The 144,179-nt window shown below is 37.6% G+C and overlaps 1 protein-coding gene across 2 annotated transcripts; it reads left to right on the plus strand.

Moving 5' to 3' along the window:
- Positions 1 to 29,361: 29,361 nt before the first annotated feature.
- Positions 29,362 to 113,039, plus strand: Slc39a8 (solute carrier family 39 member 8). Of its 2 annotated transcripts, XM_078021871.1 has the most exons (9): positions 29,362 to 29,521; positions 29,963 to 30,413; positions 63,267 to 63,429; positions 70,811 to 70,980; positions 73,548 to 73,670; positions 74,135 to 74,299; positions 107,069 to 107,276; positions 108,830 to 109,014; positions 111,524 to 113,039. In XM_078021871.1, exons 2-9 carry the CDS (start codon positions 30,195 to 30,197, stop codon positions 111,671 to 111,673), a joined length of 1,383 nt encoding a protein of 460 aa, XP_077877997.1. In that variant the 5' UTR covers positions 29,362 to 29,521; positions 29,963 to 30,194; the 3' UTR covers positions 111,674 to 113,039. The 2 variants fall into 2 exon arrangements, with proteins under 2 accessions (XP_077877997.1, XP_021582320.1); XM_021726645.3 differs by lacking the exon at positions 29,362 to 29,521 and having other exon boundaries at positions 29,827 to 30,413.
- Positions 113,040 to 144,179: the final 31,140 nt, after the last annotated feature.

A 144,179-nucleotide genomic window follows, 5' to 3' on the forward strand; every position in this document is an offset into this window, starting at 1 on the left:
AGGTTGATTGATCCAACTACACAGCAATCAATCGGAGTTACTTGAGCGACTCCACGCTACCTGAGAAGGTAAAATGTTAAATAAATTGTGTTGTGTTGCCATCCTTGAGGAACGAACTTGAAAATAGTGCAATTCAAAGTGTGGGCCACGGACCTGTGCCAGCCCACAAACTGTTTCTTTGCCCATCATTAAATAGATATGTAATTGAGAAGAAACTTTTAGGAAAGATTATCATAATTGCACAGAGCAGTTTTAAGTGTGTTCATTTCATTCTGCTAGTGATTTATTTTTATTGCAGTTTTTAAAAGCATTGGTCTGAGAATGACAGGAAATTAAAAAATACATGGCTCTACACCACTGAAAGTTTGAGAAGCACTGGTTATAGACATAAGTCAGATGTGTTCATAAATAAATCCAGGTAATCAGATTAGAAGGTTCCATTAAGAGCCATAAGTACTTAACTGACCACTAGGTTCCTTGACATCAGAATTACCCTTTGATTTAAATGTTTTCTTACTTAATATCATGAAAAGTACTTTGGTTTTCTCTTAATATTTTTAATTGAGATATAATTCACATATCATAAAACCTAAGTGCATTTTTATTTACTTTTCTTGTGCTTTCTTCCTTGACCTCTGATATATATATATATATATATATATATATATATATATATATATATATATATAAGAGTGATATTTAATTTTGAAATAGTTGACATGTAGGGCTGTGGTTCTATATATGTTAAGGTGATTGACTTCTAATGAAATAAATCATGTAGGAAACAATCTTCCTGATTTCAACTTTTTAAAAAAAGTAATGGAAATGCTTTTTATATTGATTGTATTGGTTACATACATGTTAAAAATGATCAAATTGAATACTTCAAATATGTACATTTAATTGTACTTCAATTTTACCTCAATAAAGGCATGGAAAAAAAATAAGACCTAAGTGCAGTTGGATAGGAGAAATAACTTCTAGTATTCTAAAACACAGTAAAATAACCATGGTTGACAACAATTAGTTGTATATCTCAAAATAGCAAGTAGAGAAGAGTTTGAATGTTCCCCAAATAAAAAAATGATAACTGTTTGAGGTCATGGATTTATCAATTCCTCTGATCTGATCACATATTATATATATGTATTAAAATGTCACCCTGAACCCTGTAAATAGGTACAATTATTATGTGTCAATTAAAAACATAAAACAATAACTATTAATTAACTTTTAAGTTAGAAAGTGGAATTTGACAGAAAAATGAGAAATTATACCCCATCTGATTCAAATGTATGATATGTCAAGATCATTGTACTGTTATGTGTAACTAATTAAAACAAATTTTTAAAAAAAGAAAATGGAATTTGATCAAAAATAAAAAATAAATGGAATGGATTTTCTTTCTATTATTGGCCAATATTTCAACTATAAGATCAGAGTGATTGTGTAACTTTATGCTTTGAATACAAACCTTGCTGGCTTAAACGCTCATGGTGTATTTGGAAACTGACATGCTTTTTTTGCTTCTTTCCTCTTCTCCCTGGTCTCCTCCCCAACCATGGGAGAAGCAAGATTAACATTCTTCTAGTCCTAAGCCAAGTTATCTGCCCTTCTGCTCACTGTCCACAAGAGTAAAGAAAAACTGCAGATCTGGAAACTGAAACAACAGCTCTTTCAGACATAAGTTAAATATTAATTAGATCTACCGATAATGATACCTTGAAAACAACCCTTTTATCCCCCTTTTTAAAGTCCTCTGTTGCCCCAGCAGTTAAAATGGCAGCCTCTGTGATGTGAGTCCATTGCCATTCTCCTTTGCTAGCAAAGCCATAAAACCTTTCCTTTTTTTTTGGTACCAGGGATTGAACCCAGAGGTGTGCATCGACTGAGCTACATCTCTAGCCATCCCTCTTTAAAAAAAAAAAAATTTAATTTTGATTCAGGGTCTCCCTAAGTTGCTTAGAGCCTTGCCTCGGCCTCTGGAGTCTCTGGGATTATAGGCATGTGCCATGGGCCCAGTTCTTTTTCCTTTTTCTGAAAACTTTGTCCCTGTTATTGAATCTGTATAGGGACAAGGACCAAACTTTTGGTATCAATCACTATCATATGGAATAGGATGTCAATTAAAAATTAAAAATATGAAAAGAATTAATTTATTTCATAAATATAGAAAATACAATTGGATGAAAAATAAAAAATAGATTGGCATTTCTTCAAATTACTGGCTTATTTTTCAATTATTAGATCTGAGTGATTTTAGCATCCTGGGTAATCCCTGGGAAAATCCATGACTGAAACAGTTTATTGAGGATCTTTATTGTTAGTACTGAGGGTGACATGAGAAACTGAACAAGTATTTCCTTGTAAAGAGCTTACAATCTCCTTGAATAGGCATTACAAAAATATGGAAAATAAAATGAGGACACCAACAATTATGGTCCATAGAAGGTTTAAAAATAATAAGATTTAGGGATTCTCAAGAAAGAGAAAGGCAGATGGTTAATAGATGTATTTCCTGGGGTGGATATGGCGCAGAGGTGTAGAAAGTGCACTGGGCCTGGATTCAGAGCTCTGCTGGGATACCAAGGTCATGAGGTCAAGGAGGCTCTTTCAGATAGAAGGATGGGAAGGGAAGGATGTGATCACAGTCTCCTGACACAGAAAATGGAAGAGAGCTTGGAGGCTAACTGGTCACTGTAGGAACTGAGGGTGACAAAGTAGACAGATGGGCCAAATGGTGGAGAGCCAGGCTGAGGAAGTCAGGATTTCTCTTGCAAAGGTTTGAGAGTTAAGGAAATAGTGGAAAGCACACTATAAATACTGTAAATACTACAATTATATGGACTCTGATTATTGCAGAACTTTACAATGAAAATGAAGATTCTAACCTGAGCTGAGAATGGAAATGTAGGGCTAGATATTAGGAAAGCATTTATCAACTTGATCTAGGGGCCATGGGCAGGTAACTCTCAAACTTTTTGATGATCATCATTATAAGAAATGCATTTATTGGTCAACAAATACATGAAAAAATGTTCAACATCTCCAGCAATTATAGAATTGCAAATTAAAATTACACCGAGATTTTACCTAACTCCAATCAGAAAGGCAATTATCAAGAATACACGTAACAATAAATGTTGGCAAGGATGTAGGGGAAAAGGTATACTCATATTTTGCTGGCGGGACTGTAAATTGGTGCAACCACTATGGAAAGCAGTATGGAGATTCCTCAGAAAACTTGGAATGGAACCAACATTTGACCCAGTTATACCATTCCTCAGCATATACCCAAAGGACTTAAAATCAGCATACTACAGTAATGCAGCCACATCAATGTTTATAGCAGTTTAATTCACAATAGCTAAGCTATAGGAGTCAACTTAGGTGCCCTTCAATAGATGAATGAATAAATCAACTGTGGTATATATACACAATGGAGTATTGTTCAACTGTAAAGTATGACTTTATGACATTTGCAATTAAATGGATGGACCTGAAGATTATCCTGTTAAGCAAAATTAGCCAGTCTCAAAAAGCCAAGGTCAAATGTTTTTGCTGATAATGTGGAAGCTAACCTACAATAAGGGGGTGGTGAGTAGATGAATAGATATTCAGTAGAAGAGACAAAGGGGAATGAATGGAAGGGAGTAGGGATAGGAAAAGGAAAGAGTGAAATGAGTCTGAAATAATTTTCCTGTGTACTTACATGAATACACTATAGTGAATCCTACCACCATGTACATTGATAGGAATGGGGTTGTGAGTTGAATAAAGTATAATTCATGCTTGTACAGTTATGTCAAAATGAATTCTATTGTAATGCATAACCCAAAAGAACCAGTAAAAAAGAAATGCATTTATTTTATATATTAATATATATATATATATATACCTATATGGTTAAAGGGAAAACAAATGAAAATTTGAAGAAAGAATGTTTAATTTTATTTTAAGTGGTCTACCTTGATATATTTGTTTCTTTCAATTTTATTTTATTAAAAACTAAATCGATGTTAATTAACCAAAGTGATTTTATGACCTATTAAGTGAGTTGTTACCCACAACTTGAGTACAATGCCTTAGAGGTATAATTTAAAGGACATTACAAAATTATTCTTCTCCAAGACTCTTTACTGATATTGCCTTGGAAATTGAAATTTCTGTGCTCTGATAAAGCAAATAACCTGGGAAGAAGATAAAACTTGGCAACCTTTTACTTTAGAGTGAGTGATTTATTATATTTTTGGAAAGCAAGTTGTGTTATAGAGGACAGTGGGAAAAAATGTGGCAGAATAAAACGAGTGCCTGCCAGGGGCCACAGGGAAGATGTGTGAAGGAGAAATATGCCCTTTACCATATTACCTAGGGGATGCTCAATAAGTTGAAAACAGAGTTAGTATTTACTGCCAAGATAAGACCTCAGCAGTCCATGCTCTGACTGAGGAAGAAAGACACCAGGGGGAAGGTCAAACCTGGTGGGCAAGCTGGACTATAATGCAACATTTCTCGACTGTGGAGAAGGTACTGACTAGTGCAGCTGGGAAATGGGGGGGCAGAAGGGGAGTGGACTGGAATTGCCAGGAGTGGGAAAGGGTGGAGAAGGTAGCACTCGACTCTTAAGTGAGAGGCATCAATGGGCCATGATGAAAGTGACTCTGGTTCTCAGGTTGGCAAACTCTTTGTTCTTTGTCTTTTTATGCCAAGACTCAGTGTGAGCAGCCTGTTGAAGTAAAGCCATGTTATGGAAAATCAGGAAAACCAGTTCCAAAGTTGTGAATGGGATTGTTGGGAGAACAGGAGAGCTGAGAAGTTAGTGTTCTCCAAGTGGCTCTGCAGACTGGGGTGGGGAGGGGAACCATTTTGGTAAGGGTGGTGAGGGCACAGGCCTGTCTTTGCATGTGGAGAAGGACACTTGCTGGTTTGTTGTGATGGTCCCACATTGTTCTCATCCACAACCTCACTTTTGTGGTGTTGTCCTGTGGTCTGCATCTCTCTGATTGTCTGGCCTGGGAGGCTTCCGGAACAGCCCTGCAGGGTTATTTTGCACAAGGCCATTTTGTTGGTAGGCAGAATACGGCAATTTCATTTTCAGCTCTGAGGTGTCAGTTTAGCACCAAAGGCAGTCAGTGACTGAAGTGAATCACTTAGATAGAGCACAGTGGGTGCATTGAATTTGACCTAGCTCTGATCTCTGTTATCAGTTTTTTTTCCTCCCATATTTTTTATGGGTACATTATACTTGTGCATCATGGTGGGGTTCATTGTTACATACTCACACATGCATCTATGTTATCAGTTTTGTGAGATTACCTTTCTCCTGAAAGACCACACCCTTCTTTGAAGAAAGGTCAGTTTTCTCTTATTCCGTAAATAGAAGTATTTCGCTGAAATATTTTCAACTAGATCTTCAAAATTTACACCGAAAACTTTCCTGTTAATGAGGAGTAAATTCAGTGGGAGCGGAATTAACCAGATAGTTCACCCATTTTTCTCTTCCTCAATTTAGAGAAGGAGCAGCCAGATAAGAGGATGGGGCCATGATGCTTTCTTCTCAGAATAACAGCTGCTCAAAGTTTGAGGAGAAGCCTGAGGCACTGCTCTATGAACTTCTAATCATTGGCAAGAGTTTGAGAGGAAGCCTAAAGACCTGTCCTTCCCTGCTTGAGAAAGGAAGGGAAGGATGGGTGTGTTTCCCCGCCTCACTTTCACATCTGACTTTATCCCAGAAGTCTCCGCTTGCTCTATGATGTGGAGAAAGAATTTAACTGGATGGAAGGATCAGGAATCTTCCCTGAATGTTGCATGCCAAGGACACCTGCTCTTTCTAGTAATCTTGTAAAATAACGTACAACCACCACATGGGTCTAAACCCTGGCCCTTAATACAAATGCTCCCCACTTTCTGTTTTCTCTCAGAGGTAGATATAAATACTATTTAATCCAGACCTGAGGCTACTATGGGCCTGGGAGAGGAAGCAGTAGACCACAGTGCCAGATCTGGAAGTTCTGAGCCTCTTCTCACGGAAGAGTGGTGAGTACCTATTGGGATTTGGGGTGAGTAATAATAGCTATCTTCTCTGGCAGCGCTCCCTCATCCCTTCATTGATTCTGCAGTGAACCATATCCTGAAGGTCTCATCTGTTCTGTGAACATACACTCCTAGTTTCACCTCATGGGAACAGGTAGGAGACTTTTTAGCAAATAAACATGTCAAATGCCTCTTGGAAAACTAACTCACTGTCGGCACTAAGTTAGCATTGGTGCATTTCATATGACCTCATGATCATGCTGAATGACGAAGAATAATATAAAACATGTGACCAGACAGACAGGGTTGGCTAGTACAGCAGAGCCTCCTCTGTCCCGGACTTTGATGGGAAAAACTCTGGGCCACAATGTATCAGGGATTCTCAGCTTGTGTGGTTACAAGTGTCAGATCCGAAGGGCATGTGAGATGAGAAAACTCACAAGATGGAAAGAGTGTTTTAGAAGGCCAAGTTTATCATATTTATTTATTTATTTAATGTTTTTGAGAGACAGAGAGAGAAAGAGAGATATTTTTTTAATATTTATTAATTTTTTTTAGTTTTCGGTGGACACAACATCTTTGTTGGTATGTGGTGCTGAGGATCGAACCCAGGCCGCATGCATGCCAGGCGAGCGCGCTACCACTTGAGCCACATCCCCAGCCCCAAGTTTATCATATTTAAAGGAATTTTCTTTATTGAAGAAAAACTAAGTTCTGTCTCTGGAATATTGTAGTGAGAGGGTATTTGTGTGTGTGTGTGTGTGTGTGTGTGTGTGTGTACTTGAAAGCGCATATGTGTTTGCTTACTGTGCTCACTTAGTCAAGAACAAGTAGAAAAGTTTGTCTTCTGTCTTCAATTCTTTATGGGAAATGTCCATATTTCTGAAGTGGGAACCATTGTTTCGTACAGCATTTTGACTCATATCACTAGAAGGTCAGAACAATAGAACTCATCTTAGTCTATTTGTTAAAAAACTGCATTTAAAAATGAATACATTTTATTTTAAAGAAGTTTTAGGTTGGACCACCCCCCCAAAATGGGTGGAAAGTAGAGAGAATTTCCATAAATTTACTTATACACTTGCCCAAACTTTTCCCTAGTATTGAAATTTGCAGTGTGACACAATTGCTTCAATTGATGAGCCAATATTGATGCATTATTAAGAACTGAAGTGGATGGTTTACATTAGGGTTCACTCTGTTGTTCTTTGGGTCTTGATAGTATAATGACAGATACCACCCACTACAATGTCACAAGGAGTGATCTCACTGTACTAAAATCTGCTTTGTTCCTCCTGCCTCCTGCCCTCCCCTTGGCCCTTTGGTCCCCTTGGTCCCCCGATTTTTCTCTGGTGTCAGGGTTTTGCCTCTTTTATAATGCCATAGAGCAGTTAGAATCAGATGGTGCATAGCATTTTCAGACTCGAATCTTTCATTTGTGGATGTGTATCTAAGGTTCTTCCATGCCTTCTTGTGACTTGATAACTCATTGATTTTAATCCCTGAATAATATACCATGGTATGACCATATCACAGTTTGTTTTTCCATTCATCTATGGAAGGATATCTTGGTTTGGCAATTATAAATAAAGCTGAATCTTAGCCTATTTTTTTTTTTACATTTAAGAATACATAATATAGCATCTGTCTGCTACTGTTTTAGTCAGCTTTTTCACTGCTGTGACTAAAAGACCCCACAAAAACAATTGTAGAGGAGGAAAAGTTTATTCAGGAGCATATGGTTTCAGAGGTCTTAGTCCATAGGAGGCCGACTTCATTCCTCAGGGCTCAAGGTGAGGCTGAACATCATGGTGGGTGAGTGTGGCAGAGAGAAATGGCTCACATGATGATCAGACAGCAAAGAGAGAGACTCCACTTGCGAAACACAAATATATGCCCCAAAGGCACGTCACCAGTGACTTACCTCCTCCAGCCACACCCTACCTGCTTTAGCCTCCACCAGTTAATCCCATCAGGGGATTGAATCACTGATTGGGTTAAGGCTCTCCTAACCCAATCATTTCTCCTCTAAACCTTCTTGCATTGTCTCACCATGAGCTTTTGGGAGACACCTCATATCCAAACTCTAACAGCTACTAGTAGTGTATCCATTATGAAATTTTAAAAAGTTTAGGAAATACAAGATACAAAATAAATATTATTGGCAATGTTATTCCAAAGATAACATCAGGAACTATTAGTATATATCTATACTCTCTTTTTTCCCCCCAAATTCATATCTATCCCTGGAAGCTATAATAACTATGTTTGTGTGCTTCTATTATTTTTTTACAAACTTCAGTATCATACTATATATATAGTTTTTTTTATCCTAATTTTACCCCATTTAACATTATACGTACCTATTTCCACATATTTAAATGTTTTTGAGAACATGATAGTTAATAACCACAGAGTAAATCATTGTGTAACTGTTTTGAAAATGAGCTGTGCATGTTATTTCACTCTACTCCTACTATGAACTCCAGGAAGGCAAGGATTCTAGTATGTTTTGTTCATTAATAATCCTTTAGTATATATATAAGGGAATCTGGCAGACACTCCAAAAATGTTTGTTAAGTAAAAGAATGTTATTATATTTATGAAATTTGTATAATTTCATTAGCCACTTTTTAGAATCAAACCAAAACTTGCTTATGATGAAAGTTATTTCCTGCTAACTAGAGGATCCAAAGAACTATGCAGTCTTAGACATACATTTAAGTGACTGATTACTATATTGGCTTTCTCATACAGTATGTGATGACATATCTCTACTAACCTATCCTTACAAGGCATGTGCTGTGGTTTGAATATAGTGGAGTATTTCTACCAAGGGTTATGTATTGGAAGCTTGAACTTCAAGGTGTCAATGTGAGAGGAGGTGAAACATCTAAGGACTCCAATTCTGGGAAGTAATTAGGTCATTTGAAGCACTTCCCCTGGAAGGGTGATGTAGTTCTTGTGGGACCCCAAGTAATCCCTGCAAGAGTTACTAAATAAGTCAGATAAACTTATTTTCTTTATAAAGTACCCAGCCTCAAGTATGTCATTATAGTAACAAAAAATGGATTATATAGTGGCAAACAGTGTTTTTCAGTAATGGCACACTGTTGCTAGGAGGCTATGTGAGTTCAGTATGCTCTTGAGCCAAGAAATACTATCTGGCTTAGATTGAAAACAACTCCAAGTTGGTGGCAGCAATGCCCTATTGGTGGGATCTCAGCTAAAACATAATTTCCTGGCAATCTTGTGAGAATCATTCACAGAAAACAGCTTGCCCTCTGTGTATTTCCTATAAATGTCCTAGGAAACCAACCTCTTGATTTTAGCAGAACTGAAGTTCCCATGAATCCACTCAAGTGCTGGCATTTTTTTGTATCTCTCAAAGTAGAAAGGTGAGGAGTGGTAGTGATAAAGGAAAAAAACCTGCTGTTTAGATAGGTGATAGGTGGGAAGGGAAGATCACCAGGAAATTAGTGAGAATTTCAGATTTAGTGAAAGTCAAGGTAGCAGGAAGACTCAAAAAACTTCGACCAGCATGGTGGTGCATGCCTGTAATTCTAGCTACTAAAAAGGCTGAGGCAGGAGGATGACAAGTTTAAGATTAGCCTCAGCAGCTTCACAAGGCCCTACTCAACTTAGGGAGACCCTGTCTCACAATAACAGATAAAAAGGGTTGGGGATGTAACTTGGTGCTAAAACACCTCTGGATTCAAAAGGAGCCTTCAGATTTTAGAGTGAGGACCTGGTGTGGAAATAGGCAGAGGATAAAGGGCATTGTCAGAGTGAGAAGTCACCAAGTCACAGTCTTAAAACAGATTTCACTTCTCAGCTTTTTTGGTGCTAGTCCTGTTTACGCCCATTTGTTCCAGGGGTAAGGTCACAAATTAAAGCAATCTCACTAAAAAGTCATTTAAAGTATTCATTAATTTATGGAGCTGACTTAATTTTTCCCATTTGAAAATGTCTGTTTTGTATTATAAACTTGAAAGATTACATTCTAAGTAACAAATTTTTAAAAATCCGAGTAGGTGTGTATCCATGGTGACGGTGGTAATAGTAGCAAAGATTCATTTCCAAAGATGACATTTTTGTCCTAGATTTTTATAGAGTTTCTATTTATTAAAGTTTCTTCTGTTTTGCTTTAACTCTTTCTGTATGATCTGAAAACTTGCTTGCCAGTTTTTTTATTGTTAAACATATTTAGTACCATTATTTAAATAATTTTTCTTTTACTCATTAATTTATTATTATACCAGTATTTATGGAATACTCATATGAAATATATATCTAAGATGTATGAAGTACCATATATGTATATGTATAGATATGTATATGTGTATATAAATGTGTGCGATAATATATACTTATATCTATTGAAGATATATGAAGTTTTGTAAATATAATAGGAGGAAAAACCTTAATATTTATCAAGTGGATCACACACACATGCATAAAAACAAATAATTAAAATACCGCATAATATGTATTAAGAAGATATAAGAGGAACAGCTAATCAAAAGTTAAGAGGCAGTGACATTTAAACTAGAAAGAGAGAGCAGAGGAGCATTTCAAGAAAAGGCAGCAACATGTGAAAAGGCCCTGGGTTGAGAGGCTGCATAGTGGGTCAGGGACCTGAAAGTAACTCAACATGATTAGTATAGCAAATAAGAGGTGGGGAAGATGAGCCATGAGACTCGGGTGGTAAGATTAGGTTTTAACTAGGAAAGATCTTGAAAATAATCCTAAGGCCATCACACAAAAGAGAATGGGGAATCATTGAAGGTTTTTATGAGTCAGGAAGATCAGACAGTCCATTTAGAAAGAACACATGGGTTTCTCTATGGAGAACAAATTGGTAAGGGGCAGTTCGAAAGGCAGGGAGATGGGCTTGAAGACAGTAGATGATCCAGGTAAGAGCTGACCGTGGCCAAGTCTGTGATGAAGACAGAACACTTGAAGAGAGCAGACCAATTTGAAAGCCACAGTAGAACTACCAGTATCTGATCATGGATGGCCAGTGAAAATAGAGAAGATTAAAAGAACACCATTGACAGGATTTCTGTAGGTTCCCCTTGAAAGAGTGAGTCAGCCAAGAACTGGGCTGTAGAAGATGATCTCAGGAAGTAAGAGTGAGGTAATGGGGAGAGTGAGTCAGGGAAGTGAGAAAGTTCATAAAGGGAGTATTACAAAACATCTGTTGCCGCAAAGTACTAGGGCAGGACCTTTGGTGGGGGATCCCCTGAGAAGTGATGTTAAAAGCTCTTTAGAACTGTCAGACGGGGCCCTTATTCCCTGTTCTTGTCTCTCTTTGGTTTAGGATTCCCTCCAGGCACATCAGCTCCTTTAAACTGGGGAATGGCTAAGCAAGATCTTGAAGAAACCTTGGAGAAACCCAGAGACAGAAAATTTGAGACCTTCTTAAAGTGAAACTAGAGTCAGAGTGGGCACATGTAGGATCCACTAAAATGATCAGGTTTCTGGCTCGGGTCATAGGAGGAGCCAGGGTCTGTTGAAATCTTGGAATGTTTTTGAGGTATCCAGTTGGTGAGGTCCAGTACAGAGTATAATCTGGCATTCAGAGCTGACATAACAGGAATGAGTTAAGGAGCTATGGCATAATCGTAGGTAGTGTATTCGTTTGCTAGGACTGCTTTAACAGGATCACTGGCTGGGTGTCTTAAGCAACAGAAATTTCTTGTCTAACAGTTCTGGAGGCTATAAACAAGATTGATTTCTGCTCAGGTATTTCTGCTTCTCCTGAGAAGGGTCATTTTCTTGTGTCTTTGCATGGTCTTTCCTCTGAGTCTGTGTACCAATCTCCTCCTCTTATAAGGACACAAGTCATATTGTATTAGTGCCTACTCAAATGATCTAATTTTACCTTAATTACCTCTTAGAGGCTATATCTCCAAATGCAATCACGTTCTGAGGACTCAGGGTAAGGACTTCAGCATATGAGTTTGAGGGTCAGGGATATAACAGAGCCCAAATAGGTAATAATTGACATGAAGGAATTAGATCAGGTTGGTCAAGAAGCATGTGTACCATCAGGGAAAAAGGATGAAAAACAGAGCTTGAAGGGAATCAAACCTTTAATAGTACTATTATTTAACTGATCAGAAATGTAAAAAAAAAAAAAAAGTAGAACTAGGAAAATGTAGCTTTGTAAAGACAAGGTCAGGGCTGTTTCAAGAGGAATGGAGTTGGGGGTGGGGTGGGAAGTAGCTCAGGTAGAGCACTTGTCTGGCACCTGTGAGGCCCATAGTTCAATCCCCAGCAAGGACAGATGGTCAGCCAAGGTCAAATTCTGCCAAGAGACCTAGTTAGAGGAGACCACCAGGAGATTGATCTTTGAAAAGAAGGTAGACACTTTGGCTGAGAGGCAGAAACTAGGACAGTGGCTCCCGAGCAGTGTGGAGAGGTGTGTGGGTTGGCTGCTGTTGGGGAGAAGCCACTGATGGGAGAGAAAAGGGTTAAGGGTGCAGGAGGGAGAGGAGAACATTGCTAGAGGTGCAGGAAGAGGAAAGGTCTAGAGCTGAGATACAGAATTTGCCTCAGGTGTAGAGACACCTCATCTGTTTGATTAGGTTAAAAGGAGGAAATGATGGGAAAAAACATGATTGGAATGTGAGGAAGGGCCATGGTGAGGGCGGAGTTTGGGGGCAGAGAGAAGTCATAGTGAATGAAGCTAAGGGTGGAAGTATAATCTCATTAAAAGAAAGCACGAAGAAATATATTTAAAATAATTTCTAGCTGGCCTTGGTGGTGTATGCCTGTAATTCCAGCTGCTTGAGAGGCTGAGGTAAGAGGAACCCAAGAGTTTAGGACCAGTATGGGCAACAGAGTGAGAACCTATCTCAAAAATAAATGAATAATTTGTATGTTGTGAAATACAATGTATCTTTGTCATTGACACTTTTTAAATCTGCTGCGTTTGTAAAGTTAAGATTTTTTCAAAGATGAGTTAGTGTAAACCAAACAAAATGTAATTGTGTACTGAACCACAGTGCTGCTGTTATATTACTGCATTTCTAAAAATATAGAAAGCATATATTGTTCTTCTATGGAAGCCTTGCTAGAAAGTGGAACAAATGGTCTCTGATACCTGGAGTTAGCAAAGTTTCAGCGTCTATATTATGCTGTCTTATCTTGCTAGTAAGCTACCGTTTACTACTGATAAAGAAAGCAATGAGCAGGTGGAAAAGACAAGCTTATGTGCACACAGATGGTTCACTACTGTGAACTATCACATCATAGATTAATATGATTATAATCCCATTCATACTATAGACATGCATTTTAGGAATATGTTTAACAGTGCTCCTTAATATTCTCCTTTTACTCAGGTTATTGTATTCAATTTCTGCTGCCTTTCAGAGCACGAACTGAGCAAACATCTTCAATTATTGCATTTATTTATGTAACATCTTTAATTTCCCATTTCGTATTTTAAAATCACATTAATATCCAGGAAGATGCTTTTTCTCATTTAATATAATAATCTTAAGATACTTATCTTGAATGTCAATGAAATTATAAGATGCATTAGTGATAGAGGATTTTAGTGGAAATTAAGTTGATAGAATAGTCAAAAGCTTTTATCTCACTTTGCATTTATTCACTTAGATGTGACAACTGTAAGACAGATGTTAAATACCTCCTTTCCCCAATTTATAGGATGAATATGAAGATAAATATCTGCTAGTAGCTATGGAAGGTATAACATAACAAAATTTAAAGACATCCTGGTTTACTTAGGATAAAATATTAGAGATAATGTATGATTACCAAGCATGAAAATATTAGCAGCTTTTAAATTCCTGAAAAATTATACCGAAATCCTTGAAAGACTTTCAACACACATAAACAAAGAATGCTTAAATGCAAATGGAAATTTTATGTACTACTAACAGTTAAAAATCTAAAACCAAATGCATTTCATCCATTTTCAGTGAGGCCCATCTGAGTGCTAGGCCTGGAGTTTGATGGAAAAAATCACCATTTTCCTCTTTTTTTTGGAACTTAGCTTCTAGCAAGGAAGAAAGGCAAAAGCTACATTAAAAATACACATATAATATTAAATTATTTTTTTTTAGTTGTAGATGGACACAATGCCTTTATTTGTTTTTATTTTTATGTGGTGCTGGGAATCAAACCCAGTGCCTCATGCATGCTAGGCAAGTGCTCTACCACTGAGTCACAGCCCCGACCCCAATATATAATATTTTTGTTATGTAGAAAAATAAAATACAGTTAATTACTTTGACAAAAATAGCTTCTTCTGAGGAGAGTTGGGTGGGGACCTTGATTAAAGTGAGAAGCATTAGAGAAGGGGAAGGGAAAATGATGAGAGCAATTGTAAACAACTTTTTCAAGAAATCTGTTCTCAAGACTGGGCATGGGGGTGCTCTCCTGTGATCCCAGCCTCCTCAGGAGGCTGAAGCAGGAGGATCATAAGTTTGAGGCCAGCCCAGGGAACTTGGCAAGACTCTGTCTCAAAATAAAAATTGAAAGGCTAGAGTTGTCCCTCAGTGTGTGGAGTCCCTGAGTTTGATTCCCAGTACTGGAGAAAAAGAAATGACTCTTAAGTGGAAGCAAAGGGAAAGGAAGCAAAGAAACAGCGTATTAGCTTAAGAGAGATGTCAGGTTAAGGGGACTTTCAAGAGATAAGAGGTAATGTATTTTCTATTAATGGAAATCATCTTGTATGGAGTGGAAAACTGATGGTCTATTGGTTTCCTAGGGTTGGTATAACAAATGCCATAAACTGGGTAGATGAGGACACAGAAAATTTCTGTCTAACCCACAGTTTTGGAGGCTAGAAGCCTGGAATCAAGCTCTGGGAAGATCACACTTCCTCTGAACTCTGGCTTGTCTCTTCTTAGCTTCTAGTGATTTGCTGGCATTTTTTTTTTTTTTTTTGGCATTCCTTAGTGTGAAGCTGCATTATTCCAATTTCTGTATTTATTGTCACATGGTTCTCCCTGTGTGTCTTTGTATGTCTCCACCTGGCTCTCTTTTTATGATAACAGTCACACTGGATCAAGGTCCACCCTACTCTAGTATGACTTCATCTTAACTAATTCCATCTACAAGGATCCTATTTTCAAACCAGGTCCCATTCTGAGTTACTATACATTAGAACTTCAACATATCTTCTCGGGGGACACAATTTAACCCATAAAAAATACAGTGGCATCTTGATATAGATAAAGAGTGAAAGGAACTTCTAGGAGGTAAGAAATAATATTTTCTGCTCTTGGGAATAATCCTGTACATCGGTGAGAACTGATGATACAGTAAAAGAGAAAAGAGATCATTGTAGGAAAAAGAACTTGAGTAGACAAGAGAAGGGGTTTGTTGTACCAGTGGAGAGCTGGCCTTATAAAAAAATACTTAGAAAATTCATTTTCTGTAATAATAGAGAAATCAGAATTTAAGATTTCAGATAAAGGTGGGCTGTGGATTTAATGACAAAAAGAGAAATTTCTTTTCCGAGTATTTACATAGTCATGTGCTGCAAAACTACATTTCAGTCAATGATGGGCTGCTTGTACAAAACTGGTACCAGAAGAGTATATCACCTAACGACATGGAAGGAGTTTTAGTTTGTGCAAGTACATTCTGTGATGCTCACACAATGACAAATCACCGATGTGCCAATAAGGAACTATTTTCTCAGTGAAAAATAAACAAAAGTTTCTCATTTGAAAAACTCAGATCAATGTCATAATCATCATTACTACCATTTTAGGGAATCCTGGTATGTTTTGAGAAAAGAAAGAACTATCTGAGATTACAGCACAACACTTAAGACACACACACACACACATACACACACACACACTTTTGTACATTTTACATTTACTGTCTACTATGTTACTATGTGCCTTTATGCTAGACATTATATATGTATTATCTATTTTAAGCCTCACAGTGTTTGACAATGGTATTTCCTGGCAAAGAACTTCTTTGTTTATACAGGTAAAATACATAAGAATTTTATATGTTCACACAGTAGTCCAGAGACCGAGGAACATACAGTCCTTTGAAGGTGTTTATGTAGCCAGTTCAAAGTTGAGAAGAATAGAGTTTCAGTTCTTCAGGGGGCTGGCTGGGGCTGTTGTTCATCAGCAGGACAAGACTTTGTATGTATGAGGAGGCCCTGGGTTCTATCTCCAGTGCTGAAAAAAAAATTAAAATATTTGAGATATGGATTACAGATCAATAAAAAGACAAAAAGCACAATTAGTTTAAATGTTCTTAAATAATCAAAGGTAAAAATACACTGTGAAAAAGCACACTCAGGTTCATCATAACAAACTTCATGGGCTGATCAAACACTGCAACCTCTTTGTACTTTAACCTGGGCTTCTTGGCCAGAAGCCCAGTTAGCAGGCATTTTTTTTAAAAAAAATGTTTATTTGCTTCTCAAATGTAGATCAATTTGTTACTATCTATCTCCATATTTATATCAAAGAAAGACTACAAATTTGAAATATGCATTGCTTATGATTTTTACTTTTGGCCTTGAAGTGACTCAATATTTTTTAAAAACATGCTTTTTCCTATATTAGGTCTATCTTAGATTTAAGTTCACTCCTATTATTTAAGAATATAGACTATATACAAAGTGTGTTCTTGTCTGGTTAAAGAAATAATTCAATTTTCCACATATTCACATACTAGAATTAAAATGCCAGATAATAATTCAAGCAAAGGTTATTTGAGGAAAATAACATCTGTTAGCCAACGATGGCATTTAGCCAGCTACACATTAATTTGGATGATATAGTGATAACACTGTTCACCATAGGATTTGACTAGAGCTGCCCCATAGAGCAAATTGCCCTAGGGTGATTATGTCATCATACTTTGGGTTAAAGAGAATAATTATAGATATTATTTTTGTTGACGACATTGGTTTTACAGTTATAAATATTGAATTATTAAATGTCAGCAGAGACGTAGGTGAGTAAAAAAAAAAAATAACAGTGATACACATGTTCTCAATTCATCCTAAAATCCAGATCTAGTCTTCAGTGACACCCAGCCCCATTCATTGGTTCTATACCTACTTCAGGGGCCAGGTGCAGTGTATACAGATTATGACACTAAAAGGCTACAAAGAGGCTATAAAGCCTCTTCCTTTTCTAATTCCACTTATTTTTCAGATCTTAGTCTCTAGCCTTGGCTAAGATGGAGACCTTATATTCCTCTCTCAAGATAAAAAAGAACAGAAATGATTTGAAAGCTCATCAGCTTCTGATTTCTGTGCTGAACTCTCTAGATGATAATATTTTTTTCCTAGCTCCAACTTTGTTCCAAGATTTTTCTGAGTCTTTCTTAAAAAATTCAAATCCTAGAATCACAAAATCATTAAGGAACCAAAAAGGTAACAATTTTACATCCTAAAAATTGAAAAAAAATTGAACATGATGTTGGCAAAAGCATGTTTTGTACTGACTTACAGTGGATTAAATAGGAAGAAACATCTTGGAGATATTTTTATTTTAGATACTTGAGATTAAATATTTTGGATGATTTTATTTTAAATTAAATATTTAGATTATACTTAGCTATTTTAGTACTTAGTGATATTTTAGATTACAACTCTAAATTATTTACTATTCTTATATAATAACTTAGATAAAACTTCTACAAAGTGGAGCTGCCTAAAGCATACTGAGTTACTTAATATATTTTGCTGGTTTGGATTTTAAAGTTCTAGTCTAAATTTTCCCTTTACATGTGGGAGGGTGCAATTGCAGTTGGAATGTTTTATGGAGCATAAGAATTCTGGCCTAACGGGATTTCCCTCCCCTGGTATAGGGTTTACAGATTCAGTTTTTATTCTTACAGTGCTAAGGTGAGTTCAAATTATATAACAAAACCTCAAGTTAATTTGAAAATAAAAGTTTGAAGTTACAATTTAGATTTAAATTTTCATTTTTAATTAAAAAACCAATTGGGATGTGTCAAAGGAAATAAAAACTTAATAAAGTAAAAGAAACACATTACAAAATACACATCACCTTCCTTATTTCTTCCTTCCTCCTCCCCAGAAATTCACAAATGACAGAAAACTGAAAAAGAGTTAACTTCAAATTACTAACTCCACGATAGTAATTCATCTTTCTTTTAGGTGAGAGGACTCTAAGGCACAGGCAGATGAAATGTTGGAACAAAGCATCTACTTGTTACTTACTGCATGTCATTAACCTTAAAAAGAATTATGGTGCTTTTGTCTGATTAAATATTTGGACTTCTTTGGACATGAACAAATTTTTCTTATCTAATTTAGTTTCCAAATGAAGTGAAAAGTATATATTTTACTTTGAGAAAGAGAATAAACATGATTTGAATACTTAAATTAAGAAATGGACTGTAAGGTCCCTAGAAGACGCACAAAGATGTCAGTGGTCCACAGACTTTAAGAAATATGCATGCAGAATTGGAGATGTGGCCCAGTGGGAGGGTGCTTACCTGGCATGTGAGGCCCTGGGTTAGACCACAATCATGGGAGTGGGATACTCTGCAACAGAGCAGAGGCTTCTAGAGATGGTTCCTGGAACATAAAAACAAATGGGTATTAGTGAACCCTCATGTCTCCAAGGCATTAGACTTTATGTCCAAGTAATATTTCTTCAGTCATAAATACAAATTGAACACTTCCTTATAGTTCATAGCTTTTAGGATATAATAAAAGTTATTTTTGGACTCTAAGTTTCCTATGTATACCAACCATTATCTTTCTCTTTAATATATATCCTGATTTTACTTTATTTTTGTGTAAATCATATTATATTCCAGTACATTTATCTGCATTAAGACTTTCATATAATATTGGGTCATATTTAATTGTAAAATATCAGGTACCACATTTTGTTTTTTTTATTTGTATGTGTCAAAATCAATTTTGTTTCTCCTGAAGCATACCAAACAGAGCCATCAGAACAAGAAATAAAAGTAGAAAATATTAAAGTTTCTATGTTAAAATTACAAAATCAACAAAGCCTTAAAGAGCAGAAATTTCTGAAGTAAGTTTTCTGGATCTGAAAAGAAAGTATTTTCCAGTCTAGAGAAGAATCTAGCATGTTTGATGTTGTTATGTATGTACAGATAGACCAGTAGTATCTAGTCCTGCAAATTGTGCTCAAATTGACTTATTGTTCTGGTTTAGCCAGTTTGAGATTTTAGTTTTCTTTAGCTTTGTATGTGATAAGATGCTTTGTTCTATTGTTAGCTTTCATAACAAATTCCTGAGATACACAGAATAGCTAAGGCAGACAAACTACAAAGGCCACATAATTGTCCACATAGTATCAGGTAGAATGAGAAGTCAAGTCTTCCAATTCTAATTTCATAGTTTTCTCCCCTCTACAGTGTAAGAAACCTTGGGTTATAGTGGTTTGTGATGTGTTCGTTAGAGAACAGATAGCTCTTTCAAACAGTTTTATTACTTCACCATTAGTTGTAGATGAAAATAATAAATACTATCATTTTATAAAGTTTTTCTGTAATTCCAGTGAGTGAGGAGTCTGGGGTAGGAGACTGCAAGTTCAACACCAGCCTCTGCAACGTGGTGAGACTCTGTCTTAAAATAAAATAAAGGGCTAGGGGTGTGGCTCAGTGATAGTGGGTTCAATCCCTGGTACCAAACAATTACAACAACAACAGCACAACAATGAAAACCCAAAAAAAAAAAGTGCTTGTGAATAAGTCTCTGGAAAAGACTAGAAATGATTATGCTGGTCAAGAAGAAACTTCTTCTTAGAGGTGCTTAAGAGAGAATATTTGGTCTCTGCCTTGAAATTGCTAAAGAGTCTCACTTAAGTGAAGAGTACTTTGCAAATTAGATAAGTTGGCACCATTGGGGGAAAACATGAAAAATGCCTAGGTCAGTTTTCAATGATCACTTTTAATTATTAATCTTGTATATTTTAGCATGAAGAGATACTGGGTTTGGAAGACTTGTTGGGAGAGAGGGCAAGAAAAGAGGAGAAGAGGGTATAGGTCAAAGGTACTAAGGGGCTGAGAACCCATGGGAGAAAAGAGGTCCCCATTCTACTTTCTGCTGACATAAAATAATAACTGATTTAATGATAATAAGAAACTAGTTTATTCAAGCCAATATGAGTGACCACAGGAACATGGATTCGATCAATAATGTGTTCCCAGGCTATGGGCTCTCATATTTGCTCAAAATAAACAATTTTCCTGTTTCCTTTAAAGTAGAATTGTTATTTTATGTCACAAATTTTGGTATTTAATATGGGCTCCAGAATTGATTTGGTTTCTCTGGAGGAGTTGCCTGGCTGGTACCAGGTACTGGCCTGGGCCCTTTATGCCCAGATCTTGGTTTCTCCTCCGGTGGACACTGGCAAGTTGTTCCTGGGATCTGGGCCTCCCTTTGCTTTGGTTGACAATAATTTTAGTTATTAAATATTGGTATTTGCCTATCCTATTGTTTCAGATCATTTGCCAGAATTTTTTTTTTGCTAGAATTGCTCTTTTACTCCCATTATTCCTCCATTCTATAAATTTGCCTTTTGCTTTTTTTGTGTGTTTCTCCTCTTTATCACAACCTTTTAGTATAGAAATTCCATGAATACCTGATCCTAAAGGCATTTAAGATAATGAGATATTCCTTCCTTCTAGCCTAAAAGAGTACAATTAGATAACTAATTATCTCCTGAAGGTATCAGAGGAAATTCCCAAGAATGTGCAAGACCTCACAGGGAAAGTCCCAAAATAGCTTCTCTCATTCCTGGGTCAGAAGGAGCTTCATTAGCTCATCCAGGAGCTCACACAAAAGAGCCTATATCATCCAGTATCTGGAGCCCCTCACCTTCCATAAAGGGTTCAGGATAAACCCAACATACAACAGGAGGAACAGACCTCAGACTGAGACAGGGAAAGATACACAGAAACCAACCCCAAACACAAATCCCATCAGCTATCACGGAAAATTGCAACTTGGGAGACCAGAGACACCTTCGCTAAAATGGGGAGCAGAAATTCAAGGAAGGAAGAGGAGTTTGGGGAGAGACTACTATTTGGTACTCTAGTGGGTTTTAGATTTCGTAGTTATGTCACCTCAGTTTGCAAATATTCGGAAAAGTGGGGGACTCTAACTAAGGAGGACTGGGCTTTACATTTTCCTCTCTGAGGAACATCTGGTATTCCTAAACTGGTTTTCTTGCATGCTGAATTAGAATCCTCAGGCAATACACCATGACAGGAAAAAAAAAAAAAAAAAGAGTCTAGTCTGCTTGGGCTTTCAATGTGAGTGTCCTGAGGGCTGTTCTAGTTGTAGCATAAATAAAATAAATACATACTTATGACCAGCATGTCTAAATTTTTAAGGTAAGGGAAATATTATTTCATTTCCTACATGCAGCTTGTTGGGTTGCATTCTCTTTCAGCTAGGAAGCCAGGAAGAGGAAAAGATGATTTTCTTTTGTGATACTGCCTGGCCCCAGAATTCTTTGAAATCAAGAAAAAATATGGCATTTATAATATGCGAATGGGAAGTAGATGAGTAATTCCTGCAAAACAACATCGATTAGAGTTCTGTTTCCCTTTGTGACTGCAAACTAAGGCCTCTGATTTGGTGATGCCCACAAAAATTTGTGAAATCTTGATTTGTCACAAGCCTGGCTTTTGGTCTCTACTCCTATTACTAATAATATTTGGTACATGGGAAAGGATGATTTGGTTGGGAAGGAATTTAAAGTGATACTGTGTTGTCTGACTTCTATAATGTCTCTAACCATTTACTTTCCCAAAGTAGAATCTGTTGTATCACAGCAATAGGACACATCTAATTATTAGCAATGAATAAGAGTTGAAGACCAAGATTTTTTAGAATTAGGACTAGCCTCTCCATACAAGGTTATAGCCATGGAATCAAACTGGCCGGAAGAAAAATTAGAATTGGAAGATAACAAACAATTTAAACTAATCCCAACATCAAATTTAGGAAATCACAGATAAGACTGCAGATACAGGGGAAAACATAATGGCAGTCTGATCAAAGAGTATGATGATATATGCAGAGGACGTTTTAATTGGTTGGGATGCCTAGTTCCCTCATCAGCTACTTTCTCTACTTTAGACCATACTAGGTTCTTGGTTATTATTACTTTAGGTATAATACTCCTCCTACACATTACATATTACATATGTCAGGTACAAAGAACAGCAAAAGGAAAACCCAGACCTGATAAAGATAGGTAATAACATTAATTTAACTCAGGATTTTTTTTTTTTTTTGGTGGTACTGGTGGCTGAGTCCAGGGCACTCTACTATGGAGCCATATTCCCCAGCCCTTCTATTTTATTTTGAGATAATAAATTGATAAATTGCCCAGGGCAAGTCTTGAACTTACCATCCTGGACTTATAGGTGTGCACCACTGCGCTCAGCCCAGATACTCAACAGATTCTAGTAACGAACCTGGTAACCAACCTTCCTAGCTCCGTGGGACATGAGACATTTGGCCTCTGCATGCATAGAGCACAGTGCTTGGCCAACAGGGGGAACTGTAGAGCCAAAGCTCTCTGAAGAAGTCACATCTGTATTAAAGATCCTGCAAACTATCTGAACTTGGCCAAGCAAGAACATTGTGATTGTGGAGAAATGGAATATTTCAGATCAAGGGCCAAAATTACCTTGGGCTTTCTTGGTCCCTTTAATAGCCATTTACTTTTAATCTCTGTATTTGACCTTACAGCCTCGGGACACGAGGTAAAACTCCAAATGTATGGCAAGCTTAGCCACCTTCTAACAGCTACCAACACTAAAGCTAAGAATGCTGTAACAATTGAAGCTTACAGAAAAGATTTCACCTTTCTTTTTCTCCCTCCTACCTAATGCTCTTACCTATGTAAATGTATTGATTTATGACCTTTGTCCTATGGCTATAAAAGATCATGTAACCTCCTCCATGACAAAACACACCATTTAAGATAATTTGAATCTGTGTGTTCCTGTGCTATAGTCACTCATCTTTGGCTCATAATAAACTATTTTAAAATTTCCTTTAAAATAGAGTTGTTTTATGTTGAAATTTCATTTCATAAATGTCTAATGCTAGACTTTGTATCTTGAAAACAAACATTTTTAACTATTCTCACCTGTTTACATTTTTCAGTAGCTTTGGGACTGTGATCCTGGAAGATTGAGATGTGGGAAGTACTTCTTCCATGCAGAATTATTTATACCAATTATTCAGTTTACCTCATTCTTCATCAAAGACCTATTGCTATTCAGGGTTCATAGAGGGAAAGGAGTTGAATGCCTTTTAGGTTCTAAAAAAAGCTAATCTATGTTATTTTTGTTGGCTTTTTGTGATAAAGAAGCAGGCCAGCCACATAACATGAGGGTTTCTATCTACTGCTCAGGAGTTTCCTCAATGTGCACATAGAGCCACATAAACACATTCACTGATTGATTCTTATTTTCCTGTCTCCATTTAGAGACAACTCAAACTTAAAACCACCATCTACTTTATAATAACTTTTTATTCCTTTAATTATAAGAGTAAGACATGTATATTAATTTTTTTATGGTGCTTGGAATAGAACTCAACAAATTTTCTACAAATTCCAAGAATATCTTAAACAATTTACAGAATTATAAAATAGCACAGAAACCACAGTGAAGTAATATTGGGCAAGCTGAGCTGAATGGGAGACAAAGCACTAAAGCTATTGGTTCATTAGCAAAGAATTAAAGAAAACAGGATAAATAAGAGCTAGGGAAACAGAGGTTAGTATAATTTGAAGTTTCATTTACTCAATAAAATTAAATTGGGGAGGGGTGGGTCTGTGGCTCAGCGGTAGAGCACTCGCCTAGCATGTGCGAGGCACTGGGTTCCATCCTCAGCATCACATAAAAATAAATAAATAAAGATATAAAAAAAGTAACAACAATCTTTAAAAAAAATAAATTGGGAGCCAGGTATAGTGGTGCAAGCCTGTAATCCCAGCTACTTGGGAGGATGAGGCAGGGAGATGACAAATTCAAGGCCAGCCTGGAAAACTTAGTTTGACCGTATCACACACACACAAAAAAAAAAAAAAAAAAAAAGTGTGGGGTGGGCTGTGGGGCTGTGGATGTAGCTCAGTGATAGAACACCCATAGGTCACTTGGTGTCACACATGCACACACACACACACACACAAATCAAATTGACTCACAATTGTATCACAACTATATATACAGGTTGAGCTTACCTAATCCAATAAACTGAGATGCAAAATGCTCCAAATCTAATATTTTTTGAGGACCAGCATGGCACCACAAGTGGAAAATTCCATACCATGGAACTTTGTTTCAATAACAAAGATATTATGAATATTGTAAAAATTACCTCTGACTATGTGTTTAACTGTATATGAAATATAAATGAATTTGCTGTTCAGACTTGGGTCCTGTCCCAATGATACCTTATTATGCACATGTAGATATTCCAAAATCTGAAAAAAAAATCTGAAATCTGAAACACTTCCAATCCTGAGCATTTCAGAAAAGGGATATCCAACCTGTATTATCCGACAGAAGTGGACTGGTGTTTATTTTGTGATGGCAAATGGAAAAGACAGGGTAGGTGTTGTGTTCCAGCCTAAATGTGTTCCTTTATTGTGTCACTCCTCACTTAACTCTTTTGAGCTTTCTTTTCCTTACCCAAGGAACTACCAGATTAGGCTTGATGTTATCTATGATTCTTAACTATTCCTGATTAATGCTTTAATTTCCTAGGAAAAAACCCTCAAGAGTCTTGGTAGGCATAAAGCAGTCTTTGTTCTAAGATATTCTTGATGGTTCTTGCCCTTTCTCATTAGCAGTTTGCTAGGCCTATTACCCAGGTCGTGTTACCTGCCATTATAGCTCATGAGAATGCCTGCATCTGTACTACAGTTGGTAAGGGTTTTTTGCATATCTTATCACACCTGGTTTTCATAGTTATTCAGAGATGTGAACTGAGCAGATATTATTTTAATCCCCATTTTATAGATTAAGAAATTCAGAGAGGCATTGCAGAAATCCAATTCTTACTTACATTGTTTCTGGCATTGATGGTGAAATAGATATATATGATCTAGCTGGACTCATTATCTTGCTCTTATTTGAGAATTTTAGATGTGGTATATTTATAATTAAAGAATGCATATTATTTGGTACAGATAATACAGGGAAAGGGAAGTTTAAAACTCACTGAAGGTATTTTTTTTTTTTTGGTGTATCCCTAGATATCTTTCCTGATTCTGTCAGAACTTTCCTTAATGCTCCAGTTTCTGTAGAATCAAGAAATTTCTTGCAGTTCTTTCTTTTTTAGGTTCTTAGCTCGCTCAGGGCTTTTTATTTTCCATTTCTTTATCTTGGAATATGCATCTACTTCTTGTCTTTCTGTCAAACTTTTACCTACCCTTTAAGCTCAAGGGTTACCTGCTCTGTGAATTATTTGCTCACTATCATCTGCAGACATAGTTGCCCCTACCTCTGGGCTGCAACCTTATTTATTTTCCACGCTGGGGATTGAACCCAGGGCCTCGCATGTTAAGCTCCACTATAACCTTTAAAATCTCCATTAGAACAACCATCTCATTTCTCTCTAATCTGTAACCCAAGCTTCTTCAAAATAAAATAAGGTGTGTCTTTTCACTCTTATATTTCCAGGAAGCATGGATCATGAGGCAAATGATAAAAATATTCTATGAATGAGGTAATTAATTTCACTGAAATTCATGTTTTAGCAGAATTTTAGTTTTACTTTCAGTGTCATTTGTTGCAAGAGCTTCTCACTTTTCTCATTTCCTACATTCTTTTTGATCAGGTCTATTTCCTTTCTTTCAAGTACAACAAGATATTCCAGGTTCATTTGTTCTTTGCCTGCCTGTTCCAGGAATCAGCCTTTTTTCTAAGGAGACTTGATTCTGTTTAGAGGAGAACAGTATTTAGAAGCCAAGCTCAGTGCCCTAGTTACGCTCATTGCTATTACTGTGTTGTTTCCAGGCCTTGTCCGGGGACAAGGCTAGGAATCATTATTATGTATGTTTCTGTTTCTATACTAGAAACCATTAATTGACACTGATATCGCCAATTTCAACCTGATTATAAGATTCATTCTTTCTCTCCATATTTATAATTCTCTTCTCTGATAGTGAGAAATTCTGCTTCTATAACCTATAATATGCTTACTTACTTAACCGATTCCCTTGTGTATAATTTATCTCTTTCTCCTGCCATTTTCTTCTTCCATCTGATTCCTTCCTTATCCTCTCTAGGTTCTTGATACTATTACTGCTATTACTGTGATGCCCCAGCCATGCTGCCCTTCCTAACTGCACGGACTGATATCTCATGCCATTGCTCTTCAGAGTCATCCTGCTCTCCCTGTTCCAACACTGAAACTCTGTGCATGGCCACCATCAAGCATAGATACCTTCATTACCTACTCAGGCTCTGAGTTTCTATGATAGTTGCCTTTCTCTCTGTACTACTGAGCTATGGATGCCTTCCATTCTATTTAGGTTCTGGTAGACCATGCCAGGCCACTGCTCTGTTGCACAGCCTCCTCTTCCAGATGGGGCCAGATGAACCATGCTGAAAAGCTCATCACACTTGAGCTGCAGTAGACTGTGCTGGGATGCATGCACATGTCCTTACCCCATTAGGGATGCTTCTCTGATTTGCCATGTCCCTTTCCCAATCTGGATATCTTTTTTTTTTAATTTTTAATATTTATTTTTCAATTTTCGGCGAACATAACATCTTTGTTTGTATGTGGTGTGGAGGATTGAACCCGGGACACACGCATGCCAGGCAATCGCGCTTGAGCCACATCTCCAGCCCCAATCTGGATATCTTTATGATACTGTCTGGGCTCTAGCTGCCCACTGTAAGTTTCCTTCTTATTGATACCTTCTTCTCTTATTCAAGCTCCAACACCCCTCTTTTGGCCACTGTGTGTTCCCTCCATGCAGATAGTATTGTGTTATGTACCACCTAATGGCTCTAGAACTACAAGGCAAAGAAAGAGAAGGGGAAGCAGAGAAAGTATGGGCTTTCTTTTAGATTTTCTTATTAGTCCTTCCGCAAGGAAATGCAAACGTGAAAAAGCTTAAAAGAAGTAAATTTGCTCTATATTTACCATAGTAACAAAAGATTTGGACTGAGAAACATTTGAAGCTCTTACAAGAAAGTATGATGTGAAGTTAACTACCCTTTCAACTGGAGAATTAAATTTTTACTTCTCTTCTAAGTGTTTCATATTTTGTTCTGTTAGGTGATTTCTAAATTAGACATTTAGAAATAAAAAAGGCTGAAAAGGATTCTTGACATCCCTAACCCAATTACCTTGTTTTATAGATGAGGGAATTGAAATCCTGGTTGGGTTAAATGGCTTTCCCAGGTTTCCCAGGTGGCCAAGTCAGAAATAAAAAAGACATCTTTCAAAACCCTGGCCAATGTTCTTGGCTTGCTACTCTCATTATTATCATTCAGAACTATTTGGCCTTTGAGGCGAATTTACAAGAAAAATATGTTTTATGGATCATACTTTGTATTTTAAAAATTAGAAGTCTTTTTGTTTGGTAATGATATGAATGATAAAATGCCATTTTGGGGCCTCAAAACATTAACTGGGCAGTAGTTTGTGTTATAATTTAATAGGGTGAAAGATATAGAAATTAGCCTTAGTTAGTAGCTTGTAATTTTCTAAATGCTTTCTCTCTCTTTTTCCAAATGCTTTCTCTTAATTGCATGTTTACATTATGTTAACTGTACTTGGTAAAATTGCCAGTCATTTTAATGGTTATTTATTTTGCTGTTTATTGTCTTGTAAGTTTGATGGGTTAGCAAAATGCCTACATGTGGATATGAATGACTGATAAATAAATTCTAATTTTTAGAAATCCACATTGTGAAATTTGTATTATTGAAAGCCCAGTACATCTATTGAAAAATCCATCACCAACAGGTAACTTTGTTATCAACAAAGTTAGTTGTGGAGAAGCAGGAAATGAACAACTTGCTAGGTATAGATGAGCTGTTTAAAACATTGATTTACAAAAGTCATCTTAGGTCATGAAGGTCAAAAGGAAAAACAGGCAACTAATTCTGTTTTAAAATCCACTTAAAGCCTTAAAGATTTAAGAGCTCAACTCTGAGGTCAATTCATTCTGGCCTGTAAGTGAAATATTTGCCCTTTGAGCTTCAATATAATTCTGTAAATTAATGTGAACAAATGCACAGCTTTTACAACTAAAGGAACATAGCCTCAAGATCATTTAGTTCATCTTCTTTCAAGGCAGGAATCTTTGTGCCCATTCTTATAAGTGGTCACTCAGGATCTGCTGATTTGAATCACTTTCAGTCATGCACGAATCACCATCTCTGCATTAAGGCTGTGACATGCTTTTGCAGAAACATTCCACTTGGTAACCGTGCCTTCTTGCTGCCTCTTTTTTGAGTTGGTCAAAATAACTCAAACCCTTCCATAAGACAGTCCGTCAGTTGGGTCCACCAAGATCCCCATCCTCCTGGGATATTCATTCTTTCCCTGGTCTCTTCCTTCCATGGATATGAATGCCTTATAAGAGACCCTTTTTCCTTCCCTTTTCTTTGTCCTTGTCTGGATTTACCGACTTTATTTAAAATGTACTGTTTTAGAATACTATGCACAGCCCCGATGAAAGGCAAGAAGAGCACGTCGAATTCCTTTTTTGTCATCTAAGAGGGAAGCATGGTCTCACTTTATTTCCGGACCGTTGTATCCACCAGACACAACCTTTGTCCTCAAACACCACATACACTTTACACAAACTTGTTGACCTCACACCCAACCTCAGCTTTTCTTGAACCTCATCTGAACAAATAAACATTCCTTCTGATCGGCGGATATCCCTCGCGGCGTCAGGAAGGGCTGGCTTGGGCAGTGCTGGCTCAGCTAGCCCGCCCGGGTTCTACAGTTTGGGTTTCCTCTTTGTCCTCTGATTTTAAGAAGTGAGACAAAAAAGCAATTCCTGTTAATCTCTTAGACAATGTAAGGGGCCCTAGACTCCATTCCAGGAAGTTGTTTTCATCAAGGTAACAAAGAGGTGGACCACTGAGAACAGAAAGAAGGCTAGGGACCCCGTTTGTAGGTGGCATCCAGGTAATCCTCAGAGGCGAGGGTAGGGAGAGGGCACCGCTGAACTGGAATGAAGCGCTTGGAGAAAGAGCAGCTCTGCGCCCCGGCGTGGACACGCCCGGGAGTTCAGCCTGGGGGAGTGTGTCACCACGTGCTACAGAGGCGGGGACTAGACTCTCCACTTATCTGTAAAGGGCGTAGGGCCCAATCCCAGAGTTTCCCAGCGGACAGGAGATAAAGGAAAAAGGGAAGAGAGAAAGAGACAGAAAGAGAGAGGAGAGACTCAGACACCGATCTAGTCACAGAAAGAGAAAGACGCAGAGAAAGAGACAGATAGGAGAGGTGAGAGGCTAGCGAGTCCTTCCTTTTAACTTGCCAAGTCCAGAGGTTCCAGGAGGGAGGATTCTGTGTAGACGCTCAAACCCCGGGACTCCGGAGGGTCCGTTTTCTGCAGCTCCCTGGGGACTGACTACACATTTCAACCTTTCTAAGTTAGCCGCGGAGGGAATAAAGCATAAAGACAGGAAGAGGAGATGGGGTTGTACAGTCAGTGCGGTTTGACTTCTTCCTAGGAGTGGCGCGGTTTGGGGCTTTATATCCGGGAGGAGCATGTGTCACCAAACTGTGCGCAAATCCTGGGGCCTCTGCAAACCCGGCTCCCGGGCAGTTGGCCTCAAGCCCAGCCGGGCCGTTCGAGGCTCTGGCCACACAGAGCTCCTGGGGCTGGCCGGCCGGTGGCTCGGTGGCCTTTATCTCTGTCCTCCTTTGTCCCTTTTATCTCAGGCTCTCCAGGAGGCCCGGGGGGCCCCACTCTGTCTATCGCTTCCCCCCGGGCAGAGCTGCCACTTCAATGTCCCGAAGGTCGTGGGCTGCTACTCTTTCAAAGGCGGCGGCGGAGCAGGAGCGCTGCGCGCCACGCTAACCCGGACGGGCGGAGACGCCTGATCGGCTCACTCTCGGCCACTCTTGGCGACACCAGTGCACCCGCGCGTCTCGAAGGGCAGCTTGGGCCAGGATGGCTCCAGGCAGGGCAGTGGCCGGGCTTCTGCTGCTGGCGGCCACCGGCTTCGGAGGGGCAGCGGAAGGGCCCGGGCTCGCCTTCAGCGAGGATGTGCTGAGCTTGTTCGGCGCCAATCGGAGTTTGTCGGCGGCGAAGCTCGAGCTCTTGCTGGAGCAGCTGGGAGCTGCCCCAGTCAAGGGCGTCCTGGATTTGGGCCAGCTGCACTTCAACCAGGTAGGATCGCGGGCCCAGAGCGGCCCTAAAGCCCCGTGGGTGTCCGTAGATTTCCATTTGTATAGGAACCGTTTTCACGTGGGGAAAGTGCAGGAGAGAGAACTTAGGTTTTTCAGGTATGGGACCGCAACTGATCGGTGGCGCTTGATTTCCACTAGATCTGGCTAGTTAATCAGGTTTAAAGGACTAGTACAGTTCAGCCAGAAGTTGCAGTTCTGTCTGATAAGCTGAGAGATCAGAGGCTTGTGCTTTTAAGGTGTTGTAGAAAAGTTTATGAAGTAGTTGAGGAAGGGAAGACACCTTAAGAAATGCTTCTTCCTCTTCTTCTTCTTTTTTTTTTTTTAAAGATAGGAATATTTCATTTAAATCTTCCCAGTAAGACAACGGCTTACTTAATTTTCCACAAAGTCAGCAGAAAGAATATGTTACATGCCACCCTCATTAACAGTTGTCGTGTGGGCATTTCCATTTAAAAATGATGTCCAACGTAGTTCTGACTCCTGAGAGCATTACATTTAGAGCTGAAGAACCTGTTGGACAGATGGGGAAGCTGAGGATACCAAGAGACCAGGATCACAGCTGGTGGTTGAGTTTGTGTCAAGACTGGATTTGAAGGGGGTTGTTTCTTGTCATGTCAGGCTAAGTGATTCCAAAATTCATTCAAAATAAAAACATAACATTTCTCAGTTCATAAACACAGTATTATCTAGTTAACGACAAAATCTTGGGTTTAAGGGCAGCCTCCAACCACCTAGAAGCAAGTAGAAATCATACCTGTTGTGGGGTTGGGGATGTAGTTGAGGGATAGAGCCCTTGCCTAGCATGTGGGAGACCTTGGGGTGAGGTGGGGAGGGGGCAGATTCAATTAAATCAATGCTTTGATTTTTTTTTGAATAACAGAATATAGTATTTCATATCTATCTATCTATCTATCTATATCACTTTTAGGCAATGATAGTTTGTTACAAAGTTTTTGTGTTTCAAGATGTTTGGGCAATTCTGTATACTATACTCTAATCTTGGAAATACAACATTTCCCAATGAATCAGACCTTACATTACAGTTAGAGAAACTTTAATCAGATAAATACATAGGTTGGTATTCTTTTTTTTTTGTTAGTGATTTCATACCCCAATTAAAATGTATGGAAATAGAAATTTCTCAGGAGATAGAAATTTTTGATGCCATGGGGTTTCAGAGGCAGTCTGTCTTTGATCCAGAAGGATTTTGTGATCCCTTATGGATATTTTTAGTTTCCTATTATTCCTGTTCTTGCATGTTATTATATTTGGCTTAATATTTGAGAAATGATATGTTAGAAAGACTGAAATGCTCACATACTATGTGATATTTTAGAAAATAAAAAAAAATAACTTCTGATGTATTTTCTGAGCTCCTCTTCAAGAAGGAGAACTGGACACCAGCATTTCCAAGTAGGTGTGGTCCTATGCTTGGAAAGAAGCTTAGAGACTTGACTTGAATTTGCATATCTGTGGCCCACACACTGTTTTGACTTAAGTGATATCCTTATCTCAAAGTGTCTGAAGGTGAATTTTAAGGGGGACAAAGACCCCTAATCACTCTTCCTAAGATACTGGAAAATATGTCTCAGTTACTTAATTCACTAGTAATATGATCCTTGCTTTATTAGCAGATAGGATGTTTAAGTAGAGAAATTATATGTATGTTAACACTGTGTTTCTCATTCTCAAGTTTGCATATTTAACTCATTATGACCTCTGTGGGCATCCCAAAGAGATAGGAAAAAGCCCATAATTAACTTGTATACAAAGGGAAGCCAAGGAAAATTCACCACTTAATCAGGTCTGCTTAAGGAACATCTATTTGAAGTTCTAAGAAGTCCTAATGAAAACAACAATTCATTGGTTAAAAGAAAACAAATGAAATGTTAATTCAGAAGAATCCATTAATTTGCTGGTAACTAATGGAGTCTAGCCAAGGCATATTCTTATGACTTCAGTGTGAAACCATCTAATTTAGAATAACATTTTAAGGCCTTTGAACATTTTTGTATTTCAAAGAATGCAGTTTAGTTTCCTCACCTGCCACAGGGAACACTGTACTGTATTGTGAAAAAATTAAATTTTCTGACTTTAAAAAAATCCTGAGAAAATAGAATTTGTTTCCACGGGCCAGAAATTTATTGCATCTTCTACAAGATCTATCTTCAAAAGATAGTGTTCTTTTGGATGTGGGCTGTGGTATTAGGTTAGCTTCTCTCAAGTTATAGACTACTGAATTCTGGAGATTTATTAAATGGTTTTAGAAATTTTTCTAATTTTTTTCCCCCGGTGTCTCTAACTACTATTACATTGTCGCTTTGGGAAACCCAAGTGACCTCAGTTCAAACTGGAGATAGTAAAACAATTGAGTTCATTATTCTGCTTCTTATAGTTACTAAGTGCACAAAGAGTTAGATACAAGAAGCAGCCCAAACAACAGAGAGGAGGGAGTGAACTCTTTTTAGGCAGGTGGGTCTCTGTGGCCCCCATGACCACAAGCATAGGTCTGGTCCATGTAGGGGAGTGTCTGGAATATTGGGGATTTTAGAATTGCCTATTTGCTACTTTTTATTGGTTCAAAGTTTTTTTTTTTTTTTTTTTTACACTAGGGATTGAACCTCCCTGGGAGCTTTAGGTTCTTTTATCATTCTTTTTCTTCATTTCCTCTTCTTCAACACCTTATCTCCAAGTTCTTTTGTGTGACACAGGCTAAACAGCCCATGAAAGGGAAGATCTGCGTTTCCCAATTATCACCTTAAGCTGCTGGGAATGACTCCATTCACATAATCTGGTGCCCCGGAGGGTAGAGGAGGTGGCAGGTTGCTGTGTGAAGCAACCTTTGTGTCATACTTTCTTGTACCTGACTCTTGACTGCCCCCTGCAAAATATATGAATTTTCTCTCTTTCACATTTTTACTCTCATCCCATTGCCTGAACTGTATTTTTAATGTCTTTGAATTTATATCAACTCTTCCTGAAGGAGTATAGTATTCTTTCTTTCAAAAACCCTCATATCTGTCTTTTCACTGGGGAAATTCTTGATGCTGGCATTGAAGGCTCTCCTCCTTTGGGGTCAACCTACCTCTCCAGGCCCGGCACCCACTCAATTCAACAATTTGGTAAGCTTTTGCTCAATCTCTTCTTAGCTCTTTTTCTTCCTTAGACCCTTCCTGCCTCCAACTAGAACATTCTTTTTTTCCTTGAATCACTTAATCAAAATCTATGCTTTACAAAGTTCAGTTAAACTTTGCCTTAAAAATTTTTTTGAGCCTCACAAACAACACTGATTCACAGATTTTTGTTTTCCCAGTTCATGAAATATTTTTATCATGCTAGTATCAATTAACTATTCAATAAACAGTTTGACTGACTCCTGCACTCTAATTTAGAATGGTTGAAGTACAGATCTGATCTTATCGCTCATCCTATTAAAACAATTCAGTCCTTTCAAGATAAACTTCAAACACTGTTTTATTTTTTGCAGTGCTGGGGATGGAACCCACGGCCTCAGGGCCTCAGGGCTTCATACTTGTTAGGTCAGTGTTCTACCGCTGAACTCCACCCCATCCCCTAAACTTCAGTCATTTCAATAAAAGCCCCCCCTCCCTTTTTTAAAAAGTTTTTTTTTTTTTTTAGTTGTAGATGGATACAATACTTTTATGTATTTATTTATAAAAGTATTTATTTATAAAAGTATAAAAGTATTCCATGGTGCTGAAGATCGAACCCAGTGCCTCACACGTGCCAAGCAAGCACTCTACCACTGAGCCACAATTGAGGATTAAACTCAGGGGTGTTTCACTATTGAGTTATATATCTCTAGCCACTTTTATTTTTCATTTTGAGACAGGGTCTTGCTAAGTTGCTTAAGGCCTCGATAAATTGCTATGGATGTCCCTGAACTTGTGATCCTCCTGCCTCAGCCTCCCAAATTGCTGGGATTACAGGCATGTGCCACTGTATCTGGCCACAGCTGTAACCTTTTTTTGGGGGTGGGTGGGTACTGGGGATTGAACTCAGGGGCACTGGACCACTGAGTCACATTCCTAGTCCTATTTTGTATTTTTTATTAGAGACAGGGTCTCAGTAAGTTGCTTATCATCTCACTTTTGCTAAAGCTGGTTTTGATCTCGAGATCCTCCTTCTTTAGCCTTCTGAGTCCCTGGGATTACAGGTGTGTGGGTGATGGGGATCCAACCCAGGGCCTTGTGCATGCAAGGCAAGCACTTTACCAACTGAGCTATATCTCCAGCCCCCCACTGCTACAATCTTAACAGGCTGGGTTTTTTTTCTTTTTTTTCTTTTTTTTTTTTTTTTAAGAGAGAGAGGAGAGAGAGAAGAGAATCTTTTTTTGTAGATGGAGAATTTTTTTTTTATGTGGTGCTGAGAATCGAATCTCGGTCCCGCCCATGCTAGTCGAGCGCTCAACCTCTGAGCCACCATCCCAGCCCATAACAGGCTGTTTATAGTGCTCAGTGTTCCACTTATATCTGCTTATGCTCTGGTATTAATTCTTCTGAGACCTTTCTTGATCTGCCTAAAGCATTTAGTAGGAATCTCTTTTATGTGATCTTGTATTAATCGATGCCTGTGAAATCATAATAATATTTATTATAATAATAATATTAATAATAAATATTGCAATTATAACATGGACAGATTTTATGTTACTTTTTTGTTTTTTGTTTTTTTACATGGCTGTACTCCCTCTATGCCCCTCTCTCCTCTCCCACTAGATTATAAACAAATTGAAAGGTGTATCCTGATTCATCTCTCCAGGGGTTGGTGTAGTGCCTGGTTCATAAGATGTATTCATTAGAAATTTTTTGAATAAGTGAGTGAAGATAGTTTAAGATGAGTAAAATAATTTGGGTTTACACATGACTTTACGGATAATTGGAGGAGATAAGACATGCACAAATAACTATAATGTACCATAAAATGATATGTCTGGTTGGATCAGACTTGTGTCTTCAAAAAATTAATCTAACTTTGGAGTGTGGAATGTAGGTAGTGCATCAAGATGGGAGCTAAGGGAGGCAGGAACGGTGGGTTGCATGAGGCATAATGACCATTGCAGTTGGAAACAGTCAGAAGGTAGTTGACAGGTAGTAGGCATGGATGAAGCATATTCAAAAGGCCCCAAGGATAAACACTGTCAACTACAATTTTTCATTTTATTTTTATTTTTGTGATGCTGGGGATTGAATCCTGGCCTTTGTTCATGCCCAGCAAACATTTTAACACAGAGATATACCTTCAGGTTTTTGGTCTATAAGGGTCATTTACTATTAGATCTATTCCTTCATTATCCCTCTTTATTATAATCCCAGAAGGGGAGAGACAGTGATGAGTCCTGGTTCAGATCAATGGCTGGTGAGGATAGTGGTATGTAGCATACAGAAGGTACCCGCGTGCACGTGTGTGTATATATGTGTGTGTGTGTGTGCGCGTGTGTGTGTGTGTGTGTGTGTGTGTGTGTGGTCACTACATACATATTCTATGCATTGCTTATTGTTGTCTATTGCATTTTTTTCCGGGGATAGACATATGAAGGAGGAAGGTTCCAGGCAGCACTGACTATGGATGGAAGAGATAAAGAACATCATCTGTCTTTTCTTTTTTGGCTTTTATGTGCCGAGACATAGCAGGAGTAAACCTGCTAGGAATGCCTTCCGACCTGCTCGTTCAGTGAGAAACCAGAAAGGTGACACAGAAGGGTGAAGTTGTGTTGGTCTCTTGTCAAGTGTCCTCAAAGACAATGGCTCTATTCTGCCCTATTATATCACTATTACATAAGTTGTGCCCAGTGTGCTGTGTTTCAAGGCTTTTGGGAAAACTTTTGAGAAACACTCAAAAGTCATTTGACTATGGCTTCAAGAGTTTAGTTTACCTGGATTCCAGGTGTGATTGGGATCTGAATAGGAAAATGCTTTTCATTCTTTCCACATCTAACACCTAAACTTTCATCTTTATTCCCTATCCTGGGGATCACATGGACTGTTTTGTACATAACATAAATAATTGTAGCTGGGATTTATCAACCTTTTACTAGGTGACATAACTCTTTTAACCCACTTATTTGTATTATCACATTTTATACTCACATCAGTCCTATGGTAAAGGTACTATGATTATCTTCACTTTGCACAAAGGGAAAATGTGGCATGGGGACACATTTTCTGTGTCAGTGACCCAGTGTCACAAAGTAAGAGGTGGAACCTCAGGCAATCCTAAGCTCCAGGCTGTGGTGTATTTTTGGGGTCCATAGTCTAGAAAAGTATCCTTCCTCCAGCCCAAGCAATCATCACCTCAGATTCTGAACCATGGACAGAAGTTGCTAAGCATCAGTTTCTTGTCTGGCTCCATTGCTTGGTCACATTAAATCAAAAGGGCCACAAGAGTGACAATTAGTTCTTGTCTTCAAGGCCCTATCATACAACCAGGGAATAAGATGGAAACTTGTGAAAAGTAAACGCACAAGGTAAAACTGCAGTATCTAAGTAATCACCGTAGCAAACAGGAGGCATATCACAAGGCCCTGCATGATTGTCAAATGGACACCTGTGGCATGGACCTGAAGGACTCTTGTGACCCTGGCTCCAAATAAATTGGAAATACCCTATAAGGAGTTACAACTCAATCAATTTTACTTATCTGGTTTCATTTAAAAAAAAAATGTCTGTACTAATTGAACTTCTGCTTCTACCAAGTGTGTCTGTACCATTAATTACAAATTGGATTTCCTTGTGAATTTATATGCATTTTCTTTTGTAGAGAATGAAATTTTCTTTTATGCTTTCTCATGTGCGGAATTTTTCTTCAGACAGTATTTTGAGCAACAATAGTTCTTCTATATGACTTGGAAAGGGTTCTGTCAGTGAGCACTTCTGGTAGCAGACAGTGGAAATCTTCCTTTCTCTGGTCCGTGGTAATGGCACTGGAGAAAATGATTGTTCATAGGTGCTGGGGAATGAGCTGAAGCAAGGAATGGGAGCTGATGAGCAAGTACTTTGGTAGCATCAGTGGCTCCACCTTAAGTGAAGCTTCGCTGCAGGTGGGAGTTTGAGCTCTGTCACTACCAGGAGAGGTAAATTCCTTTCCTTATTTATTGGCAGTGCTGGGGTTTCAAGCCCTGGACTTTGCACATGGTAGACAAGTGTTGTACCACTGAGCTACATCTCCAGCCTGGTAAACTCCTTTCCTTAACTGGGATAGATCTTTATTTCTCCCTGGGGATGTTGGAAGTAGAATTGATAGGTAGGAGGCTTGTAGGTGTTGGGCTTTCCATGGCTCATGCTGTATTTCTGTTTGTTAGTTATATTCATCTTGGGGGATATTGAGGAGGAAGCACTTAGTTTCCTCATCATAAAAACTCATATCTTCTTTAAATTTAATACATTTTGAAATCCTCTATGTTATCAGTTTCTTTTGGGGGAGTAGGAGTTGGGGACAGAAATGAGAGTATAAATATGAATGGAAAATCTGTGGGGTGTAATGGTACCTGCTTGTAATCCCAGCTCTTTGGGAGGTTGAGGCCAGAGGATTTTAAGTTTAAGGACATCATGGGTGACTTAATGAGACCCTGGTTCAAAATAAAATAAAAAGGGCTGGGAATTAGCTCAGTGGCATCAGAGCTTGGCCTGGGATCAATCTCCAGAACCACCACCACCAAAGAAATTTAAAAAAAAGAAAGAAAAGAAAAAAGGCCTGAGGCTGAGAAGGATCAACATTTTTGGAGGGAGGTGGGGAAAGTCCCAAGTGAAGGCAGCTGGCAGCTGGGTGGTTGATAATGACTCTGTGAGTTATGTGTATAAAGGTGGTGTTTTCCTCAAAGGATGTACACTTACCAAGTACAGTCAGCTAACATTGGGATCATTTCCAATGCAGCATTTAAATCAATGTTACTAAACTCTGGACAATCTTAGAAACTATATAGTTTTCAGAGGATTTCCCCAAGTTCAACTCCAGTTAACAGATTGCTGTTTGTAATTGAAATGAATTAGTTTATTCTCAAAAATTCCCCCTTGTCTGTTTCAGTAATGGAATAGGTTTGCTGGGTCTTGAGATTTATTTTATAAAGAAGTGAAGCTATCATTGAATTACCTTTGCCATGATGGGATTTGAGAACATAGAAAACCTTCAGAATGGAGCCTTGTTTAATGCAGGTTCTGTCTCCTTCCAAAGCTCCTCTTTTGTTTTTCTTGGCCTGAAGTTTAAGGAGAACAAAAACAAAAATATCTGAATCTAGATCAAAGGTATTTACCTGAAAAGTGGTATTGTGCCTTTCAAATATTTAACACCTTGGCTTTGTAATTCTTTAAAAAATATACTGAATAGTTAGAGGGAAAAATTAAGCAAGCATTGATAAAGGCTTTAAGGCTTTAAAATTTCTGTGAATCTACTTCAAAATAATCTAGATTTGTCATTGCTTTATTTAATGAGTTTCTTAGCTCTCTGACTATATTGAGAGTACAGAATAATGGTTAACAGTTTGGCCTCTAGAGTCCAACAGACATGGATTGAAATTTTAATTGTCACTTATTAGCTTATTTTGAGTCACAGGCAAGCAAATTAACCTCTTTAATTCGTAGTTTTCACATCTGGAGATTGAAATGAATGGTCCTTACTCACAGAATGATTGTTTGAAGGAAAAAATAAAAATAAGAACATCCATGGCTTTTCTATATTTAGTGTATTACATGAACTAACAATAAAAGTGTAAGATCCGCCCCCCACTACTTATATACATATAGTAAATACGAAAAAAGACAAAGCTTATAAAATACTTAGCATCATATCTGGTTCAAATTATGTGCTTAATACATGGTTACTCTCATCATAATGCTACATTACTTGGTGTGTTGTCTGTAGCAAAATTGTCCTTGATTGGGGACCTGAGCACCTTAGAGGTAGACAGTTTATAGAAAAAAGTATTGCTATAAAAAACCGCAGGGATTAATGACAGGAAAAATTCTGTGGCAAGTCAGTCAGTCTGGTAGCTTCATTTCCATGATGACTCTCACCTTAAAAAAGGCTTTAAGTGTCTCTTCTTCTTTTTCATCAAACACTCATAATACATTGCTGAGAATGTTACCCTAGGTGTGGAAATAAATAAAATAGTTTTAGTATTTGAATACACATTGAAATGATTCCTTTTCTTCTATAACTTCTGAGGCTATATGTTATTTCTTTCCAAAACTTACATTACTACTAAAATATGAGTGGTTAAGATCCATATTATATTTCTAGAAGGATAGAATTGTGATTTTAAATTTAGATATACTTCTAAATCTATATAAACCTCTCTATGGATTTTGCAAGCCAAAGAATCCAGGCCCCTTCCTATTCAGCTGAACCTTGTTAATTGGAGAACATGCGGGAGAACAGGAGAGATGTGGCTTTTCAAGGGCAGGGAAAGAGAAAATAAGCCAGCAAAATCAGTAGGTTGATTCTGAGTTGGGTGTCAGAGTCCATTTTACATCAGTCTTGGTCATATGAGCTATAAAGCACACAGACCATTTTGTTGAGGATTGCATGCTATTGATGGTATCCAGTAGCTGAGTTTGTATATGAAATCATGATGCACTGCAGTTTCTTTAGGAGTAGTGTCTCAGAACTTTGGTATGTTCTTTGGCTACTTCACCTACATATATTAATATGAGAAGTTAACCACTGGCTCTGTTCCTAATGTTATGATTGCTATTTATGTAAATGTTGTGGGTAGTACTTTCACAGGTAGCAGAGGAAGCTGCTCTTTTCCTAATAGGAATAATAGCTAACATTTATGGAGAGGTTCTTGTGTGTCAGGTATTGTGCTTAGTGCTTTCTTATTTATATCCTAATACTTCTAATCCCTGGGGGAAAAGACTTTTTTTTTTTTTTTTTTTTTTTTTTTAACCAGGAAGAAACACAGCCTCAGATAAGTTAGATGACTCTAAATGAGATAGATCACAGGTGCAGAGTGAGGATTCCACTCTAGGGTGACTGACTTCAGACCCTGTGTCCTTTCCATGGTTGCTTCTCGTGGGAAGAATACCATCCCATGGAGAGGTTAGCTCACCTTGAAAGTGCCTGGAGGTCAAGGTGAAACTGATGTCAGTTTCTTGAAACTACTGTGAACTGTGCACTCATTTGAGGCAGGGGGGTGTTCTTTGCTGATGTTATTGTCTTTTTGAATATAAAAAAGAAAAAAAAATATTTATTTTCTTTGTCCTCTTGTTACTTTGTAACAACACAACTTTCTAAATTAGTTTAACCAAATTGCAATAATTATGAACAGCTAACTCTAAAATCCAATATTAATTCCTTTACAAGCTGTTTTTCTAACCTTTCAAAGTTATTTCTTGCTATGGACATTTGCTTTGCCAAACGGTTTTATGAGAACTACTACATATCAATTTCTCCGGAATCTGAGGTACAAGTAAATTGTTTAAATAAAGTTCAGACCAAGTACCCAAATTTGTTTGGGACATGAGATATTCCAACTTTGAATCCTCAGTTCTTTCCCCTTGTGCTTAAGCAGATGCTGTATTAGTGAGGCCACTGTACTATGACCCCCTGAATATTCCCTGGTTTTTGTGCCTCACTTTCTGCATGTAACTGGATGGGGAAGTATGAATACCTATTTCCTTATCCCCTAGTCACTCCCCAAGTCATTGTGATTGAGCTTCTCCCACCACTTCCTTGAAATTATTCTACACAAGGTCACACAGAACCTTTTATTCCTTTTATTGTTAAACATAATGAATGCTTCTCACGCCTTGTCTGACCTCTGTAAATTTTGATGGTGCTGATTATATTCAAGTATGAAGCATCTTTTACTTGCCTGAAACTTTGCTGTTTGGCTTGTCTCTCTGGCTGCTGTTTTTCAATTTTGATTTCCTTTGCTCATTCTTTAATTACTAGTGTTCCTCAGGGTTCCATCACAAGCCCGTCTTCTATTGACTTTACATACAATCTCAAGTCACTCTTTTTTTTTTTTTTTTTTTTTGGTTGTAGATGGACACAATACCTTTATTTTTTGGGGGTGCTGAGAATCAAACCCAGGGCCTTACATGTGCAAGTGCTCTACCACTGAGCCACGACCTCAGCCCAACCTCAGTCATTATTTTTTTAAAATATTTTTTTAGTTGTAGATGAACATACAGTATCTTTATTTATTTTTATGTGGCGATGAGGTTTGAACCCAGTGCCTCTCACATGTGAGGCAAGTGTTTTACCACTGAGCTATACAGCCCCAGGCCCCCCCCCCCAGTCATTCTTAAGGTTGTGTTTTTCTGTATGGCTGCTTTTCAGATTTCTCTTTTGATTTGAACTTTGGACATCCAGGGTGGATGGATTCTAACTCTACCAACTTCCCCATATCATCAGGTCTAAACTTGTCTCAAATAGAACTCAGCAACTCCATCTCTTTCTCCACGAAAACCTGGTAATGCTGTTTTGCCCATCTCAGAGATACATATCACCATCTACTCCATGGATTAGGCTGAGAAAATAGATGTTGTCCTCCCTCCCTCCCTTCTTTTCTCCTCTTCCTCCTCCGTCTTCTTCTGCTTCTTCTCTTCTTTCTTTGTCAAATGCACATAAGCCTTATTACATTAGTTTCTAAATATCTTCTATTTAATTCCGAAACTCAAGTGTTCTCTTTCATGTAATGAACAAAATGTAGCTATCTAGTGGGATGGTAGTGGAGATGAAATCGCATTCTGTATCCAGCCATTCTCCGCAGTGCCTGGCATGCTGTGAGTGTTCAGAAGCCCCCCACATGGCTGCTGCTACCCTCTACATCCAGTCTTGCTCCCGTCTCTCTCTATCCTCCACATTTCTGTCTAACTTATATTATTAATATGCAAATCCGAGCAGGCCTCCATTTTCACCAGACTTCCCAGTACAGTTAAAATGAATTCTACTGTCCTTTAGGACCCTGCGGCATCTGCCCCCATTCCCATATATCTTCAACCTTATTTCTACTTTATCTTCAAGTCTCAGTTTAGATGTTGTTTTCTCTAGAAAGTCTTTGACAATCCTATTACCTGAGGATGAGTTAATTACACAGTCTTCTTGCCATTCACGGATCCTACCCTAACTTGTAGCAGGCCATGGTATAATTATTTATGTTTTTATATGAACCCTTTAATAGTCCGTAAGATTTGTGAAGTGAGAGACTGTGTTTGTCTCTGTCACCTTCTGTTTTCACTGAACCGCATAGTGTCTAGCAGATAGTTGGAATTCAGGAAATATTTGTTGAGTAGTCGAATACTTATTTGCTTGATAAATAATTTCAATCTTTTAAACCATACTTTGTAACAACACAACTTTCTAAATTATTTTAATCAAATTAAAAACTTGTTTAAGTCAAGGTAAAAAAGTAATTCCTTTGATGCAGACAAATAAATTTTAAAAGTAGTATAAAAGAAATAGTTGAAATTTTACCCATGTGTTGTCTGAGGAAAAGGAAATAATAAAGATAATAAATTTTGTATGACTCTTGATTTCTGAATTTTTCAGAATTCTATTCTCCTCATTTGGACTTGGTTGTTCTCCATTGCTATATGTCTAGGTCAACTTGGAAGCACTAGTGTCAGTATTTGCTTATTTGTAGTATCAGGGCCACACTGATTCTGGGAGAGATTCATAGAATGAGCAGAAAACCTTGTGACTGTAAAATTTGGCTCTTCAGAGGTCCTGGTAAATGACTCTCGGGTTATTGACTTTTATTTCCCAGAACTATATTTAGACATTGAGTTCCAATTTTTTTTTTTTTTTTTTTGGTACAGGGATAGAGCCCTGGGACACTTAACCACTGGGGCACATCCCCAGCATTTTTTTTTTTTTGTATTTTTATTTAGAGACAAGGCATTTTTTGTATCTTGTATTTTTATTTAGAATCTCACTGAGTTGCTTAGTGCCTTGCCATTGCCGAGGCTGGCTTTGAACTTGTGATCCTGCTGCTTCAGCCTCCTGAGCTAGTTTTAAATCTCCTTTTATGCATCCTCTTTGCTTAACCTATCAAATTAGTGAGTTTTTAATACATGGGGTGTCTTTTATGTCCAAAGCCTTGTTAGGATTTGAGGAAGACAAAATAAGGAAGAAGTATCCTCTCTAGATGTTTATGATCTTACTGAAGAGATGCCCCTTTTTGGAGAGGAGGATATGGTGGATATGAACCCAGGGCTACTTTACCACTGAGCTATTTACCCAGATCATCTTCTTCTTATTTTTAATTTTGAGACAGGGTCTCATTAAGTTGCTGAGCTGGCGTCAAACTCATGATCCTCCTGCCTCAGCCTCCTGAATTGCTTGGATCATAGGTGTGCGCCACGGTGTCTGGTGAGATACCGGTTTCTGTGAACAGATAATCATATGAGGAAGTACCAGTTAGTCTAAACAAATGAACACTATGGATGTAGGAGTCTGGAGAAGAAGGGTTGAGCATAGCTGAGGAGGTGGGTTCCAAAAGGGGCTTCACAGGACAAACTGTAGTTGGATAGTTTGAGAGGAGGGGCATCAGTCTCCTAGGCCATGAAGGTCAATGTCACGACGGAGGTAGAATACATGGCTTATTAGAACTGTTGGGTTAGAATAGAGAGTTCACATATGTTTGTAGAGGATGGTAAGGGGGGGAGAGGAATATTAAAGACAGATAATTGAGTTCCTTAAGTGTTAGGCCTTAGGATGAGTGGCAGAGGAGCAAACTGAGGGTGACGCTTCAGTGGACACAATCTTCTGGAGTGGGATAAATAGGATAAGAGGTATATTAGATAGGATTGTATTACAAGCTTCTAACTCCTCTGCTACGTGGTATATAAGGCATTGTCTGTGTCTTTTTTTTTTTTTTTTTTTAATTTTGGCACTGGAGCTTCCTGTGCATCCTTCTTATGTTCTAGGTGCTCAAACTTTTTGTTCCAAGGATCTCCTTGTGCTCTTAAATTATGGAGAACATCAAAGAGCCTTAGTATGTGTGATTCATAGCTATTCATATTTACCATTATAGAAATTAGAGTTGAGAAAACTTGGAAATATTTATTGAATTTATTAAAAATGACAATGATGAATTCGTTCTATGTTAAAAGAAAAAATAACCGTGTTTTATATGACCATAAAAATAGAGAATGGCGTTGTTTTATGCTTTGCAAAGATTTAATACCTAGCTTACTAGCAGAGGGTTGGATCCCCAGATGAGATTTTGCATTTGATCTGTTATGACATCTGTGGCCTCTGGAAACTGCATTGTTCACTCATAACAGAGTGAGAGTGAAAAAGAGAAATGTAGACTTAGTATTTTTATGAAAATAATTTTGACTTGCGTTATGTTCTGATAGGATCTGGGCAACCCTCAGGGGCCTTGGATCATGCTTTGAGAATCAGTGTGCTAAAGGTCTCTTTGTGTGATTGGTTATGTGATGGACAAGGCCAGTCCCTGCATACAGAGATAATATGGTTTTGAAGGATGTGCTCATTCCTCATGGTCTCTTCATGCTCTGACTTGCATAAGAGGCATGCCTTGTACCCTTTATCCCCAGAGGGACTGAGTGAAGCCCTTGGTTACCAGCAAGGCAAAAAGGCCTTTTGGTCTTGCTAGCAGATGGGAGAAAGCCTGTGGGGCCATCTTATAGGGGATGAGAAGTAGGGTCAGGTGAGAGTTGAGAGGCAGAAATCCAGATCCGGTTTCTGTCTGACACCACACCAGGTGTTTAGAGGTGAAGGGGGCTTGAGAAACTGAAGGGAGCATGGAACAGGGCTGGAGGACTTGTCGGTTTACTATGATAAAGTCAGAAAAGTTTGTGAACTGTTTTTTGTTTTTTTAAATTTTTTTTATTCTAGTTTGTTATATATGATAGCAGAATGCATTACAACTCATATTACATATATAGAGCACAATTTTTCATATCTCTGCTTTTATACAAAGTATATTCACACCATTCGTGTCTTCTTCATACATGTATTTAGGGTAGTGATGTCCATCTCATTCCACCATCTTTTTTTTTTTACCCCCTTGTCCCTCTCCTACCCTCCCACCCTTCTGCCCTATCTAGGGTTGATCTATTCCTCCCATACTCCCCCTCCCTACCCCACTATGACTCAGCCTCCTTATGTCAGAGAAAACATTCGGCATTTGTTTTTTTGTGATTGGCTAACATCACTTAGCATTATCTTCTCCAACTCCATCTATTTACCTGAAAATGCCATGATTTTATTCTCTTTTATTGCCAAGTAATATTCTGTTGTGTGTGAACTGTTTTGAAAAAAAGTATTGTAGCTTTTACTATTTCTTTTTTCTCTTCATTTTTAGTAATATCTTAGACTTCTAGCTCATCTTGTGTGTGTGTGTCTGTGTGTGTGAAAGAGAGAGAGAGAGAGAGAGAGAGAGAGAGAGAGAGAGAGAGACAACCTAGAGAAAAAAGTTAAAAAATTCCCATCGATTTAATTTTATTTTTCTCAATGAAATAGGAATGTAAGTGCAGTGATAAAAACTTTGGCAGATACAGAGAAGCAGAAAGGAAAAAATAAAAATCCCCATAATTTCACCACCCAGAAATAAGCACTGTTAACATTTTGGAGCAGATAGCTGCAGATTATATTTAACCTTATTTCTGGCACTAGTGTTATTTTGTACATTTATTTTATAAAAATCTTTTTCCCCTTAACAATGTATTATGAGACAAGACATGTTTCTCTTTGAATTAATATATTCAGTACTTTTCATCTGTTTTTTAGGAAATTTTAAGAATGAGAGTGTATGAGTGTATGTGAGTAGGTTTGCAAGTGTGTGTATGTGAATGTATTTATGTGAATGTATGTGGGTGTGTATAGGTGTGTGTGTGAATGTGTGGATATGTGTGTGCATGTTTGTCAGTATGTATGAGTACACTTATGTGAGTGTGTATGTGATGTGTATGGATGTGTGTAGGTGAGTATGTGTGAGTGTGTATGCATGCATATGTGTGTATGTGAGCATGACACATATCCATCACTTGGGACACTGAGGCAGAGGTTCACACGTTCAAACCCAGCCTAAGCAACTTAGAGACTCCCTGTCTCAAAATAAAAAGTACTGGGGATGTACGTCAGTGATAGAAAACTTGCGTAATATGCCTGAGGTCCCTTGTTCAACTGCCAGTACATCAAAAAAGAAAAGGAAAGTATCAAAACAAAAAAAACAGCGCTTGAGGAGATGAGCTCATTCCTCTGCCCCTTCCATCATGTGATGCTATGGCAACAAGGTGCTTTGACTTTGGACTTGCCAGTTTCCAGAACCGTGGCAATTCAATTTCTGTTGTTAATAAATTACCCAGACTAAGGTATTTTGTTATAGCAGCACAAAGTGACAGAAGCATTTGGGAATACCTCCATTTCCCCCGCTATGGGAAGGACACTTTTGCTGGTTCTAGGATTCTTGGCTTCCATATTTTGTCCTTTATCACTTTGAATATATCAATGTCTTTTACATTCTAGGGTTTCTACCTGATGAATGTTTGCTCTCTCTCAACCCCATAGGTGTTAATATTGTGCTTTACAGGGTCTTAGGGAACAGAGCATTGTGTTATAGTATTACAATGTGAGTGAAGTGCTACCATCCCTTTGATATCAATCATTCCGAGTTGGAAGAAAAAGAAATTGAATACCTTGAGTGTCGTTATAGTGAGGGGTTTAAAAGTTGAAAGTTATTATAGCTGGACCTCCTGGTGCATGCCTGTAAACCCAGCAACTTGAGAGGCTGAGGCAGGAGAATCCCAAATTCCAGGCCAGCCTTAGCAACTGAGTGAGGCCCTCACCAACTTAGTGAGACCCTGTCTCAAAAAAAAATATATATATATACAAAATGTCTGGGGGTATAGCTCAGTGGTTAAGCATCCCTGAGTTCAATCCCCAATTGAACTAAAGATTGAAAAGAAAGTTATTACTGATTTTCAGACTCAAGAAAAGACCATCGAAATCTACTGCAAATTTTAATTTCTCAACAAGTGAATGTCAGTCTTCATATTTCATTAAGGCAAAAAGCTTCCAGAATCCTTTCTTATTCTTATTATGAGAGTTGAAAAAGTCTTATTCTTATTATGAGAGTTGAAAAATCTACGACATTCCACCTGCACATTTCTGCTGAAGCAGGAAGCCTCATCAATCAAACACTGGCTGTGGCACCACACAGAGGCCAACAGTAGCACAAATCCCAGGGCAACCATGGCTGAGCCAGGGTAAGGAAGGTCTCTGCTTCCGGCACCATGAGGACCCCCACTCCCAGCCTGGTTTCCCATCATGACCTTGTGTCGCCCATACTCATTCCTGGAGGATCAGTAGATGAGACACATCAGAGAGCAGCAAGTGCTCTTAAGGTCTAGGTCAGAAGAAAACTGCCCTCCACAGGTGGGCCCACAGTCCATACCCATGAAAGAAGCAAAGGCTGGGAGGGGGTGACAGCTGTGTTGTTGCAAACCATGCTTCTGTGTGTCTCCAATGAAAGGAGAGCAGAAACACAAGATTCGGAAACGGTGACTCCTGTGAAAATGGAGAGCTGAGAGAGACAAGACTGATGGACAGCCAGGGGACCCTGAGCCCTGTAGATCCTGACATCATAGTGTGGGCATCAGTTAGGTGTGAACTCAGACAGCGGCAGGTGTGAGGTGTGCAAATTGGCTCAGGCTTCACACAGGTATCAAGCAGCACATCTGGATCCACCCAGGAGTCTCTTTGCCTCCACCTTGAGAGACATCAGAGGCTCTTTTCCCCAGAACACTTCCCCGTGCCTTGCTCCTCCCTGTCTGTTCTTCTATGTTTTGGAATAGCAGAGATGGTTCTTAATTAGAAGAAGAAGGAGGAGGAGGAGGAGGAGGAGGAGGAGGAGGAGGAGGAGGAGGAGGAGGAGGAGAGAAGGAGGAGGAGGAGGAGGAGGAGGAGGAGGAGGAGAGAAGGAGGAGGAGGAGGAGGAGGAGGAGAGAAGGAGGAGGAGGAGGAGGAGGACTGATTACTTTATGTATGTATGTGACTGTATGACCAATGTGATTCTGCAATATGTACACTCAGAAAAATGAGAAATTATAACCCATCTATGCATGATATATCAAAGTATATAAGTACACTCTAGTGTCATGTATAACTAATTAAAACAAATAAAAATTAAAAAAATAAATATATGAGATGGTAAAAAAAAAAAAAAGAAAAAGAAAAAGAAAAACTGAGGGAAAAATGGAAGAATTAATGTCAGGGAAACAGAGTTGGGATCACTTGATTAGCTATCTCCCACACCTAGGGATTATCTTTCTAGACTGTTCTTTGTTCAAATCTTGGGAAAACCGGTCTTTTATCTTGATAAAATACTAAGGCATAAACTTTGAATAGTCATTTAAGAGGGCAAAACTTCAAGAGAAGGTTGATAGTGATTCAGCTTTTACCCAGATTGAGCAATACCAAGGAGGAATGAGGCTCAAGTTTCTTGAAACTGAGGTAAGACATTTCTAAGATTGCAGCAATACCAAATCTGGAAGAGATTTCCTCAGTCACTCCAGCTTTGAATGTTCCTGCCTTGAGTGTGGAGCATTTGAATCACCAACTCCATGACATTTGTTCATTAATGGGACTGGTCACTTGTTTCTAGGGTCAGAAATGTCCTCCTGATTATTAAATTGTTCTCTTGGTATATTGGCTTGTCACCTTAATGAAACATTCTTAAGTGTATTTTACTTTCTGATTTTTATTTCTTTTACTTTTTCATAATTTTATTTACATTATTACTTTTTTTTGGCATTTGGTTCTAAAGAATACTATGAAACCACACGAGGAGCTCATTCATTCATTCATTCATTTCAACATGGAGTTACTGAGCATTTCCCTGTGGCAGGAACATAGTGTTCTTATTAGCATTAGTAAATATTAAGGTCATATGAGCTCAAGGATCCCAGAGGCTTCTGTCTCATTAAATAATCATCTTAGATCTTCACCTTTTCCTCTGAATACATTCTTGACAGCCTGTGGCCAGTTGTATCAGTTTCATAGTCATGTAGTTACATAATGATAGCCCAGGAGAATCAATCAACAAGCTGGCTCCTCTGCTGGACCTGCAAAAGTAGGGTATTGGGTTTAAAATAGTATTAGGGAAACAAAGCATTTAAGATGGCATCAACACAGAGGTGCCTAGGTATGGTAACCCTGCCGCAGTGCCGAAGTCTGGCTTGGCACAAATCAGGAGCCACTTGTCAAAAAGAAACTAACTTTATTTTTAGAACTACAAACGCCAAACAAAACAGCTCCAGGGAAAAACCCTCAGAGCCCAACTGCCACCACCGGCTTCCACAAGCCTCTCTCTCCCACACCAGCCTTTTCCTCCCACAATCCTCCTCCTCTTGAGGCCGATTGGCTGGGTTGCGTGGGCAGAGCCAAAGAAGTCACCCAATGAGCAGCTCCGTGGAGGAGCCAATCAGCTAGATGTTGCTGGGGCAGCTGTGAGCCAATCATCAGCTGGCAGTCTGAAGGGCAGGGAAACAGCCCAATGAACATCACCGCAGAGGAGCCAATCAGCTAGATGTTGCTGGGGCAGTCTGAAGCTTGCTGGCAGCTGGAAGTTTGCTGGGGCCCCTTTGGCTGTGGCTCTCAACATCTCCCCCTCTCTGTTTAAACAACAAGCATGTGGCTTATGGACCGTGCCTGCCTTAGGTTGTCCAATACATATGGTCCTTACCCGTCTTCGGATGAGCTGACCTCAGGGCGTCAGCCTCCTGTCTTAGGTTGGTACCATTGTAATTGGATCTTACCCGTCATTGACTACCGGTCCAGTACAGCCACACCTGTGGAGAGGTCTCAGCGGGGGGGGGGGGGGTGAGGTTCTTTGCCTCACCTCTGTTGACCCCCAAATTTTAGCTGAATGATCATGACAAGCAGAAGGGAGGAAGATATACCAAGTCAATTGACGGTTCTGTAAGCAGTTCAGTGTAAGTTCTGTAAGCAGTTCAGTGATGGCTATTGCAGAAACTGTAGATTAGTTTTATCTTTGTCTTCACCGGCACAGGGATGAAGATAGGAATTCTGGCAATAATGACTAAAGAAAAAATTAGGTAACATTCCAGAAGACACTAAAAGAAAACAATTTTCTTAACAATTTATATTATCTTCATCGGCACTGGGATGAAGATAGAAATTCTGGCAATAATGGCTAAAGAAAAAATTAGGTAACATTCCAGAAGGCACTAAAAGAAAACAATTTTCTTAAAAGAAAACAATTTTCTTAACAATTTATATTATCTTCATCGGCACTGGGATGAAGATAGAAATTCTGGCAATAATGGCTAAAGAAAAAATTAGGTAACATTCCAGAAGACACTAAAAGAAAACAATTTTCTTAACAATTTACATTATAGTGAAGAGAATTATTAAATATAATGAAAACTAAAGGTGAGAGCAAACAAACAGATCTGTTAACCTCCTTTTTTGTTTACATATTAAAACAATTCTTAACAGTTATTTACCCAATTTAAATTAAACCATTTAAATCACGTGAATAAAAAAAAAAATATTTGGATCCATCTTTTCATGAGCGCTCATCATATATGATATATAGAAATATGTACATTGGACATACGTACATTCAAACATATAACACAAAACACAAGTGTGCACACATAACATAATACATACAACACATAACACAATAGTAAAGGCCTTATAACTTTTTACAGGTAAAATCTCTATTGCAATGTTTAAAAACTCTATAGTCAAAAAAAAAAAAAAAAATAGAACTGATCAGCAAAACATTAACCTAGGTCTGTATGAGCTCAAAAAAATAAAATAGAACTTCATGATATGGGAAAGGGCAATAATAAAATAGATATTGAAAAAAGCATCCTGGTTCTGTCGCAGATGTAAGGATAGCCAAATTGGAGTTTTGGATATCAGCTATTATGGATTTGAGCTAAATCATCTTCTTTTTGGTCTGTAGAAATCGCTTTAGTTAATCTCTCTGGAATCCAAATCGGCTGCTGTTCTCTCTGTGGAAACACAAAAACAGACCCCCGACTCCAGACAATCACTGGGTCAGGATTTTAGTTAATCTCTCCGGAATCCAAATCAGCTGCTGTTCTCCCTGTGGAAACACACAAACAGGCCCCCGACTCCAGACAATCACTGGGTCAGAACCTTGGTTAATCTCTCTGAAATCCAAATCGGCTGCTGTTCTGGGTCAGAACCTTGGTTAATCTCTCTGGAATCCAAATCGGCTGCTGTTCTTCCTGTGGAAACACACAAACAGACCCCCGATTCCAGACAATTACTGGGTCAGGACCTTTCCATTGTCCTGTTAGAATATCTTTCCAAAGTACCTTGGGCTTATGTACATTTTTTGGACACATATGCCTTTCTGCAGCACTAAGTCCTGATGAATCCAAATTTAAAAAGTTTAGAGTAAAAAGCGTTATTTTAAGTTTATCTTTGGGGAATATATACCCCTTCCCAATTCCATCTTTTTGCTTTAATAAGTACATTTTAATAGTTTGATGAGCTCTTTCAACTATGCCTTGACCCTGTGGATTGTATGGGATTCCTGTTATATGAGTAATGCCAAATGATGAGCAAAATTGTTTAAAAGAAGTAGACGTATAACCAGGGGCATTATCTGTTTTTAACTGTTTTGGAATGCCCACAGTGGCAAAATTTTGTAAGCAATGAGCTATAACATCTTTAGTTTTTTCGCCGGCATGAAGGGAGCCCATCAAAAATCCAGAAGAAGTATCAACTGTAACATGCAAATATTTTAATTTTCCAAATTCTGGCAAGTGTGTGACGTCCATCTGCCAAATATGGTTAGGCATCAATCCTCTAGGATTGACTCCAAGATTAACTTGTGGTAAAAAGGTCACACAATTTTGACATTGTTTTATTATTTGTCTAGCTTGTTCCTTAGTTATTTTAAAACGCTTTTGTAAAGTATTAGCATTGACATGGAATCTTTCATGAAAATTTATAGCTTCTTCTAGTATAGAGAAAATATGTATGTCACGTGTAGTTTTATCTGCTAAATCATTGCCCAAACTAAGGGCTCCAGGCAATCCTGTATGTGCCCTGATATGTCCTATAAAGAATGGATCTTTTCTGTCCCAGATTAAACTTTGTATAGTGGAAAACAAAGAGAAAACAGTAGAAGAAGGGGAAATTCTACCAGCATCTTCAAGGGATACTATAGCATTAACTATATACTGGCTATCAGAAAATAAATTAAATACAGAATCTTTAAACATCACAAAAGTTTGTAATACTGCATTAAGCTCTACCTTTTGAGCTGATTGTTTGGGTACTAAAAATGTAAAAGTTTGATTAGGTGTAATTATTGCTGCTGTACCATTATTTGACCCATCAGTGAATATATTTGGAGCATTCATGATAGGTGTTTTTCTTGTCATTTTTGGAAAAATTACAGGATGCAATGACCAAAAAGACAATAAAGGATTAGATGGTAAGTGGTTATCAAATGAAACATTAGATTTGCACATTATTATTGCCCAAGTATTTAACTCATTAGCTAATTCATCAATTTGATTCATAGTATATGGAGTAATAATTTTATGGGGAGAAATTCCAAACACTGCCTTTGCTGTTTTTATTCCTTTGAGTATTAATTGTCCTACAGCCTCAGGATACCTAGTAAGAATAGTGTTAGGAGAATAAGATAAATGTATCCATAATAATGGACCTTCTTGCCAAAATACTCCTGTAGGAATATATTTTGTTGGTAGTACAATAAATAATAAAGGCAAACTTATATCAATTCTATCCAAATGCATATTTTCCATATATGTTTCAATGATTTTTAATGCCTTTCTTGCTTCAGGCGTTAACATTCGGGGTGAATTTGGATCTGATGGACCTTTTAGGATATCAAATAAAGGTCCCAATTCTCCTGTTGGAATACCTAGATAAGGCCTTATCCAATTTATGTCTCCTAATAACTTTTGAAAGTCATTAAGTGATTTGAGTTGATCAACTCGTATTTGAATTTTTGGTGGACGGACCATGGTTGAGGATAATAGAACTCCTAAATAATTAATTGGAAAATTTAATTGTACTTTATCTATTGCTATCTCTAGATTATAATTTTTTAATAAGTTTGTAAGTGTGGCATAACATTCTAGCAATGTGTTTTTAGCTTTGTGTGCCAATAACACATCATCCATATAGTGAAATATTTGTAGTTCAGGATTTTGATTTCTAAGTGGCTGGATTACTTTGTTAACATAAATTTGACACATAGTTGGGCTGTTAGCCATCCCTTGAGGGAGTACTTTCCATTCATATCTCTGATCAGGACCTTCATGATTTAGTGCAGGGATAGTAAATGCAAAACGTGGACTATCCTCAGGATGAATTGGAATTGAAAAAAAACAATCTTTAATATCTATAACTAAAACATACCAAGTTTTTGGCAAAGCAGACAATTGAGGAATCCCCGATTGAGCAGGTCCCATAATGACCATTTCATTGTTAATGGCTCTTAAATCTTGCAGTAATCTCCATTTACCAGATTTCTTTTTGATGACAAAAATGGGAGTATTATGGGGAGATACAGAAGGTTGTATATGTCCTTCCGCTAATTGTTGTTTGACCAGATCATGGGCTACTTGTGTCTTTTCTTTAGTCAAGGGCCACTGAGGAACCCATACTGGTCTTTCTGATTTCCATGTAATTTTTATTGTCTCAGTGGCCCTTTGTGAAAATCCAACCCATGTCTGTCTGTTCCTTGATCTATTTGTATTGGTGCTGCTATACATTGTTCTTGTCTTTCTAATCTTTTTCCTTTCCTAAAACCTTGTCTAGCCATAATAGTGGGTGCATTTTGATTGATATTATTTGTTAATGTCAAACCTAATTGATCTAAGACATCTCGTCCCCATAAATTTACGGGAAGATAATCCAATACATATGGCTGTATAGTTCCTTCACATCCTTCAGGATCCTTCCAATCTAATAGCATTGCACTTCTATCGGGATTAGTCGCCACTCCTAGGCCTCGAAGCGATTGAGTGGCTTGTTGTAATGGCCAATGTTTTGGCCATTCTTGACGAGAGATGATGCTAAGATCTGCACCTGTATCCAGTAGCCCATTAAATTCATGTCCTTGAATATTTAGTTTTAGCATGGGTCGAGAATCTAAATTTAAAGAAAGCATAGCCCAATCTACACCTGTGGAGCCTAATCCCTTGGAACCTCTTTCTACAACATGACTGGAAAATTTATCATGTAGGCTTGGTATTATTAGTAACTGTGCTATTCTATCTCCTGGTGAAATTACTGATATACCCTTTGGAGAACTGGCTATAATTTTTATTTCACCTTCATAATTGGAATCAATTACCCCAGGACTTATCAAAAGTCCTTTTAGAGTAGAAGAGCTGCGTCCCAATAATAAGCCTACTGTTCCTTTGGGAAGAGGTCCTTTTACCCCTGTGGGAATGATTTGAACTCCCATCTCTGGAGTTAGTACTGATTTGGTGGAGGCGCAGATGTCCAACCCTGCGCTCCCTCTGGTTTGTCTGATGAGGGATCTGATGTGCTGGGCACTACCCTGATGGGGTTGCTGGGGTTGCTGGGTTCCTCCAGTGCTCCGTATATTTGTGGTTTGGGGCCCCGGAGCATTGGGGCCCCCTGTCCATTTTTTGGCAACGGAGCCTGATGCCTTTGTCCACGATATTGTGGATAAACACCTTGTCCTTGTTCGTTTTTTGATAATGGAGTACCCTCTATGGTGGTTTGAGGACGGTATTCATTAGCCCAATATAATGGAGTACCCTCTATGGTGGTTTGAGAACGGCATTCATTAGCCCAATGTCTCCCTCTACGGCATCGTGGGCAAATACCCGGTATTCTACTTGTTTGATACCTAGTTTTGTTAAACCCTCCTCCTATGGGGCAATTCCTTTTAAAATGTCCTGTTTGTTGACAATTGTAGCATGTTCTTGGCCTGGCATCTAAAGCCTGTTTTACTGCAGCTGCCACAATTTGCCCTTGTTCATTAATGTCTCTGGCATCCAAAACCTGTTTTACTGCAGCTGCCACAATTTGCCCTTGTTCATTAATGTCTCTGGCATCTAAAGCCTGTTTTACTGCAGCTGCCACAATTTGCCCTTGTTCATTAATGTCTCTGGCATCTAAAGCTTGTTTTACTGCAGCTGCCACAATTTGCCCTTGTTCATTAATGTCTCTACATAATTTAATATATGTGTTTAAATCTTCCTGTTTCCATGGTCTAATGATATCTCTACACCAACGATTCGCTTGGTCATAAGCCAGTTGTTTTATAAATGGCATTGCTTGTTCTGTATTCCCAAAAACTCTGGTAGCTGTTTGAATAAGCCTATCTACAAATTCAGCGTAAGGTTCATTAGCTCCTTGTATTATCTTAGATAATTGACCTTGTAAACCTCCAGGTTCTTGTAAAGACTTCCATGCCCTAACTGCATCTACAGCAATTTGTAAATATACACCAGGATCATATGCAAGTTGTTGCTGCCGATCCTCATAAGGTCCCTTTCCTAACAACATATCTAGATTTCTCTGAGGATAACCAGCTGCTGCATTTCGACTAGCCGTCTCCTTGCAAAATTCCTCATTGGCAACCTTCCATAACAGGTATTGTCCTCCATTTAGCACAGCTTTACACAAACTAGCCCAATCTGCTGGCGTCATGCTTAAGTTGGTAATGGATTCGACCAAGCTTACAGTGAAGGGTGCTTGAGGACCATAGGTTGCTACAGCCTCTTTTAGCTCCTTCACTGATTTGAAATTTAAACCCTGGTAAGTTCGCTGCCCTCCTACCTCAAATACAGGGCATACTTGAGATCCTGTCTCAGGATCCAAACTATCAACTGCGGGGGTTGGGAGTCTCTTAGCATATGGAGGTGGTGCTGTTGATTGGACACTTATGCCCTCTGGTGATAGAGTGCTGTTAGTAGCAGTCTCCTGTAGAGGTGGCGCTGTTGGTTGAACACTTATGCCCTCTGGTGATAGAATGCTATTAGTAGCAGTCTCCTGTAGAGGCGGTGCTGTTGGTTGGACACTTACGCTCTCTAATAAAAGGGTCTTATTAGCAGTCTCCTGTTTTAAATTTTCCCCTGATAGATTTTTCTGCTCTAAACTTTCTTCCTCTGTCTCACTATCTCGAAAGACCTTCTCTTTCACTTGAATCTTTTCCTCTTTCTGACTAACTTGAGAGACTTCCTCTTCTACTTGAATCAATATGTCTTCTTCTTCCTCTACCTCTGTCTGAACTGAAGGCTTTGGACTAAGCAAACTAGATACCAACGTCCACAATGACAATGTGCCAACTGGCAGAGTCCCTGGGTTGTTCTTTTCTATTCTTTTTAAATCTTCACCATGATGGTTCCATTGTGATATATCTAACAGCTCCTCCTTAAAAAGCCATGGGCTATATTCTTGTATTACATCAACGTATGCCCTGACTGCTCTTGATTTTACTGGGAAGCTTCCTTCCTCTAACAATTTACTTAACACTCTTTCGGTTTGTTTTTTACTAATTGCTGATCCCGTATTTCTACTATAATACAACCCAACAAGATGACGCCAAACAAAACCGAGACAGAATCCAATAAAAAGGGAACCACACAAAATCATTATAACAGCCTTTCTATCCTCCTGACATATGCATCCGTCCTTTCTCCCTATCTGTTCCTCAAACGCAAATAGTTTTTCCTCAGATGTGAGTGGTTTTTCTTCCCTCTTACTCATCTCCAGGGACAGGAAAGTTAAAACAAAAACGAAGCAAAACAAAAGAGGAGACTTAGAATGGCTCCCCATCCTCTCGCCCTGCCCTCAGGGGCGAGCAGTTTACTTACCCTCAGTTGCTCCCCGTACGGGCCACCAAATGCCGAAGTCTGGCTTGGCACAAATCAGGAGCCACTTGTCAAAAAGAAACTAACTTTATTTTTAGAACTACAAACGCCAAACAAAACAGCTCCAGGGAAAAACCCTCAGAGCCCAACTGCCACCACCGGCTTCCACAAGCCTCTCTCTCCCACACCAGCCTTTTCCTCCCACAATCCTCCTCCTCTTGAGGCCGATTGGCTGGGTTGCGTGGGCAGAGCCAAAGAAGTCACCCAATGAGCAGCTCCGTGGAGGAGCCAATCAGCTAGATGTTGCTGGGGCAGCTGTGAGCCAATCATCAGCTGGCAGTCTGAAGGGCAGGGAAACAGCCCAATGAACATCACCGCAGAGGAGCCAATCAGCTAGATGTTGCTGGGGCAGTCTGAAGCTTGCTGGCAGCTGGAAGTTTGCTGGGGCCCCTTTGGCTGTGGCTCTCAACACCGCAGGATCACTTCCCAGCAATTGCCACAGCCTATTCCTGCTGTGCCAGGCTCTGGGCCATCTGTTGTTTGAGCTCAGCTTTTGCCCCACACCCAGTTTTCCTGTTTGAATGATAGCTAGGTGGGCTTACTGGGAGGCAAGTTATCATAACCATCTTTCATTTTCTTCTTAATTCACACCATGGTGAGAAAATCTGGTTGATGTTTGAATTTTAGCATTGTTGTTGAGGTCTCTCTCTGGGTAGATTCTAAAGAGTAGAAAGGCAATTTAACTTTATGACTCAAGTCACTAATAGGGGCAATGAAATGCACTCCATGACAGGATCAAAATCATTTCCCCTTTGAGTTATTCTCAGTGTTTGAGCAAGACATAGCAGCACAGTATTGGCTTAAAAGCCAGAAAATGTGAGAAAACCTGTTTGAATTTTGTCATTACGTTTATAAAGTTGGACAGCTTGGACTTAAAAAAAATTTGTTTTAATTAGTTATACATGACAGTAGAGTGCACTTTGATACATTATATATAATGGAGTATAATTTCTCATTCTTCTGGTTTTACATGATGTAGAATCACACTGGTTATATAGTTGTAAATGTACATAGGGTAATAATTCTGATTCATTCTACTATCAGACATAATTTCTTCATCCAGATTTTTTTCTGAAATCTATTAGTAATTAATGTGCTGGTTGAAAGAGTTTGAATATGTTAAGCATATATTATAGTTCCTATTATCTGTAGCCTTTATAGAACTCCTATGATAGTTGTTGTATAGAAAATACATGTCAATTAACGGCATACTCATTTGCATTACTGATTGTTATTTTATGTGAATAATGTCTCATCTTCCCAGCCCTCAGAAGCACCAAAATAATACGGAAGACTGTGTATGTGTGACTTCTCCTCCAGGAAGCGATCCTGGCTTCTTCCCTTGTATCTCACAATACCTCCTTCATATCATTATATTTACCAGTTTTGCATCTGTCTGTTTTCTCTGATGAATGGTGACCTTATTGAAGATGTTTCGGGAACCATGTCTTAATCTCAGTCCCTGCCCAACTTCTGGCCCACAGAAGGTGTGATCAACTTGTTTTGTTAATGAGTAAATGAATGCGCCTGGCTGTGCATGTGGTGAATCCCGTAAGGTAATTGCAGTGCTTGCTGACAATGAACGTAGGGTTCTTTCAGACTTGGATCCTAACTCAACTTCACTCTCTGACTCCCTTTGGGGATTTGTAATAGAATTTGAAGTTCGTGTGTCCCACTTACTTTACCACCTTGGAAAATTACCCGGACTTGATATTTTATTCTAACGTTGACAGTGAGTTTAAATACATCTCAGGTTACTCTTTCTCCCTACCTTTAGTCACACAGAGAGTATAAGCCACACCTAGCAGTGTCCTTCATTGGGACTGACAACTTCTTATCTTCCCACAGAGTCCCAGTCCATGATAAAAAAAATCTGAAACCAGTTCTGGGTTGAGTTGAATGGGATGATTTTCCTTTCAGGTTTTGGTGCAAAGGCCTTGGCATAATGGTCATAGCATCAGATGGTCCTGTTATTTGTGTTAGTTAACGGGTGCCACTTGACAAGACAGCCAAGTAGAGAAAATGGTCCATGTGCTGAGAAAAGGAAGAAGAAATAGAGAAAAAGTGGAAACATATCTTGTGGTTTTCACCTAGATAGCCATTCCTTCACTAGTTTTTAGAAAATGGGACTTTTAAATAATTAGAGATCTTTCATTTGAAGAGTGAAAGGAAAAAAAAAAACCACTATGACTTATTTTTAACCTAAGACAAGAAGGGGATTTATTAAACCAGGTAACTGAGGAGTCAAGGGCACGTTAGCTTCAGGCACAGCGGTATCCACGGAAATAATGATGATGTTGAAAATCTCTGAGTCATCAGTTTTCTTTCACATGGTGGCAAAATGGCTGAAGGAGTCGTTAGACTCACAGCATTCCTGCCCGTACTATCAGTACTTTTATCAGAGAGTAGACAAATCTTGATCATTTGTTCCCTGCTCAGCCCCACTCACATGACGTGAAAGAAGGCTCCCTTGGCGGTCAGGTGGCTTGTCCTGACTGGCCCACGAATAAGGAATGCCAAGCAGGCCAAAGTCCTGGGCATTCACTACATTTTGCTATTCTAGGTTATTATGTTATGGGATTCTCTTGTTCCATCTTGTTCTCTGGCTCTTTTTTTTTTCCTGTGTTTGAACAAATTACACATATATTCCTGAGGCCTTTTTCTATATATAAAAAAAGATCTTTTCTTTGTTCTATGTGTTCTCTCTCCTGATCATCTTTTCCTTGCCTGCTCAGGTATCTTTTCACAGAAGAGAGCCTCATCTCTCTCCCAGGCATCTACCTTTGTCAGAGAAAGCTTCAGATCATCTCCATCTGAGGCCCTGCAGGCACTGCAACTTTCAAATATCTTAAAACTAAATTGCCCCACGTGTTTCTCCTCCTAAGTCCCTTAATCAGACCCTGAGTCACATCCTTTTTATCTTTTTCAAGAGTCCTGTCCTCATAGTTGTTTTTGACTCTTTCCTCTGTGTATGATTTCTCCTTCATGTTAACACGTTAACACTTGTGGTTCTTTATTGTGGTGTCTTTCTTGGATTTATTTCCTTCACTCTGGTTTTATAGTTCTTGGCATATTTACTTCATTTCCACCACCGTTATTTAGGCTTCTTGATGGGAGAGTGATGATGTTGCTTATTTATTTGCACTCTTTTTTTTTTTTTCCTGGTTGTCATCCTCTATCTTCCCCACCCTCTTCTTCTCCATCAATATTATACCCAGACTTCAATGATTCAATAAAAACTTGTAGAAAGAAGGAAATAATTAATGCAAAGTGTAGTATAATTTTATGGCTGTTTATACTTGATATTGTTAAAGAAAACCAGAGCCTGATAGCATTTAAAGTAGTGAAATCATATTTTAGTCAGAAAATAATGTGATAGGTATGAGGTATGTATTAGGGTTCTCCAGAGAAACAGAAACAGTAGGATATACAGATACACACACACACACACACACACACACACACACACACACACACATATATATATATATGAGAGAGAGAGAGAGAGGGAGAAAAATGGAGAAGGGGGGAGAGAGAGCGAGAGCGAGTGTAAGTGTAAGCGCACAAGCATGTGAATGAGGGATTCATTGTGAGGTACTGGCTCACACAATTGTGTTGGAGGCTGAAAGTCCCACTGTCTGCTGTCTATCAACTGGTTAATTCCTGGAGTCATGCATCGGCCAGCTGAGCCACACAGGCTCTGTAATTTTTGAGTCTAGCAATGATGCTCCTGGGTGTCTTCATGGTGATGAAATGAACTATACCCACTTTCTCTTCTGCAATGGCTATCTGCGTATTTTCTCCATCTATTAGCTTAGGATTCCCTATTATCAGCCCCAGGGAAGAGTGTTAATAGAGCAAAGACTATTAAATGAGCAGTCAGTTTGCTGTGTACTCTTCTAGGGCCAGTGGTCAGCTATCATCCTAAACTCAAAGGAGAGAGTAAGTTGAATAAAGAGCAACTTTAGATGCATACTTAGACATTAAAAAAAGAAGATATGAAAAAATGTGCTCTATATGTGTAATAAAGATTGTAATGCATTCCACTGTTGTCGTGTATTTAAAAAAATAAAAAAAATCAATAAAAAAGAATGTGAATTTTCTGTAAGGTAATTGCAATCTTGGCTTTAACAATTGTGTGCATCTTGCTGTATTTGGTATTTTTCAATTTTTCCTTTATAAGCAATAGTGGCTTCTTTGTATCAAAATCTGACATTTTTACTTTTATCATTTCTGTTATGAAGGGAATTACAGCACCTTAGTGAAACAACTCAACTTTTGAGTCCTCAAAACCATTCCTAGTGTACTAGTCAGCTCAGCTGCCATAATATAATACCATAGCCCAAGTGGCTTCACCAGCAGATACTTATTTTCTCACAGTTCTAGAGACTGGAAGTCAAGATGCAAAGGAGGTGTTGTTTGGGGAGGGCTCTCTTTTGGGTTGAAAATGTGCCCTTCTCCTGATGACCTCATATGGCACAGAAAGCCAACAAGCAAACTGTCTGGTGTTCCTTCCTATAAGAACATAGATCCCATGAGATCAGGCCCCTCATGAGCTCATCTAACCCTAATTACCTACCAAAGTTCCCACTTCAAATATGATCACATTGGGTGGTTAGGGATGCAACATAGGAGTTTTGGGGGGGGGCAATTCAGTCCCTAGAATATAGTTAAGGTTTTAGTGGGGCTTCAGGACTGGCTAGAATGTGCAAAGAACTTTTCCCAATTTTATTTATTAAAAAGTAGACACTTTTACTTGAGTAAATGTTTTATTTTCACATGCTATAGTTTTTATAGCATGTATTAGTATTTGGTTTGTTTTATATTCTTTGTTATAATGCAAGTATATGGAAGATGGTTTAGAGTTAAAATGTGCGTGAGAATAAAAAGTTATTTTTTTCCAGATATTTTTTTCTTTTTTTGGAGTACTGGGGATTGAACCTAGTCATTTTCTATGAACCTAGTCATTTTCTATCACTGAGCCACACCTCCAGCCCTTTTTATTTTTTATTTTGAGACCACATCTCACTAAGTTGCCCAGAATGGCCTTGAATTTGCAGTCCTCCTTTTTTTCTAGGGCAGATTCTATTCCTCATTAAGAATTAATACATTTCAAAAATTCTGTTTTCAAAACTTCGTATGATATAGAAAAGCTATCATTGAGAATAAAGCATATTTAGTTTTTTTTTTGGAGACAATCGTTTCTTTTAGAGACACATTTTAAAATAATTTTATATGTTAGGATTATTATTGCTCTGTAAAGGAGGGATGAATTTCTTTACTATAAAACTGTGGGGGACCAGGTGTTTATCTGTAAGAAATTTGATAGGTACTCTGATAGCTCCCATAAAAATCCATTCAAACTAACAAATAAATAAAGAAACTGGGAGGGAATATTGAGAATTTGAAATTGTCTCAAAACCCTTTGTTTGAATGCTGATGATATGTTTTTAAATATTTCTATTTATTTATTTATGCTTTGCAGTGCTGGGATCAAACCCAGTGGCTTATGCATGCTAGGCAAGAGCGCCACTAAGGCTCACCCCAGCACAGTTTTTATTTATTTATTTATTATTATTATTTTTAATACCTTTTTTATTTATTTATTTTTATGTGATGTTGAGGATCAAACTCAGGGCCTTGCATGCCCTAGGCCAGCGCTCTTTTGCTGAGCCACAACCCCAGTCCCATTTTTTATTTATTTATTTTTAAAAGTCTTTGCACACAGGCCAATCTGTCATTTTTATCTTGTATCAGCAGGCTGTTGATTAAGATGACTTTGTGCTATTTTTTTTTCTAGGTGTAAAGAGGTATGGACTATTTCCTTATTTTAAGGGTGTGTACTTTTCTGTAGTGGGTTTTGGCTGAACTATTCTATGTCTCTTTGTTCATGTGCTTTTATAGTATTAACATGTTGTGCTATTGGGTTTATTCTGTTTCAGTGTTTATCTGCTGCTGAGATCTTTTCCCTTCATGGATTTTCAAATGCCTCCCAGATAACCAGCTCAAACTTCTCGGCCATCTGTCCAGCACTTGTACAACAGCTGAGCTTCCACCCCTGTACAGATCGGACCAAGCACAAAACAAAACCAAGCCTCTCAGAAGGTACATTGAAGCATTTTCTCTCCCTTATTTGAAATGTCTTTGAATCAGTATGAAATGATGCTAATATGCTTCTTTTCCTGTTTTTTTTCTCCTTTTAGTTAATCTACTTATATTTTGAAAGTAGTTAGAATTAAATTCATGTAAGGATCTTGTACTTGTGGACTCAGAATTATACTGAGTATCACTTAAAGACTTTGTAAACCTTAATCCTTGATTTTAAACAATATATACTTTATGCTATGCTATTCATATTGGATTGCATATCAATTATTTGTCTTATAGTTAATTATTAATTTCCATCACCTTTTGCTTACCATGTTATTTTTATTTTTGTATCACATTATTCTAAAACTTGCCAGTGTATCTGCTATTGTTAGTGAAGGGATAAGGGAACTAGATTAAAGCTTAAGGGATGGAGTTATTAATCTTTTAATAATCTTAGATGAAAGAAAATGTCAGCAATGATTGCAAGGGTCTGTAACAGTATTGCCATAAGTACTCCATTTTTAAGGAACAATCTGCTGTGAACAGATTTTAAAATATAAGAAAAGTAATTGTTGCTTAATATACAGTTCACATGCTTAAGCACGTGGAATAGTACTTTCACCAGTGAAATAAACCAGTTGTTCAATGGTTCTATTTCCCAGTTATATGCAATTTCTCAATATCCCAAAATTGTTTACTTGTTCCACCTGGGTATTTTAATTTTCATTTTTTAATTAGCTTATTCATGCAATAAGTGTTTTCTGCATTAAGGATTCATTAATGAATATGAAAAATAATTTCCTGCCTTCCTGGGGCTTATCCCATAGTAGAGAAGAAAAATAATACACATTTAAACAAATAAGAGAATGTAGTTTCAGAGCATTGCATCCTCAGAAGAAAATAAAATAGGTAAGGCAGAGAAGGTGGTGTGGGTGGATGAGATTTTAGACGTTCAAGGGGTGAGATTACAGCTGAGTAGAGTCCTGGCTGAGGAGGAGTGGGCCATTGCAGATCCTCTGTGGGCAGAGCTTTCTTGGTAGAGGGAGCAGACAGTGTAGCTTGGGAGTGAGCTTGGCTGAGGAAGGAACAGCAAGAAGGCCTGTGTGTCTGCATAGTGAGGGGACAGAGATAGATGGAAGTGTTGTCCTGGAAGCAGAGGACACCAGATGGGGGAGGCCTGTGAGGGTGTGGCCCAACTGATTGGAGTTTGTTGTGAATAGAGTGTGAGGCCAACATGGAGTTCTAAACTGGGAGTGCCACAGTTTTATTTGAATCCTGAAGGGGGAATTCTACTTTCAATTTGAAGAGTGCATTGTCATGGGGCAAGAGCAAAAGCAAGGACATTGGTCAGGAGGCTATTGCCAAGGGTGGATGCTCAAGATATGGGAACTTGGACTAAGGTAGAGAAAGTAAAACTAGGGAGAAGGGGTCAGATACAGAGTGGATTTTGGAGACTGTGATAAAATGGTTTGCTACTGGGGCAGATGTGGGAAAGAGAAAGATGAGTCGAGGTTTGAGCCAGAGAAGCTGAATACATGGTTGTATCCATTTCTGGGGATGAAGACTAGGGAGGAGCCATTCATTGTAGACAAAAGGGAGTGGTGAGGAGTAAGAATATTTGGCACAGTCAGCCTTATGTATTGAAATAGACCCATAAGTGGAGATATCTAGTAGGTAATGGTGTGCGCACAGTTGAGTTCAAAGGAAAGATCGAGATAGGAGATTTATTATCATAGAGGTGGCATTTCAAGATGCTGGTCTGAGCAAGGTCATCAAACATGAGTATACACAGAGACTGCAAGGAGAGTAAATATAGAGAAAACAAGAGGAGACTCAACAAGAACTATCATTTAACCTACTTTTGGATTGCTTTGTATGTATGTGTCAATCCTCTATATGTGAACAACAATAATAATGACTAACAATAGCCAAATTCTGTGGTATTTTCTATTTAACAGATACCAAATACTTTACATACCTTAACTCATTTAATATACACCTTTATGATGTAGAAACTTGCTTTTATAGGCAAGAAAACTGAGGTTTGAAATCCTTTGCTCAAAGAAAGTTACCCAACTTGTGTTTGGGAGAGCCAGATTCAACCCTAGTTGTCCATGTTCTCATTTATCTTCTATATTAATACATATGAAGAATAGAAATCATCAAGCATAAGTTATCAACTTAATTATCAGTTTTGTGAATAAAAACAATTTTGATTTTGAACCAATAGCAATTGTGAATAATTGCTAATTATTCAAGCAAATATTTTGCTAGAGAACATTTATATTTCGATACAGCCTGTTTAGCGATACAGTTTATACTTCACACTCAAAAGTGAATTTTGCAAATGCTTTAATATTCTAACATTTGCTAGTAGTATAGACAATAATAGCACAGACTGTGAAGGCAGCTCACCTGGGCTCAAATTCCAGCTTTGTAAGTATCCAGCTGTGTTGGGCACATGACTTTAATCTCTTGATGCCTCGGTTTCCTCATCTAAAACAGTTCCTTTCTCATAGGGCTGTTATAAGGATTAAATAACTTAATGTTTGACAAGTACTTAGAATATTATCTGGCACATAAATGCTATTAGTTCTGTTAAATAAAATATATCTTTTTTTTTTAAAAAAAATAAAATATATCTAACATGAGATAATTCTGAATACAAGAAGCTAGACTTCAGAAAAAGGAAATCTCCTACTCCATGTAGGTAATTACCTATATGCAAAAGTGATTTTTAACCTTAACTGCTCAAAGGTTACTCCAGTTCAGAAACCAAAATGTGAAAACGGGGAAGTGGGAAGCAGGAATTCTAGGGTCAATATTGTAAAGTCATAAAGAGAAAAGTCAATAATTCTTAATTACAAGACAGGAAAGGAACCTAATACTTGAATTGAGGATCCAATATCAAGAACAGAGTACTTGGCACTACTAATCTATTTAATTTGGCAATATATTTCCTTTTTGATGTGACAATCTATTGTTTTATTTCAGTGCAGTTGTATGATCTTAAGCAACTTATTTGATGTCTCTATGCCTCAGCCATCTCATTGGAAAAATGGATGTAAGAGCACTTCTCCTATAGATTGTTGGGAGCATCATGAGTTAATATATATAAGTGCCCTGGGCACAGTAGTACAATTATGTCTTTGTTCTTATATAAGCCTACTCAGTTTCACTCTATTCCCTCGCCCTTGTCCAGTGCTATTTTCCCACAAGGAAAAGTTTTTCAAAATGATTAACTGCATCACCAATTCACAGGCTAGCTAGGACAATCAGATGAGATAATGTGTATGAAGTTGCTTTGGAAGATTCCAAATCTTGATATACCAGTTCATTTAATAGAGAGACAAGTTTTAGTACATCCAAGGGAATAAAAAATCAAAATAAAAGCAATAATGGGGTCATGATACAATAATTTTTTTCAGTGTGTTTATTTTGATATTTCAGTCGGAAGATAAAATAGCCTCATTTGTCAGAGATCTTACATTGTGTGATTTTTTTGAAGTCCTATATATGTATGTATGTATGTATGTATGTATGTATGTATGTATATATATATATATATATAAAGTTATATCAATGAGTGTAAGAGATTAATAGTAAATTCAAATCTCTAGGAGAGAAATGAACCACATTTTAGCAATAACTTCATGGCCCCAAATTGCCTCATTTTGTTATGAGTTCACAGACCACTGTTTAATTCAGATTATAAATAAGAATAATAGAATTTTATTTCAAGATTATTCTGTTCAAACCAAAGACCTAGGCCCACATTCCTGAGTTAGTGGCTTCCATAGGCATAATAACCAGAGGTAGGAGATAGACCAGGGCACCTAACTCCAAGTTTATTGTTTTTTTCGATGTACAACAATGATCTAAATGGATTAAAATTTACATGATGAAATATTTACTACATTTTTTGGAAAGAATAATAAACAACATTTATTGAAGTCTTACTATGTTACAAGAATAGCATTTATTTTATTTTATTCTTATAAAAACTCTGAGATAGGAGCTGTTTTTATCTGCAATTTAAATAACAGAGGCTTAGTGAAGTCAAGGACAAGCCTATGATAGTCGTAAAGGGAAGAGTTGGGTTTTAAGTATAAGTACCCTGCCTCCAGAGTTTTCATTGTTAAACACCATCTGTGCTGCTTGCTCTTTGAGTGGGGCCAGGCAGAAATTGAAGTTTAGACTGTTTATAAATCTGTAAAGTTGGGGGGGCTGGGAGAATAGTTTTATGTTCAAGTGCTTGTGTAGTACACAACAGGTCCTGGGTTTGATTCTAAGCACTACTAAACAAAACAAAACAAAACAAAAACCAAAAAACCAACCCCCCTCCCAACAAAACCAGCCAACCAATGAAAAACAATAACAACAAAACCCCTATAAGATGGGGATAATAATAAAAATCATATTTCCTAATTTGCAAAGTGGGGATAATAATGCTAGCTATCTCATACAGCTGTAATAAAATAGATGAGTTAAAAATAAGCGAAGTTCTTTGACCCACACAGTGGGCATTCGGTAAATGTTAGCTATTGTTACTGATATTCCTTGGAAGTCTATTAAAATGGTTCAGAATTCATATAAAGTATCCTCTCTGAAACAGATCCTTAGAATAAGTCCTAGGTGTAAATGGAAAAGTACAAGGAAAATGTTCGTACCAGTTCTTTCTTTGGTGTTTCTTAGTTGAGTGGAAAAATAGATTTTAATTTTTTCAAATTATGGCTTACCAATACATGAAGGGACATCTCTATGCAATGTCCCTAGCATGCGATGACTTATATTCCCAGCTTCTCAAATAGTTCTGATAAATGTCCACAAAGGCAAGGAAGATTAAAAAGATGGGATAAGGAGATGAATTGATTTTTTTTTTGACCAGCTGACTTCAAACAAATAGCTGTGAGAATCTTGTTGAGCAAGAGACTGTTGCCTCAGGGAGGAAGAAAACAGAAAACAGGCTTTCCAAAGGAGACCATGTTGAGGAGAAAGGTATAGGAAGGGTGGTTTGGAATAGGGGCATGAGTTATCATTTTTATGTCTTGGTATAATAATTTGAAGGCCTTGTCAATCAAAGGGAGGGAGTCCAGACAGAAAGCTGTCATATTGCATCAGGTGAAGGAGTGAGAGATGGCAGGACCTGTACTCCCACAAGCACGAAGAATGAGAAGCTGAAAGATAGAGATATCTAAAGCAGAATTGATAGGCTTTGGTCACCAATTGTCTACGGAATTGACTAGTGGAGATGGACAAATTGAAATTGATCCTGGTATTTCTTCTATTTATGGAGATACTAAGTGAATTTGGAACAAGATTTCTCAGGGGAAGCTTGATAAGTATGTGACTTTTCCTCTACTCAGTTGTAAAAAAAAAAAAAATGTCTTTTTATTTTTCAACACGTAGACATCTTGTCTACCCAATAAGATTAGAAGTGTTTGTTGATGAATAAATGTGTGAAGGCTGGTGATAGGATTGAGGGCCATTTGTGTTAAGGGAAATTACCAGTGGATACATAGTATCGGAGAGTCTGAGGGGAGTGCCTGGTATTGTTTTTGGTGATAAGTTAGTAAATGGGAATGAGATGGGTTGTTGAAGACTTTGTAGGGCATGGCCAGGGTCTGGAGCGGATAGGAGAGAGTCTGGAGAAGACAGAGTCATTGTGTCAGTGCGTGATGGTTCTTGTAGTGAGATATTGCCATTTATTCTCTGTCCTTTTCATTTGGTACATGGCTCTGTGTGCGTGTGCATGGGCACACACATTTCCCAGCTCCCCACACGGAAAATTGAAAGCTTCTTTTTAGGAGAAACCATGGTTTGGTTCAGATTCTAGGCTCCGTGAATATTTGCTAAGTGTTTTTATTCATGGATACTGGACTAGAATAATGGTGAGTAATCTTCCATAGGCATAATTCATGAGGCATAATTCAGGACACAATTTTACAGTTTTGTTGAATCCTTTGGCCTTTTTAAAAGTTGGATGACCTCTACAGGAATAATGAAGCATGGGACTAAAGATGGGTGCTCAGGAGCCAGACGATCTGGGTTGGAAAGCCAGCTTCCTTTCTGTGGGACTGGGGCAGCTTACTTGAACCCTCTGTGCTTTGGTTCTTCAACTGTATGAAGGAGGTAGTAATAGTGGTGCTCATCTCACAGGGCTCTGTGAGGAGCAAATGAATTCATACCTGTTGATGGCTTAGTACAGTACTGGCACATGGCAAATGCCCACTGAGCCTTAGCTGTCACCAATGAATTCGTCTGAGAGTGCCAGGAGAAAATTGGTCCAATATTTAAAAGTATTTTCTATGTATTTTAAAGAAATGGCAGTAGAGGCAGCTTTCTCCTCTTTCACACTGTCCTCTGTGTACAGTGTGTGAGGCCATCGGAAAAGCCACACGTTGCATGGTTCCAGTGGCATGTTGTGTCTCAGTCTGCACTGCATATGTTTCACTTGCATTTCTATTTTCTCCTTAAACTGATTTCTCTAAAGCAAGAGGGAACATTGAGGCCCAGTGGTCATAGGTCACATCTACCCTTAGCTCTAGAACTTTGGACGGCATTTGTTCATTTCACTCTAGGCAACAGTTACTGAGTACCTGTTGACCAACGGGCCCTGGGTGTCCAAAGATGAAAGATGCGTCACTTCCATCTGTCCCAAGAATCTCTGCCTTGATCTGGGCCTGGCAAGGTGAACTGTGCAATGCAGCCACCTTCCCTCCAGCCCCACAGGAAGTGCTCACTTCCTGTGTCTCATGCACTAGGTCTTGGGAGGCCTCAGGGAGTGGGGGACTTAGGTGCTTCTGTCTTCTCCCAGGAGGTGCATTCAGGAGTCTGCAGACAAATGCTTATGACAAGCTCAGCTTCCGCAGTGATGTTCACCTGGAGGCTAACACACTCCACCTCACCTCTACCACTGCCCTTTGCACGTCATCCCATATCTTTTCCTTGAAACTCACACTTCCTTTATCTTCCTACAAAAGCTGAAAATTGAAAGCTTCTTTGTAGGAGAAACCATGGTTTGATCCAGATTCTAGGCTCCATGAATAGAAGTAGGCCTTGAGTCATAGATGAAACTCAGCGGCGTGGAGCCCGTGGACCTCAGACTCTTGGTCATTGTTCCAGATATTTTCCAAGTTCCTGCAAGTTATAAAACTCTTTGATCCCATAATGATGATTTAGGACAGACTGAAGGTCAGACACTATTTCTCTTAATATTATGCTGTTATATGCTCTCAGTTTTGTGTATAATTTTCATTGCAAAAATTTGGTTTTAAAGAAGGTTTCCATTTCAAGCTTTCAAAGAAGAAGTTTTTTTCCAAGTGATGTACAGTAAGGTTTCATTTGGCTCCTTGGCTCTGACTAATTGTGACTTCCTTTTCCCTCTGACCCACAGTTTGGGGATATGGATTCCTGTCAGTGACAATTATTAACCTGGCATCTCTCCTTGGATTAATTTTGACTCCACTGATAAAGAAGTCTTATTTCCCAAAAATTTTGACCTATTTTGTGGGACTGGCTATTGGGACCCTTTTTTCAAATGCAATTTTCCAACTTATTCCAGAGGTAAGGATGTTGACTGTTGGTTTCTATGAATAATTGTTTCTCTTAAAGGCATTAGCATTTTATACAGTTTTAACCTCCATAATTCTCTTAGAATTTTACAGTCTGGTTTATAGTGTTTTGGATAAGAGAAAGCTGAATCATAGCAAATGCAAAAGCTTGTCTGAAGCTGCAGTGGCTGTCAGTGTCAGAGACAAAATTAATATTCTAGGAGGCCAGCCACCAGGACGTGCTCAGACAGCTCTGGGACACCTCTGAGGGCCGTTAACACTTTATTGTGCTTCGCATTTGGGTGAATTTAATTTTTCTGGGCACTGTTTCATTATTTATTTATTTATTTCCTTAAGAGCATGCAATGTCAGGTTTACTGAAGATACACCACAAAAGGCCCTCCTATATTTACTACCAGAGGATCAGTGAGAGCATCGTTAACAACCCTTTTCCTTCTTTTTCGATTGAAGGAAAAAAAAATCAATTGTGGGCCAAAAATAAATAGCGACTTATTTTTTTCTTTGATAAAACGTGCTATTGACCTGATATTGATTACCATGCACTATTCATGGATGGTATTCAAGTGGTATGTATGTTTTATTTCATATATATATATATATATATATATATATATATATATATATAATGGCCATATAGGAAAAAGTAATAGAAGAAGGAAATTAGTGAGAAGAAAAGAAAGGAAATGTTGAAGAGGAGAGAAAAAGAAAGAGACATTTGTAGGAGGAAGTCATAAAGGAGAACTAGAGAAATCTGTGCATACACAGACTGTATCTCTCTACACATAATGGGGAGGGAGGGAAGGAGGGGGAGAGAGAAAGAGAGAGAGAGAGAGAGAGAGAGAGAGAAAATAATATTTCAGGAAGTTTTAGAAAATTACTGAAACCTTGTTTAGTTTTTACAGCTCTCTATGGAAATTTGGGAGTACAACTTCTTAGAGTTATAGATTTTATTATTATTGTTTGATACAGGAAGAACATAGGAGAGGATTTACTTCAAACCTTCAATTATGGAGAGGAAAATTAAAATCCAAGAGAATTAAATGACTTGATATACTCATACAATTGACTAGTAATATAGCTAAGTTGACAGTGCAGGTTTTATGACTAAAAATAATTTTTATACATTTAATATAACACAATACTATATGTATTTATCATCTCTCTTGCTTTTAAGTCCAATGAAATTAAACAAATGAGTCAGGGAGGTAGTTCAGTGGTGGAGAACTTGCCTAGCATGTGTAAGGCTCTGGGTTCAGTTCATAGCACCAAATACATATACACACGCACAGGCACACACACACACACATATGCGCACAAATTAAACAAACTAGTATTACATGTAGACTAGAGATTTTACATCTATGATTTTAAAGTTTTATATTTTATTGAAAATGTTCTAGTATAAAGAATCTGGTTGGGTACAGTGGCACATGCCTGTAATCCTAGGGGCTTGGGAGGCTGAGGCAGGAAGATCACAAATTCAGACAACCTTAGCAATTTAGTGAAGCCCTAAGGATTTACAAGATCCTGTCTCAAAAAATTTATAAAAAAAACTTCTGGGGATGTGGCTCAGTGCTTAAGTGGCCATGGGTTCAGTTTCTGATACCTCCCACCCCCCGCCCCCAAAAATCTGTATTTATAAAAATATCTCAAGCTGGGTACAGTGGTGCAGGCCTGTAATCCCAGTCACTCAGGAGGCTGAGGCAGGAGGATCATGGGTTTAAAGCCAGTCTCAGCAAGAGCGAGGCACTAAGCAACTCAGTGAGACCTAGTCTCTAAATAAAATACAAAATATCAGTGAGACCTAGTGTCTAAATAAAATACAAAATAGGTCTGGGAATGTGGCTCAGTGGTTAAGTGTCCCTGAGTTCAATCCCCAGTAGCCCAACTCCACTCCCCCCCAAAAAATAATACCACAAATTTAGATTTTTTTTTTTTTACTTTTCACATATTAACTCTCTGCCCCTATTTTATTTAAGTTAATGTTTCCATGTGTTAGGGACACCTTGACTCTTTGTGACTTTAAACTCCAACTCTTGTCTTTTTGTCCTCAACATTGGATTATTTCATTCTCATCTTTCTCTCTGTGTGTGTGGTGGGGCAGCCGGGGAGAGTTCTCTTTACTCTGGATATCATGGGGAAATGTACTACTTTTAGAGAAAGTGGGTAGTCAATATCTCCTTTGTCTTCATTACTTAGATCTACTATTATCTCATAAAGATGAGAATCAGTGCTGCTTCTTCACTGCTAAAAATTGACTTTTTCAAAACCATATTGCCCTAGGTGTTTCAGGGAGGAAACTGTGAGATCATCTGGTGACTTTATTTAATGGGATGACTTCTGGTTGTAAGATTTCTCTGCCATCCCATAGGGTTTGGCTCCTCAAATTTCAGAATATTTGTTTTGTGATTTTGGCAGGTGAGTTCCTGATATTACTTGGATGTGAAGGTGGACTTAGAACTTTGATGAAAATTGTATACTGACAGATTGTGGTATTATTTTCTAGAAACCAAGTTAAATTACTTAGTTTTACCTGACTTGCCCTTTTTCTTCCCTCAGGCATTTGGATTTAATCCTAAAGTTGACAACTATGTTGAGAAAGCAGTTGCTGTGTTTGGTGGATTTTACATATTTTTCTTTTTTGAAAGAACACTGAAGATGTTATTAAAGACATACGGTCAGGTAGATGGACTTTAAAGCATGTGATATGTTACCCTCTAAAACTCCTTAATGTGGGCAGGAATTTTGTTCTTAGAATTATGTTATTGGACTCCTATGTGTGAGGAGAATGAAAAGGTCAATGTGTTGACAAGTATAAGAAAATACTTGATTCATATTGTAGAATTTGGAACAAGTACCAACAATTTAATGTCAAGTAACAGATGTGTATAATTTATATTCCATTCATATTCATCAAAACAGAGAAGTATATGTACCCTAACATGAAAAATAGAAGCGACAGAATCTAATAAATGAGAATACATTTAAACAGAGAGAGATGTTATAAATCTAAAAAGTGTGCATTACATAAGACCAGAAATAAAAAGTGTTGTCTTTAAATGAAAAGCAGTAAACTATTTGCTTGTCTGTGTGAGCTGTCTTTTTTTTTCGTCTTATAACCTATTCATGCTCCTTTTTTTATGTAGAATGATCATACTCACTTTGGAAATGACGACTTTGGTCCTCAAGAAAAAGTGCATCAACCTAAAACGTTACCTGCAATCAATGGTGTGACGTGCTATGCAAATCCTGCTGTCACAGAGCCTAATGGACATATTCATTTTGATAATGTCAGTGTAATCTCTCTCCAGGTATGTTGTGTTGATTTCACTTTTTCCTTTACTGTACTCTGTGCTTTTTACTATGCAAAGACTGCTGTGAATACCGTAGCGCCAGCATTTTTTACATTTTGGTGTATCCGACTTCTTCCTATAAATATGAGGTAAGTAGAATGTGAGTTTGCATCTTTTCCCCACTTTCCTTCTACATATTTGTTCCAAACAAAGTTGATTTAAAAAAGAGATTATGAATTACTTAGTGGTCTGGGCTTCACTGGTCTCTAAGATTATTTAACTATACATGAGTCTCTCAATGAAGTTTTTACAAAGTATGTTCCAAATTCCCATTTGACAGGTGAAGACAGTGAAGCTTAAGGTGTTAAATAACCTCTCCAGGTTTACTCAGCTAGTAAATGGTAGATTACCAGCTACAAAGATAAACACAATATAAAGGTGTACGTTAAAAATGAAAAGAATAACCAACTAAGAGGCGGAAATAGAAGAAAATAGATACCTGAAAGAGGTTATTGTGACAAATGACCTGAGTCTCCTGCTAGAAAGAAAACATGGTTGGTTGTATAATTCTCCCTACCTGTGTGTTTGAAGAGACACTTTCGTGTTACGACAAACCAAAGAGAAAAATATTTTATGCAATGTAATGAATGATGCTTTAAACCAAAATTTTGCAAATAATATGAAAATGTTGAAATAATTTCTTTCCCCTTTTTTTTTTTTTTTTTGGTACCAGGGATTTAACCCATAGTTACTTAGCCACTGAGCTACACACCCAGTCCTTGTTTTAAAATTTTTTGTTTTTGATTAGGGACTCACTGATTTGCTGCTGATCTTGAAATTGCAATCCTCTTGCCTCAGCCTCCTGAGTCTCTGGGATTTCAAATAATTTCTTATAATTGCCACAACAATTATTAAAAGCTCAAGGACTATGTATGGAACATTAGGTGAATTGCCTCATTTGTCCCTCATAGCCTAGGGTACAAGTCCATTATCATTAGAAGACTGGCTTAGAGAGATGACATAACAAATCCAAGAACCCTCAGCTTCAAACCCTCAGTGTCAAAGCGAGTGAGTACTGAGGCTATCTTCTGAAACCTATGGATTTCCTTCCTCATGTAACTCTACTAGAAACAAGATGACCACATTAACTTTTTAACTTAATAAATATTTATTTTTGGAGGGGGGAAAAAGATAATTTGGCTCAAGGATATTGCTTTCTGAAGATACAGTTTAATGCAGGGCATAGCCGACAGAACTTAGAGAATGATAATTAACACTTTTCCTTGTGCCTAGCATAGGGATGCATGCTTGTAATCCTAGTGGCTGGAAAGGCTGAGGCAGGAGGATACCAAGTTCAAAGCCAGCCTCAGCAACTTCGTAAGATCCTAAGCAACTTAGTGAGACCCTATCTCAAAATAAAAAACTTTAAAAAGGGCTGGGGATGTGGCACAGTGGTTACATGATCCTGAGTTCAATTCCTAGTACCAAAACCAAACGACAACAGCAATAACAAAACAAACAAAAACAAAAACAAAAACAGAAAATCACAACCCCTCCCTTGCACTATATATCTTAATTCTATATGTATTATACAGACTTTTGGCAAATACTGGATCATAGTGAAATCATGATTGAACTCTGATGGTGGTTCAGGAAGTGTCATTCAGTTATTTTGCTGGTTTAAACAATGATTAATAGTCTTTCAGATACTAGATGGCAGAGGTGATACTCTGCCATGAAATTTGGAGCCCAACTTGAATTCTTACTCTGAGGGAGGGCTACAGTTCTGTGGAGAAAGAGCTTGAACTTGGTCCAGACTTGAACTCAAGTTCTCCATTGGAATACCCAAGTCCTGTTTCACAAAGCATGGAAGAGAAAGGGCTGTGGATTTAAAATATTTGGATGGCTGAGGACCTCCTTAACCATAGGAGAACCTCAGTGTGACCTCTCTGGAAAATCTGATGTCAGAACCATTCCTGCTCAGGAACTTACCAGGCTGAGTTACCTGCCAAATGTGCCTCAAGTATCAGAGTGAGCTGAAAGGAATATTTTTATTTGCACAGGAGGATCTCCCAAAGGCTTTAGCTTCTTAAGAGGTTAATATGTATATTTTTTAACAAATAAATTGAACTGCTCAAAAGTTCAAATGTAGTTAAAGTTGTCAGTCTCCTGGTTTAGGACTAGCTATGCTGGATGACATGTCTGTACTAAATCTAAGCACTCTGACAAAGGTGGGTCCTAGACATGATCCTGTTTTAGGTACCATACGAATACAATCAAAAGGTTATTTTTGCTCTACTTCTGGCAGTACTGCTGTGAACGGGATTTTCATTCATTTATTCAATAAGCATTTTAAAGTATCTGCTCTTATCCCAAACACTGGTGACTCAGAAGCAAACGAAATCCCATAGACCTCACAGTTTATTTGGTGGAAACAGACCATGTAGCAAAGAGTAAATCAAGAAAATATCAGACAGTAATAAGTATTTTGACAGAAATCAAATATGGTGATGTGAGAGTGGCATGCGGGGGCTTCTTTTTATTGACTGGTCAGGAAAGATCCCTAAAGAGGTCAGCAGAGAATTGGATAAAGAGGAAGAACTAGTCACACAAGTATCTGAGAAGAGAATGTTCTAAAAACTTTGGGAGAAATTAAACAGGGCACTTACAAGAGAACTGGCAGGTGAATGATGTGGAATTTCCCAATATCAACACTGCAAGCTAGTGGCCCAATTCCTTCAATATATTGAATGAAAATAACTGTGGGATCGTAAACCTATGTAAACTACCAATCTACTGAAAGAATAAAATGAACTAGACTTCTGGAAATATACTTCCAGGAATAAGAGGTCAACTGAAGAAAGCAGAGACATCCAGTGCATGCTTGGATAGCAGCTGTGTCCCCTGCCTTGAGATGAGATGCAAAAATGATATTGAGACCAGTTTTTTTTTTTTTGTTAATATTGGGGAATGAACTCAGAGGGCATTTAACCACTGGGCCACACCCCCAGCCCTTTTAAGTTTTTAAATTTTGGGACAGGGTCTCACCAAGTTGCTTAGGGCCTCGCTTAGTTGCTGAGGGTGGACTTGCCTTGTGATCCTCCTGCCTCAGCCTCCCTAGTTGTTGGAATTATAGGTGTGTGCCACTGTGCCTGGACTACACCAGTTCTTAAGAAAACTGTTTTCTGGACATTTCATTGGAGGAAGAGTCTTAAAGGAAGCAAGATTTTACAAATTAAGCAACATACTACTGTTTTGTATTCTTTTGATTGTATAAAACAGGAAAAGGAGTGGAATCCAAGGAACAATGTATATTAAAGTTATAGATATTGCTTCAAGAAGACAGTAGGTGTTATAATATAAATGCTAGTGATTTTAATAATAAAATTAAAATAGTTTCTTATATTTTTGTATGATAAAATAATTTAACCTATGTGATGGGAGTCTAAGCAAAGCTTTAAGAATTTTGTTGACAATTTTAGTTCCTACTGTTTCAACTAAAGCTGAAGGTTTTTTTTCCCCCAAATTTAATAAAGTAAGAAACAACTTAAATATCATAAGAAAAGTAGTCTAATTTGGCATTGCTACAAATAGAACATGAATTATGTAGTAAATCTAGATTTTAACAGTATGATTCTTGATTTTTCTGAAATGTAGGAAGAACAAAATAAATGTTATAGAATAAATAAAATATATGACTTAGGGATGTCATTATTTTATTATTCAGCCAAACAATTTGGCCCATCACAGAAGAGTCTTTATGCGAGAATGTTACATTTAGTGGTCTTTGGTATTTTGTCTTTGATTAGTCATATAAAAATGATAGCTTTACACAATTTAAAAAATTTGTTCTCATGGATGCATTTAACAATTTTGCAGCTTGATTATAACTTAAGTATTTAGACAGATGACATGAGATTCCTTAGTACCCCTGCTCCAGACTCAGGAAATGAGAGGTGTTGCAGTCTGTGTGGTATGTGCATGTGTCTGTGCAGTGCCAGGATACCCAGGGGGCATGAGTGTTTGTGAGGAAAGGTGAGGGGAAGAGGAGGAAGAAGAGGAGTATAGGATTTTATTTCTCCAGTTATTCAATTATTGTCACAAGATAATGTGTCACATCACAACATACTTTGTTCTTCGTTCTGACTTTCCTACATAGCCATGTGGAATATTCATTTCAGTGGTACATAGGCAGTTAGGTGGGGCTTCCCTCCTTTGCTCCACAGCTTTTGATGGACTGTATTTACCAGATGCTGATTCCCCAGGAATGGTATGGTCTTTGAAGGGAAGTGTTAGCTCTTCAGGGCTATGGGAGGGACAGTGTAGCTTATTCCTCCAGAAGTCTGTAATCAGTCTCCTTATGAAATCTTTTGTGCTTTCATTTAAGAATAGATGATGATAAGAATGTGATATGATACACCTGTTTTTCTAACAAAAGAAAAATTAATTCAGCCATTTCTTAGAAGTTGAATTCTAAGTTGGGAATTTTATGTTTAAAATTGAGGTGCAGTAAAGTGGAATTTAGTTGTTAAGTGTGGTGATGCTAGGGAGACTTACTTTGTCAATAACTCATATTAAGCTATACTTTTCAAATATAAAAAGAACATTTTTGAAGTGTTTGGGTCTCTGTGAGAGTCTAACAGTTTAAACACATAGTAATTCCTCCAGCAAGTATTTATCAAATATGTGATATATACTTGGCACTGATCTAAGTACTGTTAATCTATCAGTGGGACAGAATCAACAAACTTTCTGCCCTTGATAACAGAAATATGATATATTTTACATAGAAAAGCAAAAAATGCATATGTGTATAAACACATACACACATATATACACACATTTTAATGTATATGCATATACACATATGTATATATATATATGTATATTTAAGTATGAGATTGATTTGAAACTGATTGGAACCTCTGTGCATATACATGTGGGTCTTGATTACTATTCTTTTGAGTAGTTTGGTTTTTTTCATTTTTACCTGGTGGTAAGAAAGCTGGAGTATTCTTTCCTGGCTGCTTGTGGTGGGAAGTGGGAAGGAAAAGGGGGTTGGGACACTAACAATATTTGACCGTGTACCCCTGTCTCCAGCACTGAACTTGACTTCAGCCTTCAGCTTGCTTTGAGTCCTCGCATACTCTGTTTCAGTTTCCCCAAAGGGTAAATCTCCATTCAATCGCTTGCAATGCCTGCCTTGCAGTCCTTGGCTGGAAAAGAAAGATCTGAGGTTCTAACTGCTTCTGAAATTAACTTGCAACCAATTCTCTTATTTTTAGTTTCATTCTTTAGCCTCTACCTTCAGAGGTACTTGGTGCTTCCAATCACTAAACTTTTCTGTGGTTCTGGGGCCAGCATCGCTTTGCTTCTTGTTGATTTTTTTCATCTGTGAAGAAAAGAGTTCATCCTTCTCTTTTCATCTTCCCCCCATAATCAACCAACAACAAAAAATACAAATTTACTTAAGAAGTGATTTTTACAGCTTGTTTGATGGGTGCTTGCAGAGGTGGATGGTACAGCTGGACAGTCAGGAGGGACTCTGGGCAGGTCCCTTTGTGGGTGGAATCTGTTCTCACCAGGTCCACCTCGTTGCTCCTTTGCCCTCTGCGGGCCATTTAATCCACTTCTCCTCTAAGTGGTGCTAAAGTCGTGAAGATGGTGCCTGGATCCCTCCAAATTGAGCACACACTTCACTGATGGTAGCTATTCTTTTATTCATCTCTATTAACACCATCCCACATCTTCAATAAAAACTGGTCTAATTTTTTAAATGCTCCACAAAGTTCTCACTCTTCCCTGTTCCTACTTCACTGAGGACCCGAGATCCCTATTTCTAATCTCTGGGAACTTGGATTATTTCCATTGTAATAGATGTGGAAACTGACATCCAGAGAAGTTAAGTAACTTACCCAAGGGCATAAAGGTAGAAAGAAAGGATTTAAACCAAGACATTCTGTATTCTCAGTGTGTGGCTGACCATTGTTCCCTGATCTATGTCTGTTGCTGACTAGTTTTTATGTGCTCCCTCCTCCTCCTCTTCATCTCTCCAAATGCTTAATCATGTATAATTTTTAAACTCATTGCCTATTCTCTGAACTTTCTCTTTGGCACACAAGTGATTCATCTGGGCAGCCTTCTGTATTTGTAACTTTCATCCCCTCTTTTTCTGAGCTATTCCTGTCGTTAATATTTGAGCACTTCTTACTGACTAAATGCTTGGAAAAGGAAGGCAAATTTTTCAGGAACCCATTCCTTCCCTTTTGTATCAGGGAAGTCTCACCAGATGTCTCAGTGACCCAGTACTGTCTTGTGGCTATCACTGTCCTGGTGTTTTCTCTGAATCTCCTTGCTCTTGAGCAGCTGCTGGGTATGGGAGAAGAAGCTAAGAGGCCTTGGAGTTCCATAGCTCGGTGTTCACATCTTAGCCATGTTATATTGTGTGATTTGGGGACAGTTAACAACTAGGAGCCTTTGATTGCTTATTGGTTAAGTGAGGAGCAAAAATCCTTAACTACTCAATTTTTGTGAAAATCAAATGGTTTATTATGGGCTGACCATGCAACACAGTGTGGACACATTGCACACATGTGATAAACTTATGTCTTCCTGCTTCTTCCATTCACTTTTTTTTTTTTTGTCTTTTGTTGGTTTTTATCATAGTCATCTCATCAAGTCCTATCTCTTCACCTTTCACTCCTCTGGGAATAACTTCAATTTTAAATGTTGAGTATCTACAGATTACCCTCTGAAGATGGCTTCTGGTACTAAACCTTACAGATGTTTGAATCTGTTTGTATATTTTCCCTCTCAGATATAATAATACAACAAGAAGATAAAAATATACAGAATTCCATATCTTCTCATCTCTGTTATTTGTCTTTCTTACAATTTGAATACTTTTCCTAGAAAGTAAAGTGATTTTTGAAACTTGTAACTAATTTAATAAAGATAACCATCTGAATATAGATGCTTGCCAGCCTGCCATTGATCTGTCAGATATATTAAAGGAATTTGGAACATTAACTCTCACTTAATGGAACAGAACTTCAAAGTCTAATTTAATTTACCACTTGAATGATGATATTATCAGGCTTTGCACCAGATTCTCTGACAGAGTTGTCTAACTCTGCACCCAATAAGTCCAGTTATATCTGTCACAATCTGACACATTCAGTTTATCTGGAAGAACATGAAGTAATAATGCCTTGATCATGTATGAAAGATGTTTATCACATAGTTGAAATAATTGGGGCACATCACATCTCTTAAAATTGAATTAAGGGTTATAGTTGGCACTGTTGATTTTTAAATTCTGGGTATAGAAATGTTATCACACTTTAATTGTAGAGATGAAAAATTTAATGGTGCAAAATATAAAAATGGTAGTTGAAAGGTCAGATAGAGCAGGGTCAGGAGGAATGAAGTCTGTCTGCTGTGACTCCTTGCATCAGATAATTATATGGTCAGCTTGGACCTCCCCATTCTTGTCCTCATATAGAAGATGTCAATGCATATGAAGTTCACGGAGAAAACATTAGTACCACCAACTCACAGGCCAGCTAGGATAATCAAATGAGATTGTGTGTATGAAGGTGCTTTGGAAGATTCCAAATCTGTACTGCTTTGTCTCTATGAAGGATGGAGAGTTGCTTACAGGTCTCCGTCAGGGCTTGCTTTTGTTACCTGGGGAAAAGGCAATATTTTAGTTAAATGATAGAAGCCATGTATGAACTATGGATTTTGTTTGAGCTATTAAGGCAGGGAAGTTGTTTTTCTGGGAACTCCTGGGTGAAATTCCCTGGTTGAGAAAGCCCAGATCACACTGGCCCGCTGCCGTAGCTCACAGCCCTAGGATCAAACACAGCTGCCAGGAGATGGGTGTAACCTGCCAAGCACTGAACAGCCTGTTTTTCTGAGGAAAATCCTTACTGATTCCCTTTGGTGTGTACCTCTATAGATAAAGAATTCCTGGGCTTTCCTCTTTGTTAGGATCAGACACATCAGGTCTATCCTCCCAAGTGCCCCCTTTTCAATTAATTTCCTGCTTATTTCTTAGTTTTACTTTCATAGCTTTTATTTTGTAGCCGGCCCACACCTCTGACAGTTATCCATTCTCTGCTCACGCAGGATGTGGGCAGAAATCACACCTCTGGCTCCTGTTTAAGTTAATCATGCAATGAACATTTAAATGGTTAATATTTTTATGGAGCTTATTTAATTCATTGATATGTGCATTCAGATCTAACATAACTAAAACGTTGTGAAAATTTGAGTTCTGGATGTAACTTGGAAACTTAAGTTTTTCTTTTCCCTCTATATATAGCATCTCTCTCTCTCTCTCTCACACACACACACACACACACACACACACACACACACACGATTTTTGTTGAATAAATGAATATCTTGAAATAAAAAAGAAAAGAAAGAACAGTTATTCAAAGACAAGATAGTCCTAGATAGGCCTTCCCTATTTCCCTAGAAATTTCCAGAGAAACTTTGACCAATTTCTTCTCTCTCTCTCTCTCTCTCTCTATATATATATATATATAAAACCTAAGAATCTTTAAAATCGCATTTGGAGAATATAACTCAAATGGACAGAAACTTTTGGTACATATTATCAGTATAAGACTCCAAATACTTCTTGATTCCCAACTTGATGTATGAAATGCAGAAAAAGAGAGAGAGAACAAGATCTGTTCTGGACAAACTGGACCAACTCGGGATGATGTCCAGTTAGTAGTGATTGCTCTTGGCAAGAGTTGGTCTGCTGGGGTTGAAAGACCAAAAGTGAGTAGATGAGCCTGGGTTACAGAAAAAAAAAATTATGGTGTCATTAGCAGAAATGAGAGAAGCAGGTAGAAAGTCCTAGAGAGGTAGGAAGAAGAGGAAAGACAATTTTCTCCAGATAAATGTTTTTATTGAGGCAAAGTCTACTCACAAGAAGATGCGCACACCATCATTGTAGGGCTTTCTAAATGTTGCAAATCACTTTGTATATCTGCCTGTATAACCATCAGCTGGACCATGAAACAGATTATCACCTGCAATTCAGAGGCCTCACTTGAGCCCCTCTGTGGTCATTATGCCCTGTTGTTTTCACACCTAATATTATGGAATAGTTTTTCATAGAGAATATAATCTTTTTATCTGCCTTCTATTGCTCAATATTATATTTATTTATTTTTATTGGTCATTCTTTAATGATGTATATAAAATTAATTTTTACTACTGCCTGGGATGGTTGTTTTATTTTCATTGCTTTATAGCATTCAATTCTGCATATATTTCATTAATATTATTTTCATGAATTCAATCTTCCCATATCTATTCATGCTTTTATATTTTATATATAGCTCTACAACCATAAACAACATATTGTGTCATTTTACATTTTGATACTAAAAAATACTTTGATATGTACACATGTCTTTTTGTGCCTGTGCGTGAAAGTTTGTCTAGGACTGAGGCTAGGGTGATAATAGTATTTGAGGCAGAACAATTCTGAGTATGAAAATATCCCATGTATTGTAGGAAGTTAGGTATTTATGACAGAGTTTTCTGTCCTTTGTGTGCACAGATGAGTCATTAATTTGTTATATGTAGTGAATGACTTAAGGCATTAGGGCTTAATCGTCTGTGGGAAAGGTTGGGTATATAGTGAGATGTGTAAGAAATGGGTCACAGACTATGAACACGTTTAATTTCACTGAGTAGTAACAAATTATTCTTCAAACTGTTACATTTATTGACCTTCCGATCAGCAAAAAAAAAAAAAAAAAAAAAAGGAAGTCACATTTCTTCCACATCTTTAGAAAGACTTGGAAATTTCAGAGTTTAAAAAAAAATTTCTTGACAATTTAATGAGTTTGAAATAGTATCCTTTTGCAATTTTTCTTTGAATATTTCTGATTTTTGGTAAAGTTGAGCATCTTTTAATGTACTGATTGGCCATGTTTACTTTTATGTTTCCTGTTCATCGGTATTATTTATCTTTGGTTGATCTGTCTTTTTTCTTAGTAATCTGTGTTAAAGTAGACTTATTCTAACATTTGTTAAAACTGTGAAGGAAGACTTTATTAAAGGCTATTGCAATAGAGGTCAACTCTGGTGAAAGGAGAGAGAGAGATTAGATTCAATTGCAAATACAGCAAAGACAGCCGTGCATTTATTATTTATTAGCAGAGTGCGTGTGTTTATGTGTGTGGGGTCAGTGTTTGGAAAATTGCTAATAGGAGACATCAAGGGGAGGAGTGCTTTGTCAAACCAACTTAGAATTCTTGCTGAGGGCAAGCCAGGGTGATCAGACATCATCTGTGGGCAACGAGGAATGTTACAGATATTGAGGGTGATCAAATATCAAGGGTGGGAAATTCTTGATGAACTAATTCAGCAGGATTCTTGCTACAACTGGGAGCCCAAGACTGAGGTCTAATTAGAGAAGAGGGTCAGAGGAGTTTAATTCAGCTTGATCAATGAGAAAGTCTTTGTCATTTTCTTCCATATCAATATAATTTTTGGGATTTTTATTGATGTTGTGTTGAACTTGGAACTCAGTTGAGGGACAGCTGACATCTTTATGCTATTTCAGATTTTCTATGTTTTATAATCCATTCTTTAAGTATTTTAAAAAATGTTCTGTTGATATACTCCATATCTTTACCGGTCTCATAAATGATATATTTTTCCTATTATATTTACTAATTGATCATTATTGATATGTAGTATGCTGATTTTATTTTTTTCCACTTATCTTTATTGAGATAAAATTGAAGTATAATAAAATGCACATATTTGAAGTCTGCAATTTGATCAGTTTTGACATGTTCTTGACACTTATGTAACTAACACAATCAATATGAAAAAGTAATTTCATCACTTTTTTTTTTTTTTAGAGAGAGAGAGAATTTTTTTAAATATTTATTTTTAGTTCTCGGCGGACACAACATCTTTGTTGCTATGTGGTGCTGAGGATCCAACCTGGGCCACACGCATGCCAGGCGAGCGCGCTACTGCTTGAGCCACATCCCCAGCCCTCATCACTTTTTTTTTTTTTTTAAAACTTTGAAATCATGCAGACTGTGTTTCCTGCATGATTTATTTCATTAGAAATCAATCACCTTAAGGTATATAGAACCCCACTTCCACATGTCAATTACTTCAAAATTAAATGGTATACTTATAAATATCTCATAGGTTAAGGAAGAAAGCACAAGAAAAGTAAATAAAAAGTGATTTTAATGAAGTGATAATAAATGCTTAAATATCAGAATGTTTCTGGGATAAAACAATATACAGATGAACATTTATAACTTAAAGTACTTACATCAGAAAGAGGCTAGATTACCAATCAAATTATTTTCAAATTAGGTAGTAGGAAGGAAAAAATAAGAGTAGGAGCATAAATGTATAAATTAGAGAAGAAGTAATACAGTTAAAAGTTGATAAAAATCAAACACATCTAATCAAGAAAAAAGCAAGAACACAAAAATTAATATCAGTGGAAAGGGAGCTAACAAAATAACCCTACAAATGCTAAAAGTTTATTATGGTAATATTACAATTACATGCCCATATATGTAATAGCTTGCATAACATGGTCTATATTAGAGAAGGATCCATGTGCTGCTAAAAAGAAAGTGTATTCAGCCATTATAGATAAAATATTATATATATATCTGTAAAGTCTAAATCAGTAATTGTATTTTTTAATTCTATGGTTTCTTTACTTTGTTTGGAGGATCTATCCAGTGGTGACAGAGGCATGTTAAAATTACCCAGTATCATGTGTTGTGGTCTACTTGATTCTTGATACTGAGAATGGTTTGTTTGATACACATAGATGCGCCTTTGTTTTGGGCATAAATATTTATTATTGTTATGTCTTATTGATGCATAGTTCTCTTAAGCAGTATGGAATGTCCTTCTGTTCCTTCTGATTAACATCTGTTTGAAGTCCACTTTATCTGATATAAGGATAGAAACCACTGCTTGCTTATGAGATCCATGTGAAATATTTTTTACGCATCCTTTCACCTTAATTCTTTGAATGTCTTTGCCTATGAGGCGTGTCTATTGAAGACAGTATATTGTTGGGTCTTGCTTTCTAATCCAATTTGCTAGTCTGTGTCTTTTGGTTGATGGGTTTAGGCCATTTACATTCAATGTTGTTATTAAGAAATGATTTTTATTCCATTTCATTTTGATATATTTCTGGTTTTTACCCTGAATTCGTTTTTCTTTTGATTGACTATTCTTCTAGTGTAGTTTCTCCTTTTACTAGTTTTCACTTCTTTATGAAATATTTTATAAAATATTTTTGTAGTGTAGGAAAATAGCATAAACACGAAAAACAAGATGTTTGGGGCTGGGGAGGCTACGCCCACCTCTGGGTGCTGCATTTGAACCTAGGGCTGGGAGCTAAGGTAGGGCATCAGCTTTGATTTGAGCAATCTGCAACTGGTGGATTTACACCAGGAGTTCTCAGGAAAGCAATCCCCCTGCCTTGTGATAGCTCAAACAAACCCATAACTCATACATGGTTGCAACCACAAAACTCTCTATCAGTAGTGGAATATCCAGTAGCTCTTGAAAGAGTAGATGACCTGGTGCAAAGTTGTGTGATCATATGTCAGGTTTATAAGCACTTATCAACCTATGAGCGTGTTTTCTGTGAAGGCAAGATAGGGTACATTTTGAGAATTCAAAAATAGATGACTTACTTGAGTTCAGGTGCAGTTTATAGCCAAGAGTTATATTGATGAATATGACTCTTCTATTCTTCCAAACTAGACAAGTAGAACAAGACTTCTATGGTAGTTTCTCAGAGAACAACACTAAACAGCACGTTCAAACACAGGATATAAAGGTGGTTGAGTCGAATTTTTAAAACTAATTAAACGAACAAGTACTAATTATATACACTTATGAGGTATAGTGTAATGTTTCATATATGTATACATATGTGTATGTGTATAAATACATATATATAAAATACTGATCTATCCGCTTATCTATGTTTCAGGTTTTTTTTTTTGTGGTGAGAACATTTTAAGTCTTCTCTTAGCAATTTTGAACTGTCATAGTCTTTTAGCAATTTAATAGTGTCATAGTTTGTTTTTTGTTTCTATAATAGAATACCTAAAACTAGGTAATTTATAAAGGAAAGAGTCTTATTTTGGTACATGGTTCTGAAGGCTGGGAGGCCCAGGGTTGAGGGGTCATATTAAGTGATATCTTTATTTCTTGTGGGGACTGCAGAGTCCTAAGGTGGCACAGGGCATCATATTTGGCAAAGGAACATGCATACAAAGGACAGAACCACACTGGCTTTTATGACAGATGCCCTCTGGAGAGAATTCATTAACTTATCAATTGATAAGTGGATTAATCAATTCACAAGGGCTGTTCTCATGACCCAATCATCTCTTTTTTTGGATTCTTTTATTTATTTATTTAAATTTGTTTTAATTGGTTCTATGACAGTAGAATGTGTTTATGCACTTTAATATATTATACATAGCTGGGGTACAATTTCTCATTTTTCTGATTGGATATGCCATAGAAGCACATTGGTCATGTAGTTATATATATGTAAAGTAATAATGTCTGTTTCATCCTACTATCTTTTCTATCCCCCCATCCCCTTCCCTCCCCTCATTCACCTCTACCCAATCATCTCTTAAAGGCCCACTTGGTTTCCTCTCCTAATACCTCACAATGGGGATTAAATTTCAACAGGAATTGTGCTAGGAACATTCAAAGAATTGCAAATACATTATTATTAATTATGATTGTGATGCTGAGCAACAGAACTCCAAAATTTATACCTCCTGTCTAACAGGAACTTTGTACCTTTTGACCAAAATCTTTCCTTTCCCCAACAGTATGGGACTGTAACCACAAGTACTTCTGTTCTTTGTGTCTCACATCTCTGTGGAACAGTGGTTCTGATACCACCCCAGACTATTCTATTCCATTCCATTCCATTCCATTCTATTCTATTCTCTGTTTTTATAAGGTTAACTTCTTTAGATTCTGGGCATAAGTGAGATTATGCAGTATTTGATGACTGAAACTGTGGGCTAGTGAGAGGTATAGAGGATATTTAGGAAATTTTGTGGTGTGTGTATCTATGTGTGCACATGTCTACACATCCTGTACAACTCCTTCCCTGGTGTTTTTCCAAAGGCTTTGGCAACGAATATATAAATTTTCGGTATTTTTGAACCCAGGTTCTATTAGTTTTGATGGAATTTTTATGCTGCATTGGATGATAACAAAAAGGCTCAATCTAGTAAACAGAGGAAAAGACTATCTCTATTGAGGTGATCATGTGATTCTTGTACTTAATTCTTCTTATGTGGTAAATCACATTTATTGATTTGTGTATATTGAATCAACCTTGCATCCTTGGGATGAAACCTTCTTGATTGTGGTATATTATCTTCTTAATGTGTCTTTGAATGTGATTTGCCAATATTTTATTAAGGATTTTTGCATCTGTGTACATTAGGATTTTGGTCTGAAGTTTTCGTTCCTTGAAGTGCCTTTGTCTGGTTTTGTATCAGGGTGAAACTGGCTCCACAGAATGAATTTGGTGTTTTTATATCCTTTCTATTTCATGGAATAAAATTTAAGGATGATTAATGTTAGTTTTTCTTAAAAGATGTGGTAGAACTAGGCTGAGAATTCTTCTGGTCCTGAGCTTTTCTCTTCTGGAAGACTTTAATTGCTGCTTCAGTGTCAAAGCTTGATATTAGTCTGTTTATGTTTTCTACATTCTCTTGGTTCAATTTGGGTAGATCATACGTGTTGAGAAATATGCCAATATATTGTATATTTTCAAGTTTATTGGATTATAAATTTTAAAAATAGTTTCTAATGATACTTTGGACTTTAGAAGTATCTGTGGCAATTTCTCCTTTTTCATCTCCATTTTGTTTATTTGGGTCTTTCTTTTGGTTAGTTTGACAAAGGGTTTATCAGTCTTGTTTATCTTTTTAAAGAACTAATTCTTTATTGCATTGATCTTTTGTTTTGCTTTTTTTATCCTCAATTTCATTAATTTAGGCTCTGATTTTAATTATTTCCTGTATTCTATTATTTTGGAATTAATTTGTTCTTTCTTTTCTAGGGCCTTGAAGTGGTAACATTATTTGGAATCTTTTTTTTTAATGTGGGCATTCAATGCTATAAATGTTCCTTTTAGAACTGCCTTCATATTGTCCCAGAGATTTGGATATGTTTTATATCTGTTCTTATTTGTTTCTAAGAATTTTTGTATTTCTCCCATGATTTCTTCTATGATCCATTCCTCATTGAAATGTATTATTTAATTTCCAGGTTAAGATGTTTTCTGTTTTTTATCTTGTTATTGGTTTCTAATTTCATTTCATTATGATCTGATAGGATGCAAAGAATTTTCTATTTATTTTTGATAAGACCTGTTTTTTTTTTTTTTGTACTAAAGTACTAGAAGATTCCATGAGCCACTGAGAGGAAAGTAACTTTGGTTGCTTAAGGATAAAATATTTTATAGGTGCATTTGGGTCTATTTGTTTAATAGTATTTTTCAGTTCTGAAGGGTGTTTACATTACTTATGTCTGAATGATATATTGGTGAGAGAGGTATGTTGAAATCACCTCATATTATTATATTGGTGTCTATTTGATTCTTTATTTTGAGTAGGGTTTGTTTTACATATATAGGTGCACTGACATTTGGGGCATAAGTATTTATAATCATTATATCTTTTTGTTTGATGATTCCCTTAACTAGTATGAAGTGACCTTCTTTGTCTCTTCTGAATAACTTTGACTTAAAGTCTACTTTGTTAGATATGAGAGTAGCTACTCCTAGGGAGGGTCCAGCCTAAGAAACAAGTAGAAATTATAATTGGCTTACCTCTAAATGTGACCTTTGATTTTTCTTGTCACTTTAAAAAAATTCTATCCTTATTGTGTATATTAGGCATTTTAATTGGGATGTGTTTTGGAGAGGATCTTTTTTTGATTTTGCCTATTTGGGTTTCTACATATCTCTTGTATTTCTATCTCATTCCTAAGGCTTTAAAAATTTTTGATACTATTTTATTGAAAAGGTTTTCCATTCCTTTAGTGTGTATTTTGGTGCCTTCCTTTATGCCCATACTTCTTATATTTGGTTTCAATGTTCTCTCAGATTATTTTGAGTATTCTGGTTGTGGTCTTATAACATCTTTTGTTTATTGTGGACTTTATTTTAAAGATTATATACTTTATCTATGAGGCCTGAGAATATGTCTTCTAAACCATGCCAAGGTGGGGAGATTTTTAAATTGTCTTCCTGATTTGGATTTCATCAGGATTTTGGACCTTTAGAAGATGCCCATCACTCCTCTGCTTTGCCTCTAATTTCCTGGCGTAGAGATGGTGATTATACCAGCTCACTTTGGATACAATTCTAGGAAGCTCTTACAAATCTTTGGTGTATTCAGGTATCTACCAGCTTTCTATTGAATAAGAGGCAATGGTCCCCAATTGTTTGTGACTTAGAAGCCAAGTTTTCCCTGTTAGGGAATGCAGTGTTGTGCGTCCTCCTGAAGAAAAAATTTCATGTATCCAGTATTGTCAGATCCAGTGTGGGAATCCCCATGTATATTTCAGAGTATGCAGAGTGTGATATTCTAAGGTAGAGGTATTGCAGTCTGTTTGATGTGGCACTGGGTGGCCTGGGGAGAGGGAATATGACAGCTGTCTCATCTGGAATGCAAAAGTTGCAGGTTTTTGGAGTTTTATGTGGGTACACTGAGTGTTGGCTGGGGTTTCTGGGTTGCTTCTCTGTAAGCCCCTTTGTGGGGTATACAGCCATTGTGTATATGTGAAGTTCTTTGCTGACGACTTGGTATCATCTTCAGGAATTGACTTTTTAGGGTCCATGAGTCTGAATGAGAATTGAGTGATTAACTCAATTCAGCAACTTTGGAACTTGCAGTTGTAGACTTTCCTAGAGATGCTTGGGCACAGAAGCTAGTTCCCTGGTTATTATGGATTTCTCCCCAATCAGTGCTTATTAATCCAGCCCAGAGGCCTGAGTCTGTGAGCTTGGAGGGTGCTGTATTTGCTGGTTGTTTCTTTCAGGCACAGGAGGGCAGGGTGCAGGGCTCAGGGCTGTCACTGATTACTGTGGGACACTGTATACCTGCTCCCCAGAGACATACAGTTTGCAGGCTATCTGCAACAGTAGAGCTTGTGAATGCAGGCTCTCTGTGAGTGGTCTTTGGCTTAGAAACCTCCCCCCTGGCTGATGTAGATCACTAGAGACTGTCTATAACTGAGGTAGCATGTCAGTTGGCCTGTTTTTTTCCTGAGCTCTTGCAGAGGCTATGGAGAGTGCTGGGTTAGATTCAGCACTCCTTGAGAGTGACTTACTCTTGGGTCAGCTCCACACAACTCCCCTTGCCCAAAGTGAGGGGAAGGGGTTTCAGTAACTTTCAGCTAGCAGTGATCCCTCTATAAAAAGTTCTTTCTAGAGGGATTACTGGGACAGCCCATTTCAGAGATATTCCTTCTGATTTTATTTGTCACTCTTAAAACATAGGGAGAAGCTATATTGATTTAATTTTTTTTCTAGGGTGGCTGACTATGAACTCTATTAAATATCTCTGCTGCCAGTCTCAGTTTTCAGCCCACAATTTGGGCCAAACTATGTCATCTCCTTCACTGTCTTTGCTGCCTCTGTCCTGTTTAACCTGGTCTGTTTTTCTTTACAACTCTTGTTAAGGAAGTGGGCTTGATGGGCTTTTTCCCCTCCCTCTTTCTTTGTTACCCCTCCCCTTTGACCTCACCCTGGTCAGGGTTCAGGGTCAAGGAATTCTGCCCTTATTTTCTGTTCTTGTAACCAAATTATTTGTCTCTCCAAGTCTCAAGCGATCCAGCATTGGGTTTTAGAGTGTGTACTCCATCATGGCCTCCCTGACCACCAGCTGCTCTTTCAGTGATTTGTTTCTGGCTGTGGGGGAGTCGATGGTTGCTGCCTAGATCTGCTCAGCTATCTTCCTTTCTGCAATACTTCTTTAGAATAAATTTATCTGGTATCCAAATCTGATTTTTTTTTTCATTTGATAGACATTTCCTGGCTTTCAGGGTGCCAAGTCTTCTCCCTGTAGATCTACTAGTAACTGCACAGCCAAGCAACCTGGTCTTCCTGAGCCCAGGAGAGGGAGCCTGGACATGAGTCTGAAGAATCTTACTTATTCCTTTTTGGATAAGGTCTTTCTGTGTTGCCTAGGCGGGTCTTACACTCCTAAGATCAAGGTATTTTTTTTTCCATCTCAGCCTCCTGAGTACAGGTGTGCACTCTCACACCTGGAAAAATGACTGTTTTAAATAAAAGACAAGTATAAATTCCTTTTTGTAAGAAAAATATTCTTATTTATGGGACAAGAACTTTTTGAGCATCTATCAGGTACTTGGTGCTCCTTAAAGGTGGTTATAAACGTGTAAACACATAGTTGTTGTGTAGAGTGGTAAGTACTGTAGTAGAGAGATTCACAAGTCACTGTGCAGAGGAAGATGGGGCACACATTGGGTGGGAAATGATGGAAGTGAAGTGGTTGGTCATGGATTTTTTCCTGAGGTGATGGATGAGTCATGTACCAACCTTGAAGGTAAGAGGTTCCTGGATTAATTAGATTGACTAGAACCCTAAAGAACCCTAACCTAGATGCAGAGGGTACTTCCAATTATTATTTTGAAACATTTGGTGGTCTTTTTCTAATTTTAAAAAATTTAGGAAAATTAAAAAATTATTATGCTTAATTTCTATAGGAGTCCTGAGATACAGGTATTTAAACCTACTAGAGATGAGTAAATTAAGATGCAGTTAAGTCTGCATTTCACTCAAGTTTACACAGATAATAAATAGAAACATTATAATGAGACCCTCTCGTGAGGTTTTGCATCCCAAGCCTGTGTTTGTTCCATATCCATACGACTAACTTCCTAATGGGAACATTGCTTTAATCAGTTCTGAGTTCCAAGAGTTAATTCCTACATAGTGAAACCTCATTAATTTTTTTTTTTAAAGAGAGAGTGAGAGAGGAGAGAGAGAGAGAAATTTTTAATATTTATTTTTTAGTTCTCGTCAGACACAACATCTTTTGTTGGTATGTGGTGCTGAGGATCGAACCCGGGTCGCACGCATGCCAGGCGAGCGCGCTACCGCTTGAGCCACATCCCCAGCCCAAACCTCATTAATTTTGACTACCTTTCCACAATCGTGGATAAATTATGGTTTGTTCCTTTTTGCTTATAGGCTGCACTATGGACTCTCTTGGCAAGGTCTTTAAAAATTGCCTTTGAAGCATATTTTTTTTTTTGCAAGATTATACCTAAAATTTTTAAGCTATCTAAAGAAATACAAAATTGTTATTATGTGTGTTGCATTAATCTTATCCATACATTGTGGCAGGTTTTCTTAGGGATCTTACCACATGTATGTTTTCTATTGGAGCCCAGTTTGTTAGTGTCATTTATGGAAGGCAATATAAGTGCATTTATCTAAACATGTTCTATACTAAATTGCTTTCACTAATCAAGCAGGACTTATTCCTATTTAGAAGAATTAGTGAGGTTTTACTCAATTAGGCTTGATGTCGAGTTAATGTTTTCCCCATTAGTATAATGAAGAATTGCTGTATTACTCTGTCATGCATGCTGATTGATAAAAAATTGAGAATGAGAGCCAGCATATTTTCCCTTTAAATAATAAGGGAAAAAAATGTAAAAGGTTCAAGCAAATTATTCTGGGTATCAGAAAGAGTTACTTAATTCCACTCTATAGAAAGCCCAGATGAAAATCAGCAAAGCAAAGGAATATTTAAATACACATTATATTATTGGTGGGTCTTTAATGTCAGTGTTTCAAGGTCTTTTATTTATTAAAGGTTGCATTATTGAGAATGTTTATTTCATAATTATTGGACTTGTTAAATAGGCCACTTTCTTTTCTTTGCATTATTCTGTTTGCACTTTCAAAAATATTTATTTTGTGCTCTATTCTTTGCATGCTACATTCTGCAGTTTGGGAATACTGAACCAAGACCTGGTGAGTAACTTTTATTCAGTGGATTACTTGAGGGAAAGTTTGCTAAAGCAAGAGGGTTTTATGGTTGTCATGAATATAATTCTTATTCCTTGAAGAAGTTCTTGAGGAGGCAGAATTTATTTTACATTGTATTTTTCTATATATTTAAAGTAAAGATTCTAAATTAGAAAGATCACGAATGAAACCATCTGAAAAAGAAGCCAAAATGCATTTTGGGTCTGACATCACTGTTACATAGTAGAATCTTAGCAGAGACCTCCCCCCCTCTACCCCCCCTTACCGCTGACACAAAGATGTTTGTCTATCTTTGTAATATCTATTCAGTTCTATGTCTGAGGCAAATGTTCAGATAATGAATCATACTTTTATAATTATTAATACTTTATTGTTAACCTTGGTGAATAAAAAAGAACCGAAGGTGCTTGAAGACCAATTTAAGTGCTCACTCTTAATAAATGTACCTTCAGGCTGGAATTAGACAATTGATTGGGTGGTAAAATTTAATCTTATTCTATGGCTGCTTTTAGATAGAGAATTTCAGTTCCTTTCTGAGGATCTCAATTCAATTAAGTTAATAGCTTCTCATTTATTTTAACTAAGTGGTGATTTTCTCTGGCCTTCAAGTTTGTTCACCATTCTTAGCAATGCCTCAATTTATTCAGAAGTATGGTTAGTTTTGAGTTCTAATTAGTAGAAGGAGAGACCTGTGTGTGAGCCCAATTCTTTTGGAAGTGATTGGGATACTACTACTTTTTATTTCGGTTGGCAGGTATCTGAAGATTAAAAGTTAAAACAAACAAATAACAAAAAAACACCCTCAAAATCCAAAAAAGAACAAGCAAAACAAAAAACCCAGACTTTATTTTATTTTACCCATCTTCTTGGGAATATCAGAGAGCTTGATGAACATGACTTTTTAAAACCTTCAGTGAAGGCAGATAAAGTCAGAAACATTTAGTACTGAAGAAAGCAACAAGAAAGATTACCTTTGAAGGTTTAGTAAACCGTTTAAGTCTCTGGTTTGATGCTTTCTAGTTTACCTCCTTTACTGCTAGGTTATAAAACACTTTGGAAAAACTGAAGTGAGGGATCAGTCATCATTAATAGTTTTCTAGGCTACAAAACAAATCCACAAATCTAGAGCTTGTTTTGCATTTAGAAAGTAGAATCATAAAAACTCTTTATTGGGTAGACATCATTTTTGCAGAAATGGTTCATATTTTCTCTCTATTTTTTATAGTGTTCTTGACTTTGGCCAAAATTCCAGAGTCATGAAATTTTTATATTAAACAATAAAAGCAATCTTAAATTGAGCCTCTAAGATATAGTAGGCTACTTTTCTGGTAACAGTTCATGTTCTGCATGACATCCTGGTTCAGACATGATCAATCAGTGGTCATCTGAATGGGGAGAAACACGGTATTCAGACACTCATTCCCTCATTCACTCACTTATGTATCCAGTGGTCACCTGCTTCATGCCAGGTTCTGTTCTATACCCTGGAGATTCTGTGGCAAAGGAGACAGGAGATGTTCCTACTTGCTGGCATTCTGATTTTTTCCTACTGGGACATCATAGGGTAACAAATGCTGTGCAGAGTATTAAAATGTGGGGATGTGATGATCTGGGTGATTGCAACGGTTTGGGTGGTCAGGGATGATCTCTGTAAGGACAATACATTGAAACTCAAATCTGAATCACAGGAAAGAGCTGTCTTTGTGATGGCCGAGGAAACAACAAAGAGTCTCAGGGGGCAGGAACCCACCTTTGGTAGGTTATAGGAAGAGAAAGATGGCCAGAGTAGGTGTGGCACAGTGGATGCTGTAAAATGACATTGGAGAAAATTCTAGATAGAAATTCCTCTTGAAATCAAGCATTACTGTGTTCGAATGCTTAAATAGTGTTGCTGATCTAAAAATAAGACTTTGGTTCCCAAACTGCTTTTTATTAAATGTGATAAACTCGGGAAGGGCCAGCTACAAAGACAATTGTAGTTTTCCATCCATGCTTGCATTCTGTAAACAACAGATTATACAGAGTAGCTCTGACAGCTCAAGGATGATGTTTGTTTCTCCTCGATGATTTGGAGTATCATTCTAAGTATGTTTAAAGTGCTAGCAAACCTCAGAACACCTCTGAGGATCAGTTGAGTGTTCCTTCCTCAAGACCAGAGGCACTTGAATCACGAGTGCCTTCCAGGATGGAGGCTAGCAAAGAGCAATAAAGCAATTCATTATCACAGTAATAAATGACTGAACTCAGAAATGTCTTATCTGAAAAAACTTATTTCTCTTGAGTAGTCTGTTGGCTTTTTATTGCATTGGATTATGAGTCAAATAGTCTGGGTTCAAGTCCTAACTTTCCTGTTTTCTAACTGTGTGGTTCTGGTTAAGACCTCACTGGTAATTATTTTTAATTGACTTCATCTGGAGTCAGGAAGCTAGTAACAACTCTCAGGCAGTTGGGAAAGTATTTAGCAAACAAATATTTAACAGGTTAACAGGTTAGTTGTCTTTGTTACTACTATTTTTGTTTTGATCCCTGCCCCCAAGGTATCGGAAAATTTGTAAGTTCTAGAGAGTTAGATGCAAGATGGCTGCCAACCAGTCTTCTGCTGCATCACTGGCGTGAATGGGGGTGGGGAGGATGCCCTCTGAAATAGTTAACTGTATTGTGATTTTGCTGTTCTACTTCATTCAGTTTAGCAAAATAGTCCTCTTCCTATTTAATTCAAAGGTACATTTGTTGAACCTACTGAATGTTAAAAACTCCTGGCTTGAAATAAGAAAAAAAAAATATCCTTACCCTTCAAGAGTTTTTAAATCTTGCTCCTCAACTTTTGGAGATAAAGAATTGGTAAACAAACAACAAAAAACCTATGTACTTTATGAGTCTTGTATTATATAGATGAATCAAAATGAAATTGATTAATGAACGTTTTTTTATTGCACATTCTTTGCATATAATGGGTACATGTCCACATGTTTGCTCTTTGAAAAGATTTGAATAGATGCTTCATGGGACAATGTTTTATGAACATATGAGAGAAGATGTACTTCTTTTACTATGTCTACACCTTTATTCAGTCAATAAATGTTCTACTGAGCACCTACAGTACTGGTACTGGGAGAACAGGGGTAAATAAGACAGAAAATAGAAACCCACATTTCCTAGAGATCTCAGGCTTAGCTTGTTTGATGTAAGGGTTCAGATCTTGTCCCATTTCCTGTCTAGATGTATGATTTTGTCAGTTAATTCATCCTCACTATGCTTTGGTTTCCTCATTTGTAAAATGAAAATGATAACCATGTAGTGTTGGTATGAGGAGTGACTTGATATATGTAAAATGCATAGAACAATACTAGGAACATAATAAGTGAAATTGCTCTATGAGATTGTGTTATGATTAATATTGCATTGTTACTGTTGAGTGCTCTAGAGGTATATTCTGCATCTATCAATCACTAGAAAATATCTATTCTTAAACTGGTCAGCAAATCTTCACATGCAAGCAATGACATATTGAAGAGCACATCAAGTCCTGGTACTCTTATCTTTTGTGGCTCCCACCCCTTACTCTCCATATACAGAGTAGGAATGGCCTCTGTTTTTCTGATTTTTAAATACTGGCCAGTTGCTAGTTCCCAGTCACAGAGAAGGGATTTTTTAATTTTTAAATTTTTATTTCTGCCTCCACATTGCTCACGTCTACTTGGCTGGCAGCTTGCCTCTTTCCAACACTCCACTAGGGTCTAATTGCTTGTCCCATCGCAGTGTCTGCAGTCACCACTGGCTCTGCTCCGTTTTCTCATCTGTCATTCCTTGCCTCTTATCTTCTAAGCTTCTTGCCTTAAGAGGCTTGTGTTTCTAATCTTCTCTGTCAACAGAAAGTGCCCCCCCCTTTTTTTTGCAGAGCCAGACAACTAATCATTTGTATTACATTGGGCAGGATTGTCTATATTTCCCTTCTTGACATAATTCACGTCAAGTAGTAAGTACACGAGAGGCAGCCGCTGGATGGGGTGGTACCTCCATGGTACCCACCTATACCTGCTTCCTCATCTGCATTATTCTGGAAGCCTTGATGTGGGACAGTGTAGATCTTCCTGCATTTTGGGAACACTAATTTTCAGGATCCTAGCAACTGATTTCTATAGCTCATATTAAAACTTAACCAATTTCTGGTGTTTCTTGAATGTTCCGTTAAGAATTCTCAGGAACAATGAGAGTTGTGTGGGCTGGGGAGTACATTATACAATCTTTCTTTATAAGAAATGAGATGTGGTTTCCCGAATGTACCAGAACATTAATGCCATTCTCTGTAGCAATAGTAGACAACCTTTTAGAGTGGATAAATACTCCATTAGGATAATTGTAAATATGTAATTAGTACATACTTTAAGTTCCATTGGCAAAATAGTAGCAGAGTTCTTGAAAATCCCTCAGGTTTCCTCTGAATTTTATATATATATAAATATTAAAGGCAGTAAAATGCTATGCTCCCAAGCTGAAAATGAAAGACAATTATTTCAACTCCTAAGGACCAAAACAACTTTACTTGAATTTCACAGAAGGATTGGAGAGAAAGGAAACAATTTTCAAGGTTTTTGGAAACTATTGTTTTTTAGTGAATGGTTATTTTCTATAGCAAAGAGAGTCTGGGATATAGTTTTGAGATTTTCCTGAAACCAAATGGCAGGAGATTTGGTGCATTTGAATTATATTTGGTTATATGCAATAAAAATAAAATTTATTTCTCCTTTCTTATATGAAGTTTCATTTGGTTTTAGCGAACTGAGATTGCCTTTTCAAAGCTAAAGGAAGGACTAAGGAACCCCCAGTTTATAAAATACACACACAGAAATCATTAGAAAATCTAGTCATAAAAGCAAAGCCCATCGAAATTTTCCATTTGTTAGAGTGTCTTTCACTCTTCATATACATTCATGTTCCTTTAGTCTTATTTATTAGTTGTTCCATTAAAATATATGTAACACTATATGTAGAAAGTGTGACTGTTGTCTTGTGTGTCTTGTGGAATGAGCATTTGACTTTAAATCAGTCATGTCCTTTCCAGAAAGAGATGGCACATCCTAATAAGGATAAAAAAAATAATACATAGATGCAGTAACCTGAGGCTAGTAATAGTAGAACTGTTAGCAACATATGCCCCACACCAAGGGGAAGGAAGAAGTTACTAGAACCTGGAACAAGCTGGTCTTGCACAGAAATCTACTGTAAATGGAACCATGATCTTTAATTGAGGATAGTCAGTCTACATTACTCCTCAAGGAGTGAGTCAGGAGAATAAACATCCTCATCTCTAATTCTTCCTTTACCTCTAATTTTATGTTGAAGGCCTTCGTATGAAACCAACTGAAAGCTAGGGGCTTAGGATCCTTTTGGTGGATTACATACCAGTCTCATGGGAGAGGCAACTGGGGGAAAGAAAGACAGATAGTGAATCTGGATGGGTAAATGAATGACATTGTTAACATTCCACTCCTTTTTTTTAAAAAAAACCCCTTTGAGCCTTTACTTTTATCCTTCATGCAGGTAAAAAATTCAGGTACCTAACATGGGAGATGTACAAAATACCATCAACTTCCATATCATCCTTGTATGGGAGATCATTTTATTTACACTGTAATCTAATTTAAAATATTGGCCACAATCAGTGTTCTTCAATAAAGTACTGGGAGAAGAAGAGAGGGAGAAAAGATGTAGTTGAGGAATAAATTAAAGCTGCTGCTTACTTTTTTTTTGTTGGATATGAGACATAGGCTAGTTATTACACCTGTCCTTCCAATATCCATCCTGTGTTTACCTCACTATCTGGCTTCATCTTGACTAGTTGCATCCTTTTCCAGTTTGGGTGTCCCAAACCTTCATTCCTGCAAGAAATGAGTCCTGTAAAAACTGATGGTCTTTTTTTTTTTTTTTATTGGGTTGTTGCTGTAATTCCTTGACCAGGACTATCAGGGAGGGAGTTCTAAGCACTATTCTTGTCCTCATTCTGTAGCAGAAAATCAGTTGCCCCTGACAGCTGGGCACCATTTTCCTAGTCAGTAATTAAAGCCTCCTCATCTATCTGTTGGCTTCAGGACATAAAGAACCTCCAATTGCCATGGATTAGATTGCTTCCAAAGGATCAGAGAAAACAACCATGTTTCCAATTAGAAGCATCACTCTCTTGAACATTAGGTTCTTCAAACCCACCAAGTTTAAGGTTTTGAGGACAGGAAGCGATAATTCTCCAAATGAGTTATTGGGTGTAAAAATAAGATGGGCTACTTTCCCTATACCTGGAGCCAAAGGGGTGTACTCTCTATAGCACAATTGTAGCTATTCCTGGAATTGTGTGTTCTCTGTATCAGAAATGAAACCATATATTTGGCTGCTGGTATAAGGTATGCATTCATGATCAGGGCATTCCACAGACCTATCTGGATGTTTCTATGAGGGAAGGAGTGATAGGATCTATGAATTCTATGAAAAATGGTTTGGAGGCAATTCACTTGTGCCTTCAAGAACAGTGTGAGCCTATTCTTCCAAGTACAATTTAATAGTGGAATGGTGATGTGAACATCCAATTTAATGGTCTACTGGAATCAGATAAAATCCAATTCATGTTGTTCATGATTCTACCATTATTTAGTGTTCCATGGGCAGAGATCAGTATCGATGAACAAATAAGAAACTGCTTAAAAAAGTAGTTAATGTAAGAGGGGACATGATTTTACACTAAAATCCTAGGGGTCTAGGGTTCCTTATAGCATCTCTGAATGCCACAGATTATTCCAATTCCATTGGTTCTGTGGGGGTCATAAGAACCAAGTGGTGGGGAAATTTGGAATACACACTTTTCAGAGACCATGCACACCCTGGGTGTCATTTGTCACCTTGTGCATAATTTATGTTCCTTTGCTCTCAACTTTGAATTATGAAAAACCCAATTAAAATTTCTTAGTTTTGAATTTTGCTTCCTATGCCCCTTTCCAGCACCAATGATGTTATCAGTTAGGGTTTGAATAGGAAGTAGATTGATTGCATTCTCAAATTAGGATAATTTGAAAAAAGTGTGAAGTGGGATGAGAACATTCCTTAAGAGATCTGCAAGGGCTAGAGTGTGAACCAGGGACCAATAATGGCAAAGGTGTTACTACCCCCAGGCCCAAAGATGGAGGGAAGGAAGCAGTTTCTAGAACCTAGAAAGAGTTTTCTTGGGAGGAGGTGTGGCCTTCATTTGAGGGTCATGCCCTGAGGTAAGCCCATAAAGGGGCTCTGAGGAATGAATACCCTGACCTCTCCTCTGTCCTCCCCACTGAACTCCTCCTAAGGATCAATCTCAAATGGAAATTAGGGAAAAAAATGAGCATGTCCAGTTGGTTAACTCAGCACAGCCTCATGAGAGAGCAGAAAGAGGGTGGGGAGCCATTCTGGAAGGGGAAATGGGAGCCATTTATCTAAGTGTGAATCCTGGATGTTTCTTTCTGGGCTATGAATTTCAACAAGGTGAAGATTCTTTTATTTATATTTCTGTCCTCAGTTCTAAGCACAGTTTCTGCTTGCTATAAAAGAGATGCTCAGTGAATAATTAAGTGGGCTATTCCAATATCTCCCGTGTGACTTTGAGCAAGTATTTATAGACATAGGTTATCTTATTCTGTATCTCTAAAATTATGATACCAGTATCCGTCCTGTTTCACTTGTGAGGACAAATGTAAAGGTCAAGAGAAGATGAAGAAATGAGCAGTTGGAAGTGCTTTGTAAGCTGTGAAGTGCTGTGTATCTGTAAGATATTATCACTTTATACGTTTCTGAGTTCATACCTCCTGTAACAGTCAGCTGTCAATTCATATAAACTTATTAACTCAGACTTTGTACTTTTCACAGGGAGTTTGACTTTCTGCCTAATTAATCTCCTGACTCTTTCATATACCTTTAGTAGTGAGGTTCCTTCAAGAGCATAATTATGCCCAAGCTCAAGCATCCTTGTTAAACTTTTTTCTCTTTTCCTTTCAAGGAGTCTCTGCACCCACTCACTTTTGTAAAACTTTCTTTGTATATCTGATTTTTCTTTCTTTTCTTTTTTCTCAATAATTTTGATTAATAAGCTCCTGAATATCTTTAAGCAGTAAATATTTTATTTTATACATTCTTGGGCAGTTTTAGTTTTCCTGCCTTGTCATCCAGCCACGTTCATCCATGCAGCTCTGGAACCTAATAATAATCATTCGGGAGCACTCACTAGTTGATAAACACCATCTCACTTAATCACAACAGTCCCATTAAGTTGGACCATTAAGTTGGAAGTATTATTCTCACTATTCTGTAGATAAGGAATCTGAATCTCAGAGAAGAAAATCTCTTTCCCAAGGGTGCAGAGCTAGGCCTCAAATGCAAGTTGGCTTAATGGCAAGGCTCATGCCTACTAATCAATAAACTGGCTTGCATTCTAGGTTGCTTTTCTTAAATCTCACCCGACTTTACTTGAAGTCTTTTAAAGCTGCATTTTATTATTCCCACTTGTACTACCGTGTTTTCTCCTTCCTAGGGATGGATTTTGTGTGTTTCTTTACATACAGCTTGCATCTTTTGTTGGTTGTCATCTATATTTCATTTTGCCATCACTGTATTTTTTTGGTGGGTTGCTACTTTTCCTTTTTGGCTTGATTTTCTTTTTATCAGAACTCTTCCTCTGAAAAAAGAATTTCATGATGGGAAGTGGAATATGGAGTTTAACTATTCATCTTGATGGTTGTTTGCTTTTGCTTCCTTACCAATAAAGCATGGAGACAATAAGCAATTCAAACCTGCCCATTCCCCTTGGCTCTGTTGCCTCCCTCAGTGCAGAATGAGGTCTGACTGTGCCCATGCTAATCTCTTGAGCTATTAAACAGACAAAAAATGATTCACCTCGGTGGAACACTCTACCCTGTCTCCAGTCCGTGCCATACCTTACAGGCAGCCTGCTCACCAGCTCCACATGGTTAGCTGATGGTAATGTCAGTCTGTAGATTCACAGTTCCCGCCTGGTGTTTCTTACCCCATACCCCACCCCCAGCCCAGGTTTGCTTTATTTTCTGAGTACTAAAATTCATGAATATGAAAAAAATGGCCAGAACACCCATAAAGAAATAAAAGGATAAAATCACTAAGATCATTCATGATGTTCTTCTCAAGTAGAACCAGGACAAAAATTTTTGTATATATTCTTCCAAATATATTTCCACCCCTGCTGGGGATATAGCTCAATGGTAAAGCACTGGACTGGCATGACTGAGATCCTGGGTTTGATTCCCAGCACTGAAATAAGAAAAAAAGAATTGTGGTCAAACATATTTGCACTTAGAATATCATTACATTATTTTTAAATAAAAATTACATTATTTTTATAAATAGGTATCTAGCAAGTAGGTGGTTTTATTATACTTTAAAAAAATCTGAATATTTTGTTTTGGACATGTGGAAAAAATAGCTATTCCCCATCTTCAGAGTATTTCCTGACAGGGGTTTGCTGTATTTATGTATGATCAGTGTCTGACTTACCTAGCCAAGAGTTTCTTTTTCTTTTCTCATCTTCCTCCTCCTATTACTCTCTTTCCTTTCTTCTTCATCACCTCCGTTTTGTGCTCCCTGTCTTTGTCCTTCTCTGTCTTCCTGTCCCTTCTCTTTCTCTTCCTGCTTCCGCTCTTACTCATCCTTGCTCATCTCCTCCTCCTTGTTCTTGTCTTCCCTTCTTCCTCCTCCACATCCTTTCCTCCTCCTCCTCATTTCCCTCTGTCCCTCCTCCTCTCCTCAGGCCACTTCTCCCTCTCCTTTACTCCTCCCCTCTCGACTTCCTCCACCTTGCTTAAACTCTTCCACAATGAGCCCACCTGCTTTCTCCATTTTAAATTCTTCTTCTTATTATTATTATTTTTAATTTGCTTCCTCCTCTCCAGTTGATGTTGGATTCTACTTAGTGCCTCCTTTTTTTTTTTAAACCTTTGGTCACAATATGCTTCCTCTTCCTATTCCAATTCCACTGCACTGTGCTTTGATTTTTGTTTCCATTAATAACTAAGGTGAGTGAGATGTGTTGAGAGCCCTGCTGGATGGTGCAGTCATTCTTGTCAGAGCCACCCTAGAAACTCAATTTTGGATGTCAGACTTAACCATCTTTTCACTAGATTGAACTGCCTCATCATGGCTGGGGATAGAAATAGCCTCATATTTAGAGTGAAATCAAATAAGGAAGCAAACAGCAGCCACAGCAGCTAGCTAAAATAAAGAAAGGAAAGAGATGAGCCCTTACTCATTTAATTAGAGAAACCTGAATTTAGTGTTCTTTCTGCTCAGTGATTTAGCTCCAGGTGAGTTACAAAGGAACTTTTTGTAAATGTTTGCCTATTTTGGTGTGTTCCAAACTTATTAAAAATGTAAGACTTATAACCTCAGTGGTATCATTTGGGACCTAAACTCATACAGCTAATATGAGGCAAATAAATAAAGTCAATCCAATCTGTATTTAGAGGTAAGAAAATCAGGCCTGATGTATTAATTTAATTTCTTTTTTGTATTAAAGGTGTTTGTATCCCACTGTGTGAGTAATATCGGGTAGCTATGACTTGGTCTGCTAGACTTTTCCCTAAATCATCACCAGTAAATAAGGAAATTATAAATGTATGATTAGGTAAGCCAAGTTGGAAGGTGAAAATAATCATTTTAATTCACAGCAGTCTTATTAAGTGTATCTGGCTAGGAAGTTTTTACAAAGCCCGGGTCACTTTCCCTAAGGCTTTTCACAACTTCTTCTGTGGTCATTGCTTCCTGCTCCAGGACATTTTTTTTTTTTTTTAACCCAAGCCGCCCACTGGACATGGACTCATGAAGATTAGCTATAGAGTGAAAAAAAAAAAACCACATGGAAAGACAAAATGAAATTCTTTTCATACACAAGAGTTTGGCTTTTTAAAATCAAGGAGATTATAAACTGTATTTCAGTGTTGCTTCAAATGTTTAGAAGAGCTTTTTGACAGGAAGAGCAGTTTTCCCCATGAACTGTCTTCAGATCCTATTACAAACAAGAACCCTCTGTCCCTTTATAAGTTTGGAGTGGTAATACACTGTTACCAAAAAAAAAAAAAAAAATCCACTTACTCCCTTTTTATCAGTGGGTAAATTCACTAATCTTTCTGTGTTTTAAATTTTTCACTCTAAAATGATAATAACAGTGATACTTACCTGAAAGAATTGGTTTAAATGAATGGAGGTGCTTAAAATGGCACCTAGCACATAATGGATGCTATCTGCCTTTGCTGTTCCAAATTCCACTGCAACATTGACCCCGATGACAATGAGGATGACAGCTGTGTTCCCAGTCCTTCTATATTCATTTTAAGACTTTATTTGCTCCAAGTGACTTTTGGTGGTGTCTGAAAACAAACCACATCCCACAAAGATGCAGATTTGCCTCCAGTGAACAGTGAAAAGATGTAAGATCTAAAGTCACTTCTGAAAGTGTTGGTCCCCATAGTGTACTGAGCAATGAAGTGATGTTGGAGTAAATGCAGAACCTCTTAGATGATTGCTCTGAAAGAAGCCCCTCTCTGTTGAATACATGTCGTGCATTAGGAAGAAAGTCAGCCATATACTCTACGTCTTGGTTATTCAATGCAGATATGCTTCATGAAGACAGAAGCTGTTTTTTACTTCCATATCTTTCCCATAGTATTCAGCACAGTGTTTTACAAATTGCAGATGCTCAATAATAAATGTGGTGATTAACTGCTTATGTTGAGGTGGGGGGAGTAGAGTTAGAAATAAAATGTTCTCCAGTTAATTACAAATTGCTTTCCTGCTTGAAAATGAATTTGCATTTTCCTGCAACTTCTGTACAATGCTTTAGTTGGCATTTATCATTTGATTTTGTACCATTTTGCAAATTTTATGAACTCTAAATTCCCACCAAGGGTTTTTCATGGGATTTTCTATTTTTATTATTATCTCAAAATGGGAAGACATGCTAGAGCAAAGGCAATCCTGCTCTAATAACAATTCATGAAATTTGTTAAGAGAATAATCTAAATTTAGAGCTGGTAGGGACCACACTTTTATAGCCTAAACACGAGGCATAGTACCTGGAATGGAGTGGAAACTCAAAAAGTTGTTGAAAAATAAGTGTATCGTTTAGTACATTCATGTAATTTCACAGTGGAAGAAACTGACTCTGATAATTACAGAAGGAACTGTAATAAATATTCCTTGATGTCATCATGTTTAATCAAGGATTTCACATTCAAGTCGTAACATGGAGAAGAGTTTAAATGTGGTCTTTGAGCAAATTTCTTAATTTAAAACATGCATAAATCAAATGCTTAGGTTAATATCCGCTACATCGCAGGAAGTAAGTTGTAAGTTTGCTCATGGAAGCCAGAGGGATTGATTTAGGGGGAAACTAATGTAAAATGTCTGTAAGTGGCTTGCTCAAGATGTATCAATTGATTTATTTTCTTCCTCCCTACTGTAAGTTTTATTTTTCTCTGTTAGATATTATTAAGGTTTCCCATCCCTGTGCAGGGCTTTCAGTTGAACAATTTGTCTCTCCCAAGACATAACCTAACTCATCTTCTATTTCTTTGTACCTCTTAGAAGTTTAAGAAATGTTGGTTATCAGGTTGATCGATTTTTCTACTATTTTACAGGATGGAAAAAGGGAGTCAAGTTCATGTACCTGTTTGAAGGGGCCCAAACTGTCAGAAATAGGGACCATTGCCTGGATGATAACGCTCAGCGATGCCCTCCACAATTTCATCGATGGCCTGGCGATTGGGGCTTCCTGTACCTTGTCTCTTCTCCAGGGCATCAGCACTTCTATCGCGATCCTGTGCGAGGAGTTTCCTCATGAGTTAGGTGAGGGCCTCACTCTTAAAGTAAAGGGTGGTTTATGCAGTGAGACATTTCAGATAACACATTCTTTAAATCCTGCTGATGTACCAAAATGAAGGAGCCCTTGTCAGACATTAATGATGATCTTTTAAAAAATAATTTATTTACTTGTCCTAATTTGTTATATAGGACAGCAGAATGGATTTCAATTCATAGTACACATATAGAGCACAATTTTTCATGTCTTTGGTTGTTCACAAAGTAGAATCACACCATTCGTGTCTTCATACATATACTTAGGGTAATGATGTCCATCTCATTCCACCATCTTTCTGACCCCCATACCCACTCCCTTCCCCTTTGCCCTATCCAAAGGGGCAAAGTTCCTCCATTTCTCCCATGCTCCCTCCCCACACTCATTATGGATCAGCATCCACATATCAGAGAAAACATTTGGCCTTTGGATTTTGGAGATTGGCTTATTTCACTTAGCATGATATCCTCCAACTCCATCTATTTACCTGAAAATGCCATGATTTTATTTTCTTTTATTGCTAAGTAATATTCCATTGTCTATATATACCACAGTTTCTTTATCCATTCATCTATTGAAGGGCATTCCACAATTTATCTATTATAAATTGTGCTGCTATAAACATTGATATGGCTGTGTCCCTGTAGTATGCTGTTTTTTAATTCCTTTGGGTATAAACCAAGGAGAGATATCTGGGTCAAATGGTGGTTCCATTCCAAGTTTTCCAAGGAATCTCCATACTGATTTCCAGGTTGGTTGCACCAATCTGCACTCCCACCAGCAGTGTATGAGTGTGCCTTTCCCCCCACATCCTTGCTGACACTTATTGTTGTTTGTATTCTTAATAGCTGCCATTCTGACTGGGGTGAGACGAAATCTTAGAGTAGTTTTGATTTGCATTTCTCCAATTGCTAGAGATGATGAACACTTTTTCATGTATTTGTTGATTGATTGTTAGGCCCCAACTTCCTTAACAAGACTCCTATAGCGCAAAAAATAAAATCAGGAATCAACGAATGGGATGGATTCAAACTGAAAAGCTTCTTAGCAAAAGGAAATAATTAGTGAGGTGAAGCGAGAGCCTACAGAATGGGAGCAAATTTTTACCACACACACATCAGAGCACTAATTTCTAGGATATATAAATAACTCAAAAAACTTAACACCAAAAATACCAAATAACCCAATCAATAAATGGGCTAAAGAACTAAACAGACACTTCTCAGGAGATGATATACAATTGATGATTATCTTTGATCTCATCCCCAAGTAGAAAAAAAGTAATTTAGGTAGGTACTAAGGGGTATGCCTGTAATCCAAGAGCTTTAGGAGGCTGAGGCAGGAGGATCTCATGTTCAAAGCCAGCCTCAGCAACTCAGTGAGACTCCAAGCAACTCAGTGAGACACTGTCTCTAAATAAAAAAATAAAATAGGCTGGGGGTGTGGTTCAGTGGTTAAGTGACCCTGGGTTCAATCCCTGATACAAAAAGGAAAAAGAAAAGAAAAGGAAAAAAAGCAATTCACTTGTTTTTTCTTCTTCCAGGGGACTTTGTGATCCTGCTCAATGCAGGGATGAGCACTCGACAGGCCTTGCTGTTCAACTTCCTTTCTGCCTGTTCCTGCTACCTCGGGCTGGCTTTTGGCATTTTGGTGGGCAACAACTTTGCTCCAAATATTATATTTGCACTTGCTGGAGGCATGTTTCTCTACATTTCTCTGGCAGATATGGTAAGAAATTTAACATTTTATTTTGTTGTAATTTAAAATTCACAGATGAGCTGACTAAGAGCAACCTTCTGCTTTTCTCAGTGTGCAAGGCCTCTGTACCTTTAAACATTCCTGTTTGAACACATCTCACTTCTTGAGTAGCTTGCACTAATAGTAACTTGAAACTGGTTCTCATTGATTCTTTTATCTGTGATCTTATTGGTAGAGGATGAAATGATATGTTTTTGCTGAAGTAGAGTTACTTTTGCAGGTCTTCTTTGCCTTGTGGTAGATTAAAAACTCTCTTCTATTACATGAAACATTTCCCCCCTCTTTTATGAGGATGTCACATTTGGAAGAAGAATAACTTGATAAAAGAAATGACACTAAACAGTGAAAGTTTTTTGGGTTGAACTAAAATTACTACATGGAAGTTGGTAAAATTAAATTTGATAGTATTTATTTGTGTCAGTGTGTATTTGCATCTATATTTATGTCTATGGGTGTTTGTGTCTTGCTTTATCTGTGTGTGTGTGTGTGTGTGTGTGTATGCCAACTTGAGTGTGTCTTTATGTGTGTATGTTTTTTAAAATATTTATTTTTTAGTTGTAGTTGGACACAATACCTTTATTTTATTTATTTATTTTTATATGGTGCTGAGGATCGAACTCAGGGCCTCACATGTACTAGATGAGCACTCTACCGCTGAACCACAACTCTAGCCCATTTGTGTATGTTTAAGAGAGAAAATAATCTGTACATTTTTGAGTGAGTCATGGACAGCTTTCTAGAAAATAAAAATGTGCTAGGATATAAAAATCAAGGTATATTTCTTTTGTGTTTGGAACTGAATATATTATATATAATTTAATATGTTCTTTTCTTCATCTATATTAGCTCCATAATTAAAACCATCTAGCTCTTGTTCATTGTTCTCTGCAGACCCTATTAAGAGCAAGGATTTTTATCTCTTAGATCAACCCACTGCATTTGCATTTTTCTTTGCAAAATTAATGTTTCATACTATTTTATTCTAGGTGGTCACATCTTTCTCTGGTATAAGAACAGAATCTATTAGAGTTGCTTAAAAAGTGTACTAGTTGGGCTGGGGATGTGGCTCAAGCGGTAATGCACTCACCTGGCATGCACGGGGCGCTGGGTTCGATCCTCAGCACCACATAAAAATAAAATAAAGATGTTGTATCCACCAAAAACTAAAAAATAAATACTAAAAACTTCTCTCTCTCTCTCTCTCTTAAAAAAAAGTGTACTGGTAAATGATGCCATATGTACTTTCATCATTTTTGCCTTTTTGCCAGTGGTCTCACATCTTATCATTATTTTTTTTCTAGCAAGAATTTTTTGTTTGGGGGATGGGGTACCAGGGATTGAACTCTGGGGCACTTGATCACCGAGCCAAATCCTCACTCCTATTTTGTATTTTGCTGAGGCTAGCTTTGAACTTGTGATCCTCCTGCCTCAGCCTCCCGAATTGTTAGAATTTCAGGTGTGTACCATGGTACACGGTTCCCAGAAAGAACTTTTTAAGTCAAGCCCACAGATTAACTGTAGACTCTGGAAACCTCTCCGATGCTTTGATACAATGCACCACAGCATATATAGCAAATCATTTTGGAATGTGTTTTGAAAAGTTGACATTTACAAGTCTCCTTATGTAGACTTTCTATAGATGTTATTGCTGAGAAAGAGTAGATTTTTAAGTAAAATACTTGGGATTTTAATTGTTTTTATACTGCAATGAGATTGTTGTAGTCTTTAATCCTAGAATAATGCATAGTTTCTTTAAAACCCTTATAATTTTGTGAAGTTAACGCAAATAAAAGTAAACAAATTGAAGAAATAAGGAGTTAAATTTTTAGTTTTTTTTTTTTTTAAATTATTCAGTCAGCTACTATTGCTATGTTCTTGGGCCAAGCCTGGAAGTCTGTGAGGCATTAGGGACCTTGGAGTGAGCAAAATAGGGACAGTTGCTGCATCTGTGGGACTTTTTATCTAGAAGGAGAGAAACTAGAAATTGAACAAACAAACAAATCATGAATAATTACAAATAATTTTAAAATGCTATGAAATAAAAGGAAAAGCAGTATATATGACAAGAGAAGATAAAAGGGAATCTAGTATAAATCAGGAAAGGCTGAGGGAAGTGTTTTAGGAAGGTAGGAATTAAGGTGAAATCTGAAGTGTGTAGTCCTTTGAAAAATTGGAAACGTTCAGGTCAGGGTTATAGCAAGTACATGGATTTTGAAGGAGAATGCCTTTGAGATCCTAAGAGAGAGAGAATGCACAAAACAAGGTAGGTCACATCCTGCTGATTGACTCACTTGGGGAACAACACCACTAAACACTTTTAATGCCTGAAAGCGCTAGATATTCCAGTTATACACTCTGTACTAAAATGTTTAATCATCAGGAAATAAATGATCTTCCTCCCCACAGAAATCTGGAAGTGATTATTTTATGTTTGACCACTAGATGGCAAACGTTGTCTAACAATATTTCTTCTTTCTAGTTTCCAGAAATGAATGATATGCTGAGAGAAAAGGTAACTGGAAGAAAAACCGATTTCACCTTTTTCATGATTCAGAATGCCGGAATGTTAACTGGATTCACAGCTATTCTGCTGATTACCTTGTTTGCAGGAGAAATCGAATTGGAGTAATAAGAAATGGAGGATGATGTGTCATTAATGAAGGCATTGCATAAATAAAAAACATCTCCAAAGGGATTTTTATGTTTATCCTGTTTAGTTATAAAGATCATTTGTCTTCAATTGTAGGTCAAGAATACTAATTATTGGTTCTAAGTATGTGAAATAGGCTACTGTTTGTTGTTAAAAGACTTCAAGAGTTTTGGGGTTCCAGTCTGAAAGGTTTGGTCTATGGGGATTTTGGTAAATACCTATTTTTCAATATTTTATGCATATTAGAAAATCATCATGAGGCAAGACTCATGCATTCTATAATCACGTAGACACATTAAGCCCTGAGACAGATTTACAAGATAGGTCATGTAAGGCTTTAAAATTTGGTAGGATCAAAGTTGCAGAGTGGTTTCCTTTCAATTAGTTGTTCTAGTGCTTTCAAGTGCAAGGTACCTCAAAATGTGTAAGAGAATCAAAACACATAAAACACATGATTCCAAGGCCTTAATGAACCCAAGAAAGAAAGATTGCTTGGAGCGTTTGTTCTGTTTTATGCTTCAGTTAGGAACTTGTAGGATTGTTTTGAAAACCATTTCAAAACAGAAACCAGGAACTCAACAGTGGCTTGCTAGCCCTATCATGTTTGGTCTTAGAGGTTTATCTTTAAGTTAAACTCTACCAGACTCCATCACGGGCCAGAAGAGTTTTTTTTTTTTTAATGACTTATGTTGTGGTTGCCCCTCTTAGAAATGACAGAAGAGTATATAAAGCTCGTGACAACTCTGTCAGTGTATCATGCCTTTGTGTTGTGACAGTGAGGATGTGCTCTTTTGCAGAAAGAAATTGAATGGAATTTTAAGCCATTTACTTTTCAAGATGAACATAATTATTTAGTAGAGAATATTTTAATAAATGCACAACAACAGCTGGACTGCTGTACATCAAGGACTGATTAACTAGAAAACATACATTCCTCATGGGTGATTGAGAGTCATTTAGAAAAGACTTCTTTTATGTTCAGCCTGTGTTTTTCCATATGGTATACATTGGGGAAAAAGGTAGCACACCATGGGTCTTTTCTCTGTCTTTTATAAAAAAGAGAGTCTGTTTGCTCATTTAACAGATAATAAAAATTTAGTCTAAAATTGAATATCCTAACTACAATTCACACTCCCAAGTCACTTAAGGAAAGACAAGTTGTCAGGAAAATGATTGATAAAAGCCAATAATAATCTCAGGAATTGCATTTTTCTACAGATCATAACCTGTTTTTACATAGCAATAATGCAAATTTGGTGAATATGTATGCCATTGTATATTTTACTGTATGATTGACAACTTAAAAATTTATTGTTTGACCAAATAGTAAACATCTTTGAAACCATATACTGTGTCTTACATTATTCATTTAATACATATCTTTTTTGAGTGACTACCATGTATCTGATATTATGGGGGTAGAGAGCTAGGAAATTGGTGATTTAAAAAAAAAAAACATTTAGCAAATAATCACCACAAAGATTTATCATTGTTCATTTCAATAAACAGAATCTATTTTTATCAGCTTTTTATTCTCTATCTTAATAAGTGGTCTTTGGCATTTTAAAACATGGGTTGTATATTATTTAACATTCCATATACAAAATTATATTAAAATAGGGTAGTTTAATGACCTTTGATTGTGTAGGTGGATCGTCTGGGCTTTTTTCTTTTGGTACTGGGGATTGAACCCCAGAATGCTTACCATTGAGCCACGTCCCCAGACTATCACCCTTTTTAAAATTTTGAGATAGGATCTCACTAAGTTGCACAGGGCCTCACTAAGTTGCTGAGGCTGACTTTGAACTTGTGATCCTCCTGCATCATCCTGCTGAGAGGCTGGGATTACAGGCATGTGCCACCATGCTTGGGTTGGGGTATTCTATTCTCTCCATGTCTTGACCATTTTCCTCAACCATGAGAACAGAGGAAACAGGGCAGTAAAGACTCAAAAGACAAAAAGAAAATTGCTACTTATCCGAAGCTATGGTTGAATGTAGAAGATAGGATATGGAAAGCCATGGTTACATTTATATTATCTTGGATACCTTTATTTTAATAAGGCATAAACCTGTCAGTCCACATATCTTATACTGAGACATTCGTTACATATACCAGTTGAATATCCTATAATTTTTAGACTTTAAAGATGCTACCAGGACTAAACAAAAATATTTCAATGTATCATATATTGGGTTATATACTTTGATTTTCATCATTAAACTTTTAGAAATACCCAATAGTGGGCACTTATTGAGTACTGCATTAGACTCTGTGTTACCACGATAATGTGGCAAACCACCTGAAGAATCCCTGGCTAACACAGCAGGCTACTCTACTCAAGCTACAGGTCTGCTGATAGAGGGTCAGCTGATCTATTCTGGGGCCTCTGCCCTCCTTGACCTCAGGCTGTGGTGTGACCCTGCTCGGTCACTGTTGTGGCAGGTGCTGCAAAGTCATTGGGCAAAGGTCAGAGTTACATAATTCCAGAGAGTGGAGAAGTCCAAACTGGTTCAATCTTAGCCTTCATGAACTATCTGCTATTTTTTTTCTCATGTAGCAGAAAGTATCCAAGAATAATAATATAGCAAATGCCTCTAGCACATTTCCCTCTTCCATTACTTACCTCTAATTTCTTTTTATGGACTTAGTATTTTTGTTCATTTACCCATACAGATTATAATGGTTGTTATAAATGTGGTAAATCAGAAAGACTCCATTCAGTCATGCTAAGTGAAATAAGCCAGTTCCCAAAAGTCAAAGGTCGAATGTTTTTATTGATATGTGAAAGCTTATATGTGAAATGGTTCACTCTGACTGAGGATTAGTATTAGAACAGCCCTTGAATATTATGATTATAATGAACTCTAGGAGTTGAATGGAACATTTTTTAAGAAACAATCTTTATTTGTTCTTTTTAATTATACATGATGGTAAAATTCATTTTGATATAATTATACAAGCATGGAATATATCTTATTCTAATTAGTACCCCATTCTTATGGATGTACATGATGGTGGGACTCACTATGGTGTATTCATGTAAGTACATAGGAGCATTGTTTCTGATTCATTCCACTGTCTTTCCTTTTCCTATCCACTCTCACTTCTCTTCATTCACTTTTGTCTAATCTACTGAATATCTGTGCTTCCCCTATCTCCCCTTATTATGGGCTAGCTTTCACATATCAGTGAAAACATTTAAGCTTTGGCTTTGGGGGGGACTGGCTTATTTCACTTAGTATGACTGAATGGAGTATTTCTGATTTACCACATTTATAAAAGTTTCTTTAGCTAGGAACTTAAATTTATAAAAAGTGAACCAGTGGAAATAAGCCCGAACAATACCATGGGTTTATGAAATAATTAGCATGAGGGGATCCACATAGCTCATTACTGATGGCCAATGCCTGGGGCATGTCCTCCTTGCTCTGTTTGGCATCCTCTTCCTTTTAGTTCCCCTTTACTTATTTATTTTTTAATCAAAAGCCTGCCATTATTTCCAGGTTCCTTTTGAGTTTATATAAGCTCCATTATATAACAAGAGATTCTTAATCCTTGTTGTTAGTCTAACCTCAATGTTACTACAGCTGTTCTCTCACTTTTACTTTGAATTCCACACGGCTGTGGGTTGTAATACTTGCATTAGGTTGCTTTTCTCTTTGCTGGGTATGTACCATACATCATTGGTCAAGGCTATTTGGATCCCTGTATGGAAATCTCTAACTTCCATATGACTCCAGAATCAATGACTTTACTGGCAGAATTTCAGGTGAGCTAAAGCAATTGGACAAATGGAAAACTCCAAATACAGCTCCATTATTTCTAAGACACACTTTTCCCTCCTCCCCCATATTTTAACATTTCCAAATGGCATGCTGTAATCACTGACAGATAGGTGGCACTGTGAAAGTGAGAGTTATTTATTGAAATCTGGTAAGGCGAGGAAAGTGTTAGCATCACTGTTTAGGACTTGATGGTGTATAAAAACAGGTGCCTCAACATATAAGCCTTTCTTTCTTTCTTTCCTATAAAAGAAATGTGGAAGCACCGTGTAGGGCTGGCATGACTGTGATCTCAGGAACCCAAGCTTTCCTTCCATTCATCAGCTGTGTCGCCTTTAGCTTGTGACTCCCACTTTCAAGCTTGCTTTGTATTCTAACCTGGTTGCTAGGAGTCCAGCCTTCAAAGCTAAGTTCAGCAGAGCAGGAAGAAGAAATGGACAGAAAGGCTAAAAGAGTTCACACCCATCTCTTTGTCCCCGTGTGAGGAACTTTTTCATAAGTTAGATCCAACGACCTCCACATACATCCACTGACCAGAATTGGTCGCATAGAGGTACCAACTTGCAAAAGAAGCTAGAAAATGTTACTTTGGGCTGTATACTCTTCCCCAGGAAAATCAGGATTCTATTACTAAGAAGAAGCAAAAAATGAATTTTGGGTGGTTGGCCATCTCTCAGTTCTGGACAGGTTTGCATGTTTCACTTGGGAAGCTCTTTACTCAAGATGGTTTGGTTATAGCCCGTCCAGGGAGTTGTTGACTTTGGGGTTTTTTCCATAGCAATCCCTTGTCACTCTTGACTATTTTAATAATGCTGGCCAATCTGACCAGTCTTACCTGACAATCAGTTTCATTTTTATACCCTTGTCTTTATAGTTTCTTGGTCTCAGCCTGTTATTTATTTGCCTTGAGGAAATTCTGGTTTTTTTTTTCCCCCAGGATGCTCTAAATTTGAAGAGAACTGAAACAAAACTCTTTTTCTGTGGACTTTGGTCTTTGTGTTTAAAATTCTTTAGATTACTGGATTCTTATCCAGAACTATGAAGTTAACTACTATCAGCAGAAAATATTAGAAATTATTTATTTTTTCTCTCCCTTTTCTCTAGATGGGGCATTACAGATATTTAGTATAAGAAAGGTGAGGTCTGAAATGTTCTTTGTTATCTGTTTTTTGTAGACAAGTTTTTTTAGATAGTTCAATTTTTTTTTTTTAGAATAAGCAAAAATAATAGATAATTAAATGGGCTCTTCACAAACCTCAAGTTCATTTACTTTGGGTATATGTAGTAAGAATACCAAGGAGAAACGTAAACAGGTAGCCCTTGCATATTTTGATCTATAGAGCCCGTTGTGATTGTGTGTGTCACCTTACCACAGTATAGTCCAATTTGTGGTAAAACCTGAGGAAGGCCCCATACAGGATTTAGGACCATGATTATGATTCCAAAGGGATGGTTTCGTCATGTCTCATAGGTAAGAAAAAGATGGATAAAATTGTGACAAAAATGAAAAGTATGTGAATAAACATGAAAATTGAATTACAGATTAAAATCTCTTAGTTAAGAATTCAAATTGGAAATGTTTCCTTCTCTTAAAAAGCTGAGAAGGCAAACCAACTATGTCTCATTCTCTATTTTGAGGCAAGTTCTATCAGTGGGCCCCACAGAACACTTCATGGGGGACCTCCTGCAGTTTCGGGAGATAAAGGATCAGGGCAGGGCTCTGGAGGTGAAGTGAGGACAGTTTCTGCTGCATTTGGCTGGACCTTGTCCTGCAGTTTGTTGGGACCAAGGATAGATGAGTATTCCCTTGGTCTAGGATGAGTCAAGCAGGGGGTGAGAGATCTGGCTTGGAACAATATACAATCATGTGTAAGAGGGGTACAATCTTGACGTCAGAGGTCATGGAGTAGACTTCTAGAAAATCAAGGACTATGCCAAATAGGGGAATTGGAGAGCCAGAATACATCAGTGGAGAGGAGTCCCTCTGAAGAATCCTGGAAGTGCCAATAAGAGAAAGGCTATTTTTAAGCATAGTTCAGACAGCTTGGAGCCATATTTTGAGCCTGCTAAGTAAGAACTTTTCTACCCCCAATTTTCTCTCCTCCATCTAAGAATGGAGGGGCCAGAAGCCACAGTTAGCAAACAGGGGGTACAGAAGTCCTACTTTTGAATAAAGATTGCAAAATAGATGGATTTAATGAACACTTTCAATAATTGACTTGAGGCTGTTTTTATGACTTAAAGTGATTGTAGGATTTTATGTTCCCCCAGAGTCCTGTGTCAGAACAGTCCCGATGACATTTCAAGTTTCATCCAAATATAGGAGAAGGCCTAGTCAGTCCCTATCCTCCAAGCAGTCTTAAAAGAACAGCAAGGAGTAAAATCAAAGTGTTTATTCACACCATGAGAGCTGCATGTTAACATACTGATTACACATGCACTTTAAAAATTAGTACTCATAATAACCCTATGAAAGGGGGTTCTATTTTTAATGCTAGGCCACGCTGGAGCTGAGAAGTGACAGAGAGAACATATGCTCTGTGTGTATGGCTGGGAAGACCATGTTCAGAGTCTTCCCACCTAAGCTGCTGGCCCCTCGTGGAAGCTGCACATAGCAGGAGGGTCCCTTCCTCCAGCAATATGCCTCAAATGCCTGGGCTGAAAAAGCCCCATGTGCTGCTTGCTCACTGTGAAGGACAAGTGCTGAAAGGAATTCTGTCTGTTATGGTAAAGCTTGTGTGGAGCAGTTGAGGTGAAGCTGAGAGGCACTGACTTAATAATGGTATAGGAAGTGTGACCAAAACAATACTACTTTATGGGGATGGGACTGTGCATTTCCCACAAAGAGGGCACAGACTTTTCAACTGTATTAAATAGAGTTCCATTCTCTATCTTTCTGTATCTTGTTTTTGGCTGACAAGACTGATGTACCTCATAGTCAATGGGGAACTTCAACAGGAGATTGCAGGAAGAAGGGAGCATGAAGACAGACTGTCAGTTTCCTTGACTGTCTTCCTACTGGTCTCTTTGGGCTGCCTGGGTTGCTTAAGAATGCCTTCGCCTTGCTTTATTCAGCCATGAAGGAAAATAAAATCATGTCATTTGCAGGTCAATGGATGGAACTAAAGACCATTATGTTAAGCGAAATAAGTCAAACTCAGAAGGCCAAAGGACATGTGTTTTCTCTCATATGAGAAAGTTTGAAAGAAAAGAGGAAAAGAAAGCTAGGGCAGATCTCATGGGAGAGAGCAGGGAATTGCTGGGAGTGACATTAGCCAAATTTTATAGTTATATTGTGTGCATGTATGAAATGTAACAACAAATCCCGTCATTACGTACAACAGTAATGCACCAATAAGAAAATGTGAAGAAAAAAAAAGAATGCTTCTCCTCCATAGGATCCAACACTCTCACTAAGGAAATGAAATCTTTATGTTGAGAAAAAAATCTGCATTTGCATGTATATTGATTGCAGCACTATGAACAATAGCCAAGATATGGAATCAATCAAGATGTCTGTTGGTGCATGAATGGATGAAGAAAATGTAGCATATATACACAAAGGAATATTATTCCACCATAAAAAAGAATGAAATCGTGTTATTTGTTGCAATATAGATGGAATCAGAGGATAATATGCTAAGTGGAATAAGTTAGGCATGGAAAGAGAAATACCACACATTCTCATTCATATGTTGAATCTAAAAACCTGATTAAAAAATAAAAATCAACATAGCCTGGGAAGGATGGAGACAGGGGAGGAGGGAGACAGGATGGTCCACTGGGACATAGTTGGATATAAGGAATAACTTCTAATATTCTGTAGCAGAAAAGGGTAACTATGGTGGATAATAATTAATTGAATATTTCAACATAGCCATTAGAATTCTGAATGTTCCCAACACAAAGAAATGTTAATATTTGAGGTGATGTACATAGCAATCACCTGACCTGATCATTATGCACTTTATAGGTGTATTGAAATGTCACCCCATAAATATATGCATATGTCATGAATTAAAAAATAAGTTTTTTTTTCCAGAATAGAGTTTATATTCCTGTGGTGAAGGCCCAGCTTGGGTTTCTTATTTCTAGTCTGTCACAGGTTGGTATCTTTGAGAATAGGATTCACAGGAATTTCTAGAGAAAATGAAATAAAATTAAAAATGAAGACACAGGACATTTGAACTCCATTTCCATTGTTAGATACACTAGACATAATTTCTATTAAATCACTATTGACATTTATAAGTGGTTACTTTTAAGTTCCATACCTAGCTCACAGTGTCTGCACCTAGCACACCCAACAGTTACTGACCAGCTCCAGATCATGGATGACTGTCCTTTGATTCTGGTGATCAGGCTCTTTTGTCCCTTGGCCTAGGTATAGTCACAGCTCTGTTGTCTTTGACTCAGTGTTCATGCGGCAACACTTGAGGTTTCCCTACATCCCACTTAGATATTTATAATATGCTGTTTTTGGAAATAAATAAACTGGCTTTACCTAAGTTGAGGTGGCCCTTTGTTTCCTGAGGTGACTATGATTGATCAGCAGTAAATATCTTCTTATCCTGAAAGAGGAGGTGCCTATGAATTTGGTGGGAATAAAGTAAGATACAAGAGAGGGTGGGTATATGGGCATGGAGTTGGTACCATATGACCAAAAAGTGAAAACTTATAGGGCTGAAATATGATTAGAAATCTTGCATTAGATCTTCCTAGATAAATGGGATGGAATTAGGTTAAAAATTTTTGTGTGAGTAAACTTCAAACAGAGAAGAATATCCACAATTTTTTGAGAGACTAGCAAAATTGAGCTTATACTTCTAGCAGGTAAAAATCTTTTGAAAACAAACAATTCCAACTATTTGTCTGACAACATCCATAAGCACCAGCATCACTTATTTTAAAATAAAAACTGATTTCTAGGAGACAAAGAGTGAATTGATTTCTACAAATGCTTACTGAATAAAAAGAGGCTTATGCATACTTTCCCACATAGGTGTGTCTATAGGTCACATTTCCTCACTCCAAATGTACTACGAATTGATAAGAGGCACAGAGAATGAGAAAACAAGAGACAGCAGCTTATGTCATAGAGCTGAGAGGCTCCAATTTTTCACAGCCAACGCTTGTAAACAGAAGAAATTCTCCCCTTGGGAGCCATTATATTTGTTAATCCTAATGTTGTTACTCTTATAATTAGGTAAGAGTTTATTAATGAATTGGGAAACATTAATTTTTGAAATCTAAGGAACCATGGGGGAAGGTAGTTCATATGCATCTTTCTCTTTTCTCCATCTTTATTTTTTTTGTGTGTGTGTTTTGATTTAAAAAAATAAAATTTCTGGCCTGGGGATGTGGCTCAAGCGGTAGCGTGCTCGCCTGGCATGCGTGCTGCCCAGGTTCGATCCTCAGCGCCACATACAAAGATGTTGTTTCTGCCGAGAACTGAAAAATAAATATTAAAAAAAATTCATTTAAAAAATAAATAAATAAATAAATAAAATTTCTTTTAATTTAAGAAAACTAAGCCATAGAATTTCACTGGATGAACATTCTATAAAAGGAAGCATGTGAGATCTAATGACCAACCACTCTGTCTTAGTGATCCCTTACAGGTTTAAGGCAAAAAAAAAAAAAAAAATTCAAAGTATTTTAGAATAGTGAGTATTAGGAGTGAAGTTGTATAAAGTTGGAGTTGAACAGGCCTATAAATTTGTGGTGACAAAACTAGTAAAAGTCATATTAAATCATTGTCCATCATGGAGTATCTCTGTTGATTTTCCTTGCTCATCTTTACTTCTTGTAACAGTTTTGCTCTTCCTCCTTGGTAACTGACTGGGCCCACCCTTTTTGGCTCAGGAGGGATTATCAACCTCTGCACCTAATCCTCTTCTAGGCCACAAGCTAGGTAAGTCCCTCAGGCAGATAGAGAGCCAAAGTTCTTGTCTTTCATGCATGACTGCAGAGTGCTGGTGGTTGCATCCCTGGCACAAGAAGAAACTTGAGGAACTGAGACAGATGCTCACAGAAAAGGAGATGATGTGGGTGGGGACTGGCATGGAGAGAAGGAGTCATTGAGTTGTCCTTGGTTCTAGTTCCTGACATCCCCACTGCTTTCATTTTTTTCCAGCAGTTCCTTCAATATTGTGAGTTATCCAAGTTATTGTAATGTCTCATAAGTCTTTTTTCTTTTTACTTTAGCTAATTCTATTTGAGTGTCTTGATTGCAGTTAAAGAATTTTCTAACCAATGCAACAGTTAAATATTGAAAGTATTTATTTCAAAAATAATTCCCAGCTCCTGAATTTAACACAGTCCCTCACCATGTTTTAGATCTCCACAGTCAAGCTCTGGAGTTCACTCCTATTTCAGATAGAGTATAGCAAAATCGTCATTATGTTCCAGAAGTGGTGAGCAAAAGTCTTTCAAAATCGCCAGAGAATTTCCAATTCATTTTTATTTCACTTTGGATTACATAGAAACATTGCAGATATTTTTGGATTTAGCATAGTTGATACATCAGAACTAGGATGGTTTAGGTGGGCACAGTGGCATATGCTTTTAATTCAAGAGACGTTGGAGGCTGATGAAGAATTGCAAGTTTGAGGCCAGCCTCAGCAGCTTAATGAGGCCCTAAGCAACTTGGTGAGACTCTGTTCCAAAATAAAAATGAAAAATGTTTGGGGATGTGGTTCAGTGGTTAAGTGCCCTTGGGTTCAATTCCCATCCCTGCCCCTGCCCTCCAAAAAAGTAGAAGTGATGTTTTTTTTCTTTTTTTCTCTGTGGTTCCTATAGGAGGAGTCACACTCGATGCCATGAAATGTTTTGGAGCTAAAGGAAGCTTCAGTCTGTTATCTAAACAACCTGGGGTTCAGAAACAGATAATGGTGTTGAAATAATATTCTATGTATAGAACCATATGGTTTTTAATAGCAGGAGCGGAATAACTAAGGGACTCACTTATATGCTTTGACAGGTCATGCAAATCAGACTTTTTAGATAACTCCAAGGAAGATGCGTAATGTAGGATATGAATCTAGGCCATTCTTTATACACCTGTATTCACAGAAAAATGTAGTTTCTTAGCAACAATCATCTGATTGTTAAATTATTACTTGATTTTTATAGACACTTGTTTTTTTTTTTTAGGCCCCTGCCTCACTGATATTTAAGTGTAATATTTAGTTCAGTGTTGGAATAATTGCACTCACTTTCTTGCAAATAATACTTTAAAAATTAATCATTCAAACTTCCTTTAAAAATAAGATGAATCATTGCAGGAAAAAACTACAGGAAGTGAGAAAAAGAATTTCGAGCTTGTTTACCTGTGAATGAATGAATAAATTCATTTGTGCAATAAAATGTACATATAAGATCTGATGCTAAACCTGGAGGGTACAAAGATGACTCAGAGCTCATCTCTGTTTTCAGGGATACCATGTCATGTGAAAAACTAACTCTACTGTGCTCAGAGGTGTTATGATAGAGAATAGAGAACGGAGACAGACAGAAAAATCATAATTGAGCACACAGGATAATTCTCCTTTGGTTGGAGTGGGAGTTAGTCAGAAATATCTCCCAGAGGAGGTCAAGCACTTCTGACCTTGGTTTTAGTGAATAATGGCTAATTCTTCTCTGGCCACACCTTTCCTTTTCTCCAGTGGAACAAAGAAACTTACACTGGACTTAACTCAAGGTGGAACTCTTGCAATTAATGATGCCAAGAGAGAACTGTAGAGTATAAATACGTACTGGGAATAGGCTGTTGGCAATAGTATGATGACTAGTGCAACTACAAAGAGAATGAAAGTAAAAACAATTAAATTAATATTAACTGTTACGTGCATGTACCAATATGGGAAAATTATAATGTACCAATAAAAAATAAATTAAAAATTAACATGAGCTGAAGAAAGCAGGCTACTCAGCAGCATCTTTTGTTATGCATGTATGAATGTATAAAATATACAGATGAAAAAGAACTTAATACATTATCTAATACATTACCAGGGCATATCTCTGTGGGATTACAAATCATTTTAAGTTGATTATTTTAAAAATTTTAGTGTTTTCTCAATAATTTTCAATAAACATATGCTTATCAATGCATTAGGTGAAATCTCAGGCCGGGTGCATTGGTGCATGCCTGTAATCCCAGTAGTTGGGGAGGCTGAGGCAGGAGGATCACAAGTTCAAAGCCAGTCTTAGTGAGACCCTATCTCTAAATAATATGCAATAGGGCTGGGGATGTAGCTCAGTGGTTGAGTGCCCCTGAGTTCAATCCCTGGTTACTGCCCTCACCCTCAACAAAGAAAGAAAATAGAAATCTTACTTGGTGGAATATCGAATCAGTCATTATTCCAAATTTATTTGTTTTAATAATTTTCAATTTTTCAATGAGCATGAATTCTAAAGAAGGTTACAGACGTGATTAGGGATGGGGAAAGGAGACGTTAACAATTTAGAGGTCTGAAAGATTTAGGGGAACCTGGTAACTGACATGCTTAAAATCTTAGTGTAATCTTTCCTTTATCTGTCAAGTTAGCGTCTTCATTCTCTACAACATTCTATCTCCAAATGTCTGCAATCCCAATCCTCCCCAGTGATTAGTTTTAGGGAAGCATGTGACATAGCTGTAACCACAAATATGTGAGACAGTGTGAGATATGACCGGTATGTACTGGGGAGTTACCTGAAAGGAGTAAGGATGATATATCCTTTCCTTCCTCTGAATGTTGTGTGTAGATGTGATTTGGGGAATAGCTGTTTTGCTACTGTTTGAAATTGATTCTCCCTGTCCCTCAGCAATAAAATAATAATAATAATAATAATAATAATAATAATAATAATAATAATGTGTTAGGACTACAATTTAGAAGATGTTAGGACTCCAACCTATCTTTTTTGGGGGGAGAAAATTCAGCCCCAAACTTGATTTGGAAATTGAGTCATTGCAGTTATAATTAGATAACATGAGGTCATGCTGAAGTAGGGTGGATTTATAATAAAAATTTGGGTACAGGGAGAATCCTATGTAAGAAGAGTGTAGATATCATGATGAGGTGTCTATAAGTCAATAAATGTCAACCACAGTTCTCAGCATACCATCAGAAGCTAGGAGAGAGGCGTGAGACAAAAGCTAGGAGAGAGGCTTGGGACAGAGTCTCTTCCTCTTAGCCTTAAGAAGGAACCCATCCTCTGCATATTTTGATTTTGGAAGTCTAGCCTCCAGAACTAAGACAATCAGTTTTGTTGTTCAAGCCACCAGGTCATGGTACTTTGTTTTGGCAGCCTATCAAACTAATGCAGCTACCTTAAGAAGACATGACATGAGGACAAAGTGATGTGCTGAGGACGCAAGAGAAGAAAGAGGAAAGATGGTCCATGACAACTGTCTTAGCAGGTGAATTAAAAAGCCTCCTCCGTGGGAAAAGTCCCTTTTCCTTGGGACTTCTTGGTACGTAAAACAATCACTTTTCCTGGTTGGGAAAACTATCTTGGATGGCTTTTCAAATACTAGCAATTAAAACAAGCTAACCAATTCAGCTGTCCCCAGAGTTCCCTTTTGCAATCCAAATTCTGATGACCAACTCTGGACCCTGAACACTTTCCTCCTCCTTGGTCCCTAGAAATCTCTCTATCTCAACCCAAAGGAAAAGAAGGCTAAAACTTTTTTTCCCCCAAGAGCTTTCCCTACTTTTGTGAAAATCAGAAGAAAGAATGTTATCTCATTCTTCACCAGTGGGAATCATGCCCAGTTACTACTCCTGAATGGCATTGAGATGCCACACTTTATGAGGAAGCCCAGACAGACAGTCTGTCCAACAGTTCCTTCATTGCTATGCATCCTTCCCTTAATGGCAGTTAAGGGAGAATCTGATTATTTCAGGGAAAATGGGAAAGAAGCAACTTCAGGCCTGTGCTACTCAATTTTGGAGTTAGTTTTGGGGTTTGAGGTGCCTCCAAGTGCGGAAAGAGAGCCATTTCATATTCAGACTATGGTGGAGAGAAGAGGCAAGTGAGATTGGAGCTTGACTACAATCCCCAAGAGGAAGAGAATAAAGGGGTTTTAGAACAGGCCCCCTCAAAACTCATGGGTCTGGCATGTTGGCTATTTTGAACTGAAGGCACTTAAAACAACAGCAGATACAAGATCAATCAGACCTTCGTTCTGCTCCATAATAGCAGGAGTTGAATTCCCTTGTGAAAGATGTCCGCCCTATAGCAGAAGGAAACACGTTCTTGTCATCAAGGATGAGAAGTTAAAATCAAGAGAGCTCTGCACAGACCTTTTTAAAATAACTCTTATCTTTTAAGTCTCTCCAGATAATTTAGTTCCTTTTTTCACAACTTGCTACTCTTTATCCAGTTCAGTATATAAGTGACTCACTTTAGCTGCTTGGGTTTTCATTTTTCTTATAAGTTTCCTGTGCCATATAAAACTCAGTGTTAGGTGCGGGACAGGCTGAGTAAGCTTTCTGCAGGGCATGCCAAACAAAGTTAGCTGCAGGATGACCTGGCCACTCAAACCCTCTGTCTGGTTCTTTATCACCTGTTTGCTTCAAGCCCAAATGTCCAAGCCCCCGCTCAAGGCTGAACACTCAACACCCTGTTCAAGGCCGAACACTTAACCCCCCTTGTGCCAACAAGGCAGCTTGCAGACCCAAAGACCTTATTAGATTTGGGCTATAAAAACTCCCTCCTGCCGGGCCCCTTTCTCTCTTGCTCTCTCTCTTACTCTCTCTTGCTCTCTCTCTTGCTTTCTCTGTCTCTCTCTTGCGCATGCTTCCCCCCCCCCTCTCTCTCTTTCCCCTCTTTCTTTCTTTTCTCCTCTGATGCACTGCTGCAATAAAAATCTCTTGGTTGCTCCGAGTGTTGTGGTCACTTTTCTTTCACTCAGTATGGAGTGAATGTGTACGCATTTCTCCTGTTTTTCTCTCATGTCAATTTAATTCTCAAAGCTAGCCAGGACCCTAAGAGAATGAAAGTGGAGTGAGTTTTACCTCTTCTACTAGAGAAAAGGAAAAGTGAGAGGTGATTGGCAAGGGATTGGGGTGGGATGGGGTGGGGAGAGGGATAGAGAGAGAGAAAAGGAGATGCTTAGGCCACCATCAAATCTACTTTGATTTCCCAGGCCCTGCCTCTGAACCTGACCCTGTGCAGCTCCCTGTTGTTGGACACCCAGTTGCTGATGCTGGTTGCCCTGGAACTTGCTTAGGCGAGGACACTAAAGAAACTTTTCCTTTTGCTGACACAACAGTTCAGAGTTCTGTGACTTTCTCTTCTTCGTGTGCTTCCCTGTGTCTTTGAACCTGCTAAACCAGCTCACACTTCCACAGAGGAATTGGATATGAATTTGGAGGAAGATAATCATTCTTTATACTCACATAAGCCATCTAGCTCTGATTTCTAGACAGACTTCCTAATGGTCTATCCTGCTTCTATTTGTGTTGTGTGGGTCACTGGCGTAAGGGATTTCCTGGAAAAATTTTTGAAGTTTTACCCAGGGATTCTGGTCTGGGCTCTCATTTTATTTATTTAGTGAAGAAATGGTGGACTGATAATCAGGAAAATGTATTTTTTTGAAGATGGTGTTTTTCTGCTGATGAATTATGAATGGGAAGTGTCTTCAGCTTTATCAGAGCTGAAATTAATAATTTGTGACACATCCTTACAGAACTTATGGTGGTAAAAACTTTCTTAAAAGGACTCAGACGGGGGCAAAGAAACTAGATCATCCTTCAACCTGGTTTTAAAATACAGAACTTGCTATTGCTATTTCAAGATCAGTATAAAAATAGGTAATATTGAGCAGAGAACATTTTATTAAATGTAACACTTTTATATATTTTTTTTATTGCTGGTCTATGGACAATCAGGCAATAAGGATTAAACATGAAGTGCTTCTGGAATTTTAAATTATAATATTCCTTTCATTTATCACTTATAAATAACACTAAGTAAGCATTACATCTGTTAAAAGTAATTTTCCTTTTGAAATTTCTTTTACCTATGTAATTATGAAAACAAATCTCTTGGATAATTATAGAAATATTTTCTTATTAAAACTTTACCATGAGTTTCATTTCAGATATTTAAAGTTATAGATTTGATTTTAGATCACCCAAAACATTTTTTTTCTACATTTAGTTTTAGCTTTGTTTACTTTAAACTAGAACAACCATAGATGTGTTCAAGGAGAAAATGTTTTGAAATCAGAGGAGACCAGACTTTTAATTCTACCTCTGGTGACTACTTGCTGTGTGAACTAGATCACATCTCTTTGGACCTTAGTTTCCTTATCAGTAAAATAAGGATAATAATTCCCAGTTGGGGTTGTGGCTCAGTGGTAGAGTGTTTGCCTGGGATGTGTGAGGCACTAGGTTCAATCTTCTGCATCACACAAAAATAAATAAAATAAAGGTATTGTGTCTATCTACAGCTATTTAAAAAGTTAAAATTTTTTTTCCCACCTTACACAGCTAAATGTGACTCTTCGTGGAGCATACCTGTTAAGTGGTAGGCACTTGGTTTGTATTGTTTTATATCCACCCCCTTGTTATTTTTTGACTGACACTTAGGAACCATTAGTAGTTTATTCATTGTGGTTTATAAGACTACAGAGTTCTTTTCAACTACAGTTTACAATCATTCTATTTTTATTGCTCTAGATTTACTTCCTTTTAATGCACATATATGTGTATAGCAAGAATATTACTAATATACCTGAACAACATTTTCACTTAAAATGGTGGTGCTAAACCACAGGTATGTACAAGCTGTGGGATATCTGCCTAGATTCAGACAGATTCCTTAAGTGACTTATCTTGAGCTTGCCTGACAGAGAGATTTGCCTTGGCTTTAGTTCTTTGTTGATTACTTCCAATTTTTTTGTAGTGGTTTTCAGATACACATTTCTAAAATCAAAATGTTATATATTATTTTCTTTCTTATGTTTCCTCTGTTGGAAGTAATATAATCTAATGTTACCATAATAATAATTCTAATATTTGCAAAGAACTTTATGCTTATCAAAACTTTATCTATTATACAATTTTATATTCATTTTAACTCTGTATGGCACATACAACTATTATTTTCACAATTTAGATGAGGAAACTAAGCTTCAGAGAGACTTGGATTTTTCTGAAATTCAGTGTTAATATCACCTTTGCAAGGTTATTTTTACTGCATAAATTCAATTAGTTCTTAAGCTTTTTGGGGTCCTGGAATTTTTTGAATCTAACGAACACAATACTGTCTCTCATCATATCACAGCAAGAAAAAAATCTATATCCATTTGTCTATAATTCTTCTTTCACCAATTCACCTAATCCAGTAAACTTTAGTAATCCTCCTTATGGATCACTTTGAAGTCCACTTAGTAGGGTTTTTTTCTGGTTTATGATATTTTGCATGTAAGTGTACATAGATGTGAACACCCGTACACATAGTATAAATTCTTCTCCCAGCAATGTACTCTCAATTGTTTTCACCACAGAGGACCAGTAAAGATTAAGTAATTCATTTAAATGGCATTGCATGGAAAATGCATAATCTACAAAATGTTAACATCTTTTTCTAAGAAAAAAGAATACTGTGTTCAGATACATTTAGAAAATGGTAGATATTAATGTTACATTATTCTCATGAAGATCCACTGAAGCATGTCAAAAACTCTAGAAGTCCTGTAAGAAAGCAACCTATATAACTCTTTTTGCTCCATCTTCTCCCCAGATTATCAAATTACATAGATTTTTTTCCTTCCACCTATATGAAAATTTCTTGTTAGCATCATCTAAAACAATGGGGACTATTTTAACTAAATTTTTGCAGTTCTTAACATTACCCCCTTTTATCTTGGTACCTCCTGATGCTGAGTGGTTGTGCCACCATTTGGAAACTCTGCTAGGTCTTTAGTGGTTATCACTTCTATGTTGGCCAGATTTGAGGACTGTTCCCTTGTTCCGTCTTCTGGTCCATGCACTGGGATTGATATGGAGCTCATTTTCCTACTTATTATTCTAATAGCTTTTGAAGACAATAGAAAGAGATCAAATGCACCTGTTGTAGCCATTACTGCCCTTTTCCCTCTAAGCAGTTTCTATTCTTATTTTTTACTTTTATTTTTAATTAATTAATTAATTAATTAATTAACTTTTGGGTACTCAGGAGCACTTGACCACCGAACCACCCTCAACACTATTTTGTATTTTATTTAGAGACAGGATCTCACTGAATTGTTTAGTGCCCCAATTTTGCTGAGATGGGCTTTGAACTTGTGATCCTCCTGTCTCAGCTTCCTGAGCCACTGGGATTACAGGTGTGTGCCACCGTGCCTGGCTTATTTGTATTGTTTGCCTTTTAAAACTTTTTTTTGTTCACTCTTTCAGTAATGGTTGAGACTAACACTTATTACCCCACTTTCCTTTATCAGGCATGTTTGAGAAGACGAAAAAAGCTGTGGATAAGCTTGTTGTTTCTCAGGCCAAGTGACTTAGGCTCAAATCCCAGATCCACAGTGAACTAACTCTGTGAGCAAGGCAATTTACCAAACGGCATCTGTAAAATGTTAATATAAATGGTGCCTGCCTCCTAGGTGCCACTCACTTGAAACGATGCATATCCACCATGGATTTAGAGCAGAGCCTGGCTCATAAGTGAGTGTTTGTTATTACTATTACAAGTCAGCTGAACTTACTGGCCCTGTTACATACTAAGCATCCAAACATTATCTATTGTTAGCCTCATTGTTACTCTGATAGTTTTATTGGTTATATTCTCATTGTCTTGACTTACAGGTCACCAGAGGATTACTTGGATATAAACATTTTACAAAAATTTTAATTGCAGTGTCTAAAGTTTCTGTCATGAAATTGATACATTTTTGGTTGATTTTTAATAGCCTATATGCAGTAAAGAACAGACTATTTTCTCTGTTGCTTGTTTGAATTTCGGTGCCAAACTGAACCTGAGGGTAGAAGAGCTGTGCGTGTGGGAATGTGTCAGGATGTAACTAAACGAGCTTCAGGAAGGGAGAAGAGGCAATTATGTTAAACCTTCTGGAAATGCACAATCATTAAGGAAGCCACAGTTAATGGCAAAACAACCCAGTCCTTATTCCTGTGTTTTATTTTATATTTTTGCCCTGAACCATGTCATCCCATTTTGCTGTGAGTTTTGAAAGGTTAGCTTCAGTGTAGTTTGCTGTCATAACCTAAACAAAAGGCTCTGAGAAAACAAGGAAAGTTTAGCCTACATTTTCTGTTCTATGTGTATTTGTTCTTAATTGTTCTGCCCTTACTGCAGGGATACTTGCTCAATAGTTTTAAATGTGAAATAGTTTGTATAAATCAAGGTTAGTTTCCTCCCAAAAGGAGAAAAATTACAGATACCAACTTAGATTTATTTGGACTGGTCATTAGTTGTGTTTTTTCAATTGGAATTATAATCTCTCAGCATACTACAGGAACATAGTCACATCAATGTTTATAGCAGCACAATTCACAATAGTTAAACTGTGGAACCAACCTAGATGCCCTTTAGTAGATGAATGGATAAGGAAAATGTGGTATATATACACAATGGAATATTACTCAGCAATAAAAGAGAATAAAATTATGGCATTTACAGGAAAATGGATGGAGTTGGAAATATAATACTAAGTAAAGTTAGCCAATCCCCCCAAACCAAATGCCAAATGTTTTCTCTGATATAAGGAGGCTGATTTATAGTGGCGTAGGGAGGGGGAAAAGGGGAGTATTGGACAAACTCTAGATAGGGCAGAGGGGTGTTAGGGGAAGGGTGAGGGCATGGGGATAAAAAAGATGGTGGAATGAGATGGACATCATTACCCCAAGTGCATGTATGAAGACACGAATGGTGTGAATGTACTTTGTATACAACCAGAGATATGAAAAATTGTGCTCTATATGTGTAACAGGAATTGTAATGCATTCTGCTGTCACACATAACAAGTTAGAATAAAAATTAAAATTCAAAAAAAGTGAAAGCAGGCAGGCTATGGGCCTGTTGTGAACTCTCTATTGTCAATAGTCACTGGATAAACTGGATAAAGATATGTAAAAGAGATCTCTGGCTGAAGTCTGTACAGTCAGTCAGTCTCTCTCTCTCTCTCTCTCTCTCTCTCTCTAACAGTAAGATTAATTATCTAAATAAACATTTTTTGGAACCTAAACTTGAAGAAAGAGACCATAAAAAATGGTTGAAGTGTGAATATCCCTTGACTTTTCCTTGTTCTAATTTTTCTCACAGGATTCTCTCTGGGAAACTTCGAGAACTCCAGGTTTAAGAATCACTAATAAACAGAATCCAGGAATATCCTTGTTAAATTTGTCACTTTAATAGTTGAAGCACTTAAAAAGATATTTAAATTTTCACATTTGTAGTGGATACCTTTGAAGAGGGGTTGGTCAACTTTTATGTAAATAGTTTAGGTAGGAAATGTTTTAGGTTTTGTGAGCCAAGATATGAAACTCAGAATAAGATGTAGATATTCTATAATAAGAGAGAAACCAAATCCTCATAACATCTTTTGACAAAACGCAAAGTATGATAATAATAATCATCCTTGTGTAAAAGTTCTACGTCTTGGCTAATGAGAAGAACCAAATTCTATTTTTGAAAAATAACATTTTGCTTAATTGGGGTTCATGTTAGTATTCCCCATCACCAAATTGATTGCAGATGTTCATCTGTACAAACAATTCTTGTGAAATGTACAAAAACACATGGTGGGTGGGATTTGATTCATGGGCCTGTCAAAAGACAAAATTACTACTTAACCAAAATAAGATAGCCCAAACCTGTCTGTTCTTAGATGATAAAGTTTGGCCCATAGAAGCCTCCAAACATGGAGTTTGATGGATAAGCAAATCTAACCTATTTTTTTACCCTAAAAGTAACCAAGCAACTGAGTCTCGGTCAATCACAGCAGTCAAGCTTCAGCTAATCACAGGCTGCCAACTGATCACATCCAAGTAAGATAAAACCTCTTGATGCGGTCCATACTTATATAAAGGCAAATGCTGATGCAGCCAATCAGATTGCTTCTGCATGTCCCTCCCTCTTCTCTGGCTATACCTAGAACCTCCACATGTGGTGGTGATGGGGGCATTCTGAACCATCTTTAATCTAAAATGATGTCCTGTTCTAGAACCTTTTCTTCTTTCTCAAGTAAACCTTGATATATTCAAGTGGTCTCAGTTTTTCTTTTAATCTAACAAAAAATTTAGTTTAAAGATCCAGAATTAGGCAGGCCTCAGAATCAGAATAACTTTAAAGAACTTTGGGAGTGTAACATGATCAGCCAATAGTTATGGACAGAAAGTGAGAGTGAGGTAAAGAAACAGAAGGTGAGGAAAAGTGCTTAATTGGTTCACCTCATTTGAATCTACTGTCTGCCTACGGGTGACTAAAGCTCAGCTGCTGTAAATAAGGGAAGCTCAGCCATTTTTTGGATGAATATACTTCTAATTTTTTTAGTTTTATTTGGCACGAATGACTTCATATTTGTTTGGTGTGATGGGCCCAGTGTAGGAGCCTAGTCCAAATAAATGGCCTTCTACAAATTTAATTTAACAGATCATGATTTGTGGATTCTTGCCGTAGAATAAACTTTAGTGAGGAAATAGCAATTAGGAGATTTCAGTTTGCTTTTAGGTGCTTTTGTTTTATAGAGAAAGCAGTGAAACACCTTCTCACTGCTATTATATTGGTAATATCTTTGTCTCTTAAAAGGTGAATTTGCAGTTCTCTGTGTGGATAAAGTAAAAGAGAATCTTAAAATTTCTATGTTTTCTGGAAGGGAATTTGTCAAAATATGTCAAGAAAACTGGAAAAGTGCATATATACTTTGACCCAGTGATTTCTCTTCCAAGAATTTAACACCATGAGGATTATACCAAAGTATTTCTGAGCAAGGTTATTTACTTATGTTTATTATAGAGAAAATTTGAGCCCATTTAAAAAGTTCAGTAATAGGGTAATCAGTAAAAGAAACTATTGTGGAGATATGAAAGAGACTATTATGTCACCATGGTGAATTATAATACAGAGATTTAGTGAATGGCATGGAAAGATGGTCACAATATACTATTTTTTTTTTGAGAAAGTAAGCCACAGACATTATGCATAGTATGATACCATTATTGCATTCAAATATGTGCAAACATACATATAGAAAACAGAATGATAGACTGCCTGCTAAAACATTAACAGTGCTTACTTGTGAGATGGGAATATAGATCATTATTTTTACTAGCATAATAATAAATAATATTTTCTCAAGCACTCAGTAATTGCAGGCAGTCTGGGAAGTACTTTACATAAATAATCTCATGTAATCTTTAAATCTATGCTCTGAAGTAGATATGCGTAGCACCTGAAAAAACAGGCTTGGAGAAGTTAAGTCACTTCCCCAGTTGACACAGTTAGAAACAGAGGGTGTGGGTTTGAACTCAAATGTGTCTGATTCCAGAATTTGTACTGCTTTCCTTCATGCTATATGCATTACCTTGATTTCATCATGATGATTTATTTATTCTTGCTCTAAAGTATTAGTGGCTTTTTTTTTTAGTTGAAAATGAGAACATTGAACGTTAGTACATTAACAACACCGAATTGCTATGTAGATCTAACAGTTCCTGATTTTCTACTGCTGTTTCTAGGGATTTCCACCTGCCTGTCCTTTCACTGAACAAAGAGGGTTTCAGTGAACATTTGGAAGGATAGGCATCATTATTCTAGGCTGCTGCAAAGAGTGGGTATTTCTTTTGCTTTAGAGCCTACTCTCTCTAAAATTGTTTTTGCCAAGATGAAGAATAATTGTGTATATTCTTAAGGCAAATTTCTTTGCTTCAAGAGACAATCTGACTCTAAGAGCTTTTTAGAATCAGTGTAGGAAGTAAATGTGGTTGTTAATTGGTGATCACGGAACTGCCCCTTCCCTTGCTGCTTCTTACCACATTCCCTGAAAAGTGAAGGGGGGTGGTAGGGTCCTGGAGGAGAATACTAACTTATTCAGTTTAAACTCTTAAGTGCTTACTCACATAATAATGTGTCTACCACAAATGAATTGTCACCTGAATTTAAACTTCATGATATATTTTTTTTTCCTGGATGCTGAGCTACAGATGCTATAAAAATGATGGCTATTAAACTCCGACATTTTCTATTTAGTGAACAAGATGAACTGTTCTCTCCTGCTAAATTGCTCTTTAGGATAATGAGTCCTGTCACCAAAGGTCTGTGATCATCTTGCCACTTTGGTTTGTGTGATTACTGGGTTACAGTGCACAGCCAACATGATCATTTTTTTTTCTGACCTGCTTTGTCACATTTTTGGTTCCTAGCTTGTTGAAAACAGAATGTGGATAAGTTCATCTTTCTTAGGAGTTGTGAAGAATAGTTTTATTTAGTGAATGCAGTTAAAATGGTCTGTTTTGAAATGATGCCAGATCATAGAGAGACAGGTAAGGTCACCAAAAGCTGTTACAGGAATAGGAAAAATCTTGAAACAATGGTAAGTTAAAAAATGATTACAAAGGTCAATCTAGATTTTGAATTGGGAATTTAATGATCACTACTGAGTGAATATTTTGGATTAGACAAAAGTCATATTATTCAGTGAAGGATAATAAATAGTTAAAAGTAGTAATTGTGGTGGGGTGAGGGAAAGGATATGTATGTCATGGCTTTTATTTCTTTTTAGTACCCATTCATTCATCCATTTATTTATTATTATATTTTATTTTTATATTTAAGGAGTTTTAAAATTTGTTCTTTTTAGCAATATATGACAGTAGAGTGCATTTGACATATTATATATATATGGAGTATAACTTCCCATTCTGGTGGTTGTACATGATGTGGAGTTACACTGATGGCATATTCATATATGAACATAGGAAAGTTATGTCTGATTCATTCTACTGTCTTTCCTACTCCAATCCTGCCTCCTTTCCCTTCATTCCTTTTTGTCTTATTCCAATGAACTTCTATTCTCTCCCACCCTACTGCCCTTATTGTGTGTTAGCCTCCACATATCAGAGAAAACATTCAGCCTTTGGTTTTGGGAGATTGAATTATTTCACTTAGCATGATAGTCTCAAGTTCCATCCATTTACTGGCCAATGCCATGATTTCATTCTTCTTTATAGCTGAGTAATATTCCATTGTGTATATGTACCATATATTTTTTAAACCATTCATCTGTTGAAGGGCTTACCTGGTTCCATAGCTTACCTGATGTGAATTGAGCTGCTATAACTATTGATGTGACTATGTCACTATAGGATGCTGATTTTAAGTCTTTTTGGTATATGCCGAGGAGTGGGATAACTGGGTCAAATGGTAGTTTCATTTCAAGTTTTCTGAGATATCTCCATACTGCTTTCCTGAGTGGTTACCCCAACTTGTAGTCCCACCAGTAATGTATGAGGCTACCTTTTACCTTGCATCATTAATATTATTATTGTAATAAAAATAATATTTACTGAGCTCTTAGTCAGTGAAGACAGAGCCAAACAGATCTGACCACTCTCTATTCTTATTGAATGTAGTGTCCTGGATGGTTGGTAAGTACCTTGTAGTGTCATGTGACTTGGAATCTCCCCTAAACCATGAGAATGTGTAACTCTTCCACCCCTCATTTATGTATAAAAATTATCATGGTTACCTTGAAAATGAAAGTGTGAAGAGTTTTTTTTTTTAACAGAGTGGTGGTACACGCCTGTAATTCCAGTAGTTTGGGAGGCTGAGGCAGGAGGATTCCAAGTTCAAAGCCTCTTTGAACAACTTAGTGAGGCCCTAGGAAATTTTGTGAGACCCTGTCTCAAAATGAAAAATAAAAAAACTAAAGGTCTGGGGATGTGGCTCAGTGGGGAAGTACCCCTGGGTTCAATCTCCAGTACAAAAAAACAAAAAAGTTGATTTTCTTGGTTATACAAAATTTAGATTGACTCACATGTTGAAAATACTTCAGCATCACTCATTCAGACCAAAGGGGATTATCATTCTGATAACTGCTATCTTTGCATAATATTTTAAAACTGGAGTCTTAATTCTCAAAAGGTGAGGCCAAATGCCAACAATGAGTGCTTTCTGTTCCTTCCGTAGATTTTGCCTGATACCATAGAAGAAAGCTCATTCCTTGAGTATCTTTTATTTGAGCAATGGTTTTTGTCCAATTCAGTATATTTGTTAAATATAAAAAAAATCATTAAAAAAGAATTTTCAAAGTTAATGCTGTTTAGAAGAATTAAATGCAATTTGTTGCCTTTCCCACTGACCTGAACATTTTCTTTATCATTCTTCAACATCCTGGTGTGGAATTAGAAGTTTCCCTCAGAACTTTCTTCTGGATCTTCATCTAGCTGAGTGTCAAAGTGATTCAGGCTGCCTTCTCTTTTAAGAGTTCTGTTAAATTAATATCTGTATTGGTAAAAATTAGACTCTGATTTTAGAGAGTTTGTTTGTGCAGGGAAGGCACAACTTTATTTCTACCCTCTTAGGATCTCTGCTGGCCTGAGGATCAAACTGATTGATCAAAGATGATTGATAGCAGAAAAACAGGTTTTGCATGTACATAGGACTCCACCGGAAAATGACCCCCAAAAGTGACAAAACTCAAATGCTGACCAACAGTCGTAGGTTGAACAAAAGGTGGCAGCTGGAGAAAAGTAACTATCACGTGTAGGAGGTTAAAGAAGACAAGGATTGTCTTATCAAGATCTATCAGCACAGACTTTTCTCTGCCTCAATCCCCCGTGTCTGGTGACAAGAATGTTTCATTTCTGCTGGGACAGAGAAAAAAGGAGAGAGTGTCCTTTTGTATCTACTGTTTTCCAAGAACCTACCACTCATGATAATCCTTATGCCCAACTAGCATATTTTGAAGGGTCATATTCTGCCGTGCTTCATTCTATGATTTTGTGCTTAATCTTGGGGCAGGGGGCAGGGGGCAGGGATGTATTTCAGGGGCTAGATGGCTGCAGAAGCCCGAAGAATCATATCCTCATGTTCACAGTATTTGAAAGAAAGTGTTATCTTTCCTATGTTCTTTTTCTAAAAGTTCTTTGCGGACTCTCCTTGTGAGTCATTGGCCTATACTTAAGCCAAAGGGCAAAGGGGAAATGGAACTATTGTGATTGACTTATTGGCCATTCCTGATTTATCCACGAAACTTGGAGAGCCTCCCTGAGGTCAATGACTTCTTGTAAAAAAACAGACACAATTTAGTGGACTGACACAAAAGGAGAGCAAATGACTGCTGGATAGACAAGCTATGATTTTTTCTGAAGTCGTTTTTGGCAAGTTAATGTTATAAATTTTGGTAAAAGTATTTTTTTTTTCTTCTTACATATGTTAAAAGTTTCTCTCAGTTCAGAATATTCTGATTTTCTTCACTGTATTGCTGCGAGAACTCATTGTTCATCTGCACTGTAAAATATTTTAAAATAACTTGCTCTAGAATTCAATTTATAGCGATGACATTTTATCAGAGTGTTTGTACTTTTAGAACCACCACTGCCTAAAATTTCAGTAACTACACATGAAGCAGGATAAGGGAATTATTGAAGGAAAAGAAAGTTATTATCGACAGATTTCTTCAAGTTGTGGTTGTCTGTAGCTTTTCAATCCCTGTTTCTTTAGGTGTGTCTTTCAAGGGAGGTGGGTTATGTGAGATGAGAAAGATTGGGAAAACTGAAGGTAGTGTTATTGGCCAAAGTGTGTCTCCCCGTCCATTCATATGTCGAAACTTTCCCAATATTGGCCAAAGTGTGTCCCACCCCCAGATTCATATGTTGAAACACTCCCAATATCTCAGAATGTTACTATGCTTGGAAATAGGGCATTTAACAGATAATTAGTGAGGATGAGTCTGTAAGGGTGAACTTGAGTCCAATCTAACTGATGCTCTCTTAAGGAGAGACACCAGGGATATGCACTAGGACAAGACATTGTGAGGACAGTGGGAAGGAAGCCGTCATCAAGTCAAGGAGAGAAGGAAGCCTCAGAAGAAACCAGACCTGCTGACATGTTGGCTTGGACTTCTAGTCTTCAGAACTGAGAGAAAATTAGTTCTTTCAAGTCATCCATTCTGTGGTATTTTGTTTTTGGCATGTTCACAAAGGGTAATTAATTCTACCTTTTAATGAATACCTACAAAATTGTTAAGAGGCCTTTGTGAACCCTCACTTGAGATGGAATGATTTCTTTTTAAAAAAAAATCTGAAAAACTGAGTCAGAGAGGGCTAAATAACTTGTAAGTGGAAGGATTGGGAATCAATAAATATTTCCCATCTACTGTGCAGTCAGCCAAAATTATGCCACAGACATCTTTATGCCATTAAGGATGGGGTTTGGAAAGAGTGAGGTGTTTTAAAAAAATATTTAATAAAAATGTAGTAAAAGCAAACCTTAGTGAAAATTTTCTTGTTAGCCAGGCATTGTGTGCGAAGCTCCTTGCATGAGTTAGTGTGTTTTATGCTCACAATGTCATTCTGACAGAGGGATTATTCTTATTGTCCACATTACAGAAAAGACTTACAGGTTTTAAGTCAATTTCCCCCAAATCACCTAGGAAGCAAGGGATGAGCTCACAACAGAAACCTGGATAATCTGACTCTAGAGAATAGTCCATTATCCATCATCTGAGTCACTTCCTAACTAAATAGATCATCAATAGAAAAGACTTATGATGTAAAGCTCAAGCCTAAAATCATGATGCAGAACATCCATAGTACAGCAAAAACACAATTTAGTGCTATATTAATCAGTGACTGGATCTTGAAGGCATTCTTAAAAGGCAAAGGTGAAATAATACTTCTCCTGAAACTTATATATGCTTGGAATATTTTTTAATTGTTACAGCATGTAGACAAACAAGTTAATCAATAAAAGGATCAATAAAGGAGACACAGGCAGTCCCTGAAATGACACTGATATCTGTCTTAGAGATCAGAAATGGGTCCTTGTTCCTCTGGTGTTGAAGATTCAACATCCAAAAGACTGAGGCAAGCGTGGAAAGAAAGCCAGTTCTATTAAGAGAGGTAGAGAGATGGACTTCTCTGGAGAGAAGTGGGATCAGGACCCGGTTGCCCATGGGAAGGGGCATGCATGTCTTGATCTTTTATAGACTCCCAGAATCCCCTCCTCCTCCACCTTTTCTTTCTTCTCTCTGTTTGTGCCTAAGGGGAGACAGGAGCAGGGCAGGGGATAATCACTTGTGCTGAGAAGTGGGATCCCTGATCCCCCTGGAGATCTTAGCCACTGGTTGAGTGGACCAGAGGTTGAGGGGGCAAGTGTAATCTGGAAATTACTTGTTAGAGCTCATTGTCTTTGCTGATAATTAGTCCTCATCTTCTCAACTCTATCATTCATTACCTACGCTTACTGCTGGGCCTTCTGCCCCCTGCCTCAGTTTATTGAGGAATGTGACATTTTCTGTCCCCATAGGCGTGACCTAGCTGCAGATTGATTGCTTTTTGGCAATGAAAGTGTCTGGAGAGTCAGTATAATGGACTCATTTTATAGAGTTATTCTCTCAGCCTCATGTTCCCACTATCCTCATCTATTTGTCCCCTTAACACCATATTAACAAAGTGATAAGGAAAATCCTATTTTGTTTTTTATAGGGGACATGTTAGAATCAGGGCTCTGGTGTCAAGTATCCATTATCAAGTCAATCACAAATGTGACAATATATGCCATAAGACAGAGGCAAATACATTGAATATAAACTTGCAACGTATTTTAAAATAAAAATAAGTTAAGTCTCATACGTGGGCATGATAAAATGTTCTTCCCCTCTCTTACCAACTTTAAGGTACTCTAAAGTTTCAAAAAAAGGTGGAAATAGGCTTGTGATGTGTAACTGGAAAACACGAGGCAGAAGTCATTTCTGGTGATGGCAGATGGATGATGTTTTCCTCCAAAATGCTGGTTGTACCTCAGTTAAATCACTACCCAGAGATCAATGGATGAATGGAAACTGCAGAAAGAATGTGAAGCAGGATGGTAGTTAACAGCGAATAAAAGCTCATGATAAGTGAGGAACTCAGAAGCAGGACCGACTGTAAATGTTCCTGGGATTCATATAATATATCCCTTTTGAGCTCTAAAAACCTTTCTTGGTTAATTTGAGTATTACCTCTCTTATCATTAATAAATGATATGTGTAATATGCCGTATGCTTTTGCACTAAAATTATTTCTGCTTTGAGAATTTTTATACCAGCCTTTGTTATAAATGAGTCTTCAAAAACTCATGATTGAGAATGATTTCTGGTGACTAGCATTTAGCACACTATTGGTAGGAATACACTTAGAAAGTATGTCAACCAAAATTATGCCACAGACATCTTTAGGCCATTGAGGATGGGGTTTGGAAAGAGTGAGGTGTTTGAAAAATATGCCTCACTTTCTTATAAAGTGAAAGACCTGTAGATTTAGCAACCAACCCTCCAAAATTCTCTAGCAAGCAGAGATAATAGTCATGACACTGCACTTCCCAAGGAGAATGAGAAATACTCAAACTGGTCTTTGACAAAACTAAATGAAAATTTATTCAGTGAAGGAGAAAACTTCTTACAATGGCTAAATACGATTTTTTGATCTGACTATATTTTTCCCTAAACGTGTAAGGTCACAATTGCTGAGAAATATCACCTTGAATTTATCAAGATGACCCTTACATTACTGGCAACAATACTAAATTTCTCAAAACCGTTAACTGCCCAGTCTTCCATATTATGGTCTAGTTCCAGAATTTTCCCATTTCTCACTACTGCCATGGTTCCACACCCAAAGTATTAGAATGTCTTCCATCTGGTCTCCCTCTTACTATGCCTTGTCTCTTCTACAGTCTATTCTCAGTTCAGGATCCCAAAGTGATGCTTTTCAGTGTAAGTCAGTTCCTGTACTTTCTGTTTGAAACCCTCTCCTGGTTTCTTCTGGTCTCACTGCAATAAATGTCAAAGGTCATGTTACGTTTCATCTCTCCCCGAATTATGTCTCACCTTATCTACTTCTCTTCCTCTTGTTCATTCCCTTCATGTCACATTGTCCTCTGAGATGTTCTGCCTCTGAGCTTTTGCACCTGATGTTTCCTCTGTCTTGAACATTTTTGCAAAAGGTATTGGTAAGAGTTGCTACTTCATCATGTTTAGGATTTTACAAATATCACCTTCTTTTTGGAGGTCTCTTCCCGCCCATTATTTAAAACAGCAATCAACACACTTGCTTTGTAGTTTTCTATAGTACTTTTAACCACCAGACTTGGTATATCTTGCACTTGGTTGTTTAAACTGGAGCACTGACCTTCATGTAGTAAGTACTTTGTAAACATTTGAATATATACATGTATGAAAAACTTGAATGGCATCTAAATATAACTTGTACAACTTTTGGGGAGGTATGAAATAAAATAGTGATTCATAGCATTCAGTATTTTTCTTTTAACCGAAGAATTCAATTGTATAAAAAGTAAATGACGCTTATTATAATATTAGATATTATTATAACTGGTGAGGCAATATGAGGGATTAAATAAAGCTACTCAAGCCAAAGTTTACCTTTTCATTGTTAGCTTAGATGTATTTTTCCAAACTAGTTTTGTTTTCTTCTACTTTAGTGGTTTGGAATTCTTCCCTGTATTTTTATGTCTCAAAAAATGGATTATCCCTGTTAGTTATCTGTGGACGAGTAGAATCTGTCACATTTACATTGACAAGTGATCTTTTGAATGCCAGCACAAATAAAGTGGAGAAAAGTTAGTTAAAATTAGATTTTTAGATTTTTAAGTAACACCCAGGCTCTAAATAAGTGGTTTGGAACTGTAGGGTGCAAAAGAACCCCCTGGAGCTGCCTGGCATATACAGCTTCCTTGGCTCCACTCCAGGCTTGCTCTGCTAGAATCTCTGAAGTTCAACCCTGGGAAAGTGTGTTTTAACAATGCCCCCAGGGATTCTGGTGCAGGTGCTCTGAGGACCTTGCTTTGTGATGTATTACTCTGATCTTTCAAAAGATGTTCAGTATCTTTCCTAGAAATCAAGCAAAGGCTCATGGTAAGGAGAAAAATATCATAAATTTCATTCCTGTAGAGACTATCCACTCCACACCATTGTCTTGCTACCGGTTGTGGCTTGGCTACAAACTGTCCACCATCCCCAGGGTGCCATCTTGCATTTGTACTGTGGCTTGTGGGGTGGGGGGAATGAGTGATTTCAACTAAGCTCTGCTTGATGAATATTAATCTATCACGGTGAAGAAGACAATTCTAAGGGACTATCAGGTAGCCAAAGGTAATTAGAATCACCTCTGGGCCACATTTGCCATCTTGTCATCACTTGCTCCACAAATGGCTACATTTTTTTTGTCTGAGGGTTTCTGTTTCCTTGCTCCTTTTTGTATCCTATGAGAATCAGGTGATTAAAGAGGTCAGAATAGGGCACTCTGTTACCATGGAGACCTGAAGCTACTTAGCTCTTGTGCTGGTTGTTTTTTCCCACTCTCCAACCAGCTGTTATTCTGTCAGAGGAAAGGATTTTTACCAAGTGGAAACATGAGCCTTTTAAAATCTTTCTCGTTTGTGTGAGAGAGGTAAGCCCCTACACAGTTTTCATCATTATGAAGCAGTGCCAAGAAAACGTTGGGATTTGGGTGCTGAAATTGCCTGTCACCATGATGCTTGGTTTCTGAACTTGTAGTTATTTTGCTTCCCTTACTTAGCATCTTATAACCATGAGGGGGAAGGCATGGAGTGCTTTTGATGCACTTACCTCCTGCTATGAGAGAAGGAAATTGATATGTGGTAATTATAAAATATTTGATAAAGTTCTACTGACCCCTTGGGACACTAACTATGTCTAGGCTCTCTACTAAGTGCTTTACAACCATTATCTCACTTAACTCAACATCCAACTATGAAGTAGATCCTATTATGGTCCCTTTTGTAGAAGAAGAAACTAAAAGATATTGTGTTTAAGTAACTTGTGCACTTAAATTTACCAGTGATAAAAGCAAGAGCAGAACCCGGCAAGTTAGCCTCAGTGCCCAGACTAGGACTGCGATTGCTGCTCCAGAGACGCTATTGCCACATCAATTGTGTGCGCCATGACAGTAATGCTCTCTCGCCATAATCAAGGTCATGTTCATGTCAGATGTGGGTGTGAACAAACTCTAGCTTCAGTTTCTTCTAGTTACTGGTGTTATCACTGATTTTGAAGTTGCTTACCTAAACAATAAAGTATTAGACCCCCCACTGGCTTTGCTGTAGATAACATCTCTGATGTATGGTCACAGTGGATATTGTTATTTAAATTGTTTTTCAGGAATTTGGAGGTAGTCTTGTCTAGCTCAAATGGTTGAAACTACTGACCCTTTCAGTTGAGCCTGTGTGGGTGACTGATGGGTTGACCTTTTAATATCAGAAGACCAAATACCCGCAGGTCATGCTAAGGTTGCAATTTTCTGAACATGCATCCTATGAGGAGCCATTACATATGATTATGTTTGTGAAGACCACCAATTGCTTCATTATTCTTTACTTTCAATTTCTTTTTTTTCCCCATGCCTTAAAATACCTTGTTTTTTTGGGGGGTGGGTGGGTACCAAGGATTGAACTCAGGGGCATCCAACCACTGACCCACATCCCCAGCCCTATTTTGTATT

Source organism: Ictidomys tridecemlineatus, chromosome 9 (genome assembly GCF_052094955.1).
Source record: "Ictidomys tridecemlineatus isolate mIctTri1 chromosome 9, mIctTri1.hap1, whole genome shotgun sequence".
NCBI lineage: Eukaryota > Metazoa > Chordata > Mammalia > Rodentia > Sciuridae > Ictidomys > Ictidomys tridecemlineatus.

Excerpts from the sequence above, each read along its gene's own strand:
- Slc39a8 (XM_078021871.1), top strand. The coding sequence starts at position 30,195 with ATGGCTCCAGGCAGGGCAGTGGCCGGGCTTCTGCTGCTGGCGGCCACC. Across the intron at positions 30,414-63,266 it reads GCCAGCTGCACTTCAACCAG|TGTTTATCTGCTGCTGAGAT; the intron begins GTAGGATCGCGG and ends ATTCTGTTTCAG. Across the intron at positions 73,671-74,134 it reads TATTAAAGACATACGGTCAG|AATGATCATACTCACTTTGG; the intron begins GTAGATGGACTT and ends TTTTTTATGTAG.